This window comes from Lontra canadensis, unplaced genomic scaffold (assembly GCF_010015895.1).
Source record: "Lontra canadensis isolate GAN:19392208 unplaced genomic scaffold, GSC_riverotter_1.0 scaffold22, whole genome shotgun sequence".
In the NCBI taxonomy this organism is placed as follows: domain Eukaryota; kingdom Metazoa; phylum Chordata; class Mammalia; order Carnivora; family Mustelidae; genus Lontra; species Lontra canadensis.
In genome coordinates, this window is record NW_022631016.1 from 807,915 (window position 1) to 948,206 (window position 140,292).

Consider the following 140,292-nt stretch of genomic DNA (forward strand, 5'->3'; position numbering starts at 1 on the left):
CTGGGGGAGGCCACCTGTGATCACCAGAGTGAGACCCTCCCACTGCCATGTCTTGGGCACGACCGTCTGCTTCTCTGGAAGCTCCCTGCACGGTCGCCCTCCAAAGGTAAGTCCCGGGCTGTGTGGGGCAGCCTCTGACCACCACGCCTGGGCGCCCCCATCATCAGCGCTCTGACACGTCCCTGCTGAACCCCAACCACCCCTTGTGCCAAGTCATGAGATCAGCCTCGGAGCAGGGCAGGCCCCCCCAACAGCTTGGCTCCTGGGGCTGCCCACCCCGCCTGGCCCGCACACCTTGGCCTCTGCCCCTCTTGAGGGGTCAGTCCTCTGGGCTCTGAGGTCCAAGTCTGACCCTATGGAGGTTGTGCCACCCTTCCCCATTTCCCTGTCTTCAGCGTCCACCTCGGTCCGGGGCTACAGTGGACAGGGGAGCTGGAGGAGCCGGAGTCCGCCCAGCGTGCCGCCCCGTCCTCCTGGAGCTGCACTTGCCCCAAGCACGAATCCAGGGCCCCACGGCTCTGCGTCAGGTGAGGGGTCTTTGCCGCGCCTCCCTTCCTGGGATGGGGAGGGGGAGGCAGGGAGGCCCCGCCATTCTGCTCAGGCCTCTTGCTGCCCCCTCAGGGCGGGTGTGCTAGAAGGCCCTCCCGGGGGGGCTCCTCCAGACCCTCCTCCGAAGCCTCGAGGGACTGATGGGCCACCAGAGCCCACAGGGGAGCGAGCACCCGCTGAACTGGCTTCAACTTGTGGGCAAAGCTGTCACTTGTTTTCCTCTTCTGCCTCGAGCCCGGAGCGCGTTTGGGAAGCGGGGTGAGGGCTCTGCTCCAAAGTCGAGGGCCTCTGTGCACGCCCACAACACCACAACACGGACTGAAGTCGGCCCAAGACTGAGGGTGTTCGAGGACTTTCTTTCCAGAGCAAAAGTCATCTTTGGAAACGGAAGGCAGAGCCCTGGTGCCTCCCACCACCTCCTCCTGGGCTCAGCGACCCAGCTAGGGAGGGCAGGTCCCGCAGGAGGCTGCCGGGCCCTCTGCTCCTACCGTCTGCGCGTCCCCCGCCCCAAATGCAGGCCCTGCCTGGGTGCACTCAGGAGCCGCGGCCCCCCAGCCCGCCCGGGACTCACCGCCGCCGTTTTTGTAGCACAGGTAGGGAAACCGCCAGACGTTGGCCAGGTCCACCGCAAAGCCGATCACAGACAGGAGGAAGTCGATTTTCTTGCTCCAGGTCTCCCGTTCTTGGGTCCCCAGGGGCGTCTGCGTGGGGTTGGCGAGGGTGGAGTTTGTGAGCTGCACCCCATTTTGCTCCTTGACCAGGACAAGTTCCACCGCCTTGGGGCCCATGGCGTTGGGTTCCTTAGCAGGGGCCGCGACGGAAGACATCGGTGCCACCGGGCGCTTGTTTTCGCTCATGGGCGGACGGGAGCCTCAGACTCCGTGCTCGGGGCCTGCAGCGGGAAAAGAAGCACACACAGAACCGCGACGGTTTAGGAGCCAGAACCACCGTGGCACAAGCAGCGCTCGGGGGCAACTCTCTCCATGTCTTTGGGGGCAGAATCCATTCCAAGCAGCTAGACTGACAGAGCCAAGGTTGAGGACAGCAGGACACGGGCTAGATCTCGTGGGGGCCGGGGCGGGGGTGGGTCCTGAAACCTCACAACAGATACCACCTTGCTCCCTCTTTCCCTGGCAGCCCTCTCTGTGCCAATTACAGTGCAAAGCTGTAGACCCTCTGGTTCTGCTCCGAGTACCGATGCCGAATGTCACCTCCACCCTCCCCACAGGGCCAGGGATTAATTTCGCAATCTTCACCTAGCACCCAAATGTAAGTCTTTTGGGGCACCCGGGTGCCTCAGTCGGTCCAGTGTCTGCCTTCTGCTCAGGTCATGATCTCAGGGTCCTGGGATCGAGACCCACGTTGAGTCCGGCTCCCTGCTCAGCGGGGAGACTGCTTCTGCCCTCCCCCCACCCCACCCCACCTGCTGTGCTCTCTTCTGTCTCTGAAATAAATAAATAAAATCTTTTAAAAAAAGTCTTTACAACAGTGCATATGTATTTCTCACACACAGCAGTAAAAGAGAGAGCAAACCCTTATAACCAAAATCAGCCGCAACGATGCAAGTTTAAAGACAGCGATTCCAACAGCTTCTTTCAGGAATGCCCGCAGGGTGCACTCCCGTGGCCCCGGGGAGGCTGTGCCTGCCTGGAGGAGGCGGGCACAGCAGAGCACTGGCCGGCTTTACTTGGGGGCAGATGAGTTCCTGTAGGTAGTAACTCTACCAAGGAATTGCTTCCGGGCACCTTCATAAAGCCGCGTGGAACACAGTCCAGGAGAGCAGTTACATGTGGACACGGCCGAGAGAGCTTGAAATAGCACCTCCAGTATTCAGACCCATCAGCACGCCTCAGCTGCAAACACACGCGCGTGCGCGAGCACACACACCCCCACAAACGCATGCACACACCCCCTCCCACACACACAGCCTGGCTGAAGGAAAAAAATAATGGGACGGCAGCTCTACTGGGGTCATTTTCCTCTGCATCCGAATTTGAACGACTCACCATAGAAGTGATTTTACCCACTGCTTCCCTGCGGCCCCTTCGCCTCCAGAGTGGGCTGGAGCTGCGCGCATGGGGAGCCTTTCACTGGGATGGGAGCCCAGTCATCCCCTGCCAGGGAAGCGGACACTGGGATTGGTGGTGAGCCAACCTAACTCCTGAAACCATGGCCTCCGGGGTCAGGTTTGGGTACAGAAAGCAAAAGGTCTCAGAAAGCTTCCTTCTGGGCCCAGAAGGAGAAACAGAGGCGGCTGACGAACTAGCCCGCTCCGCTCCTTCCCTGCAGCCAGCCCGGGCGCGCACACGCGGCGTCTCCCGACCGCACCCCGTCTTAGCGATCGGACAAACACCTGCAGGATGAAATTCACCCCACGGTCCGCCTCACCGTGCGGCGTGGCTCAGCAGGGAGGAATCCGCCACAAAGGCCGATCGACCCCCGGAACTGGCGCCCTGGGGACCCCAGCGACGACCGCCCCTTCCCGCGCCGCCCAGAGCGCAGGGCGGCCACGGGACCAGAAGACCAGGCGCTCGGCCCGCAGGACGGGGCCAGGGCTCACCGGGGCGCGATCAGTCCCTCACCCCTTCCCGCGCACACACCTCTCGGCCACCGGCCTCCCCAAGACCGTGAGTGGCATTGTCGGGGCGCGCTGCCCTGCCAGCGACTTTTGGAAACGCGGTGCCCCGGACGGTGCCCGCCCCAGCCTGGCGCCTCTGGGCCACAGACTTGGTGTCCGCGGAGGGAGCGGCGCGCCCCGAAGATGTGCCGGCGCGGCTCGCCGTGCTCTCGCTCACCTACCCGCCCCGGCCTCACCTCTGCGCTGGGGTCCCGCCGCCAGCGGCCGCAAAACCTCCGGCCCGCTCCCTTCCCGCTGCGCTGGGCGGTCGCGGCCTCCCGGCTCTTATGGTGTCTCTGGCCCGCCCCGCCCCTCCCGCCGTCGGGGGCGCCCGCCCGCCCTGGCTCCGCCCCCGCACCGCCCCGGGTGGGCGGAGGACCAGCCCCGGCCTCGCCCCCCGTCCCCGCCCGCGGACCCGACAGCCTGGCGGTGGCGCGCGGCCGGCGGCGGATACCGACTTTTCACCCGCCGGGAGTCCCGCCGCATCCCAGGGCCTCCGACGCGTGGGAGAGGGGACACCTCCCGGGCCCAGGAGTCGCAGGACTGAGACGGCGGGTTCGCGGGGGAACCAGCCTCGGCGTCCCTGCTACCTCCGCCCGCACCCCCGGGGCTGCTTGCTCCTCTGAGGCGTCTGCCTTGCGGAGCCCGGGAGCGCTCGACGCTGGACCACAGAGATGCCCCGAGGAGCTGCTGGCGCGCGCGCTGGGAACGGCGCTGGGGCGCGCGGTCTGAGCCGGGCTCGCCGATTCCCTGCCCGCCCCCCCAGCAGTCCAGCTGCACCGACCCCTCCCCCTCCGACCGCCCTTCCCTTGTGGGGCGCCCTGGGGTCTTTTCCCAGCCGAGTCTAGCCCGGAGCAGGGGCGGCTGGTGACGAACCTCAACTCAAAGCCGGCCCCGTTGGGGCAAACCTGGTCCCTGCTTTAACCCGCCGGCCCGCACCACTGTGCAGAGCCCCTCCCTCCCCGGCCACCAGGCACCTGATGGTCGCCCGGGTCCTTCTGTGGCCCTGTGCGCAGCCACCACCGCGGTGCCATTACCATGCTTTGCCCCTAGTACGCGAGCTCTGATCGAGCCACAGGGATGGAGTGATGTGCGGAGGAAACCGGTATCTCCGACAAGCCTGGAAAGCCACCAGCGGTGGATAACCAGGCGGGGAGGGAACAGACTGGAATCTTTGCCAAAATGCCTCCTACAAGATTTTACATTCACGGAGTCCACAGGCCACCAACCAAGGCCCAGGAGGTGTGCAGAATGGTGTCAAGGTGAGTGACCGTGCACTGGCTTTACCCTCCGGGTGGCCCCGTCTCTGGGCCTTAACCTTCCTCCTGAGTCTCCTTCGGTTTTGCCGCTGTGCCGTTTGCTGTGGTGGGGCAAGCGCACAGGTCCCCCGCTCCCCATCCTGTCTGGACCACTCACTCTGGCTCAGCACATCACAGAAGCTGTGTCCCTTTGTCAGGGGACCTCGGAGTGCTCTTGCTCCTCAGTGGTCTTTCCCCCACTCACTCCAGCCTCACCATCTTTCTCCCAGCCTCCTGCCAGCCGGGCTGTTGCCTTAGACAGGAACCCTGCCCAGGGAGGCCCCAGAAAGCGCTCCAGGCTGAATTAGAACCGAGCAGAAAGAACCCTTGACTCAGTGTCTCCGTCTGCTTTCACTGCAGTAATAAAAATATGAAAGAACTGGAGGTTTATAAACAAAGGAGGTTGTCACAGTTCTGCAGGTGGTAAATGCAGGATCAAGACACTCAGTGCATTGACAATCTGGTGAGACCTCCTTCCTGGTTTGCGGGGTCTCGTCTGTGTCCTCATCTGGTGCAAGTGGGAGGGACTTGTCTGGGTCTCCAGTCCCATTCTGGAAGGCTCTACCCTCGGGACCTAACCACCTCCCAAAGGCCCCACCTCCGGTACCCCTGCACGGATGGTAGGATGTCAACATGTGAACTTGGGAGGAGATGCAGTTCAGTCCCTAGAGCTGAGGGAAGTGACAGGGACTTCAGAAGACGATGACGTACACCTTGAATCTGTGACAGCCATGGCCATCATGCAGGGGCTGTGTCTTCCCACATTGGCTCAGTAATTCAGGTGGTAAGAAAACAGGGTAATTTAATAGTGGCGCTTTAATCCACACGCCGAGGAAATAAATGGCCACCAAAGAAAGATTTTCTTTTAAATAAGGGAACGGGGTGAGAACTGATGAGGTCTGGTCTATATATTAAAAATACTTCCACACATTTGTTTCTCTCAGTTCTGGAGGCTGGAAGTTGGAGATCTGGGTGCCGTCGTGGTCTGGGTCTAAGTGAGCCTCTCCGGGCTTGTCTTTGCAGGGTGTGGGAGTGTTTCTGGGCAGAGGGGAGACAACTGCGGGGTGGGGAGGTAGAGAAAGCCGATGCGCTGGTCTCTCTTTTTAAGGGCACTGATCCTATCACAGCCCACCCACACGAGTTCCTCTACACCAAATCCCCTCCCCAAAGCCCACCTTCTAATACATGTGGGAGGGGGTGAAGGCTTCCACACCGGAACTGTGGAGGGGCACAGCCGGTGTATGTGATGCTTGCCGCTTCTTGTGTTTGTGTCATTTCAACTGAGCTGTGGTGTTCTAGGAGTTCATTTCCTTTCTTGGAATTTTTTTGGTGTTCCTTGAGTTAATTATTGCCTATTTTTTTTGTTGTTTAATTTTCCACATTCCTTTCATTAATTCAACTCCAAACTCTCCAACAGTTATATCAATCTTCTTCAGATTTGTTAAAACCTGGGAGGCAGTGCTGACTAGAGTCTTTGGCCTCTGCTCCCTTATGGACACTGGCCCTCCAGTCTCGCCGCCCAGCCTTTGTCCTGGCATTTCCCATGACCATGACTCCGGGAACCCTTGCAAATGCTTTCCTGCGTTGAACCCTTGTTTCTAGGATCCCATGTGTGCTGCGTTTTGGCCTCACCACCACCTGCTTCTCAGATCTCCTCTGCACCACAAAGGAGAAACTAGGAAGTCTCCCTCCTAGGATCCCTGCCCCCTATAGTACTAGGTTAGAATTCAGCAGTTAGAGACACTCCTACCTGATCAGGTAGTTGGAAGAGAAGTGGAAGCCATTATTCCACTGTTCCCAGAGGCGTGTTGTTGGCTCTGACGGGAGATGTGAAATTCTTGGCAGCCCCCTGGAGAGCTTTTCAGCTCCAACTTCAGCCTCTGATCTCTTAACCCGAATAACTCAACTCAAATCCTGGTCTATGCAGCTATCGGTGCAGTGAATGCCTCCCCACACCCCCTGCCCCAGTGATTATTGGGAAAGACCATAAGTTTCCCTTCACATGGCAGGGACAGCAGGACCGCCCCCCCATCTTATCGCAGTGCTCTGTCAACTCTCCAGCTCACTGTCATGCCCAGTCCAGACACATTTATTGTCTGCCACCCCGCAGCATACTGCATTGGTCTGCGACACCGTGATGTCACGGCGAATCTACCTGGTGAGCAAGAAATAAACAACACCAAGACGCCGTGTTAAGACACATGTGTGCTAGAGATCGGGGAAGACGTTATGTTTGAATGTAAATACACATGTAGATACACATTCCGAAGCTTGCCATCTTGGTGAAGTCTCTGGGGGTCCACCGAGATTCAGGACAGGTCAGGATCCACCATGAAAGATCGCTTGCTGCCTCTGGCTGTCCTGCTCTGAAGGAAGCATCACCACACCTGTGAGATTCTTCAGGGTTGGGGGCTTCTAACTGGGAATGCTTCTATGACCCATTTACTGCGTTATCCACAATGTGTTCAGTTTTTCCCCAGAGCAAGAAAGGTTCTGGAACAGTCTGGATTCTTCTCAAACTGAGGCATGCATGTAAATCACCTAAATAAGCCTTGATGTGTATGAAACACAGACATCACCCTGTCTCTGCGGGTGACCCATAGTGCGGAGTTTTAGAGTTTTGGAGAATCGTCTAACATTCTTCTGGAAATACTTATTCTCCTTTTGAATAAGTATGCCCCTGAGCCATAGTAGAAAGTCATGGGACTCCAAGTTACACAGAACCAGAACAGCCCACCATAAACTAACCCACAAACCCAAAAAGTTTGATATTGACAGCAACTTGCCATCATGAGATGGAAGCAATCTCTACAAAATCAGGCTCGAGCAGGGGCTGAAGACACAACAGGCTGCATGAACAAGTGTCCACTCTTGTTGCACAATCACCAGCCCTTAACCCCCACCTCCAGCATCATGGCTGCCCGAGGAAGCATATGGATTCCGTACGTCGTACCCTCTCTGCTGAGCCCACCAGTGTGTAGCTGCAGGATCACAGGGACGCCCGGAAGGGGCAAGCAGGGAGATGTTCTCAGTGGGTTGGGAACCAAGCAATGTGTCAGGCTGTTATTTTGCTAAGAGCGAGTGAGCAAGAGAGAGAGAGAGAGAGAGAGGTCTCAGCTGGCTCCCAGGCATTGGCTAATGGTGTGGCTTGTATAGTAACAGACTTCAAAGAAAATTAAGAAATTGGTGACAGGATCTTAATTGGCAGACTGCATAATTATGGAGAAAATCTTAAGGAATCCTTAAAACAACTACTAGAATTAATAAGTGACTTTAGTAAGGTCATGGGATATAACAAAAGTCAGTTATATTTCTATATAGCAGTAGCAATCAACTGTAAAATGCAATTTAAAATAATTTCATTTATGGTACCCCCAAAACAAAATGCTTAGGCATAAAATATCTACCAGACATGTGTTGAAAACTAGAATACATTGCTGAGAAATTACAAAGACCTAAGTAAGTGGAGAGGTATACCATGTTCATGGTTGAAAGTCTCACTGCTAAGATGTTATTTCTTCTCAAATTGATATACAGATTCAACTCAATCCTAACCAGAATTCTAACTTGCTTTTTTAAAATTTATTTTTATTTTTTATTTTGAGAGGGAGAGAATGCACGTGAGAGTGTGCATGCGTGAGTGGGTGGGGCAGAAGGCGAGGGGGAGAGAAACTCTCAAGCAGGATCCATGTCCAGCGCAGAGCCTGATGCAGGCTCGATCTCACAACCTTGAGATCATGATCTGAGCTGAAATCAAGAGTCAGACCATAGCCAACTGAGCCACCCAGGTGCCCTGATGTGTCCTCTTTTTAAAAACAGCTTTGTTGAGCTAAAAATTACACACAACGGACACATTCAAGTTACAGTTTGATAAGTCTTTTGTGTGGCTGTGGAAGCAGGAGCACACGCAGGATGAGGAATGCATTCATCCTTCTCCAACTGCCCCTGCCCCTGGCGATCCGTCTTTACCCCACCCCATCCCCAGGCAACCACCGATGTGTTAGCTGTAGGTGAGTTTATTTTTCTTAGAATCTTACACACATGGGACTACACAGTAGGTGCTGTTTCTTTGTATCTGTTCTCTTCCACTCAGCATCTTTGAGGTGACTCTGCATCATGGTGTGAATCAGGCATGAGCTCCTTCGATGGCTGAGTAGTATGCCGCCGTATGCTTAGAACGCCGTCCATCTGTCCTTCGCCTGTTGATGGGCACTTGGTTATTCCAAATGCAATTACTATGAACATTTGTGGATAACTCTTTGTATGGACACATACTTTCATTTCTCTCGGGTAAGTACTTAGTTGTGGAATGGCCGAGTCATCCGGTAGATGGTGCGTAACTGTTTTTAAAAGCTGCCAGGCTGTTCGGCAAAGTAGTTATATCATTTTACACTTCTGTGAACAGTGTATGGACGTTTCAGTTGCTCCACATCCTTGCGACACCTAGGATGGTCAGTGTTTTTGATTTTAGCCATTCTGATAGCTGCGCAATAGTGTCTCATGTCACTTCTCTAGTGAAGGTGGTGTTTTAGCAATCTTCCCGAGTGTGGCTGCCACCAAAATTCTTGTCCGTGTCTGTTCAGATATTTTGCACTTTGGATTGTTACGTTATTCTGGAGTTCTGAGAGTTCTGGGCGTGCTGTGAGTCCTTGTTCAGATGGTGCTTTGCACGTACTTTCCCCATCTTGGATTGTGTTTCCATTCTCTTCGTCGCCTTCCAAAGGAACCAGTCATTAGTTTCGATGAACCCTAAGTCACCATTTTCTTGTTTTCTTTTTGGATCTTGCTCTTTAGTGCCGTATTTGAGAAATCTTTACCTAACCCAAGATCACAACAATTTTTACCGAGTTTTCCTTTAAAATGTTTGAAATTTCAGGCTGTACATTTATGTACCTGACCCACTTTAATGTGGTCTGAGATATGGACCAAAGTTCATCGTTTTACAGGTGGCCGTCCAGCTGTGAGGCTTATTTTTTCCACGAATTTGCTTTTGCACCTTTGTTGAAAAATCAGTTGGCCTATATGTGTGGGTTTATTTCTGGGCTCTTTCCTTGATCTATTCCTCTGTTTTGATGTCAGTTCCACTTTTGTTATGGATGAATTGTATCCCCCCCCCAAAATGCCCTAACCCTGGGGTGACTTTGTTGGAGATGGGGTCTCTAGGAGGCAGAGCTAAATGAGCTCATCAGGGTGGGGCCCTAATCCAGCAGGACTGTGGCCTCACAGGAAGGGGATGATCCCTCTCCCTGCCTGCCGTGCAGCGACATGGCCAGACAGCTGTCCTCTGCAAACCAGGAAGAAAGCTCTCCCCGGGGGGATGAATTGCACAACACCTTGGCCTTGGGTGTTCCAGCCTCCAGAGCCGTGAGAAAATAAATTGCTTTGTTTTGACCCATGCAGTCTATGGTGTTTTTGTCATGGCAGCCGAGCTGACTGGTACACACTATCTTTGTCACTATGGTTTTGTAATGCGTTTTTAAGTCAGGTAATGCAAGTCACCTAACTGTTGTTTTTCAAAGTTGTTTTTGACTATTCTAGGTTTATCTGAATTTTAGAACCAACTTTCCAATTTCTATAAAAAGCCTGGTGGCGGGGCCCCTGGGTGGCTCAGTGGTTAAAGCCTCTGCCTTCGGCTCGGGTCATGATCTCAGGGTCCTGGGATCGAGTCCCGCATCAGGCTCTCTGCTCAGCAGAGAGCCTGCCTCCTCCTCCTCTCTCTGCCTACTTGTGATCTGTCTGTCAAATAAATTAAAAAAAAAAAAAAAAAGCCTGGTGGGACTGCTATGGGTGGAGGCTGTCATCGATTTGTGACCTTTATTCTTTTCAAATTTAGGCACTCAGTGCAATAAATTCCCTTCTAAGGTCTACATTAGTTCAATTTCCTAAGGTTTGGTATGTTTTTGTTTATATTCCATTCAAAATATTTCCTAATTTCCCTTTTGATTTCTTTTTTGAACTATTATGTATATATAATATCAATTAGTTTCCAGATATTTGAGGATTTTCTGTATATTTTACTCTTTTCTGAGTATATGTTTTGTATTGGTACCTAGCTGACTTGCTTTCTTCATTGGAGAACACACTCTCGGTGGCCCGTGGGACCTTGTACATTTATTGTGACTCCTTTTGTATCCCAGAATATGGTGGGTCTTGGTAGGTGTTTCACATGCATTTGAAAAGAATGGGCATTCTGCTGTCAGTGGGTGCTACATCAACATCAAACAGGTCAAGTTAGTTGTACTGTTTATAGGTCGTCTGTACCCTTACACACTTTGGTGTGTACCTTTGGTGTAACCGTGCACGGTCATGGTTGGGAGACAGGTGCTGAGCTCTCCAGGTGTGATTGTGTGGACTGGCCCACGTGTCCTGTGGCAGCGTGTGTCTCTGCCGCATTGCTTGTGAAGCTCTGTGTTAGGGGCGCTCACACATAGGGCCGTCCCATCTTCCTGGGGCGCTGACTCCTAATAACCTCTACTCTGAAAATGACGTTGCTGTTAGAACTGCCACTGCACTCCTCCTCCCTTCAAGTCCGGTTGGAATTCATCCTTTCCCTCGTGGCCCCTTAGTTCAAGCGTGTTTCTTATGGGCATTGTATTAGGTCTCGCTTTTATACCTGATCTGGTGGTTTTCTGCTGTTGCTGGGGTAGAGGAGGTGTTTAGATCATTTACATTTAATGTGAATGTTGCTATGGTTGGGTTTAAATCTACCATCTGCTATTTGTTTTCTGTCTTCCCAATGTGTTCTCTGTCCCCATTTCCTCTTTTCCTGCCACCGTTTGGATGGAGTCATGTTGTACAGTCCAGCTTCCCCTCTTCGGCTGGGTCATTCGCTGCATCTCTCTGTTGTGTTCTTGACGTGCTCGCTTCAGTGCTTGTGGCACGCGTCCTGCACTGACCCAGTCTGCTCTCAGGTGACTCGATGCCACCGGCCACATCCTGGAATGTCTTGTGTTTACCCCTCCTCCCGTTGCGATGTTATTGTCAACGTTTTGCTTCTGTGAGCCGTGAACCCTAGAATATGGAATCAAATTTGCTTTAGACCCTCAGTCATCTTTTTAAAAGAATTACATAACAGGAATATAAATGTAATTCCCATTTCTGGTCCTCATCCTCTGTGTAGGTCAGGTTTCAAGATGGTGCCATGTTCCTTCTGCTTTGAGTATTTATTTTAATAAGTTAGGGTCTGCCAGTCATGAATTCTTTCAGCGTTTGCAAATCTAAAGACATCTTTATTTCTGTTTCGAGGGACATTTTTGCTGAATAAAGAATTGCAGGCTGGCGGTCTTCTGCTTCTTTCCTACTTTAAGCGTGTCGCTCCACTGTCTTAACAAAGTGTGTTGTCTCTAACAGTATCTTCTCTTTTGCACGTCTTCACTCCTTTGTATGAAATGTGTCTCTTTCTCTTTGGGCTGTTGACTTTCTCTTTAGTGTTTGATTATGATGCGTCTGGTAGACTTGCCGTCATGGTGCCTGTGCTTGGAGCTCATTGAGCACATTGGATCCATGGGTTTATGGTTTGCATCAAATTTAGGAAGTTATTTCTTTGAATATTTTTTCTTTGCCCTTTTCCTTTGGGGACCCCATCAGGCAACTGAGGTCCCACTGCTCACTGATGCAAAGTTCAATCTTTTCCTTTTTTTCTATTTCATTTTGAAGAGTTGGCGTGGCTTTATCTTCAAGATCACTTGCCGTGTCTTCTGCCATGTCAAATCCACCCTTAAGCCCAACCTGTGCATTTGCAACTCTAAGACTGTAGTTTTCATCTCTAGAATTCAGACTCGTGTCTTTTAAAAGATATTTTCCACTTCTCTACTGAACACCTTGCACACTGGCCCCGCTGGCAGGTGATAGAGTTGAGTTGTGGACTACACTGTCCACGCCTGGCCTGCGGATGGCCTCACCCCGGTCCTGGCGGGGCTGGCTCAGCCGAGTAGACAGCTTTCTGCTTTCTTGCATCCTGGCGATTTCTGATCGGATGCCAGGCATTGTGCATTTTGCCTGTGGGGTGCTGGATAATGTGACATTCCTGAGAATATTCTGGAACTTTGTTTGGGGCTACAGGTAAGTAACTTGTAAACCATCTGGTCATTCTTCCAGGTCTTGCTTTTAAGCTTTGTTTGGTTGGATCGGAGCAGTGTTTTGGCCAGGGCGAGGATTTCTCATTGCTGAGGCAAATCCCATCGGAGTTTTCCACTTAATGGCCTGTTCCGGGAGGGAGGGTCAACCCCCGGTTTCTCCCACCTGACTAGAAGCAAAATTGTGGACTCATTAACTTCCATTAAGTTTGAAAGAATTAATCAGAACCTAACCAGCTCTGGCTGTGCTCCTGGGTGGACACCTGGTCCCTGGTGTGTTCCGCTGGGCCGTGGCGCTCAGCCCTGCTCCTGCAACGTGGGCAGAATTCACGTTGTGCGGCTCCATTTTGATGAGGACACACACTCCGTATGATTTCAATGTTTTGAAGTTTACAGAGATGTACTGTCTAGCCGAGGGTGTAGTCTGTTTTGTCAACTGCTTTGTGTGCCCTTGAAAGAGCAATTAAGTCAATTTGGTAAATGGGGTTGTTCAAATTTTCTACATAATTATGTTTCTCCCCCTGCTGCTTCTATCGATTACCGACAGAGCTGTGTTAGGATCCCCACTTGTATATGCCGATTTGTTTATCTCTCCTGTTAATTCTGTCCGCGCTGGCTAAATATATTTGAGTAGTGTCATTAGGTACACGTACGTGTACCTTTGGGACTGTGGTGTCTTCCGGCTGAACGGAGCCCTGGGTGGTCGTGCAGGGAAATCCCCTCGTCTCCATGTTCACTTGGTGGCTGGTGGACATCCGTCTCAGCCCGCTGACCTTACGGTCCTGTCGGCCTGGTCTGGATTGCTCCCATTTGAAACACTTTCAGTGTGCCTTTAAATCACATGGAGTTAGTTGTCTAAAGAGAATTGGACTGCCAGCTGATGGAGGGGTTTTTAGGCTCCATCTGATGTAATTACTAGTATGGTTGGACTGAAACTTACCATGTGCTGTTTGTTTTCTGTGTTGTCTGTCCTTTGTTCTTTTTTCTCAGTTTCCTGCCTAGTTAGGATAAATTATTATTTAAAAAATACCTTGTTTCCTTTCTCCCACTGGCTTCTTAGTTGTAGGTCTTTCTTTTCTTTGGGGGGCTTACAATATCCCTGTACCGTGGTCTGTCTTCACACCCTCACGACCCTCACGCGCAGCCCGTTCCCGCGTGCGCACCATTCTCATCTTTGCTCGGGGATAATCTTGCCTTTTCCTCTGGCTGCTTGTAAGACGGCTCTTTATAAGCAGCTCTCAGAGTCTGTGTTTTTAAAATAACGTGCCTTGGTGTCTTTTTCTTACTGTTATTTTGCTTGTGGCTTACTGAGTTTCTTGGATGTCTGAGTATAGATTTGGAAACATTCTGGCCATTATTTTGTCAAGTCAGTGTTTTTGCCTTGACTGGGTTTCTGGGACCCAGTTGCATGTGGGTGGACACTGAGGGTCTCTCTTGGTCGGCTCTCCTGCTGCTTCACCGGGAGCGCACACACCGCGGGGCACTGTCCCCAAGCGTCTGGTCTCTGGGACCCGGTCTGGGGCGTGACAAAGGGCTGGAGGGCAGCCGCCCGTTCTCCAAGCCAGCGCGGCGTGGGCTTAAAGACAGTGCCCAGAGCGGGGCTGGCAGGGGGCTGGGCTGTAGCACGGGTCAACGACCCAGGAACTTGGAGGCCTAAGGTAGTCGCACCGGCTTCCCCCTTGACAGAGGCAGGTTCGGGATGTAGCCCCCCACGTGGTGCTGTCCCCGGGCGTGGGGACGCTGCTGCTGGAGCCTCCCCCACTGAAGGGGGATGTGTCCTCGTTTTAATACGCTTATTCCGGAGACGGATCTGCCTTCTCTGCCCTTGGCAGCTCTGCCAGCACCATCTGCGACTTAATGAGGGCCTTTCCTCCCGGCCGCCCATCGGGCGTGACACCGCCACGGGCTGCGCTTCGCTGGAGGACGCCGGCACGTGAACCCACTGCTCTGACCAAGCTCCCCGCCCGCCCCAAGCAGCTGGCCACGCCGCCGGAGGAAGGACCCAGGAGGCTGCCGCCCGGGACGGCGCCTGGAACGTGGGGCGTGTTCCTAGGCGGTGGTGCCCACGATAGGCAGGCTGTGCTCCAGGCTGTGGACCGACACGGGGGCTGTCCACAGCGCAGCCCACGCCTGTGACACGGGCAGGGACGCCCATCTGACAGCCAGTAGTTACTGGGGGCGGCGGGTGCTGCTTTGTCTTGAGGACTTGCCTTGGCTTCCTGGCAGCCCCTCCTCCGTGGGACTGAGCTCCGGCTGCCGTGTGGGTCTGGCCGGTGAGCCCGCAGCAGGGCCGAGGTGCTTCGTGTCCGGGGAGCTGCAGCCCTGCACACTGCCCCCTCCCTGTGCTGCCCGCCTGGCGGAGTCGCTGAGGGAGGCCCTGCTCTCAGGCCGGTGAGCGGCCCGCCCTCCGGGAGATGAGCAGCGCGTGTCCCTGCTGTCCCTGCATCTGGCAGCTCGCCGTCCTCACCAAGCGCCCTCTTGGCAACTTGGGGCTGTTTCGCTTTAAGATCGTGGTTCCCAGGGATGGACCCCCGGGCTCCAGCCCCTGCTCTGAAGCTCAGATGGTCATAGCTGTTGGGGCCGCCCCGGCTGCAGACCCTCTGGGACGCGGGGAGTTGACCGGAGCAGGACATGGTGCTCTTCTCTCTCTGGAGCCCTGAGGGTCCTCTGGGCACTTTCATCGCTAAGATCGTGGCTAATAAAGGCTCTGCATTCTCTGGAGGGAAAACCCTCCACCAGGTGGAGAACCTTCACTTTCCGAGGAACCGGCGGCCACTGAGGACGCGTGCCGTGGGGCTGGGGAGGGAGGTTGTAAGCAGTGGTCCCAACGCCGTACGCAGGTACAAGGCCAGGCTGGTGCCAACCATAGGGACGGCTTCACGGCCTGCTGTGTGTGTGCGTGTGTGCGCGCACGAGAGCGTGAAGACGGGTGGCCGACCGCTCACCCACCTTCCCCTGCCTCGGCCTCCACCGTATTTTGTGCAGGAATATTAGTAGTGTTGACTGGTAAACGTGTGACTCTGTCCATACCGGGAAGCATCGGAGGGCTACGTGACAGCAGCACGAGCGCTGCCCAAGGGCGGCCGTGAGGACTGTGAGATGGTACATTTTTGGGGAGAAGGTAAAAGCGTCTGCTTGTGCAGCAAGCGTCCCCTCGCTTAGGAGAGGCACCCGCTGGACATCAGTCACACGCCGTCGGAGGGCGGGAGCCCAGGGAGAGGACGGGCCGTGCCCACCCCCAAGTTCAAAGCCCTGCTCCGCGAGCCAAGGCCTGGGGTCAGACACGCTCCTACCGGTGGCCCCCAGGGCCCAGGCTGGACCAGCGTGGTCGGGCGGGCCCCCGGCTGGGGCCTGGCAGTGGGGAGGCAGCGGTGCCCCTTCTGCTTCCTGTTTCTGAAGGAATCCCCCGGAGCTCCCTCCTCCCGCGGCACACATCCCACTCAAGCCTGTTCCCATGGGGGTGCGGCGCGCCGAGCGTGTGCAGAAGTCGCTGGAGGCGTGCACGGGCCACGTCACCCGCGCTGCGCTGTGCCTGGAGCCCGCGGAGGCTGCTCCCGTCCCCGCTGGGGAGTGGGTCCAGCCCAGAACGTCCCTGCCATCGTGGGGGCGATGCCCCTTTATATTAAACAGGCAAATACGAGCACAGAGAAGTACAACCCCAGGAACGCGTGCCTGGGCGCCCTCCTCGGACTGCCCGGGGCAGAATGGTGCAGCCCCTGGTGCACGTGCTGCCGAGCGGGACCGGCTCATTGTAGTGGAGCCCAGCAGACAGCGACCCCTCAGCCCCTTTCCTTCGGTTTCGGAGGCCGTAATGCTTTGGCCGTATTTCCTCTAAGTCTAAGCCTTCGCTGCCCGGAGCAGAGAACTGAATGCGAGACCCCGTCTCGTTCGGGTTTCACGAAGTGTGTTTACGGCTCTCGCTAGAGGGATTCTGGGGACCAACCCAGCGCTGCGGCAAACAGCCACGCGCGTCGGTGCCTTCCAGGGCCGGCCACTGACCTGATGAGGCTGCACCGCTCCGGGCCTGCCTCTGGGATCAAGGAAGACTTTCCTACAGAATTTCAATTCTTGTGTTCTCCAAACACGCTGGGTGACTTGCCGAGAAACCCCACCTGACTGGCTTTCTGCCACGGCCCAAGACACGTCTGCTGCTGTCTTTCTTTCCTTTTTGATTTTCTAAGTAGGCGCCCACTCCGCAGGGAGCCCAGCGTGGGTTGAGCTCATGACCCTGCGATCGAGACTGGGGCTGAGGTCCAGTCATGGCGCTTCCTGGACTGAGCCACCCAGGCACCCCTGCTGTTGTCTCGCGGATAAAACGCCACGCGCATAACAAAGTATGTCGTCATGTGGGCGACACTACATTTTATTCATTCCACGGAGAACCCGAGGGACCCCAGTCCTCCTGGGGCCTCTTCCGCCCGCACCTCCCACCGAAGGGACGGACTCCCAGGCTACGCACACGCACGGTCTGGGACGCGGAGCGGCGGCGGGGCAGGGATCGGGAGGACAAGCGTCCGTTCCGGGTCTGCTCTCAGAGACTCTTCCTGAACGCTCGGTGGCGCCTCATTCAAAAAGCCCTTCATGCGCAGACCCGGGGTGCGGGGGCCACGTGGGGGTCCCCACCCGCAGAGTATCTTCGCTTGTTTGCCTCCTTCATGGGTCCCTTGGACACTCCTCTTGCAAGAATGAATTTCTGTGCCTCCTGCAGCGACAAGCTGGCGACCATGCGCCGGGGAGGCCGCGTGTGCGGGGTGGGAGTGCGCGCCCGTACGCACGGGGAGGCCCGCGAGCATTTTTCTGGTGGCCCTGGTGGTCACGTTCTACGGAGACACCCAAATACAAAATCCAATTTGTTTAGAAATTCTAAAGGACTTTTTCCCCAAGCAAACCTGGAGGCTTTGCTTCAGACCCAGCTAGAGGCTGTGGTCTCGTGTGCTTGAAGAGTGGGCGTCTGTGGCGGGAGCTGCGAGGCCGGGCTGGGCCGGGGTGGGGGAGGCCCCCAAGCCCCCGCGTGCGGAGACCCTGCTTCTCGCCCCGACTCAGGCGCAGGCCCCGGCGCCTTCCAGGACGCTGGGCAGGGGCCGTGGGGCGGGACGCGGCTGGGATGCACAAGGGGTGCGGGTTGGCGGCCGGGCAGGTGTCCACAGGGAGTGCCCTGCCAGGACCCGCCTTCCACTAGGACCTGCTAGTCGCCCCAGCCGGGCCGGGGGCCGCGACCTGCGACGCCCCCACCTCACCGACCCTCCGTGCTTTGGCCGGAGCCGGGCCGCAGGGACGTGGACGACCTGACGTTAAACAGACACCAAGCTGGTGACGTCTATAAAAAAGAGGGGGTTTGAAAGGGATTAAAGAAGCAGAAAAGGCGTCCGGGCCGGGGGTGTGCGGCGGAGCCAGACGCTGGAATGTACCTGGTCGAGAGAGGTCACAGAGAGGTTTAAGTCAAAGCCCCAGACAGCCTCGGGTTCTATCAAAAAAGGACCCATAAATAAATATCCTCTGGCCCTCAAAGGAAAAAATGAAGTAGAAAACAATTTTTTCTTCTTTTTTTAAAAATGCTGAATGCTTCCTGAAGTATCTAAATGAAGTTTAGAAAATACTCATGAGTTCTCACAAATATAGAAATGTTTAAAAATCAGACAGGGCCCTGCCTCGCTGTGACCCCACGGAGGCTGGCAGAGGATTTGTGCTGGAATCAAAATGCACGTGACACGTCTTGGTCTCACGCGTGTCGCGTGTGCGTGTGGAGGCCCGTCCACTTGTGCGAGCCGCCGAATGCAGACTCTGACAGGGATGTGAGGAAAGACCACGGTGGCAAGTGACCCGGAACAGTGCAGGGGACTCGGCTGCAGCCGGCGTCGGTGGGAGGGACAGCGCCCCGGGGCTCACACAGCCCCGTCCCTATGCGGTTCTCCGCGGAGGACCAGGGTTAGAACAACCCCAGGTGTCGTGGAACTCGGGCCGAGGCCGGCACACGCACAGAGCCACATCTCTCCAGAGCCTTCTGTCCTAGTCCAGTTTCTCACGGGAAGGTTTCCTTCCAAAGTCCGAGTTTTCGGGGCTGAAGTCCGCGCAGAAGCCATTGGGGGTTGGAGCTAGTGGCGTCTGTGCGCTGCCGTCCGAGTGTGTCTGCTTGGGGTATAGGTACTCCTCTGCGAAGTTGGGGAACGTTTCTGCAAAACTGCAGAAATCCGCTGGAAAAAGAGATACTGGGTGAGCTGGGGGCAGACACCTGGACTCGGGGGCTCCCGTCCCTGGGCCTGCAGGCGCCCCCACCTCACACCCTCCCGTCGGGGCTGGAACCCATGCCCTCAGAGGGGAGGGGGAGGTTGGAGGGGAGAGGAGAGGAGAGGAAGTGGGGGAGAGGGGACGGGGCGGGGGACAGGAGGGTCCTCCCGTTTTCTCGGCTGCTCATCACAGAGTGGCCAGCTCAGGGCTCTCGGCTATGCCCGTTCGGGGGAAAATCTAGAGAGAGCAGGATTTGGAACCCCGCGGTGTGCTCTGGGTTCGTGTGCAAGGAAGGCGCTGCTCGTCAGAGGATCTGGTTTAGGGACAGGACAAAGCGTCCACGTGAGGACCTGATCTCGGCATGGCAAGAGCTATCAAGGGACACGGCCGTGCTCCGGAGAGACCAGACGTGCGCCCGGGGAGACAGGGCCCCTGTCCGTGCCGGTCACAGGGCTGAGCAGGTCTGAGGCCGTGCCTCTCCCAACAGCCCTGGGACCCAGTCCTGGGGTGGACGGTGCCCTCCAAGAGCACGGGGACACTCACAGGCCTGGGTGTGGGAGACTATGGACCCCAGGGAAAACCACCTGCGCTCCTCTGGGGGCACTGAAGGACTTACTGGGAAACGTCTGCAGCTGGTCAGCGCTCACTGTGAACAGCCCCTCCCCAGCCCACCACCGGAGTGCACCGGGACTCACGGTCTACTCCTTGAGCAGGTGGACACACACACGCTCTAAATCAACACACACACCCGTGTCTGACATTTGGTTGCAATTTTAAAAACATGTCCAAACAAGACATGAACCGCGACCTTTCCTGAGCAAATGTCTCCTCTTTTTTAGCGAGAATACATTCATTTCCAAACATGCGCACTGGCGGGCCCGCTGAGCGGGGCAGCCTTCCGGGGACCCAACCACCCCAGGTCCCTTTCCCTCAGCCTACAAGTGGGTTTCAGGTCTGAGTCCCTGAGGACCTTAGCTGTCCCAATTTGCGTGGCTAAAAGTGATGAGCCCCCCTGGCCCCCAGCCCACGAGGACATGCCAGCAGTGGTCGGCCTTGAGGGGCAGGCTCTTGCTTCCATGGGGGACTGAGACCAGGGACCCCTGTGGGCTGTCACGGACCCGCCTCAGCCCACACCGCCTGCAGCCCCCGGGGATGGCATGGATCTGGGGCTCCCAGCGTGGGCTTTGGCTCTGGCTCTATCCATCCCCCGTACAACTCAGACTCCAGACCCCCTAAACTGCCCCTGCCAGGCCTGGGGACGACCCCTCCTTCTGGGAATTCCACGTTGCACAGGACAGGATGGCCCTGGTGAGCACGCATGGTCGTCGCTCCCACTGTGTCCCCGTGCCCCACCTCCAGGCACACCCCTGCACAATGGGCCCCTCCTCCCCCTGCCCCCGGGGCCACTCACCAAATGTGATCCGCCCCGTCCCCTCCTGGTCAATGGCCTGGAAGAGGTTGGTCACGCTGAGCTCTGCCACCCCTAGGGCAGTCTTGAGGATGCTGGACAGGGCGTCCTCATCGATGTCACCGTCCTGTGACCCGTACATCTGCCGGCAGAGGCTGGCGTCACCCCATAACCCCCCAACCAAGCAGGCATCCCGCTTCTTCTGCTCACGGGGTTCCCAGCACTCGTGTAGGCCTGACCCCACCGGCTAGGAAGAGCCAGGACTCCGCGGACACGGATCCCCACGGGGCAGGGAGCTCTGAGCACACGCCCCGCGCTCCCACTAGAGGGCGCCCCAGGCAGCGGCGTGTGTTTCCCGGGGTGAGGGACGGAGCCCGCACCCTGGGCTCGCTGGCACATGTGGGCACTCGTGGGCTTTTGCTCAATGACACGAACGAGCCACCACCTTCCTTGGCTGGCCAAGGGGGTGGCTGCCCATGGGCCCAGCGAAGAGTGACCAAGAGCAAGGCCCTGAAGGGTTGGTGTGTGCTGTGAGCCTCAGTGTGGGTCCTGCAGGGAGAGGCTGTCTGCCCCGTCAGGCAGGCCCAGCAACGCGGGCTTGGGAGGGGGGTCACCCTCTCCCCGGCCCGTCCTCCTTCTGCAGCCGGGTCAGCCTGCTCCTGCAGCCGGGGCTTTGGCAGACACGGCCCGGAAAATGGTCTGCTCCGAGCTGGGAGAGACGAGTGGAGCATGGCCACTGTTCCCAGACCAGACTCTACAAGCCCGCAGCAGAGAAGCTGCCGGGTGGGGTCCGTCAGAACGGCCTGTGCTGAAGGCAGGAGCCACAGAGCGGCCATAAGCCAGGCGCAGGCCCAGGGCCCTCAGAGCCACCTGCTCGGGCTGGAGGAGGCCGGTCACGTCTTTCTAGACAGGAGCCACCAGATATCAGTGTCACCCAGTTAATTCTCACAGCGCGACCCACAGAGGCACCGTGCACCAAGGGGTTTCCCGGTGTGACCCACAGAGGCACCGTGCACCAAGGGGTTTCCCGGTGTGACCCACGGAGGCACCGTGCACCAAGGGATTTCCCAGTGATGCTCTGCAGAGGGTCTGCTAGGGTCTTGGATTCTCCAAACAGTGAGATAAGCAGCTGCCTGGCTTATACATCAGGCTCTCATGAATCTGGCTACTGGGAGTTGCACCTGTAAGAGCTACCTATTCTGAGACCCTGACAGAACTGTGTTTCTGGGTGAGTAAAGCCAGCCCGCACCTATCCTAGCTGACATTGTCCTGGTGAACCAGGAGAATCTGCAGGTGAGCAGGGACCCCCATATGAGTGTCTCCGAGACTCCCACACCCCCTGCAGCAGGGCTGAATGGCTGGGCTCTGGACAGGCAGCTCCTCTGCACCCTAAGTCAGTGGGCTGATGAAGAGGTCGTGCTGGGGGACCCGAGAGATGGGGGCCTGTCCAGGATGGCTGCGTTAGGCACTGGGTGTGGGGCACCCGCCAGCCCTGTCCAGGCCTGCTGGAACTCACGAAGACCAGACCCCGTGCCCTTCTTGAGAGTGTGGGGTACAGGCCACAGGCAGAAAGGTTTTTGTGGAGATCTGGGGGGCATTTGTACAAACGACGGCAGATACGAGCTTCCGTGAAAACGGCGGTCAGGCACAGGGCAAGTCCGCCCACGTAGGACGGGGCTGTAAGAATGTAGCACAGGCCTGACGTGACCTGCGTCTCACTGTCCCTACAAGCTAAACTCCCGTAAACGCCACACTTGCCTTGAATGCCAGCTGGATGGTGTCCAGAGTCCGGGCAGGACGGCAGACAACAGACAGGGCGACCACGTACTCCCGAGGGTCCATCCTGCCTTCTCCGCTCTGGGGACGAGACGTACCCTCAGGGGAGAGCCAGGCCCCTCCCGCGGGTCGGGGAGCCGGGCTTGAACACTGACGTCGGATCTTATCTGCCTCCACCGAACGAGTATTTTTGGAAGAACATTCATAACCCACTGGCTTTCGCGAGGGGCCACACCATACACCCTCTTTAGGCCACTGTGATCAAGTTCCAGGGCCTGCGAGTCTGGCATATGAAGCCCACGAAAGCTCAGGCCACACGATGGCCGTCACGTGCTGAGGTTTTCCTTCGAGGAAAACACCCGCACACAGCAAGCGCACACTCGTGTTCTGAGGACCTAGCGGCCCGTGGCAGAGCGGCGAGCCTGCAGGACAGCGAGCCCCCGGCCGCGATGTGAGGAACACCCGGCGCCTGGCCCACTGGACACTCGCTGAGTGCCACGCAGCAGGTCCTCAGCGACCCTGGGGTCACCATGGGACAGGCTGCTGCTTCGAACAGGCGGGGCGCTGCAGGGAGCGGGACAAGCCAGGGGCCGGCGCGGGGCGGAGGGAGGCTCCCGCGCAGTCTCCCACACCCAGGCCCTGAAAGGCCACCCACGTCCAGGGCTGTACTGGCAAACACGGACCCCTGGTCCAGACACGACGGGAGACTGGGTGGAGCGCTGCGTGGGGACAGTCCTCACGCGCCGCGGGGAAGGCCGAGGGTCACCCTGTGTGCCGATTGTCGGGAGAGAGGCCCCCCATCCAGAAATCCTGGATTTCTGGAGGAGGGCACATGGTTTGATATTTTTGGGCTTTTTAGAGATCCCATTTAAAACCCCAAACTACAGGTTTATCAGCAAATGTTAACTTAAGTGACAAACTTCTACGTGCATTTCAAACCATGGGAGAAAACATCCAAGCGACAGGGTGGGCTGGTCAGGGCAAGGAGGGGCCGTTCCCCCTCTCCTTCCAAATCCCCAGGCAACGCCTCTAACTAAAACAATACATGTTGGAAAGCTGGAGGTTTTGCCAGGAGACCCCTCCCAGGGCCACGGCCCCACCTCATCAAACAGGGAGAACATGTCTTCCAGCGTGTCTGAGACCGGGACGCCCAGGTACTCCGCGAACTCAGGGAGGCCCAACCGTCCTCCCCTCTGTGTCCTGGCGCTTTCAGAATATCTAGCCAGATCTTTCTCAAGCGTTTCTGGCTTTAACCTACACACAGAAAAAGGAAAAGATTTTTTTCATTAAAATTACAGAATGCTGCAAAACAGGACGTTTACTGTAACAAGACTCAACAAAACATTAAAATTACTTCTACAACGGGCAGCGGGGTCATTTTCAGCAGGTGTTCTAATAGTTTGAAGGCACAGCACGGATCCCGCCTCAGCGTCTCTGCGGGAGGGACGGACGCCTCTCGGGCAGGTGGGTGGGACCGTCCACGGGGAGCCCCGTGCTGAGCCCTGAGGGTTTCGAGACACCTCGAGGCAGACTGAAGCTGATACTGGGAAAGCGCCCACAAACCCTGAGCACGAGCACTTCTATCTGCTTGAAGGCCCAGCTGGCCCTCAGCACCCACGGCGACCTCCAGCTTGGTCACCGACAACGGCAGGGGAGGGAGGGCCTGCTAGAAGTTTCCGGAAGCCTCCTGTCTTAGAAAAAGCATCTCAGCAGCGCTCCTCAGAACTCTCCCCGTTCCTGAGCGAGCCCCACTAGTGCTGCCAGAGAAGCCACCGCGAACGAGGGAGGGGCTCGAGGAAGAAAAGGCGCCGCACTCACCCCAGGCGCCTCACCAGCCTGGCGAATTCGAGAAGGCAGGTGTCCGCGGGAAGCCGGAGCTGTCCTTCCGCCAGGGCCAGCTGGCAGTCCTCAAATGTGTAGTCGGTTACGGAGATGCCCAGAGCCCTGCGAAGAGGGGAGGGCACCACGGTCAAGCAGCCCCAGGGCAGCAGAGCAAGGAGGGCGGCCCAGGGCGACCACAGGACAGCGAGCGCATCGAAGGACTAGGGGCCCCCCTTCCCCGGCCCCGCCCCTCGGGGCTCCCAACCAGGTCCGTGCAGCAGTGGCGCCCGCCGCACGTCCCACCGAGACCCCTGCGCCCGAGGCACACTGTGGCTGGTGTGTGAGGACGTGCAGCTGGGGTCCGCCACCCCTCCCTCTGGGGCCCGCGAGGCTTGTCTGCAAGTCATGCTTTTGCTGGGGTGTCTGTGCACTAATTTGGTGTCTCTGCAAAACCTGTTTTAGTTAAACAAGAAAAAATTGCTAGGAACACAGGTGGTGTCCAGGGCGGACGTGCAGACCATGGGAAGAGCAGGCTTCCCGAGAGCGCGCGAGGCCCGCGTGGGGCCACAGCCGGAGCGCGGCAGCTGTGCTCCGGAAAGCCCCGGTGAGTCTGCGGCGCTCGCTCGGGGCGCGGAAGGCTCCGGGGAACGGGTGGAGCCATTCAGCATCAGAACGAAGCTGACATTTGCAACTTTGAAAAACCAGACTAAAGCACACGAGTGCGAGGATGTCTGCTGAGCCGGTGAACCATTCTCGAGCCTGGGCTGGGGGCTTGCCATGCAGCCGCGAGGAGCCCTCTGTCCCTTCGGATCCTGCGGACACAGCAAGGCCGTCTCCAGCCACTCCGGCAGAGCAAGCCCCAGGAGACGGCAGACGCCCTCGCCACAGCCTGTGTCCCGCAAGATAAAGCTGGGAAGGCCTTGTGGGAGGGACACCCTGAAAACTTGCTTGGGTCTGGACATGTAGAAGACAGACTTCATCTCCCCAAGCTGTCCACAGACAGGAAAAGCCATCTCCCCTGTCCACTCCCACGTGTCCCTCCCCAAGAGGGCACATCTGGGCGGGGCCTGTGCAGGACAGAAGGACGGCAAGGAACCTGGGGCCGGTGGTGGGGGGGGAGGTGACAGGGGCCCAAGCACGGGCTCCAGCCCAGGCACTTGCCCCAGAGCCCTGTGGGACCAGAGTTCTCACGCACGCCCACAAAAGCACCCCGCCCCCCAGATGCCTGTGACGGGAGCACTGGGCAGTGAGCACTCTGAATGCTGACACACACGGAAAGACAGCGTTTCAAGTTCACATCTGGCACTAAACATGAGCGCTCACTAGTGGACCCCAAAGTCCACTTATGTAGAGCCTGGGGCGCCCCAAGAGGTTAGCCATCACTGCGGTTTCCACCCTGCTAGGAAGCAAGTGTGCAGCAGGTGCCTTTGAGGCCACCACGCCACCAGCTGTCTCATTAGAAAGCACAACTCGTCTTACAGGTGGCAGGGGTCACCTTCATAAGGGCTGGCTGTGTCCCCAAGTCAGAACTCAGCCCTTCTAAAGAACGGCATCATATTTCAGGAAAAATGACCTTCTTCTATTACAGGAAACACAATGGTAGAACATTTACCAAGTATTTAAAACTAAGCGCTGTCCCCCATAACTGAATGGGCTTTTAATCATCACCATGCTACAATGACACTGTGCCATTGTGGCTGGCAGATGGGCTTTGAAGACCTTCCACGGCTAGTCCAGTCCCACTCGGCAAACTGAGGTATCATCGTGTGGGGACAGAAGCCAGGATGACCAGGAGCGCCTCGGGTCATCCCGTGAGGAGGTGGGGGGAGGTGCGCTTGGGGGCTGCCGGCGACACTCAGCGGGTCCCAGGCTGTTCTCGGTGGGTCTAAGGGCCAGGAAGGCGACAACCCACTTCCATGTTTCTGGGTTCTCCCATGACTGTGGGGGCAGGGGGCTGCCCTGTGGCCAATGTGCCCTTTTCCATTCGATGTGGGGTGCTTCCCCTCCACGAGCAAAGCATCTGTGACATAATTACTGTTAAACGTTATTAGCTAATTTATCTGAAGAACTAAAGCAGTTTACCCCCAACCTGTCAAGCCTCTGACTCTGTGGAGACGATATCCTTGTCGAGGGGTTGAACAACCTGGCTTCCCCCGAACGGAGAGTTGAGGGCATCCTGATGGCCGACCGCCCCCCACGCATCCCAGTGTGGGGTTCGGAGAGCGAGCGGGCGGTGAAGTCCAGCGAGTGGGCACCCGAGGAGGCTGGGGGTGTCCCGCGGGCCTGTGTCCCCAGCGCCGGCCTTCCTGAGGGGCGTGTGGACCGCGTGTGCCTACCCCGCGGAGCTTTAACTCCCGCATGCTGAGCCTGTGACTTGGCCTGGTACGGCCGCACAGAACACGGGAACGCGGGGCTCCTAATGCGCACACAGTGGGGCAGGGGCTACCTCCCGCCTCGGTCACAACTGCTCAGGCACGGCGCTGGGAAAACCCCTCCAGAGCCACTCGAGCCCGCCACGGGGGACGCCTGCAGAGCCACTGAGTCCCCTCCCAGCACCGCGGTGGCCCAACGCAGAGGCGGCCCCTGCTGCCTGGGAGCAGGAGAGAGAGAGGCTGGGACACGGCGGGCGAGGCTGCGCGGGCCTTAGGCTGACGTCCCCTCATCCAAGGCCGCCGGGGACGGTGCGGACTTGGGAAGCAAGAGACGTGTGGAGCGAGCGTGCCTCCCTTGGGAGATGCGGCATCTAGTTCCCATGCCGCACGCGGGAGCCGGACGGAGGCCCCGCAGAACACTGCCCGGGGGTCGCACACGCCCGGCGCCCTGGCGCTGGTCCCGACCCACGCAGGTGAAACTGAGCGAGTGTAGCCGCGAAGACGCAGACCCGGTGCGCGACGCAGCAGGGACTGGGGAGCCCGGCGGCTGACACAGCCTCCAGCCTGCGCGCAGTAGGCACTTACTCGCAGTAGGCACTTACTTCCGCCGCGACCCGCTCTCTAGGGCTACTGAGCGTCTGGGCTGGGCTAAGGAGGAACGGGCCGGTGAAGGGGTCCCTAACACTCCGAGGGCTCCCAGGGGATGCTGCGGACGCGGGCTCTGACCCCGCGGGAAGGGGCGCACTCACTCGGCCATGACGCGCCGCACGTTGCTGGCGTACAGCGCAGGGTCCTTCTTCTCCTCCTCCGACGGGCTGTACACAGGCAGGAACTGAGCACAGAGAAGGCTGCGTTACTGCAGTGCGCATCACACGCCCGCCCCGGCGCACTTACGGGTCGGACGCAAGGAAGGTCTGTCAAAACAGCTTCCGTAAGAACCACCGTCAAAGCGGTCGCGTGCACGGGCGCATGCACCCAGACGCCCGCGTCCACGTGTGCGAACGTGACCACGATGCCTCCGGGACAGAAGCTCGTGTGCGCACTCGGTTCTAACGTCACATGGAGGCTCCCTTCGGATGCTCAGGAACTACGTAAAAGTAGTTAGAACTTCTTCTCAAGTTCCAACTTTAGAGAGAACTACGTGTATGCTCCCCTTTCCAGAAGTCTCTGCCTGTGCTGGGGGATACCATAACACGCTGCGCTCACGTGGAAGAGAGACGAGGAGATCTGGTGTCCCCTGCCTTTTGAGAGGATCACACACTGCCCTGGGAACGTGCATCTTGCACGAGTGACACTTACTCTGCACCGTCAGTAAGTCCCCCGCTCCGTGCCGACTCTGCTGGGCAGAGAGGAGACATCCCCGGGCGCTTCCTCCTTCCTGCAGACACTCAGCCCCTCCCCCAGCACACGCTCTACAGACCTCTAACCCTGCGGGGGCGTCCGGAAGCCTCATCGGCTCTCGCCACACGGTTTCAGGCGTACACCCCATTCACCTGCTCACAGGCCCCTGTGAGCACACACGAGGGGAGACGCTCAGTGCAAGTTCAAAAATTCAGAGCTGCCTTTAAACTCTGAAAACTGTGGAGACGCCTGGGTGGCTCAGTCGTTAAGCGTCTGCCTTTGGCTCAGGTCATGGTCCCAGGATCCCGGGATCGAGCCCCGCATTGGGCTCCCTGCTCAGCAGACAGCCTGTTTCTCCCTCTGCTGCTCACCCCGCTTGTGCTCTCTCTCTCACAAATAAGTACATAAAATCTTTAGGAAAAATAAAGAGCTCTGAGAACTGGAAACGAGGCCTGAAATAGAGAAGCACGCACGGGAGGCCAGGAAGCAGCCACACGTAATGTCCTGGCGGATGGCCAGCCCCCCTTGGACTCGGGCCAGGGACCTTTCTGCTCAGTGTGTTGTAATTAAGTAGCTTCTGCTATACTGAAAAAACCTGGAAGCTGGCTGAAATCCAGGCTCACTTGTAAATTCAGGGCAATTCTGCAACTTTTATCAGAAGGGAGCAAATTGCCTCATTAAGCCCTTTCCGTTGCATTTGGACTCCCCTGTCGGGGGCAGGGTAGCCACTGAGTCCCCTTTTAAGAAAAGAAACTCTACTCCTCACCCACTTGGATAAAACGTACAGGCTTCACGAATGTGGCTACTGAACGGAGCTGAGAGAAGGGGTGTCGTGACCTCGGGACCTCCTGGGCCGAAAGCCGCAGGCAGGCTGTGGGATCTGACCACGGATCAAACAGGACGACAGGATGACAGATCTGTATGATCTCTGTGAGCCAGCAGTAAGAGTAGCAAGTAAAAATGCCACAAACATAACCCATTGCACGTGTGCCAATGTTAAACACCGTTAAGCTCCGTTAACCGTGATAAAAGAACGGTCTAACTTCCTTGTGGACATTTAAGAACCTATCTGATTCGTGCAAAATCCTGCAGGAGACACGATGCGACCGGTGAAAAGGCCCAGGGAAGTATGTCTGAGGAGCAAAGAGAAGTGGGAAGACCTCGGAGCAGGCCAGATGACGTACAATACAGACCTGTGCAGACAGCAACGTGACACTGCCAAAGTCGTGTCTGTGCGGACACCGACACCCTTATCTCTAGAGATGCCAACACAACACTGGATCTGCAGACGCTGGTCAAACCTCACATCCGCACAGGAAACAAAGGTCACGTTGTCTTCGTCCAACACAACACTGTATCCGTGGGGACAACGCAACTCTGTATCCACAGGGACAAGGCCATAGTATCCGAACTGAGGAAGGGCTGAGTAACACTGTATCTGTTCTGACCACATGCCGTGTTCCCTGCAGACACCAGCTAACCCTGGATCCGCCAGAGCCGACGGTGGAACAGTGTATCACCCGGCTCGGCCTCCGACCCGCTCTGCACAGACCACACCAGAGGCCGCCTCGCGCTGGCTGTGCACAGACTGTGACCTCACACGACGTGACACTCCAGCTACAGAGCCCCCGACGCAACACCGCATCGTGCCACATCTGGACGCTGATGCTGGACCTTCGCAAGCCCGAGCGTAAGGTTGTTGAACGTGCATCTGTACAAACCTCGATTTCCACACGATTGTGAAACTGACACAGTGTGAGCCACAGGGTCTCCAACCTTAAAAATGAACAAACAGATTTACAGCTTTGGTTAAAAGATTCTCAATGTCTTTTAATTAAATGACTTCAACTCTGGGGGCGTCTGGGTGGCTCAGTGGGTTAAAGCCTCTGCCTTCAGCTCAGGTCATGATCTCAGGGTCCTGGGATCAAGCCCTGCATCGGGATCCCTGCTCTGCAGGGAGCCTGCTTCCCCCCCCCCCCCCGCCCCCCCCTCTGCCTACTTGTGATCACAAACCAAAAAAAAAGACTTCAATTCTGGGGCGAACTCTGTCAACGCCTGGGCCCTGCAGGGCAGCTGCCTTGTTCAGGGCATGCCGCGTCCCCCTCAGGCCAAGGCCAAGCCTCATAACACTGTGTTGAGGACAGGGCTACCCTTCTCAAACGGGGTTCCTCACTGTCCCTGCCAGATGCACCCACTCCTGAGGCTGTCCTCTGCCCTGCAGGCGCCCATTCCCCACGTGTGTCCTCCGGCTCAGGAAACCTCATCTACGTGACACTGTCCCGGACCTGGCTGTCCCCAGGCCACGCAGACTCAACAGGTCCTAAGTCGTGCCATCGGCAAGGTCAGCCCCTGAGCTCCGGACCGCAGAACAAGCATCACCACCCTTCTCTCTGTAGAAGTTGGAAACGGGAGCCGTCTGGAGCCTCTCGTCCTTGGGCATGGCTCCTCTCCCCAGCAGGCAACTGTGCTCCAAACTCTCTATAGCCCCGATCTCCGACCATCATCAGCCTCAAGCCTGGCCATCAGGGCCCGAAGAAGCCCCTTCACACCTTTCTCCCAGATGCCCCCTTGCTTCTCACCATCCACCCCACACTCTGGCCTCAGCAATGCTAACGCTATGGGCCACAAATGCGGCCTCTCGGGGCACCCCCCGCCCCCACCCCAGCATCCGTTCCAGACGCCTCGCCGGGGGGCCTTGGGAGGGCTCTGCCTGGCCCCACCACTCACCCTTCTGCTGTGCCAGGTCAAACACTGGTACCACGGAGGCCTGCTGTCCTAGAACCCTATGCCTCCCCTGTGCAGCCGTTCAAAAGAAGGGCCGTCCCTGCAGCTCCCCTTTTGTTTTTTCTAGGAGCTGCAGCGCGCAGGTGGGATGGTGGCCACTGAGCCAACAGGCACACGTGGGAAGGAAAGAACGCTTACAGTCACCTTCCCCTGGAGTGGGAGACCATTAACTTAGGTCCTGGAATCCAGGAGTGTGTGAACGGGCCAGGTCTGCACACTTAGTTTCGCAGCAGCTGACTCTAACTGCTACCATCGAGCACCAGCGGGTCCCATGTTCAGAGCTTCTGCATTTGCAAAAGGAACCAGAACGCAGGGCAGCGACTTGCGTGGCCCCTGTGCTTTCCCGCAGGACAGGACACACAATGTGATGGCACAGGGTCTGACTTACGCGCTGGGTCCTTGCCACGTCCACGTGATGGTGTCCTGGGGGCAAGAAAGGAGCAAAACACATCACAGCTGGCGACGGGTTCTGACTGACACTGACTGACCGACCGCTCTCCCCTTGGAGAACCTCTTTTGTGCTGTCAGCACCTGGAGGCATAGGGTCTGGTGTGCAAATCTGGGACCCTCCGGGTCTGGGCCAGAAGCAGGGGGCCAGCCCCTCACGTCCACAGGTGTCACATGCAAGCATGCTGCCGTCTAGACAAGCAACTCCAGGCCCCACGGTGCTGGGGCTGCTGAGTTTCCTTTTTGTCGTCATAAAGACACGCTGTGACAGGGAGAAAGCTCGGTGCATTGAGCAAACCCACCTTGGTGTCCTCCGTCAATAGTCCAGGGCAGCCCAGGGACACGAGCCTTGGCTGGGAGAACCCAATGCCCGTGTGGGTGCAAGACACACACCTGGAGGGGCCACGGCTGAGCGAGACACACTGGGCACCGAGCATCACCCACAGGGGCTCGGGGCCTGCACCGGGAGTGCAGCCCACTGAGCTGGACTCGTGTGGCAGGGCCACAGGGCCCCCAGGGGAGGGGACAGCTGCGGCTGCTTTGACAGATGTGGAAACGGATGCCACAGCGAGCCTCTGGCCACAACCTGTGGAGGCTTCATCTGGCCTTCCTGCCTCCCCTGAGCCGGGGCCCCGTCGAGATCACCACGTGCTCTGGGGCCCCGACGCCCCCTCCTGCGCTTTGCTCACCTTCCCCACAGACTCAGACACACCAGCAGAGGCTCATTTGGTACAGACTCACTTACTTCCCTTCCCTCCCGCCGTCTCCAGCCTTTCAGGGTGTAGACTCTCTTAATGTCACAGTTTCCCAGGTGACCGGGGAGCAAAGGCTACAGAGGACGTGGGGGGACGTCTCACGTCAACGTAGCAGGACCCATCGGCAGGGAGGACGGGCCACCGCTTCGTGACCCGTGACAATAGGCAACTCACCATGGTCCCAGGAAAACACACTCACCAGTTCGTTTGGGTACCGCAGAACCACGGGCTGCACGGGGACCCCCGGGATGAAGGCGCCTGCAGCGAAAAGGGGCGTCGTCTTACTTCGACGGCTGGGATCCTTTCCCTGCACGTTTCATGCCGGGCCCGGAGAAATGAGCTTTTCTGCCACCCCTTCTTGGTGGATGGTCATCGAGTGCCCGGAAGGTTTCCTTGACGGGGGTGTGGGCTGAGTCACGTCAGGGAAAACCACAGGCTCGCAGGGACCCAGGAGTGTCTCCCCGACTCACTCAAGGAGGAAAAACAGAGAATTTAAGAAAATTACATACCGGGCTTGAAGGTAATGAGGCAGGTCCTGTTGGTACACGTTCCTTCTGGAAAAATCATTATCTTGGAATGAGAAGAGAAAAGGTCAGCTTTAAAGGAACGTAATCCAGAAATAGTCTGCTTTCTGCACTCCACACATGTTGAGATATTTTCGTCATTCTCAGCGTGGTTTAGGCACACCATGGAAGCACGCCTGGCTGTGCTCCCCGGGCAGGAGTTCTCTACAATGAACCTGGGGGCCGGCGCCAGCCTCCCAAGCGCGTGCTCGGGACTGATCGCAGCTGCTGTGGGGCCTGGCTGCCACGGCCTGGATGCACCACCAGTGCACAGTGGGGTCCCCCCAGGGGCAAAGCTGGACAAAGACACACAGAAGGGGAGCTCAGCGGACGGCCCTGGGCTGAAGGCATCGGGACCAGGGCCAGAGCCGAGGCACAGCTGGGCCAGCAACCAGAAACGCCGCACAGAACCAGTGGTTAAACACGTCCCCGCTGGGACTCCTGAATCCCTCTGGTTCCTGCTGACCTCCAGCCACACGACAGAAACTCAATTCTCCCCTCAGCACAGGGACTACAGCCCATATGGCTGTTTCCGGACGTGGGGCAGCAGCCAAGCACCCCGGACATCACAACCCCCGGGGGGCTGCCCGCGGGTGAGGGTGCCTGGCAGCCGGGCCTTCCATTCTCCGAGCACCCAGGACCCAGACAGCCCCAGGGCGCTCCAGCTTCCGAGGCTCGGCTCGAAGAAATACAGCCGACATCGGCCGAGGCCGCAGCCTGGCTGCCCACAGAAGGCCTTCCTGATGCTCCCTCGGGAGCCGGGCTCACATGGACAAGCTCGGCCTGGGGTTCTCAGGGCCAAACAGCCACGCCTTGCGGACTGGCGCGCACCAGAGGCCGTGCCTGCCGCGGGTCCAGGGATCGCCGAGCAGTCATTTTAGGAAAGACGCTTCGGGCACGTGAGACACACGTGAGACCTGTCTCGTTTGTCCCAATTTTACAATTTCAGGACCAACAGTATCTGACACTCAGCACAACCCTGAACTCACGCACTCATCAAACGCAAATGAAATGAATCTGGCCCCCAGCTCGCGGTTCACTGCGTTACCTGTGGCCACTTTCCATTGGACTGTGCGCGCCTCCTGATCTCCTCCACGGTCTTCCTGCGGGAGTCCTGGTCAGACCGAGACACGAACACCGGCCGGATGTACTTTATCAGAGCTGCCAGGGGAGGAGAGGCACCGGTGTGGGAATGCACGGCTTCTGCCATGTTCAGAGGGATACAGGGGGCTGCCCACGGCACGGGGCAGAGGCGAGCCCCCCAGGACACCCTAAGGGCAGCAGTGTCCCTGAGGGTGGGCGGCAGGTCAATGCCCGATCACGGGGGATCAGGGAAATCACCGCGGCTCCCTCACACGATGGTAGGCCACCCAAAACCTGCCAGGTCGAAAGTAGCACCACCGGTGTCTGCAGCCTGGAAAGCAGGGAAAACAAGGGCAGTAAGGCTGATCGCGGACAGAGGAGGGAGCTGGGGGGAGGTCAACGGCTCCAGAGTCGGAAGGGCCCAAGGGACATGGCTTAAACCCCACCAGCCCATCATGGGCAGAGCCGTCTCCCTCGAAGACACGGGCTACTGCGCTGACCCCGGGCACTGAGGACTGTGACTTTCTTTGGAAATCAGGCACCTGCAGACGGAGTCACGTTAAGATGACATGGTATCAGAGCAGGGTGAGCCCGGACTCACACCCAGTGTCCTTGCACGGAGGAGGAGACATGGACGTGGACGCAGAAGGCCATGAGGCGACAGAGCCCAACACTGGAGTGATGTGACCACAGCCACGGGACACCGAGGACGATGGGGAGCCGCCAGCGGTGACGAAGGCCGGACAAGGCCTCCCCCCAGAAGCCACCCTGCTCACACCCTGACTTGGGACTTCCGGCCCCCAGGACAGCAAGAGAATCAGCACCTGCTGTCTCTGGGTGCCCAGCGTGCAGCCCTCTGTCGGGGGCGCCCCAGGACACTCACACGGTGGCGGTCCTGACCAACTTGGCACTGCTGCTGTGGCAGGTCACTGCTCCCGTGACCAGACCTGACAGCAGCAACCACCACACGGTTCTTGTGCCTGAGGCTCTGAAGGTGGGGAGACACCTCTTAGAAGAGAAACCCCAAACTGACATGACAGCCGTCCTTAGAGCGCGCGTCCTCTCCTGGGAAGGACAAGTGGGCAGCCGCGGTGGCCAGGCACCCCCGTGGCGGTGAGACACATCCCCGCTGGGCCCAACATCAGCTTTGGACTTCTGAGCGTTCTAACCACTCACGAGGAATCGTGTGTTGTGACTCTTCTTCCTGGGAGGTCTTCCAAAAGGCAAACACCTTTTAAAATTCATTAAAAAAAAAGAAAAGAAAAGAAAAAAAAAGAACATTCTATCTGGTCACGTCCACGGGACTCAAAATCTAGGCTGCACGTGGGTCTCAGTGATGTTTTCTTCTGGCATCTGGAATCTTCTTTCCTGTTCTGTCATTCTCGCGGATTCCTGCGGACGGCGCTGGGAGCGGCACGCGGGGAAAGGGCCGGGGGGACCCCCACAGGACGGGACAACGGGGAAGCCGCCCAGCTTCCTCCCGTCCGCGCCGGCTCCGCGCTGTCTTCCAGGGAGGAGGAGGAGCGGGGCAGGCTGGCCGGTCTTACGGAAGAGGGTCGGGCGTCACAAGTGCCCCTTCCTGGTGACATGAAGAGGTTGTCTCTTCACGATGCGTGGACGCGTCAGAAGCTCCAGGCAGAGGTGGGGAGAGGCTCTCTGGGCTCCGAAGATGACGGGGTTTCATCCTCTGACTGGTATCTCAGACTCCCCTTCTTTTTGGGGACCCCCAGGTGAATCCCCACACTAGAGACCTTGTAACTGAACAGCTTGCTTCTGAGGACAGACGGGAAATATGGCCGCATGTCGGGTGAGCCCCACGCAGTGTTGGCAACAAGGGCCTGGGGCGCTGTCCTGCCCAAAGACCGTGAGACGCGGTCCCCTCGGACACCGCCCCGCATCTGTGAATGCCCAGGGGCCCACAGAAAAGACACTGCAGTAAACCGACGATGTAAGAATGAGACAAATCCTTGGGCTGATCACTCTAACTGGTCGTCCCAAATCTGAAGGGGACAATATTTTGAATATTTTTAATATGCATCCCTTCACCAAAGTTGTGGGCTGTCAAAGGGTCCAGAAGCACCGAGCGTTAAACAACAAGGATGAGGAGAACCAGGAGGATGGGCCACTGGGAACGCCCCGGGCCGCGCGCTGCTTGGGGGTGGGGCTGGGGGGGGTGGGGCAGGGGCTTGTTTGGCCCCCACGGTGGGAGGAGCCTCAGCCGCAAGACCTGGAAACAGGGAACGCGACTTGGGATGAGCCGTGCTGACTTCTAACTGAAACCTGGAACGAGCAGTCCGGCACTCCCGCACTCGTCTTTCTACGTCGTCCCTGACGCGACTGGGACGCACGGTGAGGGACGCCGCACACGGAGGACAGGCTGGTGGCCCTCCCGAGGTTCGGTCCGTGGTGGGGGGCGTGGAGCTCAGCTCTGGCCTCGCAGCCCCCAGCACATGCAGCCAGTGGAGTTGGCTTTCGAACCCTGGCCTTGGGATGTGGAGGAGAAAGTGCAGCCGTGAGTCTCCATGACGCTAACTTGGGACTTGAGCCGTCACTGAAGGAAGGCGAGGCTTCGAGAAGGGTTTGTGTGATTTGTATGTGAAGGAGGGGAGATGACATGCCCCCCAAATCCCAGAACGTCCCCCAGAATGCGGACATTCCTCAGCCTGAAGCTTAAAACCAAAAAGCGGGAATCGCAACACAATTACAGAATGGAAGTGGCTTCCCGCACCCTCGGTCGGGGCCCACACTGCCTCACCTCGGGAGCCTGTGACACCCTCTCAGCGCTTCCTATAAAGAACCTAAAACATACACCATGTTCTCGTGCAACCAGCCGCCGAACACCACCACGAGCAGGGAACTCAGGAGAGTTCAGAGGAGGCGGTCAGGGTGTGGACCCTTTGCCCCTGGCGCTGCGGCACCAGCAGCATGTGCCTCCCGCCGGGCCAGAGTCCTCAGAGGACGCACCCGTGGTCTGAACGGTGAGAGGCAGGCAGAGGAGAGGGACAGCGGTGTGCCCTCCCCTCCCCCAGGAGCAGCCTAGAGGAGCCAGGGCTGGGTGGCAAGCCCAGGAACAGAAGCCAGGAGGACAGGAACCAGGAGTAGGTGGGCCGGCCCTGCAGGGCACCTGGACAGCTCTGGCGCGTGGGCCTGGCCGGGAGGAGGCAGGTGCTCTCATCTGTAAAGTGATTCCCCGCATTCCCTGGAGTTCCCAGTAATGGTGCAGCGCACCCCAAAATGATGTGCCCACATCCTAAGCCCTAGGACCCATGCGTGAAACCTTATTTGGGAAAGCAGTCTTTGCAGATGTAATTAGTTATGTACCTGGAGATGAGAGTACCCTAGGTTACCCAAAGACAAGTGTCCTTGTGAGAGACGCACAGGGACATGCGCAGGGGAGGCCTGGGAGGAGGGAGGCAGGGGCAGGGGGGCCTCCGACACTGCCCTGGGGCTACCTGGGGGCCAGGAGCTGGAAGAGGCAGGAAGGACCGTCCCTGAAAGCCTCTGGAGGAGCGAGGCTTTGGACACTTTGACCTTGACTTCCGGCTCCAGGACTGCGAGTGTAAGTTTCTCCTCTCATGCCAGGAGTGGGGCGATCTCTCACGTGGCTGAGGGACACCTGTACACCTGGGCTTTCGGTCCCTGTAACCAGTGCCCGGGGACAGACACTTCTAGGGCCGTGGGATACGGGCCCTGCACTTGCCACGGACTGAACCTGAGCAGCCACTTGGACACATGACGCTTGAGGATGCGTGTGCACGCGCGTGTGCATGTGTGCGTGTGAACCTGCTGAAACCCACAAGAACTAACATTACAGAGAAGCCGCAGTAGAGGCACAAGAAGAGACTCAAGGGCAACTGCCTATTTCATGTGGGTGCGACCTGCATGGACAGGCAGGGTGGGGGCTCGCCCACTCCCGGGGCGGGGGGGAGGATGGGGGAACACGGCACTCACTCCCAGCAGGTTGTGGGGTCTCACTCACTCCCAGGGAAGGGGGGTCTCACTCACTCCCAGCAGGTTGGGGGTCTCGCTCACCCCCAGCAGGTTGGGGGGGTCTCACTCACTCCTGGGGAGGGGGTCTCACTCACCCCCAGCAGGTTGGGGGCCTCACTCATTCCCAGCAGGTTGGGGGTCTCACTCATTCCCAGCAGGCTGGGGGGTCTCGCTCACTCCCGGGGGGGCTCACTCACTTCCCCATATTGGGATGTCTCTGCTCTCCGCCTTCATTACGATGGACGACATCGTCAGGGTGACGGCAATGGCATCGAAGTAGGAGGAGTGTGGAGCCAGCGTGAGGATGGCGGCCTCTGACGGAGAGGCCTGCTGACCCTTCATGACCACCCAGTGGAAGCCTCCGGAAAACCACATGGTGCGCATGATGGCCTTGAGCAGGAAGTCCACTACCCTGCAAGAGACAGTGCTGCGGTCACACCGGGCCAGAGCTGGGGGTCAAGGGCGCTGCGCTCAGCTCACCAGTGCAAGGCTGACCGTGGGGCCATGGCCACTGGGAGCTCAGTGCCAACCTCTGGTGGGTCAGCCAGGGCGCTCCAGGCCCCTCCAAACCCCCAACAGCGGCTACTGTGGTGTCTGAAGGAGAGAAGACAAGAGATGCTGGGCCTCCCTCCCCTCTACTAGATGGGCCGCGGATGCCTTTTTATCAATTTGTCCGAGAAAACAGAAGTGCTGACTGTGGCACGACACAGCAGCACGAGGATGACGCGGAGTCCTGAACTGAGCAGCAGAGCAAGGACACGGCACGTGGGAGGCACCGGGGCTGTAAGCGCTGGAAGGTGATTCATCATGAAACAAACACACTAAACTATCTAGAATGCAATTAAAATCGGGAGTGACGCTGGGGCTGAGAACGAGCCACTCCTGTCCCTGCCCTGGAGGGTCCTGAGGTCTGGGAATCGATGACCCAATGCCCCGTTGCTAAAGCAACCCTCTTCTGGATGAAACTCGATGGATGATAAATGTGGGAAATTAAATAACCACCAGCCCAGATTAACCGAACAGCTTCCTACTTGTTTTTCACACATACGAGAGTGCAGACCCGTAAATCTTCCCACCACCTACGCTCGCTGCAGAGGGACAAGGACCCACATCACCGGCAGTGCACAGAGGCGTCCGCGAGCGGCCCCGGCTGCGAGCTCCGCAGTCCAGGGAGAAAGGGGGCTGCTGTGTCACACAGACAACTGGACTGCTTGACAGAAACACGAGCCCGAAACCTCACTCGATTGACCCCCAAGGGGCTCAAAACCGTCTCAAGAGAATTCTGGAAGAGGAGGCCCAACGGTGCTGAGTGGCGACCGAGCCCAGAGGAGCCCTGAGCCCCTCGTGGAGCCCCCGCAGAAAGCCCCCGCATGCATGGCGAGCAGTCGCCGTGTGGCGCACGCCAAGATGCTGGGCTGGGCTCCGACGCCGTCTCCGGAACCGGGCGTGACCACAGCTACGCACTTCTCCTTACCTGTCCGGCTGCGTGTGCTTAAACACGCTCCTCTGCACAAGGCTACCTTGCGCAAGAACACGTTCCGATAAAAGCCACGAGACAGCCACCGGTACGCACGGAGAAACAAGACCTGGGCGAGGCTGCCCTGGGACCGAGAGCTGCCCGGGGGAGTCAGAGTCAGGGGCACGCGAAAGGAGCCAGTCGGAAGTGTGGACCAAATCCTGATGTGCCCGTGAGAGGCACCCCCTCCCCCCAGGTCAAAGGCCAAACCGCGCAAAACAGAAATGGGAGCAGAGGGTGGGCACAGGACACCTGAGGACACTCTCGGGTTCTCTGAGGAGTCCCAGCCCCAGTGAGGCTGCGCAGCCTGCGGACGTGGACACAGGCCTCAGAGCTATGCCTGCGTGGATTGCAGCCCGCCCGACGCCTCCCATCCGCGGCCAAGGTGGCCAGTGACAAGCCCGAGGGGCTCACAGAGTGATTCCCAGGAGTGGTGGCGCAGGAGACAATCCACACGCACCAGGCAGGGACTGCCAGCCCTTGCTGCCTCCCCTGCTTGTCACCCGGGGGGCACCCTGGAACCTGAGATGCCAGCATGATCGGCCACGCGGCAGAGAAGAGACTCTGGCGTGAGGACACGAGGTGGCAGGCACCAGAAGGGAGGCTGGGCGTCCACGCTCTCCTCAGGCTGTTCTGGAACCCAGGCCCGGGCGCCGTGAAAAGCGGCAGAGAACAAGAACGCATTCTGGGCAATCCAGTATCTCAGTGTCCCCAAGAGCCTGCTCTCTGGGAGGCTGGAAGTCTCCGGAACATGCCGGAGAAAAAGGACAGCAGTGCAGACAGGAAGAGAACAGTTTCTTACGGTTGAAGACAGACAGACCTTTAGCATCACGTCAGGGAGGAGAACGAACTCAAGATAAGACAGACTCCTACGATTTCCTTTGAAAACTTTTCAAATTCCGGGGGGGCAGAGAGAAGAGTCCCAAACTCAGCAAGTAACAAGCAGGCTCCCTGAGCATCACAGCCGAAGCTGCCAGCAGCTTTGTGACTCTGGGGCCGTAAGGTCTGGAATCCATGGTTCTCTGCCCGGACCAGCTCCCCATCAGCACTGAGGGGAGAACGAAGACACATTCAGAAATGCACCTGAGTTTCTCCTGCTTGTCCTCTTTCTGAGACAAAACCTACACTCCAGGAAATCTTGGGAGGGAAAAACGAGAAAAAAAGAAAGAAAAACCCCAAACCAGGTCCAGGAGATAGATCATGCCCAAAAGGCGTGCAGGAAAGCACTGCGCCTGGCAGAAAAGGGACACGTGGGGAGCCGGGGGCTCCGGGACGCTCTGGGAGGGCAGTGTGACCTCGAGGGGTTCAGAGCTGGGAGGCTAGGCTCAGGGCTCACTATCCTGTACTAACACAGGCAAAGCAAGAGTCTGACTGTAGCTGGAAATAAGGTTAAATGAGGTCATGACGTGAGGGGACTGGTTTCCTGGCAGGAGGGAGACCAGAGCTCTCCTTGGGAGCCAGATGAGGCCAGTGAGGGGGCACCGTCTGCCGGCACGCGGATTCGCCGACTGCCAGCCTCTGGAACCTTCTGTTGTTGAGGCCCCTAGCCTGTGGCACATGGTTCCAGTGGCTGGAGCTACGACACCCTCTAAGCACGTGGGCTGGCCAAGGGGCAGCACCCAGAGGACACTGCCGACTGCCGGTCAGGTTTGCAAGATGCTCTGGTGTTTACAGTCGTTTGTTGTTTGAAAGTAACTTCGAGTAAATGTCTCTGTGGAATTGTGTCATTCTTCCTTTCATTGAGAACCTGAGGCTTTTATTTTAAGACGTCTGAGTGACACTAACACCTCCAGCACAAATCCTCCCCGACGGGACATCACTGACTCCAGTCCGCCCGGCCCCGCCCAGCAAGGAACCCACACCTCCCAGCCGACCCCACGAGGGCTCTTCCGTCCCAGCCTGCGGACGCCGAAACCTGTTGTTCCGAAGCCCCCTTCCTCCCACCTCGCCGGTCCCCAGATCAGGCACGTGTCACCCTGCCCTCCTTGAAGGAGCTCTGTGTTGACTGTCCTTTGTTGACCCAGGGCAGGGCAGCGCGTGGAGTTCCTGAAAAATACTGCTGCATGGAGACCTCGAGGGTGTATGGCTCGCGCCCCACGAGCAGCATGCATGTCTATGCGTGTGCACACACACGTGTCCCTTGAGGACACAGATGTGCACATACATGGTTGCACACACAATGCACTTTTGCATGCAGACAACACTCACACACGTGCACACATACCCACATTTGCCCACACGCACATACACACGTGCTCACGGAAGGCCCTGCACACACGCACATGCTCGACACATGCACACATGCCCGCACACCCGCAGAGGCACGTACACATGCTTGCACAACATAAACACGTGAACACAGCGCCGTGCGGCCCACTCACACGCAGACACCCAGAGCTCTCACGAACCCTCAGACGCGTCTATGTCTTGCCGTGAAGGCTGCCGCTCGGGCACGCGCTACAGGCACACGCGGTGCCTGGAAGCTGGGCCGTGGACGCCAGCTGGCGGCCCCCGTATCATCCACCGAGCCCAGCAGAGCTGCATGGAGCCCGCCCGGGGTCAACGGAGTCCAGCCCGGAGTCTGCACTTGGGAAAGAGAATCTGCAGGGGGTGTGTGAACAGGTAGGAGGAGCCCAGCCCAGGGGGGAGCAGAGGAGGGGAGAAGACGAGGTGCCGGGAGGGACGGCCGCCCTATAACCAACACCCCAAACTCTTAGATCCCCTGTCATCGGTCAAAAATTCTCCAGCTACAGATCCTCAACCTAGCAAGACTGAAATTCTGATTCCTGTCTGGTCCAGGTTTATTTTGCTGGATTATATGCTTGATACTAAATTCATATTTTAGGATTAAAACATTTAAGAAAATCCTCAAGGTAAAGCATGTCCTTCACAGAGAATTAAGGAATCTAAACAAGCCAGAAGGAGCACTGGAAGCCGGTGATGTCCCCAGCGCCCGGTGGGGGGGCACAGCTGACAGGACCTCCCACCCCCCTTCCCCTTCCCCCCTCCCACCCCCCCAACTCACTCTCTCCTCCCTTGACCCACACCCACTCTCTCCCCCCATACTCACTCCCTCTCCCCCTCACTCCTACACTCACTCCCTCACTCCCTTCCCCCCCTCACTCAGGACCCACGTCCTAGCACCCCTGGGCCAGGTGCCACACTGGAGCTGGCATCGAACGGATCATGGCCCACCTTCGGGTCTCCCAGGGAGGAAGACCGTGGTGCACTTGACTCTGACAATGGTCTAAGCACACGAACACAGTGAGGGGTGCACATGAAGACCCCACGTGCGGGCTCCCCGGTCACGGCCACGCACACTCCTCGCGGGCTCGTGCTCATGGGCATACCCATGACTCGAAATTCCATCTTTGCTGCACGTGTGACGGTCACGTGTGCCCACGGCAGGTGCACGTCCAGAGAACCAACCTCAAGGGCAAGTGCCAGGTCCCACCTGCCTCTGTGGGGCACCGTGTTCCTGCCGGCCAGACGCTTCCTAGGCGAGGAGGACTGAGCCCGCTTGCTAAGCCTGTGAAGGGCCAGGAGCAAACGTTTTGGGCTCTGTGGGCCACACAGCCTCTGCGTCCGTGAGGGGCTCAGCGCAAGTGAAACTGTGTGTAAATCGGGCAGCGGCCGGGGGTAGCCTGGGAGAGGGGACCCCTGCGTGAGGCTGCCGTTTCTGCTTCTGCGTCAACTGTTCCAGGACCCCAAGGGGGTGACGAGAGGTGCGGACAGCGGGCGGCTTTCAGCAGGAACGACAACTTCTGAGACGCTGGAGATCTTTATCAGGGTCCGTGCCTCCTGGCGCTTTCTTCACCAGTGGCGGACGCTCTGGTTTACGCGCAGCTTCACGGAGGAGCGAGGGGCCTGAGAAGCTTCTGAGGCCTGTGCCACATCCCTAGCTACGGTGTGCTCAGAACGGGGGCACCCGGTGACCTGGTCAGCTGAGCGTCGGACGCAGGGTTCTGGCTCAGACCATGGTCTCAGGGTCCTGAGACAGAGCCCCGCACCCAGCTCTGCGCTCAGCGGGGAGCCTGCTTGGGGTTCCTCCTCCTCCTCTGCCCCTCCCTGTTTGTGCGCACGCGTACGTGCATGCGCTCGCTCTCTCGAACAAGCCGTAAGAAAAGATGCATTCAGAACAGGGCCTTCCTGCTACTCAACACGTAGCCACAAGGGAACTTCTATGGCTACGGGGGGACAAGGGGGACACTTGATCCCGCAGAGACCAGACCGGCACACGGGACACATGTTGGCTGATGTGCAGCCTTCGGGGGCTGGGGACGTGGGAACACGGTGGGGAGCTTTGGTGCCGAGGGTATGGCGGCAGCGGCCACGTAGCCCGCAGGACCCCGGAGGACCCCTCAGAGTGGGACGGGGGCAGCGGGTGCCAGCGAATGGGACCGGCCACCCCGACCCGCCACAGCGTCCAGGACGGAGAAGCTGCGGGAGGAGGGAGGGGCACGTCCAAGCGCCTGCACACGAGGGACTCACTTGCGCCAGGCGGCTGGGGGCTGCTCGGGGTCCCCGTCCACGGAGCGCAGCGACGCGAAGAATGTAAAGGGCCACGCGAGCAGCATCATGGCCACGACGAGCAGCAGCCGCAAGGGGAAGAGCGTCAGCGTCATGAGCGCGACCTGCAAAGACAGAGGCGCGGTCACTCCAGAGTCTGTCGCCACGGAACCGATCCTCCGCGTTCCTCGTTGGAAGCCAGGCCCAGACCCACGCGGAAACGCTGCGCCTGCCCCAGCCCAGGCACTGCCCTCGCTCAACCGTGGGGCGCGTGGGCCGGGTGTCCTGCCGAGGTCTCCGGCCATGGTGCCGCGCCCCTTCCCACTTCAGCCTCAAGGCCCTAGGCTGGGAGCGGCTCCCCGGATCCTGGCACCCGCAGCCCCGCCCCCGAGCCCCTCTCTGGCCCAGCCCAGCACACGTGCCCTGCTCTGCTGAGCCTTCCCGAGTCCCTCCCAGCGTGGGGCTGCCCTGCAGGGACCAGCAGGTACGGAGCTGGTCGGACTGTGGACCACAAGGAAGATCAGGGGCCCCGCGTGACTCTCTAGCCCCGGGACGTCGTGGGCAGGAGCCCGGCAGAGCACAGGACGCAGCCAGCACGCCTCAAACAAGCAGCACTGGGTGGCGCCGCACATCCCCTCGGTCTGCTTGGGGAGACGCCATGGGAGAGGCTCCATGGGCCCGGGCAGGCCCTACAGTGACGGGGACAGCTGCCAACACGGGGTGGGGGCTAGGATGGACATGGGGCCTCACCAGAGGGGCCTAGTCAGGGAGAGTCATGGCGGAGGGACACTCCCACGCACAAAGCCACGGTCTGGTTCTCACCAGGGGCCATGTGCTCGGGAATGCTGCGTTCTGGGATGAATGACTCTCAGGCAGTCAGCCAGAAAACAGGGCTGGTGCAGGGATGACAGGACTTAAAACTTGGAAGGGATTTACGATCAACAGACACAATTTATAATTATTTGCAACAATACACACTTCAGACATGTGGGTTTTGGTGCAGGGAGGACAGAAAAGGCCAAGGGAAGGTGCACGGTGAGGACTCCTGGCTGCCTGGTTGACCCGGGCCCAGGAGCCCCATGGCCGCTCGCTGGCCGGGCTGCCGTCACCTGCACCAAGTCGCCAGCTGGCCCCACGGACCCTCCGCGGACTCTGCTGGGTCCTGTGTCGAGACCGGCCCACGGTGCAAGCAGGTGTGAAATTGAGACGGTCTAGTGCCACGTGTGGAAAGGAGAAGAAACTAATGTAGTGCACCGACGTACTAGAAGTACCGTCGTCTCGGCACAGACTCAGCACAAGAATTACAAATGAGGTATTTCGCACTTTTTCATACCGTCTTGAAAACCCAGCGTTCATCTGACACTCCAGGTCATCTGGGGTCCCAGCCGCCCCATGTGGCACCGCGTGGACCGGCACCTCCCCACGATCGGCAGGGGACGGCAAGCTGGGTGGCCACCCTCCCCTCCTCGTCCAGTCCTGGTCACCACCCGGGGCCACAGCCTCTGGGCCGGGCAGCAGCAGCGACAGCAGATCTGTCTCGTGGGTGACGTTGGGGACATTTCCTGTCAAGTGAGCGCTTCCTCTGGGCTGTAGCACACGTTTTTGGCGGACGAGAACACCTTCCCAACCCCGGGCTTCGGGAGCGGCGTTTGCTGTGGCCGTGAGCGAGCTGAGTTTCAGCCGCCATCCCTCCTGTGTTGAGCGGGGGACACTGCTTCCCCTCACTCAGCACACGCACGCGACACGCCGCACCCACAGGGCTCCTCCGCGAGGCCTCGGTCACGGGGCTGGCAGGCCACCCGCTGTGGCGCCTTTTCTCTCCGGAGCTGCGGAGCTCGACCCAGCGGGGACGTCTGTGCACCGGGGAGCCAGCTTCTCCAAGCAATTTCTCCCAAGATACACATATCTAAGGGCTGGTTTTTTCTTTTCCTTTTTTTTTTTTTTTTTTTTTTTTTTACTGTTTATCTAGATTTTATACTTCTGCCTGAATTCATTTCAGGGGTTTTGCCAGAGAAAATCCTCCCTAAAAGTCCCCAAATCTTTTTCTGCCCGTTACTTCCCCACTGTGTGTTTTCAAGGTAATGGAACGAGACCACCCGCTGCCTTCTCCCGGCATTTGGCACAATCTGGCCCCGGCACGCGGCGCACTTGCTGTCATCTGTGTCTCAGTGACTCTCCAGTTTGTTAACCCGTCTACGGAGCCGCTGGGGATGTACTCGTGTCTCTACTGTGGGACGTCTCTCTCTCCGAGTTGACTCTAACGTCCCTTTTAACTTCTTGCGGTAAAGGCCCTCGAGTTATCCTCTGACGTGTGCTTCTCTGCACAGGCGCGCTGAGAACACACACCTTCTCGGAGCACCACTCTAGCCACACAGTCACGTCACCGGCTAGATGACTGGTGGCCGCCACTGTCCGGGTCCCTGTGCCGGCGGAGAACGCACACGGACGGAAGGTCTCAGAAGGTCCGTCCCACGCGGCAGGTGCAGCGGGAAGCCTGGCTCGCCGACGTGCTCTTCTACCAACCGCACACCAGCCACCTCCCTTTCCCGGACGGTGTGTGCCACAGAATGGCACTGCACCGGGCACCAGGAGAGCTCACGACCGCCGTCCCACCCCGTGCATCTCTGAACCACGGACTGGGTCAGGGCTCCGAGGGGCCCCAGGAAGGCAGTGCCAGGGAAGCGCACCTGGACCCGCCCAGTGCTCTTCACATGGCTTAGTTAACGACATGCGTCCCCGTAGGCAGGCCGGCAGCCACAGGGCTCACTCAGCCATCCCCCATGAGACACAGAACGTGGCCGCCTCCAGCCCTCGATGAAACACTCACGCGCCTGCTCTTACGCGTGCTGTGAGGAGAACATAGTCGAGTTTCCAAGCTTCACAGCCAGCAGGGAAAGGACACGTGAGCGACCATCGCAGGCCACAACCCTCCGCAGACATGCCCCCTGCGAGGGCAGGTGGACACGCAACGTGGTCCGAGAGTCATACACTCGCCGAGTGCCGGGTGAACTGCCCGGGGGAGGCGAGCTCACTCGGGAGCACACGGGGTGCAGGGGGACCTGCCCGGGCTGCTCCCCGGGACCCCAGGGCTCTGCCTTCACCTCTGGCAAAGAGAGGGCTCGCATGTTTACGCCGAGCTCAGCCCGGCCCTGGAGGAGGGAAAACTGTCGCCAGGAGGGGTAGGACACGGAAGGCTTCATGCAGCCCCTTCCAGAATCTCCTGTGGGCTCCGACCACTTGTCCTGAGCTCTAGGCTGCCCCTGGGGTGGACCTTCCCGTTCTCCTGCTTGCACCTCCTGGTCCACTTGTCTTCACGGGCTCTGTGGCCTGGCCACTGGCCTCCTGGCACCCTGCACGCACCGGCCCCGCGCCTCAGCCTGGCCAAGCAGACTCAGCGTTTCCAGCCGCGGGACGACAGCCAGGGAGGCTGTGTCAGCCACGTGGACACCCTCAAGCGTGCTGGGGCTGCAGAAAGACCAGAGTCACCGCAAAGACGTTGGGAAAGTCCTGCTGGGCTGGAAAACAGAGGGCACGGAGCAGAGCACGGGCAGCAGCCCGGCTGCCTCTCGGCGGTCCTGCTGAGTGCTCACGGGCACCGTGATTAGCAGCCCGGTGGACACGGTGCCTCCATCCCCGAGGCAGCCGCGGGCACCTCTGCTCCTCAGCCAGCCTGGAGGGCAAGCCCGCGGAATCACAGAGCCCCAGTATCACGGTCCCCGGGAGAGAACCTGTAGGGAGGCAGGGGGTCCCCTCGGGAGAGGGCAGGGCTCCGTTTCCCGCAACCCAAACACCCAGCTCTTCTGGGTCTGGGGGTTGACTCAGACAACCCCCCGGCCTGGGAGGGGACCAGGGACAGACCCCAACATCCACTCCCACAGAAGCCCCTCGCGGAGCCGGGAGGCGGTCAGCAGCCGCAGGTGATCTGTATTGGGCAGGGACGGATGGACGGCAGCCCCCGGAGGCGCAGGCACGGGTGGGAGAGCAGGGGCCTCGGGGAGGGAGAATGCGGGCCTCACTCCCGGGTGATGGCACTGGGCGGGGCTGGAGGAGAGCACGGCCGTAGCATGGGGGAGGGGGGCACGCTGTAGACCAAGCAGGAGAGGCTGGGGGTGTGGGATCCGCACCCTCCACAGAGCTCCAAAGGCTGCGGCCTCACTGCCCCTCAGCAGCCCGGCCACCCTTAAGGGCTCCAGGTCAAATAAACCCGGAGTCGCCCCTCCTGCGAGCTAAGGGTTTACAAGCCCCTTCTAGGAGGACCTCCATTCAGGCTCCCCGACTGAGTGAGGTCATACTCCGTGGAAGTTGGCTGTGACACGTGGTCCGTCAGGAAGGGGTTTACCCAGACACGGACACGCAAGCTGACGGTTCCTGTGTCCCGGAGCAGCATTCTCCCGTGGCATGCTCCACCACGAGTCCCTGGTGGGGGCCCAGCTGCAGGGGGGAATGTCATGGCAGCCTGTGGGCTCTCAACACCATTTCCTGCCCAAAGGTGCCAGGACTCCTGGGAGAAGCCAATTCTGGGCTGAGGCAGAAAACGTGGAGGGTGACCGGGGACAGCAGGGAAGAGGCAAAGGCCCCCAGACTCTGGAGCCCCCGTGGCAGACAACAGTCTGACACCGGTAAGATCGTCATGCTGATGGGAACCTCACGTGTGCTCACACCCTGCGTCCAATGCCCCGGGCGCGCACGCACGTCTGCATACACCCCACCTCACTGGTCACCTCTGGAGGGACGTGGGCTCCTGAGTGTGACACCGGCCCATGTGGTCATGAGACCACCCCTCAGGGCAGCCAAGGGAGGGGTCCAGGAGTGTTCCGCACACTCCCCCACCCCATGTGGAGGAGACACAGCACACGCCAGCAGAAACGGGTGCATCTGCAAGACAGGGCCTTTAAAAGGGGATTAAGGTAAAGTGAGGTCACTAGAGTGGACCCTAATTCCACACGGCAAGTGTCCTTCTGAGAAGACATGAGAAGACGCAGACGGCTCCTAGAAGAGACGGCGTCTATACGCCCAGGAGCGAGGCCTCAGGAGGAGGCTGGAGATGGGGCTTCCAGTCTCTAGGACCGGGGGACAGAAATGTCTGTTGCTGAAGCTGCCGGCCTGTGTGTGTCTCCAATCTCCCGTGACAAGACACGTGCAAGACAATTCCAGTTCCAATGTAACACATTCACCAAGTACAGTGAGTTCACTAACGGGCCGTCTGGAACTCTCTACCGAAGGCCCCTCTGGTCACAGTGGCCAGCTCAGACGCACCTGGTGGTCATGCCCTCCTCTCTGCCAAGGCCACTAACCGCGTCTTTGTGCAAGCTGTCCCAATGTCTTGGGTTTCACAACACGTAGCTGCTGACGTACTGTGTAGGAGACAGAGGATGCTGGAGTGCACACAGGTCCCCAGCGTCTCACCCACACTATCCCATGCTGGGCTGGGTCACCGTGGCAACATGGGTCCTTGCCGGGAGTGGACGGACCAGCCACGCCCCCAGATGCTGTGCACCCCCAGAGCATACATGGGCCTGGTGCATCGAGGGCCCCCCAAGCTGTGCTAGATGCTGACTCAGCACCTGCTACTTGCGGGAGTGCAGCGGAGGGGGGTGTCACTGTGACGGCCTTGCCGGGAATGGGGTCAGCAGCCTGAAGGCCCGGGGGCCGAGTCAGCACACGGCGAGCACCGGGCCATGTGGCATGGCTGCCCTCGCGGCACTCGGCACGGCGGTGGGCAGGCCACGGGGAGGGGGTGTTTAGGGGCCGGAGTGCTTTCCCGTGGAAGAGAATAATCATCGGCGCTCCAAAGGCTGTGGAGACACAGACAAGTATGCCGCAGAGGAGCGCATTCCCGTGGGGTCGGAGACGACGGGAGCGCCCGCGGGCCGTGGAGGACGGAGCCGGAGCCGGAGCCGGGAGCCCAGGCAGTGGCTGAAAACTGCTCGCGCGGCCGCGCTCCGACCGCCCGGTCACCACAGACCCCGCCGGGGCGCGGGTGACGGAGAACCCGTGTTCCCTCCCCCAGCGACTGCACGGGCACCAGCCCCACGTGTTTCACAGCCAGAGCTCAGCGGCGTGGCCACGAGAAGGCGGACGCCAAGCCCTGGGCCCCCCGGTTCTGGCAGAGGTCAGGGAACAACTGTAGCTCAGGCCAGTCCAGTCCCACGAAGCTGCGTGCCGTGTGCTGGGCCCTCTGCCCTGCAGGGGACGGCTTGGGAAGGGCCCATGTGGGCGCACCTGGCTGGCTGGCAGCCCCAGTCCGGCTCCCCGCGGAGCGGCTTGCGTGGGCGTTGCTGGTAGCAGCAGAGCAGGACGTCACCTGGGACGCCAGCAGGGGCAGTGAGCCAAAGGTCGCCTGTGTCACAGGTGCCAGCCGCACCAGAGGGAAGGGCTTCCAGGTCCTCGGGGTACAAGGGCAGGTCCCGAGGGGACTCAGAGACAGAAAGACAGAACAGGACTCCTATCTTCCCGTCACCTGGATTTTACAACATTTGAAAGGCACGAGTTTCCAGGACGGCCACGGGCCATGCACCGAGTGAGCGTGCGGAAGGTGGACAGTCGCTAATGGGTGTGGGGCCCGGGCCAGGGAGGGTACATGGGGCCTGATCAGCGGGGGTGCTACACACGCAGTGAGCACGGGGCCCCGGAGGGACCAGCATGGAGGGTGCTCGGATCCAGAAGGACAGGACCCATGCTATTCTGACCGCGGGTCCGCCCGCACCCACGAGGATGGGCTCCTGAGGCCGAGGAGGGGAAGTGCCAGCCTTCTGGGCACTCGGTGGTATTCCCAGCCCAGATGTCCGTGGCAGGATAGAGTGGACCCATGGCCCCGCAGCTGGAGGGATGTCCCCGCAAGGCTGTGGCTCTGGGGACAATACGACAGAAAGAATCCACGACCCCCAATCAGTCAGCCTGCTCTGTCCCGTGTGTGCCCCAAGGCAGAGCGAGGTGCAGATGGGTGGCCCGTAGCCCAGCTGGGATCTGGGTCTGGGGGGGCAGGAACTAGCCCGCGCTGGGCCTCCGGGGTGGGAGGCGCACCCTGCTCTCTGGGGCTGGGTCTGGGGACGGCCTCAAACGGCTCCCTGGGAGGCTGGGCTGGTCCCCCCGGCTCTGCCCACAAGATGACAGATGAGCCTCACGGACTCTGCACAAAGACTCCCGCGTGAGAGAAACGGAGGGACACCGTACCTGCGGAATCCGTCTTTCTCTCTGGCTGTTACATATTTTAAAAATTTAAAGCAAGTTGTTTTAAAAGTCCCGACTTAGAACAGAGAATCTTCTGAAACCGGGAAGCCACGGCCTGAAGGCCCTCAGCCCAGCGCGGGCGGGGAGTGGCTCTGTAGACATGGCCCTGGTTCCTGCCTACTGGGGTCCCTCCCTCCTGACACAGCAACAAGACAGACACATCGACACATCTTCTTTCTCAAGAACGTGGGAAACGACAGCAGCTGTCTCCGGGGTGCCACCGGCTGGGACGTTCCAGCACAAACTCCCGTCCTCGCAGCCTGGGGCATCCAAGAGCAACAGGTCTGGACGCAGCGCTTCGCAGGCGCAAGCCCCGCTGGTTTGCTGGGAGAGCCGACCTCCACGGCTCCCCTCCAGCAGCAAAACACCTTTTCTGAACATGCTGGGACGCAAACCACCTCCGTGCCCGAAAGGAAAGACAGAGCCGCGTTCCCAATGGCGGCCGCGAGCGTCACCCTCTTGTCACACGCAGCTGCTTGCGGGAAAGGCTCCTTTCTACGGAGAGATGGTGCACAGGGCGAGGCCGAGCTCCGCGGTGTGGGGAGGTGGGGACGGCCGCCAGGAGCCAGGCCATCTGCGGGGCCTCCTGTTTCCGGAGCAGCTGGCCTTTGGCAGTGTGATTCGTCACTATATAATCCTGTGTCCGGCTCACGTCGGGACTCCCTCGCCTTCTTCTCGCGGACATGTGAATGTTGGTCTTCCTGGCCCTGGTCTTCAGCAGTGCCAGCCCTGACGTCGTGAGTCCACCTGCGAGGCTGAGGACCATCTCCTGCCAGGACCACACTCACGGCTCCGTACGAGCTCTCTTCCCAGCTCTCCCACTGAGATCTAAAAGTCCCCAGAGCATTGCTAGAACAGCTCTTTTCTTCTCCAATCCGTAAGCAGTGTCGCCGTCCCCAGCACACGGGCCTCTGCACGCTGGAGCCTTCGGACCCCGCCCAGGCGCACGCGGCCAGCCTGGAGCCTCGCACAGGAGAGGGCCTCTCGGGAACTCACTGTGCACGTGCACCTGTGGCCGGCCCTAGCACGGCCACGCTCCTGGACAGGCGCGTCTCCTGTCCCTGTCAGGGCTGATGGCGTGGCCGATGCGAAGCCACAAGCGCCCCTGCAGCTCCACATAGGAGCGAACCACCCTGGTCTCGGGCGACCCTCCACACACACCCTACAACCAAGGGCACCGCACCAGGAGCCCTCCCGACACCACACGGTCCTTCCACTCCTGCCTCCTCGCCAGCGTCCAAGGGCCCAGAGCGGTGGAGGTCAGAGCCTTCTGTGGTCTCGGGCCCAAGGCCAGCTCTGTCCCCCAGCCCCGAGGGTCTCAACGACCCTGGCACAGAAGCAGCGGGACCCACAGCCACACAGTCGGCGGTCAGCACGGAGGGGGCAGCTCATGGCCCCCAGGCGAACGCGGCAGAGATCTCCGGGCTCGGGGGCTGAGTGGGCTGCACAGGGCCCTTGGTCCATGCATAAGGGCGTCAGCAGACAAGCTAAGGAGCCGTGGCATGCGGGCCATGGTGGTGCAGCCTTGGGGACATCGGGAGACACCTGCCACGTAGTCAGCCTCAGGGTCTCCAGGAAGAACCACCGGGAGATGCTGGCCAGCTGAGGCTGGGCCCCAAGGCAGGGAAAGGACAGGGTGGGAGGCAGCAGGAAGGTGCACAAAAGGCCCAGGGAAGCACGTGCCCTGCTGAGCGTCGCGTCACTGCTGGGCGACAAGGCAGCAGTGCAGCAGACCGGCTTGGGGCCCGGGGGAGGACTCCCTGTGCCTGCTGCCCTCCTCACGGTCACCAACGGCTACCACCGCAGCCACCTGGGTGGGGCTCCCCTGCAGGAGCTCAGCCCTTGGAGCCCACGATGGTGCGGGGGAGGGGTGGGGCACGACACGCCCTCGGCAACGACCCTGCTCCCTCAGAGCACGGAGCGCCCTTGTGCTCTGAACACGACACCCCGCCCTCGCCGCAGGAGGCTTTCGGGCTCTCTGCCTGTGCCGGATGGCGGATGGTCCGGGGCGCACACACAGGGCCGTCTGGAAGCCGCAGGAGAAAACGCGTAGGAGAGGAAACAAGTTCACTAGGTCAGTGAACACGTGCCAAGTGCCGGTCACCAGACAGCGCTGCTCCCAGTGACCCGCGGAGGCCTGCAGCCCTGCCTGGCCTGGAGCCCCATGGGCAGGACAGCAGGCCCAGCAGCCAGCTGGCCTGGGGGCAGAGCTGGGGAGGGAGCTCCTTTCCTGCAGGGAGTTGAGAAAGATCCCTAACCCTGCAGGGACTGAAGCAGAAGCAGGGGAGCCCTGGAGGACGCACCCTCCCCGGCTGCCAGCCAGCCTCTGGGTTTCCCTCGCCCCTCCTCCCCACTCGTTTCCTACAAAATTGCATCTCCTCAGGGTCTTCAGGACCCTGCAGCTGGAGACCCTGTGGTCTCTGCCATTCCAAGCTGCCACCCCAGCAGGCTCCAGATGTGAAATCCCACAGGAAACCCAAGTGCAGGCCTGAGGCCCCTCCGCCGCTGTCCTCACCTGAGAGCTCAGCAGGCAGCGGGCCGCCTCTCTGGGCAGCTGCGAGGAGAAGAGGGGGCGGGACAGAAGCAGAAACACTGCCAAGAGCCCAAGCTCGGGGCCGGCTGTTCCGCTCCAGAGATGAGGCTCGGGTCCAACCCAGGAGCTCCAAATCCCCACCTGGAAACCACAGGGATGCGGTGGCCCCTGACGTGCTCCCACAGGCCTCTCACCTGGGGGGCCCGGACACCCGGCAAGGACAACTGCTTGGGGGCTTTCCAGGCACAGACCTCCCCCCGTGGAGTCAGCTCGGGCCCTGAGCACGCTGGGTGGTCCCTCTGGGGCGGCGGGTGCAAACTGGTGGAGGGCGGGGGCAGGAGGGCCAGCCCAGGGGCACTGGCTTTTTTCTCGAGAACACGCCTCCCCGAAGGGAAAGAGAAACGAGGGAGTGGGAGCCGTGAGGGACAGGCACACAGACCACGCACAGAGAAGGACCTGTCCTGGTCCCCAAGCAGATGACGCCCAGAAGCCATATACAGGGTCAGAACAGGCCAGTGGTACATGGCGCCTGGAGGGACCCCCCACCCCCCGCCGAGTTCCCTCGTCCAGGCGAGCTCCAGGGGGCCGTGAGCTCATCTGTTTACTAACAGTCTGTGCGTCTCACCAGCTGCTAGGAGCCCCTGGCTGTGGTCCAGGAGAGAGCAGTCCCTGCCCTGGGCTGTGGGCTCAAAGTCCCAAGAGAGCGAGTCCCCCCCGCCCCCTGCCCCAGCTCAGGGGGTTCCCTGCCCAGAGCGGGCTGCAGGGGCGTGGACGGCAGCTCACCTTCGCCGGCCTCGCGTGCAGTCTGCGAGGACAGTGAGCAGGGGCAGGGAAGGGGGATGCGGGTGGGTCGGGGCCAGGATGGAGATGAGAGAACCCTACCAGGGACTCCATCCCCTCCACCTCGGGCTGGCAGACACAGCCAGGTCGTGCGGCCTGAGGAAGTCCTGATCTCCAGCGCTTCTGGCACGGCCTAAACGAAAGAATCTTAGGATTCCAGGCCGTGGGGTCTGCGGCTGCTCGCCTTTGCTCAGCAGGTCCCAGCAGAGCACTGCAGGCCCAGGACACAGCACACCTTGAGGCCCTTGCCAAGGGGGCCCCTCCAGCAGCAGTCCTGGGCTGTCCTGACGGGCTGCAGATGCTCCCAGCTGGGCACCTCCTGCCCACTCAGCTCTCCCACAAAGCACCCCCAGGACATCCTGGCTCAGCCTCACTCCCAACCACAGGCTCTACCCGAATGCGGGCTCTGGGCCCCCATCTGTGGAAGGTCCTAGGGAACATCCAGGCCCTGCCCCCCAACTGTAGAGAGCCCCCAGCCCCCGGCTGTAGGGAGACCCAAGGGCACGTTCTGTGCTTCCCCAGCTGCTGGGAGCGCCCCAGGGGATCCTGGCCGTCCCCCGGAGCATCCTGGCCGTCCCCCCAGCTGCAGGGAACTCTTGGCCCATCAGTAACGTTTGTAGGGTGAGAATGGGCCTGACAGCCAGCCTGTGGTAGGAGCCTGGGTAGTCTGCCCCCGGCTAGGGTGGTCACTCTTCCGAACACACGGGCGAACGTGGGGCAGACTGGTCCAAGTGCTCCTCAGTGCAACAGGGGAGCACTCGGTGGAGTGGGAGGGTGTGGGCGGCGGCGGCTGGCCGGTGCACCTGGTTAGGGGAGAGGGCCCGAATGGCCCTGAGCGCTCAAGGGTAAGCTGGGCTCCGGCTTGGGGCGTGCTGAGCTCCAGCGGCCCGGGGGCCCCCACGAGAATATGGAGCTAACGAGTCCCACCGGGTAGAAGTGACTGAGGACTCTTTCCTACCAGTGAAGAGACCTACTGCTACAGGGAGGGGTCTGCTGCGCTTTTGGGCCTGGTCCAAACCAGCCCCCCGGCCTAGGATTCCTGGTTGTCTGGGGCCTCAGGCTCACTGCTGGGGGTGCCGTGCATGAAGCAGAGGGCCCCACTGGGTGGCGACACCGGTCCCCGCCCTCCAGGCCCCAGCGACCCCGTGACAGTCAGCTCTGCACCCCAGCCTAGGGATTTGGAATATCAAAATTGTGAAAGATGTTTTTTTAAAAAAAAAATTTCAGCCAGCAAGTAGCTTTTTAGAGAAAATAAGTCAGTCCTCTGGCTCTCAGATGGACAAATGACTTCTGGGAATAAAGAGGCCCCGGTCCTGGGCTCCTGTGGCAGGTCCCGCCCATGGGCTGGGAGCGTGTCAAGGGCTCGGGCAGGGCAGTCTGCAGAGCCTCTGGGCCCCTGCGAATGCATGAGAACGGAGTTGGCGCCGTGCCTGAGACGCTGGGAGCCGCAGGCATGTGTGTGCTCAGGGACAGTGTTTAACAAGCTTGGAGACACCTCCGCTCGTGAGGCTGGAACGTAGGCAAAACCAGGAACGTGACAATTACTTATAATACCGCAAAGTGTGGCTCGAAGGGCTGCTTGGCGGCCGGGCTTGAGGTCAGCACTGCGACCCCATCTAGACACATGCTTTCCTCTGGGCGCATTTTCATAATAACTCACAACCTCACTCCGGGTTTACGGACACTAGAAATGGGAGAAGCGCAAGCTCAGGAGAGGTTAAGGTCACCCGGACACATCACAGCAAACACAGGAGGGCCGGGCGAGGGGCGAGCTCAGCCTTGCAGCTCCAGGGACCGTGGCATCGTGTCCTGGCTGTGCTGGGTGAAGGCCCCGGGGGCAAAGTGGTCGGCAAGGCATGGTCTCTGGCCGGGTGGCACGGGGAGAGGGGGAGGCTTAGTGAAACACGATTCGTGGGAGCCTCGCTGAGACTCCCAGGAGCAGAGGAGCCCAGAGCCCCTCCTTGGACCTTCTCCAGCATCTGGCGTGCCCTCTGGTGCTCAGATGCCCGTGGGGACAGGAGCAGGGCAAGCGCCCTCCTCCCACACCAGGATGCCTCAGTGGCCACTTTCAGGGGCAAAATCCTGATTTTCTAAAATGAGAGATAAGACTGTCAGTGCTTTACTCAGTACTAATAAATTTTTAAAATGTTAAACACAAGTCTGTGTCTACACTTGTGTGCGTGTACACATACACAAGACCTGCCTATAGGCACACACGTCAAGTACCCATATTCCAGGACCAAAGAGCAGGATTATGAAAAGTCTCCTCAACCCCCACCCCATCCACCAACTTGGCCACGGTTAAAGCTTATGTGTGACCCTTCAAGAACAGCAGACCTGGATGACAGGAGGCTCCCAGTGTGTTAAGAGAAAAAGCCAGTCCCCTAAGGGCTCACCTGTCCCGAACCTGCCTGGGGTCGAGGCCCACAGAGTCCCTGGGTCTAAGTCTCCTTACCTGGGACTCAGGGACATGACACGACCCCACATCCGCCTGTCTCCAGGTCTGCACTGAGTGACCAGAGGCAAGGACACGGGAGAAATGCCCCTACATGCCAGTGGGCTACAGACACACAACATAGGGGTACTGTCAGGCCCCTAGGTTGTCAGAGGTGACGGGGCCAGAGGCCTGGCACCCGCCCTGCTGCAGCCAGCCCTCTCTGTCTTCCACTGGGACACACGTGCTCCTGGAAGCCCTCCGTCCCCGTGCCCCGCCCCCCCGGTTTCTACCGCCACCAGCTCCAAGTGATGTCTCGTCCCACGCGCCCCTCCCTCCACGCCCCTGGGCAGACCGGCAGGGCGGATAAAGAGCCGTCATCACGCATGGACACAAGGGGCAGCAGGAGGGCTGGGGTGGGTGCCCGGGAGCCTGGCAGGTCACGGAAGCAGGTGGAAAGCACCTGCAGAAGTCTGGGGCGTGGGATTCCCTGCCCCAGAAGGGCCACGCCTGACTCAGGCTCTAGGGATAGACCAAGGGCATCTGCTGTTGCTTTCTTCCTTTTAACCCAAAACTCAAACATCTGGACAGGAACTCAGAGAAAACGATCATCCGTTTCTGGGTACTTACACTGCACACAGGCCACCCCACAGGGCTGCTGGGCTTGAGTCTGTCCCTGCATCCGACCTTCACGGTAATCCTCTCTGTGGGTTTAACGTGGAAAGGGGAGCACGTGGCAGCGCCCTCCCACAGACAACTCACTTCCAGTGTGAACCGGAAGCCAGACTGCCTTCCGGGAAGTGAGTCGTCCTCGGCACTCATCCCTGGGAGTTCAGAGATGGGGAAGCACCGGGGCTAGAGGCGGGATGCACTCATGCCCGGGGGTTCCAACAGAGGCGCCCCCCTAACCCTGGCGATAGAAACCACTCTATGACTCTCCACAGCAAACCGCCAGGTGACCCCATACGACACGGACTTAGCTTTTCTATCTTGATAAGTTATTTCCCGTCTGAAGAGGTGGTTAAGCTCCTCACTAAATCGGCGGTTAAGTGACAGGTGGACTGGCCGTTGATCCGCAGACAGTGGCGGCCCATCCCCAGCAGCAAGCCTAACAGGTGCACGCAGGCGTCCTCCCGGGCTTATCCTGACTCAGAATGCCAGTGGGTTCCTGAGCGCCCTTGGGTGTCTGCCATGGCTGGGCTCGTTCACTGACTGATTTAGGGAGTCCGACTTTCTTTGCTTGGACAGGCCAGATCCCCCCCGTGGAAACCTCAGCCTACTGTATTACTTAAAGGAAAAAAGCTCGCAGAGCACTGCTTGCAAAAAAGCAAAACGTCTCTGTAGGGTGGAACCTGGAGCTTAGGAACCATAGACTCTGTGCCCCGGACCACGGGCCACTGACCCGAGCAGTAACCGCAGCTCCGTGACGCACACAGGAAACACACCAGTTATCCTGAAGAGCCAGGACGCCCGCCTCTGCAACATCGCAACAAGGTGTGCACAGAGTATCCTCCCCTTCCTAGGGGGCTAGAGCGTTCCACCCACCCGTTCCTTTTCTGAATATCTTCCAGAAGCTGCCCGCCAACATCTAAAACCACAATCCCCCCTGTCAGGAGCTGCTCCAAACCCCCAGTTTACAGCCCTGTGTGCCCTGCCCGAGAGGTACCGGGGAGTTAAGGCTCTGCTGGGACGTCCGTCCGTCCTTTCTGCATGTTTACTCATCGACTAGCGAGCCTCTACAGCACACCCCACTCGGACAAAAAGGTCGTGGCAGGACGGACCCGGCCCCTGTCCCTCCACACTACTGAGGGAGGGGGCTGCAAGTGTGACAGGGACACAGAGGCGGCCCTCCAGGGACCTCCAGGGAGGAGGGGGTTTCCTCCTGCAGGTGCCGTCACCCACGGCCTGCCCGAGCAGAGAGGCCAGGACAGCAGGCAAAGTCAGGAAGACACAGATGCAGCGGGACCTTGGAAGCCACCTGGAGTCAGGGCTCATTCCCACGGTCACCCTCCGAGGGTTCAGAACAGTGGGTGGAAGAAGGCCTGTGGACCACAGGAGTGATGGGGTAGGGTCTGGTCGGGGGCACCATTCAGGAGCCCCGAGGAAGTGGCTGTGCTCCTAACCCCCTCACAGCTGGGTACAGTAGCTGGCAGGTGATGAGTTCAAGTCTGCAAGCAAAAGAACACAGAGGAGGGGGGGTTGCCGGCAGACCCCAGGGGCGGGCAGATGATGGTGTCTGTCTCCAGACACACACAGACACAGGGGACAAGACCCAGGAGCTGACCGGTACAACCTTGCTTCTTCATGTCACTAGAAGGGATGCCACCCTCCCCTCTCTCCCCTGTCCTCAGTCTAATGCCTACCCTTTCCTCTCCCACGATGATAATCAAGCCCATCTAGAGGAGGCTTCAAGAAAAGCGTGCAACCCAGGACAACGATATCAAACTTCAAGAACTTTCCACTTCAATATTATTTCCAAAGACTAACTTCATACATTAAAGAAGAATCTCAATGTCACCCCAAAATGTTCGGTCACAGCTGGAAATACACTCTCCACCAACTGCACAACTGTTAAAATCCTACACTTGTGCCTGCTTCCATTATGGTTTTGGAGTTAAAAGAAATGCGATGTCATGAGCAATCTTACAGAAATCAAATGTACAACCCAAGAGCAGGAATGTACACAGGGAGGCCCAGCCCTGCGGGGGAATTACCCCACCAGGTCAGGGAATTACCCCACCAGGTCAGGAATGACCCCACCGGGTCAGGGAATTACCCCACCAGGTCAGGAATGACCCCAGCAGGTCTGGGAATGCTTCCCACCAGGTCCGGGTATGACCCCACCACTTTGCGGAACGGGTCCCCCCTAGAAGCCGGCGAGGACAGGGACGTGTGGGGCCCCGCCGCTTCCAGCAGGCGTCCATCTCTCAGCGGGACCAGACGGCTCTGCGCATCGCACGCGCTGGAAGCGGACCCCGCTGCTCGCTCGCGGGAACCGCGGACGCACAAAACCGTCACGGCCGAGCCCCCAGGGCAGCGCCCCCGGCACTCGCCGCACAGCACAACTTGCAGGCGCAGAGGCGGAAATCCTGCCGCTCCCGCCGGCCGGCTCGCACCGCGGGCTCCGGCCCGCACTCAAAGGACCGACGAGGTCCCCACACGAAGCTCATCAAGTGACCAAGTCACATCCAGGACAGCCGCGCGGTTCCCTCCAGGGGCCTGCGCGCGGCCGGAGCGGACGCGGGGCCCGGGGACCGCGGGTGCGGCGACCCGTGGATCCGGGAAAGGGGGTGTGGGGCCGGGCGCCGGGGCGCGGGCCCCGGATGGGGGTGAGGCCGCCCGCCGCGGGGCTGTGGGGGGGTCGCAGGCCGCGGGGGCGGCGGGGCCGGGCAGGGCCCGGGGCGCGCACCCACCTGGGCCTTCCGCAGGGCGCTGAGGCGCAGCTCGTGCACGAAGGGGTTCCGCCCCGGGGGCGCCAGCCGCCGCACGTCGCCGGCCCCCACGCTGGAGGCGGCGCTGGAGCCGGGGGCGGCCCGGGGACCGCGCGCCCGCAGCCTCATGGCCGCCGCCCGCCGCAGGGAGCCGGGCGCAGGGCGCGGAGCCGGTGCGGAGCCGGTGCGGAGCGGGCTCGGGGCGCGGGCCGAGGATGCGCGGCGGCCGGGGCGGGCGCGCAGGCGCAGGCGGGCGGGCGGTGTGACGCGAGGGGCGGGGGGCGCCGGCGGGGCGAGGCCTGGGCGGGCGGGGGCGGTGCGTTCCGAGAGCCCCGCCCCCGGGCCCGCGAGGCCGCCCCGCCCTGCCCGGCGCCTGCCGTCAGCTGCTCGGGGGCGCGCAGGGGAGGCCGGGGTCCCGGGATCCCGCGTCCCGAGCGGCGCCTGGGCCCGTGGCGGCGCTTCCCATAGTGGCCGGACCGCGGGGACCCTCAGTCCGGGCCTGTCCCCTGCGCGGAGAGGCCCGGCAAGTCGCTCTCTCCAGCAGCGCAGGACATCTCCGCACCAGGCGCCCCCCTGCCCGAACGCGGGGGCCGCGGCGAGCCAGGCTGCACCTGCGCGAGGCCAGCGCGCACTCTGTCGAGGCTCCGCTAGGGATGGACCCAGTCCCGGCTCCGCCTGCCTTTCCTCCTTGCCTGTCCTCGAAGGCCGCCTTAGGGGAAGCAGGTTCTCCCGGTGCGCCTCCCAGGTCCAGTCTGGGCCAGCGCTGGCTGCCGGCTGTCCCAGGAGGCCCTGAGCGCAGCCTCTTCCCCACGCAGCGACCGCTCATCTCAGGTCCACCCGGAATGGGGGGGGGGGGTGCACAGACGCGTTTGCTGACTGGGACCCAGGGTTTTCAGTGGGTGTGAATCAAATGATTCTTTCTCGTGGCCTCATTACTCTAGTTCACGGGATCACTCCCTTGCATGAAGGGAGACATGTGGGGGTCTCTAATTTGTGGCATAGTATTGCTAACTAGGGCAAAAGTGAAATAGTTCATCAAAATTTATCAATTTCAAACATTTACCACAAACTGCAGTGTAGTGAGAGCAGCTAAATTTCTGTGCCTGCCTCTCCCTGTGCCCCTGCCGGGAAGGGGGTGGAGCCCCAGACAGGCAGCGGGCATGGGGGGCATGGGTGAGGAAGGACAACTTGGACACAACCCAGCAGCTGAAATCGTGAGGAAGTAGTCGGAAGACTTCTTGCATTGCTCTGGGGCCCCTGCTGCGGGACTGCCTGGTCCTGGGGTCCTAGGACCTCCGTGCCTTGTGAGGGTCCCCAGCCGTGTCCCTGCCTGAGCCTCTGATAACCTGGCTGATCCCCTTGCCCGCTGATATGGTGAAGTGTCACCTTGCTGAGGGCGCTGCTGCGTTTTGATGGACAGAGAAAAACTGGGGAACCAGAAGAGAGTTCCGCGGGTTAGCAGTGGTCCAGGTCCTCTGACACAACCTTGTCCATACAGACAGGAAAAGAGCAAGGCTACATCCCAGCGCCCTTTCTAAGCCTCACGCCGGACCGGGGCAGGTGACGTCTCCTCCGAGTCTCAGTTGTCAAATCCGTAAAAGGCAGCTAGCACAGTACCTACCTTCTCTGCTGTGTGTGATGACAAGATGGCCCTTGGGGACTGCACTGGGTCTTACTTGCTGGTGGACTGTGGCGGGGACTGTCTGCATCGCCTGGTGGCCATCAACACACGGCTCATCTCTGAGCATTCAGATGACAATTGCTCTGATCACAGACACAAGAACCTAGCTGGGAGCTGCTGGGACAGGATAAAGAGCTATTCAGAGTGAGAGCCAAGAAGGATGGCCAGCAAGGAGGGGGTTCTCAAATCCTTCTCAACAAGCAGAGCCCTGGAGAAGCCCGAAAGGTTGACAAAGGCAGAAAGCAGCCAGGAGAGCCGGGGTGAGGAGTGCAGGGCCTGGAAGGGTGAGTCCAGGAAAGTTGGCTGGCTTGCACTGCTTTATACTTTCTTTTCTTCAGTTTCAATCCTGTGATGGAATTTTCTAGAAGTCCTAGGGTGTTCTGGAAACTTGACTAGGAGAAGTTGGTATTGGGCAAGGGGTTGTGAGAAATTGTCTTTCTTGTTTTGAAGAATCTACTGGCGGGTACCTTGAATGTCTAAGGCAAATCCCCGGCGGTTCTTTAGGAATCTTCTGGAATACAGACCCTGGCGCACGGAGCAGGTGGCCAGGCTCAGGCCCTAGCCCTGTCCCTGTGGCTCCTTCTTCTTGCTTTGCCTCTGTCTTAGGAAGATGGAGTGTCCCGTTCTCCAGAGGGACTGGCAACACAGGAGGGGCGCTGCTTGCTGGGGGGGGGGGGGCTGTGTGTTTTGGTCTGTTTGTTGAGTTTTAGAGTTTTGTACAGATTGGGAAGATGAGTTCTCCGTTTCCTTCTGATACTTTTCATTCTGCCTTTCATGGTGTTTTTAATCCATTGATGCGGTTTTCTCCTCTGCAGTGGGACCCTGTGTTCTCGACGCCACCCATCCGCCTGCCTCCCCACAGTGGCTCCCTCAGGCACGAGCACAGGGATTGATGAAGCTCTTCTGGATGCTCTGTTTCCTTCCACTGGTCTGCTGGTCCCCGCGGCCCCACACTGCCCTAACTGCTGCACCTCCGGGATCACGTGCCTTAGTTACCAGTAGGGCGGACTCCTTTGCTGCCTCTTTTCAAGAATTGTCCTAGCGAGTCATAGAAGTTCATGTGTCCGTCCGTAGTATAGCACGAGTTTGTCCTGTTGCGAGGACTTCCCCGGGGGTTGGTTCTGGAGCACGCGGAGTGTACACTTGCACGGGACGCGTCGGAAGGGCACCTGGGATTTGTTTTCGCGCACTGTGCTGTGACGCACAGATGTGCACAAGGCACGAAGGATGAACTTTTCCTCACAGTTTCCTGGGACCAGGGAGCATGCGTGCCACGGGGGTCGGGAAGCACCAGGTCTGTCAGGAAGTCACAGGAGCGGGTAGAAAATGTGGCAAGACCCTTCACTGTGGTTTCCACAGGGGGAGCAGAGGCAGCGGGGGAACCAGGCTTAGAGATGGCTAGTGTGATACTTTAGTGGCTGATGGGCTGTGGGGCTGTACCCAGTTGTCTGGCACCTGCCCTGGGGTGGCCACGGAGGGGAGGGGTGGGAGTGGTCTCTGGCTGGGCTGGTTTGTGCGGGGGGAAAGGTGAGTCAGCCAGCTCTGGGAATGGCCATGCCTCCAGGGTCAGCAGGTCCCAGGAGTCCAAGCTCAGAATAAAAAGACTTCCTTAGGGCAGACCTTCAGAGCACTGCCGCCAGAGCGACCCTCCCACAGGCAAGCAGACTCCTGGCTTGCTGGCAGCACCCTCCCCGTTGGGGAGAAAGCTGGAGGCCGCCGTTCTCACCCCTCTAGCTTGTCCCTTCCCAGGTGGCATCCCAACCCTGTGGGCAGGGGGCCTCAGGTCTCTACCACCTGCTGTTCCTTCTGCCTGGACACTTGCATTCCTGCCTCCTGTCTTTACGTATGAGCCAAAATTCAGGCTGGTAAGACCCGGGGGCCCTGTTACCCTCTTCCCCGGGGTGTGTATGGCTCTCGGGGCGCCAGTGCGTTCCATGTGCATTTGACGTGATGTTTAACTTGTTTGGAACAGAACAGTTTCCAAGACACCTTCTGTGAGAGAATTGGGGCCATTTTACAGATTGGGAAATTAAGGCACAAGAAACCAGCCAACCCACCCAGATCACCACCAGGGCCACTGATGGCTTTGGCCTCATGGCCAGGGCTCTTTCCTTCTACTCTCGGGTCCAGACTTCCGGATGGATGCTGCCCGTGGTCATCCATTTCTGCAGGCTGCCCTCCCCAGAGAGGTCGTGTTTGTGCTGCTCCAGGCTCCAGTAAAACCACTTCCCTCCCGTGTGCAGACGCTTGACATCAGATAAGGCTCGAAATACCGGACGGCGTTTCATACCTCGTGTGTAGATTTCAGCTCTCGGGGAGTCCGATCTCAGGGTCTGCAGGTGGGAAAGCCCGTCCGCCAGCGCCTCCGGTCTCAGGCGCCTCCCGTAGCTGTGTTTTCTGCTCCGCTTCCCTCGCCGTGGAAGACGCGGTCCTCAGTATGAGCCATGACCCGGAGCAACGGCCTGTCCGTGGCCTTCGCCGACGCTTCCCCGAGTTTTGCAATTCAGAGGCTTAGGAGAAGGTTTTCGCGCTTGAACACGTCGTTCCTCACGCCTTCAGTTGTAGCACAAATGCTTCCTTGTGCTTGTGCTTCCTGAAACGCCAAAATCCCACCAGTGTGAAAACAGTTCTTCTCAAAGGCGGGGTCTTTGGCGAAGGACAGTTGCTTACCGTGACTCTGGCTTTGGGAAGTGCCGAGTTGCATCCGCCGCGTGCGAACACAGAGATCTTGGTTAGCAAGGTGGAGGCCAAGTCCCCAAAGGGGACAGTCACTGGGAGGAGGGCACCCCGGCCGGGCCTGTGAGCCTGCTGGCTCTCCCTGCCTGCTGTGTCACGTCCTTATCGGTGGAGAAGCGTGAGGCCCCGCGGGGTAAAGACGGCCTTCCCCGGCCTGCCAGGCAGCTAGCTGCAGCCATGGGGCCACGTCAGTCCGGAGAGCTGCAGGGAGAGCCAAGCAGGTCCTGTGGGAGGACCAGGAGGGTCCCGGGGCAGGAGGACATGAGGTCTGGAAAGAGGCCCAGGAGGAAATTAATTCCCTAGAGATGAAAACGTCCTCCCTGCAGCGGGGGTGTGTCCCACCGATCCCAGAGCCACAGCCAGTTAGGTTAGCAGGACGTGGTGCCTCGTGTGGAGGTGGGCCCGACGGACAAGGATGCTCACTGCCCCTTCCCTCTCTCTCTCCTCCCCAGCCCCACCCTGTCTGGCTGGCTGCAGGCTCCTGGGCAGAGCCTCTCACACGGCCAGGTGGGTTCCCGTGTCTCATTTGGCCTCCGAGGTGAGTGGCACAGCAGGTGTGGATGGCCTAGGCAGACCGTGCCTGCCCACGGACCTGTCCCCCCCCATTGCACCCGGACCCACGCACGTAGACTCGTGGCTCCAGGCGCACCGGCACCTGCCATCACACCCGCCTCTCTCCCCACCATGCCCCGCGTGCACGGACGCCCCGGCTGCGGGGGCCAGGACCTGGGGCTGCTCTGCTTGGCACCCGTGGTTCTTGCTTTAGCAAACAGGGAAGCTGTTCGGGGTGAGAGCTCTTGGTCTCTCGTAACAGACGCTGGGGATCACCTGATCTGGCCTCCTCACTTCAGGCTACCGGTCGTAAGAGGACCCTTGTACATATTTTCAACCTTGAGTTGATGAGGCCAAGAACTCGTACTGGGTCCGGGCCTTTTATGGGCTACTTGACTGTAAAGCCTCCGTGGCGAGGGTGTGTCCCATAGAACAAGAAGTGGGACGCTGGGATTTGTGTCCGGGGAGGACATACAGGGTGCACGGTCCTTGACCCTGGGCATGTTTGTGTGGTTAAAACTGAAACGGTGTGTATTTCGCTCACTGTGTCTTTCTAGGGGGCTCCCCACCGGTCACCCAGAATGAGCTTGGTTCCTTGTGCAGGGGCGTTCATCGAGCCAGAAATCAAGGTTTTGCTGACGTGCTGCTCCGTTGGGCCAGTCCCCTCTGGCCGGGCAAGCGTGTCCCACTTCAGCTACTTGTAGCCTGCACCGTCCTTGTGGCTGGGATGGGCTGGCGCAGGCCACGGTTTCCCCAGCACGTAGGTTACGTCCCATGACACGAGAAGGCAGTGGACCGGAGCCACGGGCGTGGGTTCCACCGTGACCCTGGGAGGGGCTCTGCTCCCCTCTGCCTCCCGTTCTCCCCTTGGCTGTTTACAGGGAAACGGCCTGTGGGGGAAAGCTTGACCCTAGGAGGTTTTCCTCAGGGCTGGGAGAGTGAACGCAGGTGCAGTGCCCAGCACGGCTCTGGTGCCGGGTGAGGGCTCGCTGAGCGCTGGCCGTGTTCGCAAGGGCACAGGCGTTCAGCTCTGGAACCTGCAGCCTTCCCGCCGCAGGGGGCCTGGCGAGGGGCAAGTGCGCCTCCCCCACCCCCAGTCCCTCAACGTCTGACCACACTGGGTAAACATAGCGTGTGGATTCTTTTAGGAAGGTGAGGGAATCGGTCTCACTGCTCTGAGAACCAGATCCTGGATTGCAGATGGAGTTTTGTGGAAAGCCGCGGTGGGTCCAGAGGCCGACTCGGTTCGGGGGGGAGGGCGCTGCTGACCGCGTCCCCCACAAGAGCACAGCTCCACAAGCCCAGGTGTGCACGTGTCTGATCCCTGAGGAAGAGAGCAAGAACCCTGTGTTGGGCAGCTCACCCCCGTCTGAACGCACACAGGGGTGGGGTGGCGGGTCCTCCGTGCGCCCCGAGACTCTGCAGTGTGGTGCTGTGCGACACACACGCGTCTCCGGGCACACGGCCCGGCATGTGTGCGCCGTGCGTGGCTTAGCCGTGCAGGTGTGCCGACGGTGCGGGCGGGGCCTGCCTGTGTGTTGGGGTGGGGGTCAGTCGCCCTCATTCACTGACAAGAACTTGGGACAGGTTCTTTCTCCTTCTCAGCCTGGGCTTTGTCGCCCATAGAAAGGGGTTAATGAGACAAGCCCTCCCCAGGGTCCCCGGGAACGGCACCCCGATGACGGGTCCTCGCTGAGCCGGGCTTCCGGAGGCTGTCGGTGCACAGCTGTCGGCGTGTGCACGGGACGCCGGGGCCCCGTCCCCTCGGCCGGGCACAGGCCTCTGGCGTTTCTCGTTCGCCGTAGTGACAGAGTGGCCTCCTCCTCCTTCCCTTAGGCGGATCCCACGGCCTCTGTTTAGTCTGGACACTCTCAGGCTCCGTGGCCGAGGCTGCCGTGGTTTGCTCGCCCGCCCCCCTCAGACCGGCCCGGCCCCTTCATTCCGCTGTCGCGCTGATGCAGAGAATGTCTTCACGGCCGGTCTCACGTGCCCAGAGCGAGGCTTCGTCTCATCAGAAGCACGAACTCCTGCGTCCCTCGGCCGCGGGAGGCTTCGCCGAGCAGACCTGGGCGGCAGCTCGCGCCTGAGCTCCAGTTCCGCCCCTCCCGCCGGCGTCTGTGGGAGCGGTTCCCTTCTTCCTCTCCTTTCGCTGTCATCAGAAGAGACGCGTGAACAAAGTGACTGAGTGAGTGTTGCTGGGCTGCGTCCCCGGCCTGGGTGGGCGTGAGGCTCGGGTGCAGACCGCAGGGGCCCCAGGCGGCCCTTGGAAGACGCGCCTCTAGCTTTAAGCAGTGCTCGTGAAGAGTCGCGCCCGGTTCGCTACAGGCGGGACGGTGACGAGGGGCCCACGTCCCCGCGCATGCGCGGCAGCGCACAGGAGCACACCTGGTGGCCCTGGGACTTCTGCAGACACTCTGTGCTCGACGCGTGAAGTGTGGAAGCGGCTGCCTGGGTAGAAACCCTTGCTGGGCAACCGGGACGAGGATGTGGAGTAAGTTCAGATGTCACGGATGGGGGGCCGGTGTGTGCTTGTCGTGGACCCCGTTTTCAGGGACAGGGCTCAGAGGGGCCAGCTGCCTGGGGGCCGGGAGGGCTTCCTCCGGTTGGCCGCGGACCCCGAGGAGCACGTGTGCTGACCCGACTATCATCCGCTTCGTCCACAGTCAGAGGCGGGGGTGCAGCCCGACACGGCTCGGGCAGCGTTACCCGAAAGGCGTGTCCAGGAGTCACTCCTCTTAGAATCGTCTTCCTCCTTAGGATATGAAACTCTCGGTGAGGCCTGGGGACAAACAGGCTGGCCCAGCTCCGTCTGTCTGTCTGTCGCATCTCACAGCCGCCCCGCCTCGCCAGCCCCCCGAGCCGTGTGCAGCCCCTTCCTTATGCTTATGAAACCCGGTTCTCCGAACCCTTGTATTTACTTCTATTTCAGCTCAGTGGTGAAGACGGTTTCTGGTAGCTACAAAAATAGAGTTTATCGTAATGACTTTGGGATAGAGAAAGATTTCCCACGAAGCCCACTACAAGACAAGTTGTGCAGGAAAACACTGATGCGCGTCAACAAGACAGCGCTGTAAAAGTCTCACGTGAACCACGGGCGATACAAGCTACTAGTGGGCACAGGATAGTTACAAAGAGCGTCACGACGTGTGCGATGTGAAGAGCCTCGCAGAGCTTGCAGGAAAGCGAACAACAAAATGACGGGCAGAGGACGGGAGCAGGCCGTGGCCAGAGGACGCGCCCCGCGTGGCGAACACACGGAGAGAGGACACCCGTGTGGCTGCAGCTCGGGAAAGGCAGAGGCGCCCCCCAGGGGAGTAATTTCATCTTGGAATTGAGAACATCGGAAACTACCCATCAAGGGGGGAGGCACGGCCTGTTTGCGCGGCCGCCTGTGGCCTTCTCAGTGTTGTCACACTCGCAACCAGGAGCAGAAGGCCCCACTGCCAGTGGCGCCAAGACGCAGCCCCAGAGCCCCGGGGAATGCGGGTTTGCGTTAGAAGCACCGAGATGCTCCGGCGGGAGACCCGGGGCGGCGGCGTGGACCGGCTTTGTTGAGCGGAGACGGTGGCTCAGCGGAAAGTTTCGGCGGGGCTGGCGGACAAGGCCCCGAGGCTGGGCGCGGGCCAAGGGGCCGAGCAGGGTCTGCTTGGGAAAGCGGGCAGGGGCGGGGGTGCGAGGAGCGGGTGGTGAGGAGAACGTTCTCAAGGCCTCGCTCACGATCTGAAAGTTTAGACGTTTAGTTTTATTTTGCTTGATAAGGAAACTGGTTTTTACACGTTTATTTTCAGCTTTCCAGTTTCATTTTACTTTTGCGGTTGGAACTGTTACTCTAAATGGAAGTTGTTTTACCGCTCACGGGATTGCCACGGATCTGGCCCCAGACGCAGCTCCGCGGGCGAGCCCCCGGGCTCGGGGCAGAGCTGAAGAGAACGGGCACCGCGCCCGCCCCGCCGTGCTCTGGCAGCGTCTGCGTCTCTGTGGGGGACGCTCTGTCACGGGCTGACGGTGTCAGCAGAGGGATCGTTCCAGGCCGACACTTGGCACAGACTGTCCTCAGCCAAATGCGGTTTTGAAAGGATTTGATCTGTCATCGCACTCGGCTCCGTTAACAGAGGGTAAGAGAAAACGGTTTATCTCACTTCTGATTCTGTGATAATTTCACTTTCAATCTAAACGCTGTGACCCTGGCAGGTTGAGGGCTTCCGGCACAGAGCGACGTCTCAGCGGCTTTGGAAAAAGAAACCGCATTCACACGAGTCGGAGTTTTATGAACGGCTGTCCCCCTTTCCCGCCGTGGCCGTGCTGTGATGTTGACCCAACACGACACACAGATCCCTCTGTCCCCTGCTGGACGGTGGTCCGGTGTCTTCAGTCTGTGGAGCGAGATCACTCAGCGCTGGAGAGCTCAGGGCAACAAGAAGCCTCTGTTCCGGCGATGACGGGCTCTGAGCAGAAAGGGTCCCTGCGCACAGGCTGGGGTGATGAATCACAGGCGGGCGCCCGGACAGAGAAGGGTCTTTAACAAGGCCATCCCGGCGGGCGGGGCGGAGCCGAGGACCGACTCTGGTTCGGTGGGTGAACCTGGAGGGAGCCCTGTCCCACGACCGCCTCTGGCACCTGGAGCCCAGCCGTCCCTCGCAGCCACATCTTCCCGGCTTCCTGGACCCCAGCATCTGGCTTTGGCTTCGGGGCCGTGGGGGCTGATCGGCGCTCTTCCGCTGCTCTTGGAGGACGCCCCCCTCCCCCACACACTGGGAACCGAGAGCGTGGTTCCAGCAAGGAGACATCCTCTGATGCCATCCGTGGCACTGCTGGGTTTCGTCCTCAGTCCTGGCTTTTCTTGGCTTTGAACCCCGAGCGGCTTGGATGGCTCCCCGGAAGGAAGGGGAAGGATGCCTGATGTCCAGTACCCCAGGGGAAAGTGTGTCCAGGGACAGCCTCTGCGTGGCTGTCCCTGGAGCTGCTCTGATCACCTGTACTTCACCCCCACTGGGGAGGGGTCCCCCCAAGTAGTGTGACCTCTGACCCCGGCCCCCAACCCAGGACAGGCGAGATGGGCAGCAGGTACCAAGTCACAGGTACGGCCTGGGGAGGAGGACCCTGCCTGCCTTGCAGGGGCGCACAGGCTGCCCCGGGGCCCATATGACATGGCTGGGGCCGCGGGACAAGTCTTGGTAGTGACAGGGGTGTAGGTCGTCCTGGCAGATGGGGGGGCAGCTAGGACGCTAGTTTGAACATTCCAGATCCCAGGAGCAACCCGGAAGCCATTAGCCTCCACCTCCAGGAGCCAGCCCCGGGCAGCCTCTCCCGCCAAGGGCAGGGGACTCTCAGTCAGGGCCTGGGGACCGGCGTTTTGGTGTGCCTTTAGACATTTGTTTTGTCGGCCATGGTGAGATCTTCTGAAGGTGGCCTGTTGTTCACGTCAACGCACTGAAGTCTCCGTCTCAGGAAATCAGCAGAGCAGAAGGAGAGAGGGGCCACTTCCTCCTTCTCTTCTCAGGCACATTCCGCAAAGTGGCGCTTGGCCAAGACCCCTGGCGGCAGAAGCAGGGCTGGAATCGTGCTGCTGGTGGTCCCAGGGCTCTCCCCGTCTGGGTCTCCTCTCTCTAGCCGCTCCCCCCGGTGGTCTCCCACCCCAGCCTGCCCCGCTTCCTCCCTCCAGCCAGTGTCTCCGGGCCTGTCTTCAGAGTTCCATGCCTCTGGCCTGGGGCATGCGGGCGTCTGGAGGCTCGTGCAATGAGACCCCCTCCCTTCTATGTGCAGGTCCCAACTCCCACATCTGTGTCCTGACGACCCCCCCCCCACCGCTGTGTAAAGTGGGACGCAGTGTGGGCAGGTCTGGGCAGTGGCTGTGTGGCGGGGAATAGGGGTCCCTGTCCAGAGGGCGGTCGGCCTGGGCTTTCTTGGGGACAGGTGCTCTCCCATGGGCAGAGGGCCACACGGTGCCGAAGCTCGCCAGGGCGGCCGAGGGCTGCGTGGCCTGGTTCTGCCGGGTGTGTCTGTAAGCAGGGCCGTAGAGGGCTGAGCTCCGCAGCACGGGGTAGGGAAGGGGCGGCAGAGTTCGGAAGCGGGTGATGAGGCGGGGTCCGGGTGCAGACCCAGCTGCAGACACAGGGCGGGCTGGTGGGGCCCGGGGTCCGGGTCACTTTGTGTCCTTGACAGAGGTGCGGGCCGTGGCTCGTCAGCCTCCCCGTCTGTGGGGTGACGAGTTTGGTTCCGTGGTCCCGACGTGCGTGCGGTTTTAACCTGCTTGTTGAAGGCCCAGCCAGAAGCGGGGGCCGGTGGTGACGCCTGTCCCCACCTGCCTTTCCCACCTGTCTTTCCCCACCTGTCCCCACCTATCTTTGGTCCTGGCATCTTGGCGTACGAGATTCCGACCGTAACATAGATGGGTGGGAAATGACTCTTCTATTCAAATTACCATTATTAGACCTCGCGGTGATTCATTTTAAAGTTTCACGTTCCAGGCCACGTGCTCCCCCACAACCATGCGTGGAGAGTGAGGCCCTGCCCCTGTTGCCTCTGCCCTCGGCGCGTCTCTCCCGTCCGCTCACATGGCACTCGAGGAGGCAGGGTGGGTGGCGCAGGCTCTCGGCCCATGGGCAGGGACGAGGCCCAGAGCTCGCCCAGCACCAGCCCCTCCCCCATGCCTGTGTAGACCTGTGTCCAGGGGCTTCCCGGGGTGGTGAGGCTGAGAGGCTGTGAGGTGCTGTGGGGGCCCCACTGGGCAGGTGCCCCGCCCAAGCCAGGACCCAGTCCCCCCGCAGCCAGCTGCTTGGGTGTGACGCACTGTGCTAATATTTACTGGGCTGTCAATTCTTACTTAGGTCCTTCCTGAAAACGTCTCTTGAGTGTCCCCTGCACACAGCGGGTCAGGTTTGCCCGGATGCCCAGCTCACCTGTGGTTTTCCACACATTCCACCTGCCTCAGTAGGACGCCTGCCCTCTTGTCACTCTTTGCTCAGTGGGGCCCACAGGGTGTGGCCTAAGGGGCTGGTCTACGTGACACGTCACACGTGGAAAACAGAAGCGTCAGGGAGCCGACCAGCAGCCTCCACAAGCTACGCACGTCCGCTCCCGCCCTTGCCCGGACTTCCTGTGAGCGAGTGAAGCAAGTCGCATGAGGGTCAGGTCACTCCAAGGATACAGTCAGGGTGATTTAGGACCAGGGGGATTCACACGTGGGGGAGAGTCTGGGTTGTGGCCGGACCAGGTGGGCACAGAGCTGGTGGGACAGGGTCATTTTACTCGCCGATGGTGACGGTGGGGGGGGTGGCTTCAGGCTGGCCGTGGGGGCTGGATGACTGCCAGAGGCCGAGCAGACTAGGACCCTGTCCTGCCCCCTGGGGGCCCCAGCATAGCCTCGACACGGATCTGTGGAGGGCACGAGCTTGCCATCTACTGCCCCGTGTGCTTCTCGTTGACAGAACCACCCTCGGGGTGCAGAGGCTTGTGTCCCGGCACATTTTACAGAGAAGCTGGAGGCTCAGAAAGGTGGGGGGTCCTAGACTCCAAGGGGTCACCTCACAGACTACAGCCTCACGTCCCGTCCCGCCTCACGCCCGGGATCCCGCTGCCCCAGACCAGGGATGGTGTGGACCGAGAAAGTGGCAATAAGCTCACCACCAAAATGTGACGGCAAGGAGGCCGTGTTTCCGTGTGCTGCCTGTTGGGGGCGGCGGTGTGACCGCCTGGCTCCCGGGTGCTTGGGGCCTCATCCTGCCTCCGGGCCTGCGCTGCTCTGACCCTGCTCTCCGCGAGCGAGCGGCTGGGGAACGTGCACAGAGAGCTGAGCCGGATGTGAGTCCTTCGGTGTCCACGGGGGCTCATGGGATGTGGCGCTACGTCCACCCGACCCCCCATGCCTGGCCCACGTGCACTGCTTTGCGGAGCGGCCACATGTCTCTGGAGATGCCCAGGACTGAGCGTGTTGGGATACAAAGGCCTGGCTGCCGGGCCTCAGCCAGGACCACCTCTGGGGTACCGTTCTCACGCAGAGCTCCCGTGGGATTCGGGGACACTGGACTTCTCCCAGCCCCGTCCCTGCCCTCCCCCGCCCCCCACTGCCCTCAGGCTGCTCCGGACTTCTCTCCCTCAGTAACCGTAAGAATCTCGGCTCAGAAGGGAGGGTCTGATACAGGTGTGATGGGTCAGGGTGGGCTTCCCTGAGGGGAGGTCACTGCTGTGAGGCCGGCACAATGAGGAGGAATTCACATGACTCGGGGGGGGACACTGAGGGAAGGGCCGGTGCAAAGGCCCTGCGTGGAGAAGAAGCTAGCGGAAGGAGGATGGAGAAGGGAACAGAAAATGGAATCAAGAAATCCTGTGGAACCCTTCAAAAGGAAGCTTTTGTGGAACGTCTATGACAGACAATTCTTTCTTTTTAAGATTTTATTTATTTATTTGAAAGAGGGAGAGAGTGAGCAGGGGCAGGGGCAGAGGCAGAGGCAGAGGGAGAAGCAGCCTCTCCTTCGAGCAGGGAACCTGATGCGGGGCTCGATCCCAAGACCCCGGAATCATGATCTGAACCAAAGGCAGACGCCTCCCAGACGGAGCCCCCAGGTGCCCCGATGCAGACAATTCTTGAGAAAATGTTCTGTGGAAATGACAAGACACAGCAGGTGTGGCTTCAAGCCCGAGCATCGTGTCTTTGCAGAGAGAAAGCCACGGGGAAGGTGGCAGCCACGGCTCCAACTGCCTCCTCCTCTGCCTCTGCCAGTACAGGAGGCTCGCACACATCCGAGCAAGTCAGGGTGGTGGGACACAGCTCAGAGCCTTAGAACTTTTCCTTCCGGGTATTTGCTGGACGGTGAGCTTGCTTTGGAAGCTGCTTTCCTGAGGCTTCTTCTTGAACCCATCGAGGAGATGGGCCCAGGCCACTTGGGATTCGCGCACACGAGCCGTGCGGTGCGGAGCTCCGTGCTCAGCCCACGACGATGCGAGGGTCTTCGGACATGTGCGTGGCCGCTGCGCAGGGGGGACAGCGGAGCTTTCTGGGGTCATGACTGCCTGAGCCTCCGGCGGCCCTCAGCACACGCGGGCGGCCAGCGTCCGAGGCTGGGGACTCATGCTGCGTGGGGGGCACTTCCTGCGGGAACCCTGACCTTGGTCCCAGGCACCGGCCCCAGGTCGGAGGTGACCCGCAGATGGGACAGCTCAGAACTAGAGACATTTGCTCGGTCAGAGGTCAGAGGTCAGCAGGCGGGAAGTCAAAGGTCGGAGTGCCAGCGTGTCGTCTCCTTCTGAATTCTCTGAGAAGGGATGTGGTCCAGGCCTGTCTCCAGCTGCTGGGGCTGCTGGTGTCCTCTGTGTGCGTGGCTTGTGGGTGCCTCCCACCACTGCCACCTCCACGTGTCCGTGCCGGGAGGACACGGGTCCTGGTGGGTCAGGCCCCACCCTAGTGACCACTGTAACTGGGTCAGCTCCATAGAGACCCGTCTCCATTAAAGCCACGCTCTGGCACTGGGGTCTAGACTCTAACACATCTTTTAGGGGGATGCAGCTCAGCTGCTAACACCCGGGATGGGGATGCCCCCAGCCCTCCCAACCCCCGCTTTTTGGGCGGACGCGCCGTGGCCCTGGGGCACCGTGTGGGCTCCTGCACTGTTGCTTCCCAGCCCCTGGGGCCGGGTTTGCTTAGGGAGTGTCTGACCTGAAGCTCCCACATGCTCAAGGCCGCTTCCACGAGCTCAAAGCAGGAGGCACTTGGAGTCTTGGCTTGGCCCTTGTGATCTGCACCAACCTGAGCCTGCCGGCCAGCTTTCACACCTGGTGGGGCGCTGGGTAGGGCCGTGCAGATCTCCATCACGGGATGGAGGGACGGGGGGCCAGGCTAGCAACTATTGGCTGACCCCAGCAGAAACCCCAGGAGCGAGGGCACGACGGCCCTTGAAATGGGGTCCACCTGTAAGGGAGAGCAGGTCCAGGCTGGGAGGGCTCTTCCTGGCATCCTGAGCAGGCCAGTGGGGGGCAGCTAGCAGCACCCCAACACCGGAGAGGCTCCCCCCAGATAGCTGCGTGGGTGGGCGGCCCCTCCCAGGGCAGGGTCTCTGGAGGGAGGTGCAGCCTGCTCCCCGCCCCCTGCTCCCCGCCCCCCAAGGCCAGGCTGTGGGACAAGCTTCGGCTGCAGGCATGGGTGCTCGCGTCCCTGATGCTCTCTGGGTGCGTGCTGCATCCCCTCCGGCATGACAGGGTCCTATGGGCTGGGGGGAGACACGTGGGCGCTCTCGTCCATGCTGCACCTGAGTGGGCGAGGTCTGGGTTCAAGTCTGGCCCTTTCCCTTAGTGGCTGAGGGGCCTGGGCTGTGGCCCGTCCATCCGACTCAGGTGGGAGCGTCCGGAAGCACGAGCAGGAGGCTGGCGTGGGCGATCACTGGTCAGTTGACGGCAGGCAGAGAGACTCACTTCCCCGCGTTTCTCCCTCTGCCGCAGCTCGGGGATCCGCTCACGGGCCTTAGCGCGTGATGCCCCAGAACGTCAGGCACCCACGGAGCCCCACCAGCTGTCCAAGCCCGCGTGAGTGCACGTGCGGCCACACACTCGGGAGAAAGAAACATCCTCATCTTCGTGGGGCCTCCCGGGGGGCCTGTGCCTCTCAGAGCTGGAGGCAGGTGTCACGGTCTGTGGGGGAGGTGCCACTTGAGGGGACGGGCTACTTCTGGACAAAGCCCAGGGGTCAGCGCTTTCAAAGACAGCTCCTTTCCTTGGGGGGCTCTTCGTAAGCGCTGCCTCCACTTAGGGGGACCCCAGCCAGCCATGGAGGCGAACGCTGGCCCAGCTTGTGCTCATCTGTGGGCAGAGGGAGGACGGGTGCCACACAAGCCCGAGAGCGTCTGTGGGCAGCGAGCGCTGGTGGTTGCTGCAAACAGGAGCTTCTCTCTGACAGCGCTGGCTGACACTTCAGAATCAGCAGGTCAGGGCCATGGTGCCAGGTACTAGAGCCCAGGCCTGGCGGCTTTGGCTCCCAGAACCAGGGCGTGGGTGCATCCCCACAGGGCGTGCTGGGGCGCGGAGGCAGGAGGCTGTCTCCTGGCAGTTGTCCCTGTCTGCTCAGAGCCTCGTAGCTGAGACTCTGGGCTTCCCAATGAGGCTTCACTTCAGGGGTGTTTGGACGAACTGGAGGACCCCTGAGCGGAGAAAAGTGTGGGGCTGAGTCTGGGGGTCCTGCTGGGGGGCTGAGGAGGCGGGGTGTGACCAGCGTGCGGAGGAGGTGCACAGAGATTTGCCCAAAATTTCCACTCCTGCCCAGTAGCAGTATTATCTTGCTGCAGAAGTGAGCCTAAGAGAAAAGTCTGGAACACGGATCTTTCTGTGTGTTGGGTCCAGGATCTTCTAGATCTCCAGCATGGCCACAGGCGCGGGTGCTGGCTGTCAGTCATGATGAAAAGCCGGTTTCTTCCTTCGATGGAGATTAATGCAGCCCTGGCACTTGGCCAGACGCCTTCCTTGTCTGAGGTCCTCCCCTCCTTTCAGGCTCCAGGCTTGGTGTGGAGGTCAGGTCTCAGTGTCCTTGAGGACACACGGGACCCCGTGCTGCAGCGCCTACTGCTTGCTGTCTGTCCCCCATGGGCCCGGGTCAAATGGCACCCATGTCAGCGCATTGGGGTGTCAGCCCCCCGTGGAGACCACCACCCTTGCCATCCCAGGGCCCCCTCTGACTTCTCCCATCCTGTGGAGCCTCTGGGGACAAGGGGAGCTCAGAGACCAAGTTCATGCCGGACCTGGAGCCGCCAGCCCCCTCCCTTCTTGTGCGCGAAAACGGCCGGGAGTGAGTGCGAGCGTTTCATTCCTTTTCCAGAGCCACCGTCACAGTCACACGCTGTGTCATGGTGTAGCCCGGCCTGCCTGGGGGTGACTCACTCTGCCCACCAGATTTCTGGGGTTGGGACTTCCCTCTGGTCACTTCTACGCAAATGAACGGGAAGGACAGGGGGCCAGCCCCGAGCAGACTCAGTCCCTCCGTCCCATGTGTCTGCCCAGCCGCCTCATCTTGGTGCCACTGGCCAAGCAGGGGCTGTGGGCACCAGGGAGATCCTCCTGTCCCCTGCAGCCCTGTCCTCGGGCAGTCCCCGAAACTCATGCCCACAGCTGGGTGCAGTGACAGCTTTATTCCAAGCTGAGCCTAAAGGTGAAACACAGTGAAGTGATTTCTGAGACAAAGCTGATTTTTGAAGGATTGTAATTTAGGAAACTCTGGTCCATCTGTTAGGCGACCTGAATGAGAGCTCGGCATGTTGCTTGCACACGTAAGACGCCCACAGGCTCTGCACTTTGTTTTGTTTTCAACTAGGAACTTTATCATCACGTGGTTCTAATGACCAGAGCAGTGTTGGAGTTTGCAAAGCGTTTTACAGAATTACTTTGTGGGGACCCCGACAGTGCAAGGGAGGGGTTATCCCGCCCCTTCCGGGCGAGGGGGCGAAGGAAGACGGAGATTCTGCAGCAAACAGCCCTGCCTGGGGCGCCCCTCGGAAGGCCTGCTGGCTGCCGTCCTCCAGAAGACACGGCAGGTCCCCACTGGGACCCTCCCGCAGGAGCCCTGTTAGGTCCTCTGCGTTTTCCCTTCTGGTTCTTTGGGGGCGAGGCACGGCTCCGAACGCGGGCAGTGGGCACGGCATTCCCCAGCACCTGCGAGCCAGCCGGGGCCACACCTGCGTTGCTGTGGGATATCGGTCACAACCTGTGCGCCAACAAGAGCCTCATCGCTTATTTATTCCGATTTCCTCAGTTTTTACCCAGGGCCTGCCCTCCGCCCCAGCAACCCGCCCAAGCTCCCACGCGACATTCAGCCTCCTCCAGGCTATGGCAGTTTCTCAGACTTGCCTTGTTCTTGGTGACCTGGACCCTTTTAAGGAGGACTGGGCAGGTGTTTTGGAGAATGTCCCTCAACTGGGACGAGCCTGGTGGGTTGTGGGTTTTGGGAGGAAAACTGTGAAGGACAAGCCGTAGTGGATGTCGAGCTTGACCTCTGGCTGAGGTGTGTTCGGGGCTTCTCCGTTCTCGGTCCCCATGTGCAGCCCACACGTGGGCGAGGGAACTGCGTGGCCCCGAGGACTCACCGCGAGTCCTCTGTCCTGGAAGCAGCTTTCGCCTCCTGGGTGTTGATTAACCCGACTGCTGACATCTGTGTGGACACGAGGAGAGCTCCCGTGGGTTTTGGGTTAGGACCTGGGGCCCCGTGGGCATCGCGGCCCACGCTGTTCCCACGGCAGGCACGGTGCACGGAGGTGTGGCTGCTGGGCCGCCACAGAGCCGCTTGGACCCCGCGTGTTGTGGCCGCGATCTGGCTCTGTCTCTGGTCTGTCCTTGGTCTGTGGTGTCTCTGTCTTCTCTCTCTTCGGAGCTGGGTTATCTCGTGTTGTATGAGCCCCTCTCCACAGCGCACACGTTCTCTGCAGGAGCAGGCCTCCTGCCCCCGCCCCGCCTGCCCTCCTGCGCAGTGAGCTGACCACAGCCATGTCAGTGGGGAACCAGGAGCCCACGGCTGGGACTGTGCCCACCAGACACAGACCTGCAGAATCCTGCCGGGTGAAGGATGGTCCCCACCTGGCTCCACGTCCATGGTCTGTCACTTGCAGTGCCACGGAGGACGGAGTAAGGGTCAGGGAGTGGCTAGTGCCCCCGGGCCCCCGGCGCTGGACTGCGGTCTGCCTGCCATCTTGTTTGCTGGCTCTGGAGAGACGTGCTCCTGACTGTCTCAGGGCAGCCCCGGAGAGGGGTGTCTGCTCCTGTCCCGCCCCGTGGGCCCTGCTGAGCCCTGGCCCCGCTTGTACTTTGTGCTAGGTGACATGTCCACCCCAGCTGAACGCATTTCCCGGGAGAAGCCGTCCTATCACAGGGGGAGCCTGCCAGGTCAGGTTAGGGCCCGGGTGGGGAGGAATGGGGACAGTTAGAGTCGGCGCCCCTCTGCGCCCTGTCCTGCTTGCAAACCCTCCCACTCGCCAAAACCTCGTGACCTGCAAACCAACGCTTTGTGGCACTTTCATGGACATTTCCGGGTGTCCAGAGCGATGGAAATTGGGGTCTGGCCTTCCTGCCTTAGCCCTTTCTATACACATGAGGCCATTTCAGCCAACCGACAGCCCTGGTTTCTGCATTTTTGTGTTTTTGGATGGTCACTTCGCTGTTTAAATTGCATTAATGCAGTGTTGGGGGGGGGTGCGTGCTGCGGTTCGTGAGAACGGGCTGCCTTGCTCTCACTAGAGTCAAGCCGCAGGGGTTTAAACAGATCAGTGTTTCCTTCGACTACAAAACCACTCAAACGATTAAGTTGAGCCCCGGTTTCCAAAGAAGACAAAAGACCGTGTTAGCTGGCCACTCCTGGGTCTGACTCTCCCCTCATCTACAAGCAGACCCGCCACCCCCACGCCAGGGACCTGCGTTTCAGACACTCCTTCAGCGACACAGGACACATTCGTGGCCGCTCCTTTATCCTGAGAGCCCTGAGGAGCGGACATGGGGCGGCAAGGCCCAGACGACCGGGAAGCACCCCTAGGAGAAGGCTGGTTCCTCCCGGGCAGACGGGGGAGGGGGCCCCAGACCCCCTGCTCAGAAAGCCCTGCATCAGGTTCCGGAATCAGGACCACGAGGGGAAGGACTGAGCCGGGGAGCCCACTGCCCACGAGACCGTCTGAAGACTCAGAAGTAAGAGCGGATTTGCTCCTGTCTGGTTCACGGCCGGCTCCTACCTCTGCTCCCCCGGGGTTCACGGCCGGCTCCTATACCTGTGAAAACACACCCTATCGTGGTGGTTAATTTAAGGGTCAGCTTGACTGGATCATGGGGCGGCCGGAGACTGGGTCAAACACCTCCTGGGTGTACGTGTGGGTCTGTTTCTGGATGACGTTGGCCTTGATCCCGGGACTCTGGGAGGCAGGTGGTGCTCCTGATCAGGACGGCAGCGTCCAGTCCGTGGAGGGCCCGCGCTCCCTTGCTCGCTGCGTGGGCCCTGGCTAGCACAGCTCTGGTTCCGTGGCTGGCACTGCCCGGCCTGCGGTACGAGGAGTCGGAGCTGCTGAATGAGTTTACTGGAGAGAAGGGACCGTTCAGACGTGCTCCACGTACGGTTGATGATGGCTGTGAGTGACACGGAAACTCTGCTGTTGGGGGATCCCTGGGGACCTGGTTTTAGCTCATGAGGAGTCTGAGTTACAGATTCTGTTGAAAAAGACACTGGCTGGTTTCATCACGTTACGGGGCAGGTGGCAACAACGACAAAATTGGTAACTACGTGCTTCCAAGAAGAATTCCTGCCAGGTCGCTTCTGACAAATGGATATATGGGTCATTTATTTTACCGTAAAAATTACTCCCTCACAAACAGAAGCTTTAAAACTCCGAACGGTTTGCTCTCTCCGCGTTGATTCCGACACTTATTTAACGGGCGTTTTCAGTCGGTCGGCCTCACGGGCAGGCTGGGAGCCCCAGTGTTTGAGAAATGGAGAGTCCCGGGCCCCCTGACTATCTGTGCTCTGTGGCTGGTGGTGTCGGGGCTCTGCCTTTTAGACAATCACCCCCAGCCGTTCTCATGGCCCTGACGCCCGGGAGCCGCCGTGTGGACCCGCCTCCTGGTGCCACTGTGAGCGCTGGAGCGCCAGGCTTGGCTGAAGCTGCTTGGCGGGTGACAGCGACCACCCTGGGAGGGGCTGCCCGGCGGGGAGCACGGCGGAGCACACCCGGGGATCTGGGTGACCCGCTTGAGGGACGCATCAGCCCTCAGAACCAACAGACTCCACGACTTCGTCTCTGGCCGCAGCAGAGGCCACGTGTCCCCGACTCCGCAGCGGGAGCGCAGACACGTGCAAGTCCGCCCCCTCCTCCGCGACGGGCTGTGAAGGGGAACGTACCACCTCCTCGTTGCTCGGCCCCTCCAGGCCTTGCGGCGCTGCTGGGGTCCCCGCTGCTCGATCAGACCCACTGCGCGGTAGACACGGCAGGACGCCCACCTGCTCCCATGGCCGCCGACCTTCTGGAACAGCACTTCCCAGATCCTGCGGCCGCCTAGGGCTCGTCCCGTCTGCTCCCAGTTTACAGACCTCTGCTGGGCCCTGGAGAGCCTGGCTGTGTTGTCCAGTGCCCACCTCCCGGCCCCGCGTGTCCCACTTGCCACTCGATGGGGGAAGCTTTCCTCCCTCTTGTTCACGTTCATTTAGGAACCCTTTAGGGTGAAGACGTTGGTACCCAAACAACACCGAGATGATGAGGGGCTCTCGTGATACCGCTGGGACGGACTGATGGAAAGGTACCATGAGCTGTGAAACCGACCTGACTTTTCAAGAGCGCTTATGGGCGGGTTGGCACCAGGCTGCCTCGTGTGGGGAGGTTCACACAACCACAGGCCAACGGAGTGACACGGGACGACGGAAGTGTTTGCTAAATCCAGCAGAAGGGAAGTAGAGAGAGAACAGCAGCAAAGAGGCGGTGGCGTAACAACTGAAATGAGGCAGAAGAGTGCACTGAAACTGGATTTTATCAGAAATCCTAGTTTACATTAATGCAAATGAAATTAGTGCTAGGAGTACCAGGCTTGAAAAGGTTATAAGAGAATGGAAAGAAGTGGCGGCCCGCAAACTTTAACCACAGAAAGCGGATTAGCGGAGGTAATATCTGGTTCGGTAGGCGTTGCTGTGAGGACGAGCGCTAGGGACAGAGAGGGATGACTCGCGAAGACGGACACTCCATCCAGGGATGACCTAACAGTTTTAAATTGGATGCATCTAATAACGGAACCTCAAAGATATGTAAAGCAAACATCAACAAAATGAAACTAAGTCGTCGAACCCACAGTCATCGTTGGCTGTTTGAAGAGACCGTTCCCCGTAACTGCATATCACAACAAGTCGGTTACCAAAACACGCCTAGTTGACCCCTGTGGGGCATCGCCGGCCAGCCGTGGGACACGTGCTCTCGCTAAGTACGTTTGCTAACATTGATCGTAGGCTGGCCCAGAAAACAAGCTTCAGTATATTTAAAGAAATTAAAATAACAAAACATTTTCTGACTACAAGAGAGTCAAGCTAAAAGTCAAGAGCAAAAACTCACCTCAAAAAGCACCCCCCCATATTATGCCGAGTGCAGTAAGTCAGGGAAAGGCAACTGTCATATGATCGCTCTGATATGAGGAAGTTGAGAGGCAACGTGGGGGGCTTGGAGGGTAGGGAAGGAACAAAAGAAACAAGGTGGGATCGGGAGGGAGAGAAACCATAAGAGACTCTTAATCTCACAAAACAAACTGAGGGTGCCTGGGGGAGGGGGGTCGGGGGAGGGGGGTGGGGTGACGGACACTGGGGAGGGCATGTGCTATGGTGAGTGCTGTGAATGTGTAAGCCTGACGGTTCACAGACCTGTACCCCTGGGGCTAATGACACATTATATGTTAATAAAATATTATTTTTATAATATAATATTCTAGATATTTGAAAATCAACCAATACTGTTCTAAATAACATATACGTCAGAGAAGAAATCAAGGTTTAAAATGATTGAAATTTAAAACTATTTGGAATTGAATGATACAGAATATAACACAATGGTGGGATTCACCCAGTGCCGTACTTACAGGAGAATTTACAGCCTTAAATGCATTAGAAAACAAGAGTGTTTGGAAATCAATAATCCGAGGGTCTTCTTGGGAAAGTTAGGAAACTGCAAATTCAAAGTAAGCAGGAGCAAGTAAACAATAAAATGAGACAGAAATCAATGAAGTAAAAGCACGGGCCGCATCCAACAGTGAGAAACCGATTCACCAAACCTACGTAAGAAGAAAAAGAAAACGGGAGTGAGCTGCGTCTGTGAAAGAAGCCGGGTCTGTGTTTAGAAGGCAGATGGCAAACCGCGTGAATTCACTGGTGTAACCCACCCAACCCTTGAGAAAGCGCAGATATTAAACAAATTCTCTCAAAGAATAGGAAAGGAGAAAAACTTCCTAGATTTTTTTCGCCACTCACAGGACCTTGCTAACAAAACCTCATGAAAATATAAGAGGAGAATTACCAGTTTTTCTCATGAACAAAGATGTAAAGAAAACGCAGGAACCATGGAAGAGCTGTAAATGCACATCACTAAGTGAGAGAACCTGAGAAGGCTGCGTACTGCGTGATTCCAACTCTGGGACATCTGGAAAAGCAAAACTAGGGACACGGCAGAAAGATCAGCGGAGGCCGGGGGTCAGGGGTGGAAGCATGAAAAGGCCGAAAATGTAGGATTTTTAGGTCAGTGAGAATACCCTCTGTGGTAGCCCAGGGGTGGGGAGACGTTTCATCCCAGGTTTGTCCAAACCCTACGGGCAACACCGCTCGTGGATTGTAACAATGTATCACGCTAATGCAGGATGCTGGCCACAAGGGAAACGGGCTGGCAGAGGTGGGGGAGACGAGGGTGTATTTGGGAACTCTGTGCACTTTCTGTTCAATTTTTCTGTCGACCTAAGCATGTTTTAAAAAATAAAATCTATAAATTATTTTAAAATCTGTTGCATTTTTATGTATTAGCAACAATTAGAAAACCAGTTTTGAATACTTCCACCTACACCAAAAAATAATAGAATAACTGAGAACATAATCAAACCAAAGATGTATGAAGTGTCTTACAAAACGTACACAATATCATTCAGAGAAAATTGAGAAGTCCAGAAGGGTGAGACATACCACGGTCCTGGACGGGACGGCTCGTGTGTGAGGTGCTCGTTCTCTCCGAGGTTATGACCCAGATGAGAGGCTCGGCAGGTTGCCCGCGTGCGTGCACATTGGGAAACCAGTTCTAGAATGTGTGGAAATACACAGAGTCCGTGATGGACAGTACAACCTTGAGGAAGGACAAAGTTGGAACAGTACTCACGCGGGACGTGGGGCTCATTTTAAAGTTGCAGCAAGGACCGGTGTGGCTCGTGAAGGAAGACGGGAAGAAGCAAGGGCTCTAGAAACACATTTGCACCTGGAGATACTTGACTTACACCCACACGGCGCTCAGCTCCCAGGTGTGCACTGAGCACGAGCGCGTACGTGTGTTCACCAAAACGCACGAGTTGGAACGTTCACAGCCTCCACCTGGAGGCCCCCCAGCGCCGTTAACAAGCGGCTGAGCAAGCAAAGGCGGTGCTGCCCGCGCAGCACCATCCGATAAACGTGCAGGATAAGCGCCGGGCCAGTGCGCGGGGCGACGGGCTCGACTCCCCAAGGCCGGGGCGGCATCCGGAGGAGCGAGGGTGCGACCGGACTGCGTGGTGGGCGTGGCCGAGCTCAGCGGTGGCGTCCGGGTGGCGACGGGGCCCTCGAGGGGTCCTGATTTTGACCTCAGTTCTGCTTACGTTGGTAAAGACAAAATGGCCACTGCATGTCACATGTCATCTTAAAGTTCTCTTAAAAATACAGTATTTTAACAACGTTCACACTTCCTGCTCTCATACCACCTAAATAACCATTTCAAAATCCATCATTACTTTAAAATCACTGCGATTTCAAACCACTCTGGGTGAAAGCAAACCTGTTTCTGTCGATGGCGTTGTTTGCTCAGCTCTGAGTCAATATTGTCCCTGGGCCTGGACCAGCGCCCGCGTGCCGGGAGCCGGTGGGTTGGTGACGTTGCACGTGGCCAACACGTGCTCCCACGTGACACCCAGGACCACAGCAGCCCCTCATGGGACCCACGGGGAGCCGGGGAGGGACATGAGGGTGAGACCCGTCCATGGCACCCGACCTGTACCAAACTTTGTGAATTTTTGGCAACTTTGCCTTCATTTTCTAGAGGACACAACCCAGACTTTCTGAAAATGTGGCCCAGTTGCTTTATTCCCTAACCGCCTGGCCGAGTGCTGTCGCACGGGCTCAGCTGCGAGGTGGGTCGGCAACCACGCTGGACAAGCGTTGAGGAGTGTCCCCGGGTCGCTGGGGCCCCACGGCACAACCACAGGATGGGTGGCTAAAATATGCAAGTTGTATTTTCCCCCAGTTTTTAGTTTTTCAGTTGTAATAAGACACACGCACCGGAGAGCACAGGACAAAACTGTGTGCACATGGGTCCTGTCCCGACGACGGGGCAGAGCCCACACTAGCTGCTCATCCTGGGACAGGTGCAGGAAGGCACAGGACATTAACCCTTTGATAACCCGGCCAGGGAGAAAGGAGGGGCCGCGCTTTCAACGCACACACGCGTGGGATTGTTGCTTCAGTGTGAAACTGGGCGTCCGCTTGCTGCGGTTACTCCGGGAAGGGAAACATGTTTCCGGAAACCCTCAGAAGTTTGTCCTGTAGTGTGCCAGCGTGGACAGCCTCGACCAGCACCTTGAGCCTGCAGGCTCCAGGGGCTGTCTGACCCCCTCCTGAGTGTCACCACCGCCCATTCCCACCCGGAGAGCTGCCCTTGCCGCCTGTGGCTTCTGCTGACAACACTCCAGGACTCGCATCATTAGGCCTGTGTGGTTCCCATGACCGGTCCCATCCCTGTGTCCCCAACCTTGTCACACACACCTCCCTTGCCCATGAGGGAGCTGGTAGAGCCACACCCACTGAGAGCCGGTCCCTCGGAGTCCCCCGGTGTCCCATGCAGGCAGACCTTCCCCCGCCCCAGCTCCCTCGGGACCCCCTTCCTCTCAAGCATCAGGCACTGTCCTCTCTCTGGAACCATCAGCACCGTCTGCCCTCCCTCTCCTCTGGCCTTCGTCCCCCATGTCACTTCATTCGTGGACAAGTCATCCTTGGCCACGGGGCCACAAGCTCCATGAAGACAGAGCTCTGACCAGGGTGGGGGCCCAGGAGGTGACAGATGGAAGATATGGAGGAAGGGACGATGGGAGACTCTGTCCCAGGAGGGGTCCTGTGGGATTTCTTGTCTCACTGAGCGTTTCATTTAGATCTGGCTGATCTTTCCCCAAAAGGGGCCAGAACCTGGGTCAGCACCGTGAGCACGTGCTGTGGCTGCCCAGCGAGGGTGTTCCGCTGCCTTCACCAGCCAGGACCACAGTCCCGGCCAAGCCTCAGTGCCGGCTCTGTTCTCCCACTGGACGTGGTCCCAGGTCCAGGCTTTGGCCACTGGGTCTGGCCTGCTCCTGGCAAAACCCTGAGGGCATGGGCGCCGCTGGCAATGGTGTTAGGAGCAGGCCCGGTGCTGGCCCGGGTCCCAAGATTAGGGCCGTCCCGGGCCCCCGGCTTCTGTCTCCGTACGTGATTTGCTCTGTTTAGGAGAAGAGATCATTTGACTTCGCGGACCCTTTCAAGTGTCCGTTTAGGGGGAAATTATCAGGCTGTCCTGCCTGAAGAGCTCATGGCAGCCCACAACTGGGCCAGCCTCCTGCAGCTCTAAGAAGATCGCTGGGCACCCACGTCCGGCGTTTGCGCGGGAGCGTGTGCTGAGACCCATGTGTCTGCCTGGTTCCTCATGGAAGGAGGCTGCGGGGATGCCCGGAGGTGCCCAATTCTGAGGCTTATGTGCCTGAGCGGGGGAGGGGCCCCACCCAGCGTGGTTCCTCCATGCAGTCCCGAGGGGACCCCACTGGTCGGAGCAGCCCTCCTTGCTGTCCCTCCCCGTCCACATTGCCACTATTAGCCCATCCATGGACCACGTGTGGGACGCTGCTTTGGAGGCACCATCGGGGCCCCTGTGACCACTTACTGTGAAAGCCATCCTGACGCCCGCCGCTGCCCCACCCGCAGCCAATCCCAGATCTGGACTCGGACGCCTCCCATCCACAGACAGCGTGAGTTCACAAGTTGGCCACGCCACACATGGCCACGTCTGCTGTTTGCACTGAGGGTTCCGCAAGGACATTTCTAGCATGACAAAGGGCAGGAAAGTGGGGATGCTGAAGACTAGGAGGCTGCTATCTCCATTTTAAATTTAATTCCAAGTGCCCCCAAAATGTTCACTCCCGGCAACGTTGAGAGCAGAGCCTGTAGCCGTGGCTGTGAGGACTGGCTTCGGCTGCAGTGGACAAAACCAGAAAGAACAAGAACTTGCAGAAACAGAATCTGGTAGATGGTCCTGACCTGGCTGCTGGGGGGGCTCCCAGTCAGGCGGGGACCTGCCCCTCCATTTGTGCCTCTGTCATCTATAGCTGGAGGGTTGGCTCTATGTTTAAGATGCAGCCCTCATGTCCTTTCAGAAACAAGCCCCTAAAAGGAAAGAATGTGTGTCCTCCTTCCCTAAGGACACTTGCCTGGAAACACACATCCTTCCTTCTCATCGCGAGCCTCTGCCCGGGACCCTGCCCCGGGGCCAAGCAGATGCAGGGCGGCCAGGACACGAACTTGTCCAGCTAAACACTGGGGACTCTTTTGTCGGGAATAAGGAGGGACGCATATTGCTTCTCAGCTGGGGGTTTGCCATGGACCCTTCTCCCCTGCCTGCGAGAGAAGACCCAATGATTGCAATCTGAGCTATGAAAAGTTGCGACTTTAACTTTAATTTTGTTGCTTCATAGAGTGCGTGATACTTCCTCACCTGCCGTCGGCCGTCAGAAGGCCCTCCGCTGGGAACTGTTTGCTTGTGACTTGTTTTCCTATTGCATGTCTGTTCTGCTTGTCGGGTTGTCCGAGTTCTTTACCTATGCTGGGTAACAGTTCTGATGGCCAAGCGTGTTGCAAATTGCCCTAGTCTCTTTACTTACTGTCTTTTAGCAGTTTCTGATTTCCGGGTGGTCAACTTGACCTGTTGCTTTATTTGTTAAGCCTTTTCTCTGGTATCCCATTCAAGAAGGACCTAATTCCCAAGATCATAAGCCGACTGTCTTCTACTTGCTTCTAATACCTCTGTAGTTGTCTCAGTGTTTAGGCCTTAAAGTTTATCTTTGGGATGTACTTTTCTCCTCCCAAATGTATAGTCATTTGTCACATATGATTTATTAAGCAATTTATCTTTCCTCCATGGCTTTGGAAGTCATGAAAATCAAGAAATACATTCATACACGTACATAGACCTGCCTCAGTGATTTGCTTGACCGCGCTTCTTCTAAAATCGTACAAACTTCGGAGTTCCTGCTGGGGCCCCTCATCCCTTCCTGTTTGCTCTTGTCAAGTATTTCTTGGCTACTTTGTAGCTTATTCTTCCAGGTGAATTTTGGAGATCTGATTCTCTTGAGGTTTTGATGAAGGTCACACTGAAATTATAGAATGGACCCTTCACACAAGTGAGCCTTCCCATTCATGAACATTGTATACCTGTCCAGTTATTTAAGGGCTCATGTCTTGGAACTTACTTTTTCTGTCATGTGTCATAACACACAGAAAAAAGTGTGTGAATTGAAACCAAAGGGACCAAAGGTGTCCCCTGTTCTACAGATGAGGGGGGAGGTGGCTGCTTCCTTCTGAGGCGATAGTCATCCACACTACCAATGCTGCTGATTGTCACCTGTCCTCAGTGCCTCGGAGCTGTGCAGGGTCTTGTCTTCCTGGCTACATTTGTCACACAGGGTGTGTTTCTACTTCCAAGGCCTCGAGGTGGCCATTCTGGAAATGTCCAGAGACATGCATTGGTAGGGAAATGAGCTTCACGAATTTCATGGTAAAAGAAAAGCCAACACTAGAAACACGTGACACAGGAACCACAGATGAGAGCACATCATTCAAAGATCAGCTCTTGCCATCTGTGGATTACTTCCCACCACTGTGGGAAGACTGCTGGTGGGACCTCAACATTTGTAGCAGTCCTTTGTCATTTTGTCTTTCTTGCATCCAATCCCCTTTCTGCTTTTGCATAGCTCAGCCCTGAGGGCCCATGGCACAGGCATCCCCAAGTGGAAACCAGGACAACAGAGGTTTTCTTCCCATATCCTGGTGGCCTGGATGTTCCTGGACCCACCACTCAGGTTCCTGTGGTCAGTGGAGGTGAGACATGCAGACATGCTCTCCAGTAAAGGTAACACCTGGCCAGCAGGGGAAAGGACCCAGTAGCGTCTGGGGTGTGTCAGCTCCCTGGAGACACTTCCCTCGCTTGCTTCCTCCCTGCTACATGGCTGGGGTCCCACAGGTTAGGGGTCCTGGAGTCTTCCTACTTTTGTGGATTTTATTTCTTCCATTCACAACGTACCCCTACCTGTGTCCTGCCAAATCACCTGGCATCCGGACCTAAGAGCCCCTGGTCCAGGAAGCTCCCACCCAGGGCTCCTGCCATGAAGGGTCCTGCATGGACCAGGGCTTCCCAGGTTTCAGGCGTGGGCCCCGGCTCACCAAGATCTGGATGCAGAGCAGAATCCATTTCAGGGAGGGTGACCAGGTCCCCGGGGGCCCTCAGGGTCCAGTGGCTGAGGCAGGACCTGCTTCTGGACCCAGTCCTTGGCTGGCCCCTGCCTCCAGCATCCTTGTGTGTACCTAACCCTCACTTTCCAGCCTTCCTGAAAGCTGGTGACTCCCTGATGTCCTTCCAACTGTCCCAGTGCTTCTGATCTGGGCAGAGGTGTCTTTCTGTGGCTCACAGTGGGCAGCTAACAGGCACAGCCTGTCGCACACCCTTGCTGGGGCGGGCTGTCAATGGTGGCCACGTCCACGTCCTGATCCCTGGAAACGGTGAAGGTCACCTTTCTTTAAATAGGAGAAATGTGGTTTAGCAGATGTGATTAAGTTAGGGATCTTGAGACAGGAGATTATCCTGGATTACTCCGTTGGTCCCCCTGTGTCCTCATGAGAGGGAGGCAGAGGAGATCAGGTGCACCCACAGGTGAGGCCACGTGATGATGGAGGCAGGAACTGTAGGGACATGGCCACAGCCCAGGGACGCCTGGAGCACCAGGAGCTGGAAGAGGCAGGAAGACCCCCCACCCCGCAGAGCCTCCAGGGGGAGCGGGGTCTCAGTGTCAGAACTCCGGCCTCCAGGCTGGGAGAAGACGACTCCCCGTGGTGCAGGGTGTCTGTGGTGGAGGCCGAGTGTCAGCAGGGCTAGAAGAGGGGGGTGCGGATGGGAGCAGCTGAGGACTCCCCAAATGCCCCTGCAGGTTTCCCTCTTCCTGGCGGGGCTGGCTGCTTCGGTGCCCCCAGTATCACGGTCTGCCACGCTCTGTGCTTCCATGTTTAGCTTACACTGAAGCGTGCTGCCGTCCAGATCAAGGGCACAGATCCTCAGGGTTTGGCTCATTTCCTGTACACATGGGGGTCTGCGCGGTCGCCCCCCAGGTCACCCCAGGTAAACACGCCCCCCGAGCAGCCGTTCTTACACACGGGTTCACACTGGATTAGCCTGCCCGCTGGCAGATTCCCGTCGGCGGACCCGCGCGGCACGCACCTGCGGTCAGTGTCCCGGGGTCCCAGGTCCCTGCCTCCCGCTGTTCGTGCCCTGCAGCTCCCTCCCACGTGGAGCAAGGTGCACCTCGGTGGCCAGTGTGGGCATGGCGTGGCAGCCCCCGGGGAGTGGGACCCCGCAGCGGGGAACCGAAGCCGCGGACCCTGCAGGTGCACCGTTCGGTAACAGCCCCCCTGGCCCCGTCTGGACTTTGAGTGACCACAGCCCTGACCAGCATGGCCCTGCAGCCTTGCGAGGGACACCCAGCCAGAATCCACGAGGCGTGCTCTCCGAATTCCTGACCCACAGAAACCGTGTGATTCACGTTCACTGCTGTTTTGAGGCACTTGGGGGCGGTTCCCTCACAGTCAGGAGCACGGTATCAACGGGCCGTTGGGCGACACGTGCGCCTGCCTCTCGGCCTGCGCACCGTCTGTGGTGCGAACCCGTTGCGCTGCGTTCCTCTGACCTCCTGGCTTGCGTCCGGCGTTGGGCTGCCACAGGGAAAGCTGCTATGAATGTTCTGCTGAAGCCTTCCTTCTTCTTGGGTGAGTACCCAGGAGTGGGCTTGATGGGCTCCCGGTAGGGGCACCCTCGGTTTCATAAGAAACAACCAGATCACGTCCCCAAGTGGACGCACCACGTGACGTCCCCACCACTGGCGAGCGTTCTGGCCGGTGGGGTTTACCCACACGTGGTATTGTTGGGCTTGAGTTGTGGGGTGTGTGTGGCAAGACAGTGTGTGGAGGAGGCCGAGGGCGGCAGGTTCTAGAGCCTGCAGGAGCCGCCCTCCAGTGCCCGCGATGCCCCTCCAGTGGCCCTGTCGGGCTCCTGCTTTGTGTGACCCTGACATTTCCCACTGGACCCTCATTTGGGGGATGGCCCTAATTTCTGCCAGGTCGGTGCCTTGGAGGGTGCGGTGCAGCAAAACGGTGTAGGGCCCGTGACGGTGGGCTCAGTGGATGCTTGGGGGGCAGGCAGGGTGTGACATTGGATCTCCCCAGGGGCTGATTGGGGTGGGGATGGGTCCTGAGAGTCCCCTAGGGCACAGGGAGAACTCAGTGCCATGCTCACGGCAGGTCCTCCGCGAGGCAAGGGGAGGGGCTGCATGGAGAACACAGTCCAGGGCCTGGGGCTTCCTTAATTCCCAGTGGCCCCGGGGACGCTGTGCGGCAGGATAATCCTCATGGACAGGCCAGTAAAAGACGGAGCTGTCTCCGAGGAAGGAGGAAAACAAAACATCGCATTTTGGTGAGACTATAATAGCAACAAAGTCATGTTCTAAGTCATCGGGCTGTTTCCCTGATTACTGGGACTCATCCAGCGGTTATCGCGTACACAAAACCAGAGGAAGCCTCCAATGAGGTGTCCCCGGAGCATCGCGGATGCCCGTGGCGTCTCCCGAGGCCGCGTACAGCTCCGTGACATTTCATCACGAGCATTTTGCTGCCCTGTCGCCGTGGGGCTCCGCGGCGCGTCCCTGAGGTTCCCGGTCAGAGCGGGTCTGGCGGTGGACAGCCTCCTCTACAAACCCAGCGGGCGTTTGCGGTCATTTTTGAAACGGAGCGGAAGAAGCAATCATGAGTCCGAGTCCACGAACAGTCCGGGCTTCTGAAACCGAGCTGAGTTTTGTAAACTACCGTGTATTTTAGACAAACAGAGGCCACTGGACCCGGAAGGTTCTTCACGACAGAATTCCCGTCTCCGCGAGCCGAGCCCTGCGTGTGCGGGGCCGCGGACGTCCCGACCCGGGGACCGGTCTTTCATGGAGCAAACGGACCGCAACGAGGCCGGAAACTCCCGAAGCCTCGTTTGCGCAGGACGCTGTGTGATTGTCCGGCGGGCCCGCGTTCGGGGCAGAGAACTGTCGTGTCTCGGCCCGAGGCGCCGGGGCCGCAGCTTGAGGTCTTCGCCTTCCCGCCCGTTTGCTCGCCCTCAGACCGAGGAGTCGTCAGCTGCGTTCGGCCGGAACCACTCAGGGCATCGGAAAATTATCAGGCGTTTTAACGTGTGTTCAGAAGCCGCCAGCGCTCTCTCTGCTAGACAAGCGAGGACCGCCGTCCCCTGACGCTCGGACCCTAGGCCTCTGGTCCCCGCCTCTCGCTTGCAGCTTCGCAAGTATCTGATTTGTCTAAGTAACAAGTGTTCACAGTAATTTGGAGCCAAACAGTGGCTTTTGGAGGCTCTTGTCAGCAGACCTAACCCACGGTGACATGATACTTCCCTGTAGAATGGGCTAGTTCTCAGGGAGAGAAAGTCACCAGGCAGGCGGCAGGTGACAGAAAGCAGCCTGGACAGGACGTGGGGACCACAACCCCCCGCCATTCCTGGAGGGCGAGGCCTGAGCCAGGGCCCTGGTGATGACCCCACAGGCCCCAAATGTCCCTCTGAGAGACGGGCTGTCCCTTCTGCCTGGAGCTGTCTTGGTTCTCACACAAAAGTCCCATGTCCCGTCCGTCGGGTGCAGTGGGATGCTGGGTCCCGCTATCCCGGAGCCAGCCCTGGTCTCAGGGGGAAAAGCATTGCTTTCTCTGATGTTGGGACCTCTGCACGATGAGAAAAAGGGCGATCTCCAAGATGCCTTAGACGGAAGAATTCTGGAAGCAGAGTTGAGTGGCTTTTCATTAGCCTGAAACTGAGAGGGAGCCGCTCGCTGTGTCAATCGCTCTGTAACCCAAGCGGCCTCATTTGGGGATGGCCCCGATTTCTTCTGAGGGCGGGTGCTCACCTCGCCTGGAGGGGCCATGCTGGTGACAGGCTGGGTCTTTCCTAGGGCAAGACCCCACATCTGCCTGTTCTGTCCCCCAGGACTTTGTGAAGGGGAGAAACACAGTCTTCCTCAATTCCACTGTGTGGAAGCCCCCGTTCCCCCAGGCTCCACTGTCCATGGGACGTGGCCCCCCACACATGACCCAGAATGGCAGGTGTCAGTGCTCCCTGACAGGCAATTCCAGACACACTTCTCAGCCCAGAGCTCTGTGTTACAGGGACGTCCGCGCTGATCTCATGGTTTTGGACTCAGTCAATGTGTGACCGTGAACTGTCAGCGGAGACACCTGTCCCCCCGCCCCCCGAGAATTCACACCTGCAGTATTGTCTCTTAGTGGGTCGAGTAAGGAGTGAGAAGTCGATGAGAACCACAGCAGACCCTTGGCCGCTGCCCCAGAAGGAACGCACGCCGTCCTGGCCTCGAATTCTCTCTCCAAAACCGTGTGTAGAAGGTTGGGTCAAAAGTAAGACAGGCTCACGGGGGACGAGCACATGCGTGAGGGAGAGAACAGCAGCCAAGTGTCTACAACCCACGCTCGGAACACGGGAGTTCCCGGACTGAGATGTCGAAGTGACATTTGTGACGCTGCTCAAGGACACAGAAGACAAAAAGGGACAAGATTAAGAATTGCAGCAGAGAAATAAAACTTACAGTAAAGGAAATTCCGAAACAAAAAAATCACAATAAGCAAAATGTATGGGCTCAGTGGGTGCGTTTGGCGCAGTTGGACACCACCGGGAAAACCGTAACAAACTGGATGCGGCCGGAGGGGGTCCCAGGAAGGAACAGAAGAGCCTCGGGGGTCGGGGGTTGGGGAGAGAGGGGACACGAGTCACCGGGGCTCCAGAAAGCAAGGGAGAGTGCAGGGCAAGCGGCCGTGGAGGGCGGGGGGGCTGCCAGGTTTAGGGAGCGGTGAGGAGGGAGCTGGCCCTTCAGTCCCAGCACTTCAAATGCCTCCTGCCGTCCGTGCAGACATGTCCCCACGATCCTGGCTCCCCGGTGGGAAGTGAAAGGGCTGGGGGGCCACGGGCGCCTGTGAGCTCTGAATGTGTGGGGGGTTCTCCTTGAAACGCAGAGTTTGAGACCTACAGCCCTCCTGGGGATGGTTTCAGGACGTGGGGCTTTGTCAGGTGAGGGTGAGCCCTCGTGAGTGGGACGGGTGACGGGAGTCCTTGCAGGGGAGTCCCCACAGTGCCCATTGGCTCCTCTGCCCCAAGGGTCACAGTGAGACCCTCGTCCGGTGTGCGGGGCTCAGCTGGCAGGGAGTCTGGAAAGGGTGCTCTGTGCTCTCTGCTCCTGGAGGCGACCTCTCTCCGAGGACAGAGAGCCCCTGACCCCTCTCCCGGGAGGGCTGTGGGGTCCGCACAAGTGTCCCTGGGAAGGTAAGTGGCTCTCGCTCTAAGCCACACCCTTCAAGCTGGCCTCTATCAGGGACACATGTGTGCCATGTGCTCCCCCTGCCACTGTCCTGTCTTGTCTCTGATTGTCAGGATTGTGTGCAGGAGGGATGCATTGAAAGATTCATTTAAGAAAGTGTCGAGTGTCCAGTATTTGTTGAACTCCCTGACTGCCAGAGGACCAGTAGGGATTAAAGACTGGTTCAAAGGAGAACACCCAGGGACACCGAAAGAAACAAGTTCGTTAAGTGACGACACAGGGTCGGCGTGCCAGGGGGCGGGGGGGTCGCCAAGTTCATCTTCACCAGACAATACCCATTGGCACCCGCACGGATGAGAATTGCTGGCATTGCTCTCAGTTTCCCATAACTGGAGACCCATGAAATAGCTCAAATACGAAGAAAGGTGCAAATGACCCAGGACTGTACCAGACGGGGGTCCGGTGGGCTGTGTTTTCTGTTTCGAGTTCTCTCATGACTTTTCCAGACACGCGACTGGATTGGCCTGTTTCCGCAGGGCGTCCCGCAGAGCCCAGGCTCTCGAGCAGAGGGTCCCGCGCCCCGCCCTGCGCCCCGCGGAAACCAGCCTCCCGCCGCCCCCCACCTTCCTCCGCTGTCCCCCTGCCCATCTCCCTGTGTTGACCCCATCCCCCTGGGCCTCACGGGAGCTGGCTGGCCGGCTCGGCCATTCTGCCGAGTGATTTCCCTCCCGGACCCTCCCAGCTGCTGGCCTTTTGCTGGCAAGACCTTCACCGCGGAGATGAGCCCCGCGTCTGTGTGGCAGAACCCCCGCCCCGGGAGCACCGTCCCAGGCGTATTCCCGTACGCACCTTCAGGCGGTAAGTCACCTGGGCCCACGGTTTGTTCTGGGAATGACTGACGACGTTGCTCCCCACGCTGGTAAGTGGTGCCGGCTCTATCCACGTGTGGGGACACCCGCCGTGTGGACGGACTCCAGCCACTCCGCGGCCACAGTTAGCAGGGACGTAGGCACCCCCGGTGACAGTTCCCCCAGGAGATGAGGGTGGGGGGCCCGTGAGGCTGCGTCTTAGGGCCGCGTGTGCCCTTGGTGACCAGTCCCAGACCAGCTGCTGGAATCCAGAACCTGTGGAAACGTGACTTTGCTGACAGTTAATTGTGCCCTCGGAAGCCGAGTGGGGGCCAGCCTCCGACCTTGCCCGGACGTGTCCCTCAGGTCCAGTTTGTTGCAGAGCAAGAGCACTGTTTGCCTGCTTTCTGGGCGACAACGTGTCAGATCCTTGGGTGGACACAGTTCTGTAGAGCCGAGGTCCGTCATTCTCTGCCCTCCCTTCCTCATGGCCGACCGTGCTCTACCGGGCCCTGGCAGAAATCTCACCAGGCCGTGACGGGCCGCTCGGGCTCCGCGACATGGCTGCCTGCCAGACGCCACCATTCCACCTGTCAGGACGGGCGCGGTGTGCAGCGCGGGGAGGCCTGAGTCAGGAGGCGGCTTCTGGGCGGGCGCTGTGCTGTTGGCAGTTTACGGGCGATCGCCCCGGCCTGCCTTGCAGACGAGCACAGGCCCACGGAGCCCGGACAGACGTGAGGATCTGCAACCCCGCGACCAGGAAGCCACCGCCTGTGGGCAGACCCGAGGGAGCGGGATGTGGAGTTGGCCCTGCACTCCTCTGTGCAGGTGTTCCCGGATGGAAGGAAGGCGCGGCGGGGGCCCAGGCGTCCCTGCCCGGGGTCCGCCGAACCCCTGCCCACCTGCCCTCACTCCCTCTCGGTCTCTGGCAGGGGCTCGTAGCCAACCCTTCTGTCTGCCCGTCTCCCTGTGAAGCTTCGGGGTCCCCCACGGTTCTCGCCCCTTAAGCCCCCGACTTCTCCCTGGATCCGGAGACCCCGGGAAGCTCAGGGCCTCCAGCTCGTCCTGACCCCCGGCCCCATCTCCACCCCCATCAGTTCTGCTCACAAAGGCCTGGCCCCCAAATTGGCCCCCACGATTTCTCCCGCACGTTGTGAGGGTCTGTGACCCCCGACGGGGTGGCGGGCGGGAAGAGGGTGCTGACTGCAGAAGAGCAGGACCCTGGGGCTGAGCAAAGGGCACGGCACGCCTGCGCCAACTGAGCTGCCCCTGGCCGGGCCCTCAGCACCGGCGAGACGCCCGGCACCACGTCCCCCTACGGGAGAGGCCCTGTTCCCCGGGTCTCCTGCGGGACAGAGGCCTTTGGGTCCTTTGGGCAGATGCTGTGAGCGCACATGAGCGTACAACCCTTTTGGCGGGTTCGAGGTAATAAGCATTTTTCCTTTCTGTTTTTTGCCCAAAACACTTAAAAAATGAAGAAACCAGAATGCATAGACAAATAAGGCTTGCACACAGAACTATAAACATTACAAGGTTTCACTTCTCGCCCTTGCGCTAGGAAGGGGCACGAGAACCTCGCAGCCACCTGCCTGAAGTCAGACAATGGCTGGCTGTTAATTCCACCTGCTTTCCAGGGGCCCCAAGGTTGGCTCCCCTGGGGCGGCTCCTGGAAGCCCCGCCAGAAGGGACTGCCAAGGCCTCAGGCTCCTGGCCAGTTCTCGCAGCTTTTTCCAATCCCCTGGGGGCAAAGCCCGCCAGCCCTGGTCTGTCGGCATTCCCGGCTGCCCCATCTTTGCCCCACTGGACCCCCGGGAAGTGCCCTGTGGAGGAGGTCCTTGGAGTCATGGGGCGGCTGGGTGTGAACCTCCACATTGAGGGAGATTGGGCAAACTTCACAGTTTATTGTCTGAGCCTTAATCCCTGCTTGTCTCCGGCTTCCAAGCCCAGGGGCGCTCGGGCTGCTAGGGCCTGGGGCGTGCCCGGGCTGGGGTTGCAGGCTCCCAAAAGCCCTCCAGGACCCCAGGCAGCAGGAGGTCGGCCCCGTGTTCTCAGTCCACCCAGCAGCTCTGCTCCCCTCTGCACGTGTTGGTTTTCACCGTCCGTGGGTCCTCTGGGGTCGGTCGCGTTGATCTGCGACCAGGGGTCACCGCGCCACACTCCCATTTAGGATTTGTTGGGACAAAAGTTTTGGCTGGGAGGGCTGGCGAGGGTGGGAGGCCTCTGCCGTCTGCAGGTTTATTCGAGCTACTGAACTCCGGCCGTTTTTCCTTGAAGCCAACTCCGTGGGGTCTGCTCGAAGCCAGCGTTCAAGGCAGCACCAGAAGGGAGCAGAACGGGCCGTGTGGGCACCGCGCTGTGTGACTGCCTGATTCCTGCAGGCCTGGCCTGCCCTCTGTCCCTGAGTGTGCACTGAACGCCTCGTGTGCAAGGACAGCTAATGGTAATGGCAGGGCACCTGGGGGGCTCCGTCAGTGAAGCGTCTGTCCTCGGCTCAGCCCATGATCTTGGGGTCCTGGGGTCGAGCCCCGCATTGGGGGGTCCCTGCTCACCAGGGAGCTTCTTCCTCTGCCTCTGTCCCTCCTCCCTGGCTCCTGGGCACACTCTTTCTCTCTCTCAAATGAATACAATCTTTTAAATATGCTAATTACAAATATTACTATTAGGTTTAAACGTCCTCACACGCTTTTACTTTCCTCATTTATTACGTAAACAGGCCCGAAGAACAGCCCTGGACAACAGGTGACAGTGGTGCCCACTACTGGAAAGCAAGGGGCAAGTCACCTGACAACGTGCGCAGAATGTTCTGAGACCCTGAAGGCTGGTGCCGTCTCCCCACTTGGGGGTGGAGAGGGTGGGAGGTCTCACGCTCTCCCTGGGTCCCCAGAGTGGCTCTTTTGGGGGCCCTTTTCCTTCCTGCTTTCCCTCGTTGCCTGCCTGGGTCTGCCAGCAGGTGGCCCCGGGGAAGGTCTGCCAGCCCGTTGTCCCAGAGCAGTGACCCCGTGCTGTCAGCGCAGCTGGAGACTCTGCAGGAGCTGGTGGAAGAAAGCAGGAAGAGCGCCTTTGGACGTTTCCACACGAGGCTGTATCTGTGGCCCAGATTCGGGGCGTTGCCAGCACCCAGATGAGCTCGAGCACGTAGAGGTCATGTCACTGACGCCAGGCTGTGGCCATGGAGTCCTGCTGCCCTTCCACCACCTTCTTGGAGGCAGAGTGCCAGTGTCTCTGCTTGTACCTCCGCCTGTTCCTGCCCCTGTACCTGCACTTGTGCCTGCACCTACACCTCTGCCTCTATATCTGCCTCTGTCCCTGTACCTGCGCCTGCACCCGCACCTGCACCTGGGCCTGCACCTGCGCCTGCACCTGCGTCTGCACCTGCGCCTGCACCTGCGCCTGCACCCGCGCCTGCACCTGGGCCTGCACCTGCGTCTACACCTGCGTCTGCACCTGCGCCTGCACCTGCACCTATACCCGCACCTGCACCCACACAGATTTAGGCACCTGCACCTGTATAGCTTCTGTGTCCTAGGGTGTCTGTTCCCTCTACGCTCCCAAGATGCTTTCATGCAGCCCCTGCCTGCCCTGTGGGATACTCCCCAGCTCTCTTTCCAGAATAAAGTTCCTGGTCTTTCCCACGTCAGGTTGGCTCTGGGGGTGTACACTTGTCCTGCCCAGTCCTGGGGACCTGAGGGTCATGCAGGGGCTTTGGTGCCCAGACGGGAGTTTCGTCTGGAGCTGCAGCCCCTGTCCTGAACTGATCTAGCGCGCTCTGCCGACGGCTCACCTTGCTTCCAGGAAGTGGTCGACACTGGCGTCCAGGACGGCGGCGTTCCCTGGGTCCTGAGACCACCGCGGCAGCGTGTGCTTTGCTGGCCATGGCGCCTCGGTCTCTTGTATGCATTTCCCGGTGCCTCGTGCCCTCGAGCAGGTTTCCGCGGGCTTGTTGGCCCTCCCTCTCTGAGCTACCGATTCACACCTCTGCTGAGTTGTTGTCTGTGTCTGATTGATCTGTGGGAGTTTAAAGGACTGATTATCACTGAAATTCTCTAATTATCATTTCCTAGCCTTGGGCTTGTGCGTCGTTCATCGTTCTGCCGAAGTCAGATGTCGTTACTCAGATGTCGTTAAATCTGGTCGCTTTCCACGGAATTTCTCGTTCTTCTCATGGTTCCTCAATCTGTTAGCAAACAGTTCTGCTTTTGCTCGGGGAGATTCCGGACTTAAGGAAACCACATGGGGAAGCCAGAGAGGAGCAGCAGCTGGGAGGGTCACCTCAAGGCCAGATCTGGGCCCGGGCCGATAAGGAGCAAGGACTGGCCCGGTCCTCTGAGTCGGCCTGGGCCTGTGGACGATCGCCACACCTGCCGCGTCTGAGCCGACTCCTGCCGGCCTCCCCAGCCCCAAACCTCCTTCCATCTCAAGACTGCCGGTGGGCGCGGGGGAGCACCCGTCCCCAGGTTGGCCCTCACTCTGCTGGAACCACCTCAGGCCAGCAGGGACTCGGGGCTGGCTCCGGGGCCCGTCAGGGTCTGTGGGGGGGGGTGCTTAATCTGCTTGGAGGCTCTTAGCAATGGCGGCAGGAGTGTGAGGGAGGGGCTGCCGGCCCCGGGAACCCTGCTTGACTGTGGCCCGCTCTGCTTCCCAGACCCTGGCCCCCTAGACCTCTGAGCCTGCCCCCCTGGATCCTGGGTGTCCAGCAACGGCCCACCCCTGCCTACGGCTTTCCCTGGCTCCCCTGATGGCCAGAGGGGGAGGGGGGAGGGTGGGCAGCCCGAGGCAGCCCCGTGGCTGTAAGCGGCCCCCAGCACCGGAGGCACGGCCGGCTCCGGGGATGGAGCCCTGACACGCTGAGTGAATTCGTCAGCTCTGCAGGGAGGTGATGGGATGCTGTGCCCCAGGGACTTGGTCCTACCTGGACCCTGGGCCCCCTGGGAGGTGTCTTCCCTGCGCGCCCCCGGGTGGACCTGAGCCCTGGCAGGTGTGCTCTGCGCATTGTGAGGCAGCTTCTGGGGGCAGTGGACCTAAGACATGGGGCCACTGCACGGGGACTGGCCCCAGCCGCTGGTCTCCTGAGCATAAGACCCAGAGCTGCCAGTTGTTGTCTCAAAGTCCATGAGACCCTCACCGAAGCCCAGGGTCCCGTTGAACCGCGGCTGGGGCTGGTGCCGGGAGCAGGTGGGGGAGGGGGCGGGGGAGAGCTCCCGTGGGCCGGGTCTGCTGTCCGTGCTGTGGCCCACAGCCCTGCGGCAGCTCCTGCCCCCCACACCCTGCCCGGCCAGGTCTCAGAAGCCCTCCTGATGCCAGCACCCCCCACCCCAACTGCCGTTTCTGGAACCCAGATGTCTTGTCCGGGTCCTTCCTCCCTCTTGGAACTTCTGGGCAGGAGGCCGCGACTTCCTGCGTCCTGGCTTGGCGGGGCTCCTGGGACTCACTGGCCACTCCCCTCATCCTGCTCCCACCTTGGGTGAATGAGGTGATCCGGGAGCCCCCCTGCCTCTGGCTGCCAGGACGGGCTGTTCAGTGACCCTCAGGAGCCCCACCCAAGCTGTTCTGGATGTTTGGGGCCTGGTGTGTCTGAGGTCAGAGGTCGGTTCTGAGCGGCCTTTACGTGAATCAGAGTGGCGGGGGGCACCGTCCTGCAGGCTGGGAGAGGTCGGCTCGGCCGCAGGCCAGGCTGGGCCCCGCCGCTGCCCGCTGTGTCCCGGGCCCCATCTGTGAATGGGGGCTCAGCCCGCCACAGCGATGTCCTGATGGAGGGAACGACGTCGTCCCGTTCCCCAGCGGCCTCTGGTGCCTACAGCGGCAGTGGGAGCGTGTCGAAGCTGGTGGGGTGACGGGAAGGCCCAGCACACCCCAGGCTTGAGCGGCAGCGAGCCCTGGCAGGCTCCACATGCCCACTCTCGGGACGGCTTGGCTCCCGACTCTGTCCTCTGGCGGCAGAGCTGGGAGGGGCCCATCTGGGCGGAGGGATACGGGCCTCAGGCCTGATGGAGGCCTTGTCCGTTGGTGTGGCCACTGGTGAGCCTCGGTTCCTTGCTCTGAAACTGTCCCCGGCTCCCCAACGGCCCTTCGAGCCACGGCCGCCCCAGGCACGGGGGGCGGGGCCCAGGTGTCCCTTGACATCCGCTGGGAGCAGGACTGTGTTTCCTGTTTATCCCTCAGGCCAGGTCCCAGGCCCTTGGTGCTCATCCTCCTCAGCGGACTTGGCCCCACACTGGGTCCCCATGGCCGCCCGGTCCCCAACAAGGCTGAGGAGACTGTTGTGTGGGTGCAAGTAGGCGTCACCCCCAATGACCCCGTCCGGCGCCGTGGTGCAGCCGCAGGAGAGGGCGCGGCCTGATTGCTGTCTGCAGAGCAGGCTCGGCCGAGTGAAACGAGCAAAGGGAGACATGAGGCGGGCGGACCAGCCCTGTGCCGGGAGACCGCCCCTCCCCCGACCCTGCGCCTGTCGCCAGGTGGGCCGTCCCAGGTGGGCAGGCGGCAGGTGGGCCCATAAGGGCGCTGCAGGCGGCGCCAGAGCGAGGCAGGAAGGGCGCTGTCGGAGTCTCCGGCTCTTGTCCCCACCCATGCCTGGGTCGGCACTGGGGACACATGGAGGGGGGCCTGGGCGGGGCCGGCCCCGTCGCTGTCCGGGCGTGTGGCTCCGGCCGGGCAGCTGGAGAGTGAACACCGGGTTTGTCATTCGTGCGCCCCCGCGGCCGACACAGCAACTTGGACCGCGTGCCCCCAGTGCCAGACTTCTCCCAAGCCCCGGTCCTGGAGGCGGGAGGTCCAAGGTCTGGGTGTAGGGAGGGCCGGCCCCGGGCCTGCCTCGTCGGCGTGCTGATGCCGGGCTCCTCCCAGGGTCTTCTCGACGTCCTCCCTCTGGGTGTTCTCGTCCGCGCCCCATGTTCTTTCTGTCAGGACCCTCCTTCCCGACCACATCTGCACCCGCGTCCTCTGTCTCCACAGAAAGTTCCCTTCCCAGGTACTGGGAGTTCGGACTTCTGCGTTCCGGGGGACGCAGTCTAACCCGTAACAGGGGTCGTGAGAAACTGAGCAGGAGGCTTCAGAAGAGTCCTGGAGCGTCTGGAGGGTCAGCTGCTGGCAGGCCCTGGGGAAGCCGGCCTGTGGTGGCCCGTGTGCCCCATTGAAGAGGTGCTGAGGCTGGGACGGCTTCCGGCCCCGAGGCCCCTGGCCCTGGTGGCTGAGGACCGCCCCCCTCGCTGGACTCGCCCCTCCCTGACCCCAGTATCCTCACGGGTAAGTTTCCTGGGTCCCTGGGAGGGTGGGCTCTCCACGCCCCACCTCGTGCCCCCGGGAGCCTTTGGAACCTGGAATCTGACTCGTCCAAGGAGCGAGGGAGGGCTGGCGGGAGGGAGAAAGGTGAGGAAAGGGGACACCAAGTCTCCCGCCGGCTGAAAGGGCCGCGGGGAAGCCCAGGCACACACAGGCTGCGGGTCACCGCGGCGCCACCTTCCCCGCTCCCTCGTGTTCACACTGGCCCGGGGCCCCTCCCAGCGTCCATGCGGACCTGAGTCAGTGCAGGTGACACAAAACCGGCTCTGACTCAGCGGCCGACGGACGTGGCATTTGTCCAGGCTGCTGGGGGCAAAGCTGACTCGTCTGTAGTCACAAACGGGCCCGTCAACATCGCGCTACTCCTTGGGGGTCTGGGGTCTTAGGGGTATGGAGCAGCCCAGGAAAGTCATCCCTGACTGGGGAGGCGACCTCCAGTGAGGTCCCTGCAGCGGGAACCCCAGGGGTGCCCAGGGCCTGCCCAACTGGGCCGCTTTGGGACACTTTGCCTGGCAGGGACGGCTTCTCCAAGGAGACCCTCCTGGCCCACGGTGCTGTGATGCACGCAGCCGTGATCTGGAGAAATGACTCTCTGTACGCAGCGGCTGGGGGAGCACAGACGTATGTACACAAACAGCCTAATCCGACTCCCCCAGCCAGAGAGCGGGGCCGGGTACTGGGTTTACTGGTTAAAAAACGGTTTTAAATAAAATCTGTCAACGGGACCACGCTGTTTGTCCCGCTGAGTAACTTGCGGTTTTCTCTCTGGGAAGCGTCTGTGCGTCTTTCTCTGCCCGCAGACGTCCCGACCTTTGGGGGGTGGCTTCACAGTGTGGGGCTGGAAAGGACGTCCCAGGTTGAACCAGAGTTGAAAGTCACTCCTGGCTCTCACTCCGCAACGCTGAATTTTCCCTCAGTTGTGGAGCTTAATGGGTCCTAATTGATTTCAACTTGAAATCAAGTATAAAAAGGAAACTCTGCCCCAGGAACTCACCTTCCTGAAAATCTGGGGAAACTCGGCTCGAGCGCCACCGTGCGGCCAGCGGCGTCGGGGATGGAAAGCGGCCTCCTCCGTGCCTCTCCAGGAAGCGCCCACAGTCCCTCCCAGGGCAGCTGCCATCCGTCTGGGGGTCCCAGGAGCCTGGCCTACGGCGCGGGGGCTGGTGCTCAGGATCCCGGGTGCCCACAGATGTTCCTCCGGGTGGGTCTCTCCCTGAGCGCTGCCACACCCTCCAGAGCGCTGCAGGGTGACCAGGGTGTGCGGGCCGTCGCCGGGGACAGGACCCCAGGCTGGCCAGGACTTGGATTGGAGAGCGGTGAGTAGGGCTTCTTCAGGAATGGGTGGGTGGTTGGAAGCGAGGGACAGCAGCAGAGGGGGACCTAGATAAAACTCCTCCATCTGCGGGGTCGGGGACACAGAGGTGGACGGGGGGCTGCAGGGTCGGGGACACAGAGGTGGACGGGGGCCTGTAGGGTTGGGGACACAGAGGTGGACAGGGGCTGCAGGGTGGGGGACACAGAGGTGGACGGGGGCCTGCAGGGTCGGGGACACAGAGGTGGACGGGGGCTGCGATCACGTTTCTCCCTGGGAGGCTGGCTATGTCCAGCACTAGAATGAAGCCCAGGGATAGGGGTTCGTGCACATCAGAACCCCCCTCCCCCGCCCATCTCGCTTTATTTAATTTGCCGTCTTTGTTTGGTGGAAAGTGGACTTTATGAGACGCCATCAGATCCACAGAACGGGGCTGCTGCAGATGGCCGTGTGAGATCTTGACAATGTTGCTGCTTGCCTGTCCACGGCCAGAAGGGCCCTGCACGTTCACAGGTGGGCTCCCGGCCCGCTGGGCTCAGTTCTGGCAAAGCCTCCCCTGCCGGAGCCACGTCCAGCTCTGCGTGCTCTCTCCGCGTGCCGGGGCCCGGAATTGGCGTGGGAGGGCGTGCTGGGCCTGCACTCTCTGCCGTCCAGGCTGCCTGCGCGGAGCCCGGGGCGCGTGTGAGCACACATGGGGGTGTGCATGCACGTGCACGCGCGGTGGGGGCCGGTCACGGCACAAAGTGCAGCACAACAAATGCACACGTGCAAAACGTGCTTTAGATCAGGAGGCTTCTGCTGCGGTTTGGTCTCACCGTGGGCCCGCGCTCTGCCGGCAGGTGGGAGCTTGGGTCTGTTGGAGCTTCCAGGGCTCCGGCCGGAGCTTCTGCGTTTCTAACGCCTCGGCCTGAGGCCTGACGTTGAACAGAAACATGAAGATTAAAATGCTTGGGTTTAACGACGGACACTAAAACCTGGACAATTCCAGAAACTCGGGAACAGAATGGAGGCCAGTCGACAGCCGAGGCGGCGTCGGGAGGACCCTGGCCGAGGGGCCGGCAGCCGGAACACGCCACGCGGGACCGTGAGCTGAGGCCCACGCACCTGACCCTTCGGGCCCGACCTGCCGTGGAGTCGCGGCCGCCTAGGGACACACGGGATAAGGCCCGGCTCCCGCCTCGGGAATGAGTAACCGTCAGCAGAGCGGACCCTCCCGCGGCCACAGGGCGCGTCCATGCAGCTGTGCTTTCTCCGGGAGGAACTCTGCAGAGGGACCGGAAACCTCGAAAGTGCCTCCTCTGTCCTGCCGGGTCCTCCTGTCCTTGGGGTGGGGACTAGCAGGGCAGGAGGGCGCGGCACCTAAGGACGCCGCGTGGCTTCAGAGGTTTGCAAAAGGCACGGGCATCGGAGACAAGCCTGCCCGCCCCGGGTGCGCGTGCTGCGTGGTCGGGGCCCCTGCGAGCACCCGCGGACCCGGGCGCGAGACCGCCCAGGGCGCTCTCGTCCCAAACACGGAGCGAGGAGCTCCACACCTTCCGGCGAGTCCAAATGCTGTCACGCCCGACGAGCTTTACGAACGGGGCTGGTGGGGACATGGCGGTCACTTGGGTGAGCGCCGCGCTCGGCACTGCGTGTGAACGTGTGGAAATGTAGCCGAGCGGCCCGCGTGGCTTTACTCCGCAGGAAGGCGCCGTGGAAACAAAGCGAGGAAGAAAGTACATGACGGTCTGAATCGCGCTGTTTGCTGAGACATTTTCGTCCTGATCCCGCTTTCTCTGTGATTTCTTGGGGAGGGGCTCTCTGACCGGGTCCGTCCCCGAGGCCTGCGCGCTGTCCGGGAACGCGGCGTGTGTGCAGGGCCAGGCCGGCGGGTCCTCCGCTGGCGGCCGAGGTGTGCAAGGCGAACCGGCCGCCCAGCCCCCGTCTGCCCGAGGCCCTGCCCCTTGGGAGAGCAGCCCCAGGGCCCCGGGGGGGGGGGCAGCGCCCACCTCCCCCCACCTCGCCCTTTCCCACATCTCTGCGGAAGGGACACATCTCACCGGTCAGGCACCCGCAAGAGCTTGTCCCACCCAGGAAGTGGCTTCACGGAGAGAAGAGAAAGCCCCAAAGAAAGGGCTAAACTTGGCAGACTTTATGTCTCGTGGACAAAGGAGGATGCATTTCAAGAGAGGTGACAAAGCCAAGGAAGGGACAGAGGCAGGCCTGGGGGGTCCCAGTGCAGGGACTGGGGGAGGGGCGGGGTCTCAGGGACACAGGGAAGCTCAGCCCCGGCCCCGCGATCCCTGTCCACAGCCCCTGCTGTCTGTGCAGCCGGTCGGATCGCCTGTCCCGGAGCAGAGGCCCTGCAGGTAGGATGTACCGGGGACTGGGGGGTAGGAAGGGAGGGGACCCCCTCCACTGGCCCCTCCCAAACCCTCCCGCTCCCTGTGGTCACTGTGGCTTCACAGGTGCATCTCTAAGCCGGCCCCACAGTCACAAGTCGGTCAGCTGTGTCCCGCTACGATGCGCAGAGTGCACTAGAAGGCCACAGGGGGCAGGACTCGGCTCTGGGTAACAGTGACCTGCGGTGGGGGGCTCCCCACCTTTCCAGGAGGGAAAGGCAGGTCCTGTTTCCGCAGAGGCCGGTGCAGGCCCCGCGCCATGGCCGACACTCCCCTCTAGTGGACAGCGGCCGTGCTGCACGGGGTTAGGACGCTCAGGAGGGGTACCTGGCCCCGTCGTCCTCCTCTGGCTTCAGGAAAAGCCTGCCTGCAGACAACGCCAGTGCCAAGGGGACGAGGGAGAGAGCACGGGTGCGGGCTGCCCCCTCTGGCTTTCCTGGCCCTCCTCCTCCTCCCCGCCGGAGTCTCAGCTTCCGGCATGGGATATCTGCGCCTGGAGCCTGAGTGTGAGCAAGTGTGCACGAGCCTGAGTGTGCACATGTGCACGCAGGCGTGTGTGTCGGGGTCGTGTGTGCACATGTGCAACCGTGTGCCCGTGTGTGCACCTGTGTGTGCATGTCAGGGGAGGAACACACGCGAGTGGGTGTGCAGGGGCCCCCCCACTCACATTCCATGGGTGGAGGAGTGCAGGACTCTGGAAGGCCAGCCTCTGGGGTGGGGCAGGGCAACTGAAGCCGGCTCCGTGCTCTGGGGAGGCTGTTGCTGAACCCCGGTGGCAGGGGTCCTCCCGGATGGAGCCCTGGGGTGCACAGGGCTGTCAGCGGGCAGTCCACGTGCAGGCCGGATGCTGCCTGGCAAGGCTGGGGCCAGCGTGGTTTCTGGAATTCTGGGGTCCCTCCGCAGGGCTCTGCAGCCTCTGGCCGAGACCCGGCAGCAGGCGGGTCAGCAGCGCCCCCTGGTGCCACCTCATGTCCGCGCACGAGCCCCACCCGCGGCGGGAGCTGGAGGAGCAGGGCAGGCGCCCCTTGACCAGCGCGGGGGCCCAGACAGGTCCGCAGAAGGACAGAGGGACAAACAGACCTACCGATACAGTGATAGGCAGGCCAGGGGCTGGAAGTTTCCGTAAAATGTTCCTTTATGTCCCCAAAGACTTTCCAGCCTCAGGGCTGCTGGTCAGCCAAGCACTCACCTGCGAGGACTGGCCAGCTCTGCCCCAGACCAGCGAGTCCCACAGGAGCCAAGGTGGGGGCCCGGCCATCCGGCCCCCAGGAGCCATCAGACCTGCTTCAGGAAAATGCACAGGGCAGTGGGGCTCAGTGGCAGAGGGCAGACCGGGGTCCGGCAGGGCCCAGAGAGGGGGACACCCGGTGTCCGCAGACACAGGCCAGGGGCCTGGGGCCTTGAGACGGCAGGACGTGGCCGACAACCTTTTGGGCTTACTTTATAAGTAAACACTCATATTTGTGCACTCAGGAAGCTGGTAGCCAGGGGAGGACACGGAACGTTGCTTGCAGCCCGGGAATCGGCATGCTGCCTCCCAGGCTGGCGAGGGACAACTCTCGTCCTGAGGTCTATCATCCGGGGCAAGCTCTCCCTTTGCTTGAGTCTTACACACACGGAGTTGGACGGCACATACGTGTCTGCTCCTTTGCACTGGCTTGCGCGTGATATCCCGTCCCCGAGGTTCTTCCTTCTGGCCACATGGCCCTAGGTGGTCCACACCATGTGAGGGAACCACAGCCCCCCCAGTGCTGGGGGTGAACGTTTGAGAGGTTCTTCTCTTGGCTGAAGTACGGTGCTGCTCTGAACTTGCCAGCATGTCTGCTCCTGGGCGTGTACGGCCCGGTCGTCTGAATCCCGCCCCAAAGACGTCCGTGTCCTAAAGCTGGAAGCCTGCGTGTCCCCTCACGTGGTGAGGGCTTTGCCGCTGGGGTCTCGTTGAGGCTCTTGCGGTGGGCTGGTTGCCCCAGGTTATCGATCGTCCCCCCAAATGCGCATCCTTTCCCGAACCTTAGAATGTGACCTTATTTGGAAATAAACACACCCTCACAGTTGTCACTCTTGAGGACACAGTCATCAGGCAGTGAGGGAGCCCTCCTCCACAGGACTGGTGCCTTACAAGAAGGGGCCGCGTGAAGACACACACAGAACCAGAGGCGGACATGGGGGTTTTCATCTCTAGGCCAAGCGGTGCCAAGGACAGCCAGCAGCCTTCGGAGCTGGGGAGATGTCCAGAGCAGGTTCCCGTTAGGAGGTCAGGAGGACCGAGCCTCTGACACCCCCAGATTTCCCACGCTGGCCTCAGAGCTTGTGTTATCGGAGCTTCCTGGTGTGGCAGCTTCATTAGCACAATGCCAGGGAGCTAACAGGCTGTCCCCATGCACCGGGACCGCACCGTCACTGATGGGGGTGTCGGCCACCAGCCCTGAGGGGGACAGTGCGTCCTCCCACGTACCCCGAAGGCTCCAAGGGTGAGCGGCTTGTCGGCCATCAGCTATCTCTTTCCAAGGATCAGTTCAAGTTCTTGCTCATTTTTGTGACATTCTAACCCTCCTGGAACATCTACTTTGGTGACTTCTGTGAAAGTGTTTTTGAATTTGGCATTTTGGAACCACCAGGTTTTAGGAACCATCACGTAAGCTGACTTTTGTGCGACAGGTAATGTGACTCTGAACAGGAAGCAAACGCCATCACAGGGTCCGGCCTGGCTGCCACTGTGGACCCCAGACTGTCATCTCCGTCCCAGCCTGCAGGTCTGCAGTGATCAGGCGCTCGCTCCCCTCTCAAGCCCTGGCTTGTCCCCACCCTGGACCCTCCGTGGGCTTGTCCTCTCTCCAAACACACCGGCCCTGGCTGTGTGTCAGCCGGTGGTGGCCGGACTGGCTCATCTGCTAGATGTTGTGGACGCAGGGCTGGGCCCCGTGATACTTCTGGGGTTCCTCTAAAACGTTTCCACTTCTTTTAGAGTAGGAAAAAAATAAGAGCTGTTGGGTCAACACAATGCTATAATACGTAATCCTGACGCATCTGTCTTGCTGCTAAAGGCTGCCGTGAAACGTGGGTTTGTGTGGGAAGGGAGCCCGGAGGTCCTGGCCCTTCACCTGGGGTCCCCACCTGTCCTCACGTCTCTGCTCCCGCGCCGAGCTCTGGCAGAGGCTCTCTCTCCGCTTGCTGCCCTAGCTTAGGTCTCGATTAAATTAAGCGTGGTTTCCTGGGACGGCACAGCCCTGCTGCCTGCGGGCTCAGAGCACCAGGAATTTGCCCTTGGAGAGCTCCAGCAGCTCAAGTCTGGGACCAGGATGTGTCCAGGCTGAGCTCCCTCCCAAGGCTCCTTCCTGCTTCTCCCCACTCCCTGTGTCTCCAGCAATCCCTGGCGTCCCTGGGTCTGTAGGTGCTCTGTCCACCCTGTCCTCTGTCACCACGGGCTAGTCCCCCATCCTGTCTCCACGTGGCCTCAGATGGACATCAGTCCTATTGGGTTAGGGTTCCTCCTGCTCTGGTAGGACCCAGCCTGGATCAGTTACACCGGAAAAGACCCTATTTCCAGAAGAGACCACGTCTGCAGGATCCGGGTGGACTGGCCCTTGGGACACTGTCCAGCCCAGTGGGGTCTCCCTGGTGTGCTGTTCCTTGGGCAGCGCCTGCCATGGCCAGGAGCTCCAGCTTGTGTGGGGGTCCCTGTGCGTAAGAGCCACCCCATCCCCAGAGTCCATGGGGAGCTGGGTGTCCCCCACATCTGCTTGCTAAGAGAGCGGCGCCAGTCCTTACCCGGGAGTTGGCACGGTTTGGGCCCTCAGTCAGGTGGTGCTTGCACAAGTTAAGTGGGGCTGGGTGCCTCCACCCCTGGACAAAACCCCCTCCACATGGGCAGCTCAGGTACCAGAACCCCTAGGAGGATGCTTCCCTGTGGAACCTGCTGACTTGGGGGCCTGCCTCCCTCCTTGTGGGCCGCAATGAGTCCGCTCATGTCTGCAAAGTATTGGACGGAAGCTCATCCCCTTCATTCACCCTTGGGAGTCCTGGGGTGTGCTGTTCCCATGGACTGTGCGTTCCCAGGACATGCTGTTCCCGCGGGCCGTGCTGCTCCCCGGGCCTCACCAGGTGAGTGGGTCTGTTACCACTTGTGTTCCTGTGTCCATGAACAGAGACTTGAGCGGCCACACAGCTGAAACAAATGTCAGCAAATGGAAATCAAACCCTATTTTCCTTTAATTTCAGAGTTGTCTGTGACGAGACATTGAAGGACACTGAGAAGGATAGGTAATTAATTCACATGCACCTACGAGAGAAGAAAGAACACGCAAATTATTGTAACATTTTGTAACCACTGAAATTAATGTAGTGTGAATTTGTCATTTCTACCCAAAGTTACAGATTTTCTATATTATAATTTAATCTTTTTAATGTAAAAAGAATAGGAATTTTGCCCTTTCTGGCCTCTCGGGAAGCAAGAACTAGTGTACGTAATTATCTGAACACGTAAGAACATAAAGGCATAGCGAGCGGTGAAATTATAAATCGGCCAGAACAACTCCATGTTTTCTGATTAAACTCTCTTTCTGGAGCCTCAGCAATCATGTTGCTCCTATGTTCACCGTAATTGCATGTGTCAAAGCAGAGGCTTTGTGTAAATGGGACTGAGTGGCTACAATTTTAATTTAGAGGGAGATAACGGTGCGCGGGTCCTGGCGGGGCGGCGAGGGAGGCTGGCAGGAGCCAGGGGCAGAGGCCCCGGGGCGGAGGGTTAATGGCGCGCTGGGGCTCATCAGGCGGCAGCACAACAGAGGAATTTCTGAAGGAGAGAAATGCAATTTCCCAGCACAAAGCCAGCCACCTGCTCTCTCCCCTGTCCCGCGCGGGACAGACACCGAGTTCTGCTCGTAGCTCGCGGCGATGAATTCCGACGACGATACGGTGACGCACTTAAATGAGATCTTTCGACGCACGTAAATCTGAGAAACAAAACAAAATTCTGTTTTTAACTTCTAAAATGCTCCCCAAGGCTGGGGCCTGGGTGTTTCTCCCGCCTCTCCCCATTCCCTCCCGAACGCCAGCTCGCTGCCGTCTCCCAGCACGCGGCCATCTGTGCCTTTGAGGCGTCGTCCTGAAGGACACGTCTGATGGCTTCTGAGCAGGGGAAGTCCCTTCAGTCATCAGAGGGAAAGGCCAGCAAGAGGGCTTCTCTCTCCGGGGGCGGGATTTGTGGCGAAGCCCACCGGGGAGTGCAGGCGTGCACAGACCCTCAGGGATGACCCTGGGGGTGACCCTTGGGGACCCGGTGGTTCCTGCACCTGCCCAGAGAGCCCAGGGGCTCGGCTGCTTCACGGCCTCATGCTGGCCCAGTGACCCCGCCACCCGGTGGCCCTCCAGGTCTGCAGTCCTGCTGCCTCCCCTCGAGCCCCCTCAGAGTCCGGGGTTTAGCAACCCTCTGGTCTAGATGGTCGCGACAAGCATGGTGGTCAGATGTGGTGGGTTTTACGCGTGACCTCCACCTCCATCCGCCTGGGTTGCCAGAGCAGAGCCCATGGAGCAGGGAGACTGTGCTATGACTCAAAGCCCTGGAAGCTGGACGTCCAGGATCCCTGGGTCTGCAGGGCTGGGCGGGCAGGGCGGGGGGCTCTTCTGGCCATGGATGGCACCGGCTTGCTGTGTCCTCGACTGTCAGAGAGAGAGAGAGAGAGAGACAGACAGACAGACAGATGGACAGAGGGGAGAGACAGGCAGAGAGGAAGGGAGAGACAGAGACAGAGAGAGACAGAGGGAGAGGGAGGGAGAGATGGAGAGGCAGAGACAGAGAGGGAGGGGAGAGACAGGCAGGGAGGGAGCGAGAGATGGAGACAGAGATGGAGGGAGGGGAGAGAGCGCCCCGATGCCGTTCTTACGAGGGCAGTGACCCTCTCACGCCGGGTTCCCACCCCAGGGCCTCACTGGACCCCGAGGAACCCCTGTCTCCAAACAGTCACACTGGGCATTGGGTCTGCAGCATGAATTCTGGAGGTGCCCGGGTCAGTGCACGGTGGCGACTTAGCACAGTTATGGGAACCTCGGAGGCGCATCTGTGGCCTGGACGCCTCAGTAACAAGCTCGCTTGTCCCCACTTGGGCCGGGGCTGGATGGAGGGTGTCGCCACCAGGTCCTGCCTGCTCCCTGGCCAAGCTCCTGGCCCAGCCGGGGCTGCATGGGCGGAGGCTGGTTTTGCCATCTGTGCTGTGGGGGCGCGAGAACACGGGTCTGGGTTGCCAGGAGAGAGCCACAGTGGACTAGGGCGGCGAATCTCTGTACCCGGGGCCACGTCGCCTTGTGGCCAGGCACAGACCCAGCGCTCAGCCAATGTGCTGGGTGACCGGAGCCCACCGCGGGCTGGGAGGCCTTCCTTCTAGTTCGTCCTCCCTGTGGGGACCAACAACGATGCGTCTACTCATTTTCCACAAGGGGCTTCCCAAGTGCTCGGAGATGGCTATTTTGGGCAGTAGCAGTGCGGGAGGGAGTTGGTAAGGGATGACACCGGGCCGACACCGGCTCCTCCCATGTCCCCACTCAGGCGTCTCTCTGCGTCCTGACCCGCTCTTCTCACGCGACGCAGTCCTGTGGGATCGGGGCCTCCCTAGCGACCTCATTTGTCCTTAATCCCCTCTTTAAAGACAATCTCCCAAAAGGGGCCCATTCTGAGGTGCCAGGAGTTAGAGTTGGTGTATGAACTCGGAGGAGACACAGGAGAGCTGATGATGTCTCCCTGAGTCTTCTCATCTTTCAGTTAACGGATCGGTGCTCGCTCCGTGGGTCCAGCTCAGAAACACTGCCCCCCACGGCAAGGCACCTGCCTCACGTGGGCTCTCTAGGGCATCAAGTGAGCAGCGCAAGGGGCAGACAGGGGAGGGGAAGGATGGGGCGTGGGGGACGGTCACTGGGCAGCTGTGGAGGGAGGGGGCGGGGTCTGGGAGCCCAGCTGTGGCCTGCAGGTGGGAAGTCCTGGCCCTGCCCTCAGTGGCAGGGGGGGTCCCAGAGGCAGGGTGAGTTTGACCTCCTGTCGCTTTTTTAGTTTTGGTGGGTGGTCCTGCAGAGAAGGTGGGGCAGATATAGCATTTTGGGGTCCCCCATATGGTGTCGCTCTGCACTGGCTGTCCCTGTGGTCCCCCTCCTGCCCGGCATCGCTGGTCTGCCTTCTCCTGTCTAATTCTGGTCCATGCGGCTTGCTGGTCGGGCTCCGTGGGTGTAGCCCGGCTCTGCACGAGAGCGGCATGCTGACCCCATGTTCCTGTGCTGTGGGTTCCCATCACACGAGGCCGTCGGCTCAATGCCCAGGGCACACTCTGTGGGTCAGGAGAGGCACTCAGGGTCACATCGATGGCCCTCAGCCAGGCCATCCCATGCCGGGGGCTCGTCCCCTTGGCCCCAGTGGTTTTCCCAAGCGGCCGGCAAGCCCCTGGTCGGGGAGTTGCGGTGACTTCAGACACCAAGGCTAGCAGGTGCCCGTCAGCATCGCGCCCACCCGCACCCCAGGGCTGCGATCACAGTACAGCGATGCTTTCCCGATAACCCTGCAAACGTCCTTTCAAAATCGCGGAAGTGATGCACGCGCTGGGAAAACAGTCGATAGATAAAGGATCCCACACGTGAGGGCAGCAATGCCCCTGCGGCCGGTCCAGCAGGGACGAGCGGGGAGGCTGGGGTCACCTGTCATCGCCCTGACTTCCCAGGAGCTCTCCCTGTCCTCGCGCCCCTCTTTTCAAGGGCCTCCACCCCTCCCAGAGGAAAGATGGCCAAGAAGCCCGCCCTGAGAGCCCATTTCCCTGGGGTCCGCTTCCTCACACCCATGCAGGCCCACGGAGTCCCTGCCCACGTGGACTGGAGCCACGGCGGGGCCTCAGCGCCCGGCTGATGGAAGCATGGCTCTCCCTTCATGCCCACATGTGGTCTCAAGACCAGCATCTCCCACCCTCTGCCTCGTGTCATCCTGGGGGACGGCCACCATCTGCCCCCACTTGGCCCAGTCGGCCCCATGGGCAGCTCCGTGACCTCCAGTGACCAGCCCAGAGTCCGGGCCCTGGGCAACTGGCTGGGCCCAGCACGGGGAGTCTTTACCTTCAAGTTTCCCCAGAGACTCAGGGCGGAGACCATGCGGTGATTTCAGGGGCTCTGACAAAATTGTAACCTCCCGTCCCCTCTCCTTCATCCCCACTGGGATGATGGAGAAACTCAGACTTGAACCTTTGCGGGCAGCCGTGGACAGGGCAGAAGCCCTCCTACTAACAATGAGGCCTATAAAACCTGCGGAATACAACCTAAGAAGGTGTTCGCTCCAAGCACAAACGTTCGAAAGGTAGAAAAGAAGGTATCGACCAGAGGAAGCTTCATCTCAGGAAACTAGAAGAGGAACGAGGCCATGAATCCATAGCGAACGGAAGAAAGGTTACGGCGAAGACCAAAGGAAATCGACGAAAATTTTAAAATACAGACACAGTAGGAAAATGTAACAAATCTGAAAATTACCCCTTTACGCATATTAACAAAAGTAATAACACTAACAAGTCCTTAAGGACAACAACAAAAAGAGGGGACAGAGTCTTAATTGTTAAAAAGATGATATTATCAACAATTTTATGTCGATACAGTTGACAGAGCGGAGGTGACGTGGACAAGTTTCTTGAAAAGCACGACCTATGAAAGTGTACACGAGGACACATGGGGGTCTGAATCCTCTCTCTCTGTTAATAAAATAAAATAAAACACGCAACTTAACGTTTTTACACAAAGAAATGACTCCAGCGAGTTCTTCGGACACGTAAAGAAGCCTTGACCGGGCTGAGGATGAGGGACACTTGTGCAACCGTCTTACGAAGACGTCCCGATACCCAGTTTACTAAGAACATCGTCAGAAATGAAGATTAGACACCAGATCCCGCACGGACCCAGGCTCCGAGTTCTGAACGGTCGCGGCAAATCCAGTGCCGCCACATACGGAAACATGTTGTAACCAAAGTAGGGCGCACTCCGGGGAGCGGGTCACCAGGACTTACCACCTGGGCCACAGGAAGAGATCGTTTTAATAGATACAGAAAGTTTTTAAACAAAATCATTTATAAAAATTCAATTTTTGTTCATGAAAAGCAACAAAACCCTGTCATCAAACAAGCCTCTTTCCCGTCTCCCTCTTTCCTGCACCACCCCTCCCCGCCATGGGTACGGGTGTGCGTCCCTGCTGAGGTGAAGGGGTCTGTGGGGGGATCCCGGGAGTCTGCCCCTCCCCCCATGGGTACAGGTGTGCATCACTGCTGAAATGAGGGGGGTAACATGGAAAGCTCCATTCCAAGCACCTGTCTCCATTCACTGTTTTATTGTCACACACTGTTAAAAGACACCAGTCACCAGCCCTCCTTACTGATGAGGAATTATGAGTTGGACAACTTGGCCAATGGTGCTGAGCCATGGGCCAAGGCCACAGACTCCAAGGACCACGGGGGAGAGCTGGACAAGAGCTTCAGGCCAACATCCCCTTGGTGGGTGGGAAACCAACTTACCCTAACCGTTCTGAACACAGTGCCTGGGGTCCGTTGCCTGCCACGGTGTTCCGTTGAGGTCTGGGCCAGGCGGCCGGCGCGTCAGGGCTGGGGGCTTGACTGGAGAGCAAGCGTGGTGGCCGCAGTGACGAGGAGGGCTCGCCTGCCTGCATGGTTTCCCCTGCTGGAACATGCCACGGCCAGCCACCGCAGGAGCTGTCTGACAAGGTGATTTATGGTGTGAATGCTTGACAAGGGTGGTCACCATCGGCTCCCATCTTGCCCCCTGATTGATGCGGCTGGAGACAGATATCACAGCCATTTCGCGTGTTATGGTGTTGATTTAGAAGTCACTGGGCTGATTGATAGTTCGTGTCAGGGAAGTATAGATCACAGTCTAATTGATAGATCATCCGATTCCGCTCTCTGTTGGCTATTTTCTTTTCATTATGAGGTGCAATTTTGTTTATTTATCTGTAAAACAGAAAAATCCGCATTGAGGAGATGACATGCCCCGTCACAAGGCTCTTAGGGATCTTGTGAAAATGCCGGTGGCGTGTTTCCGAGGCGTCACAGCGATGTATCACTGCCTCACACAGCCACTGGATTTCTGTGGCGTCCGTGGCACCGTCGCTGCACGCTGTGTGGCGTACCCAGAATGGGGTGTCTCAGCCAAAGGGTGCACTGGGCCCTTCGGCTTCCTTTCTAGGAGCCAGAACCTGCCATGCTGGTGGGAAATGGACTCCGGGCCCGCGTCCCACAGCTCCCACAGCACCCACAGCGGCGTGGTAAGAAGGGGCGCCAGGGTCCCAGCCGCTTCGTGCCCGGAGCTAGGAGGTCTGGCTCACGTGCGGCTGCGACTCTCCAGCACATATAGGGGCAGGCAGACGGCTGTAGGGGATCACAGGCAAACTTCTGAACACACCAGGCCTGGGTTCCCATCGTCCGTATGCAACTGAGAGGTCGCGTGGCTTCGAAAAGACAGTTTCCACGGGCTCCCGCTTCCACACTTGTGATGGGAGGAGAGTCTTTCTCAGGACGGCTGCGAGGGTCAGGAACCGCGGACATGAACTAGCTGCACACGGTGGCGCCCAAAGGAACAGTAGCCATAGTTATCGGTAGCGCGTACAGACCTTCTAAAAGTTTATGAGATGTGGTTGTGAACTCCTGGTGCTTGAAGTCTTACAACAAGAGTTATGCGGGAAACCAAGTGTTCCCCTGCGGCCCCACAGCAGGGGGAGGCTTGCAGACAGCAGTAGGGTCTCCAAGAGGGTGGCCCGGGAAAGGGCAGCTTCTGGGGGGACGGAGGGACGGAGCAGGTGCAGGGGCTGGAGGACGGGGAGATGCCGGCGGTGGGCACCTTCCCCTTGTCAGAGGGACTCATGCCCTCTTTCCTGCTCTGCTGAGGCTGCTCCGGGCCTGCAGGGGGGCTGCCCCACACGGGCAATGGCACCGGGAGCTGCACTTCCATCTGAGGACAGAGGAGGACGAGGTAGCTGGTTGCCCCCGGGAGTCCGAGGAAGGGGCCTGAGTGACCAGACACCTGTGGCGTGGCTCCTGGGTGGCCTGAGGCTCTGACCAAGGGGGGAGCCCTCCTCTGTCCTCAGAAACGCTGGGGTGGGCTCTGGAAACCTCGCTGTTCTGTCGCCTTTCTGTTGGACGCCGAGCTCATTCCAGAAGCTGGTGCTCTGCTGGGGGGAGGGGTGAGCACGTAGGAAGCCACGGGACGGCAGACCCAGAAAACGCACTCATGCGTGGGTTTTTGGACACCTTTGTGACAGTGACTTCCACAGGCTCCTCAAAACAAGTTCCCTGAAAGACACCCCTGAGGCTCACGCAGAGAAAAGTCGGTGGTTCTACCTACGGAAAGGAAACTGAATTTGTGGTTAAAAATGTTCCCATTAGGGAAACTCTAGGCCCTGAAGGCTTCACTGGCGAATTCAACCACATTTTGGGGAAGAAGGAACGGCAGCCCCGCACCCGCGTGGACTTCTGCGGAAACCGAACAAGAGACAACGCTTCCCGCCTGTCTGCAGAGCCGGGACCGCCTGGACTCCCGAACCGGAAAGAGATGCCTGAAGTTGAAAGAACCAGGGGCACCTGGTGGGCTCAGGAGGGAAAGCGCGGTTCTTAATCGCAGGGTCATGAGTTCAAGCCCCATGTTGGGGGAGCAACGCGCTGAAAAAAACACAGTATTTATTCCTCGCAGAGACAGGTGAGAAAATCGTTAACAAATTTTAGAAAGTCGAGGCCAACCATATTTTAAAAGAGCCCCATGATACGCACAAAAAACCCAGTACGTGGTCCTAGAGAGAACTCTGGGGAAACTGGGACCAGAGGAGGACGTTTCCAACCTTGTACAGCGCGTCTGCGAGAAGCCAGCAAGTCACGCGGCGCTGAGCGAAACACGGGACGTCGCTTCTTCCTAAGGATCAGCAGAAAGGCCGTCAGCGGGAGGCGCTGGCGGGTCAAACGGGGACATGACAGAGACACGAGGGAAAGCAAGAAGCAGAGCTGCCTCTCCTCTCGGGCAACACGACCGACCGTCCCCACAGTAAAACCCCAAAAGGGGCTGGACACGTGAGGGGCGCAGTCCCGCCCCAGCTCCTGGCTTCTGCTCAGGTGTGACCTCGGGGTTGTGAGGTCCAACCCCGTGTCCGGCTCCTCACTCCGTCTGGTGTCCGCTGGAAAGTCTCTCCCCCATCCCGTCCCCCCGCTCATGCTCGCGCGCTCTCTCTCTCTCTCTCTCTCTCAAATAAACAAATAAATCTTTAAAAAAGAAAACTCCAAAGGGTCTACAGAAAGAGTCAGCTGGACAAGTTCATAGCGTACGTCGACATACAAAGTCACATTTGCTTAGGGAAAAGGGTAAAAAAAAGTCAGAAATTAAAATGAAACAAATACTGTTTCCAAGCAGTTTCCTACATCCGCGTCCTTCCCACACACCCTCTACCATGTGGTCCGGAATGCCCGGAACTTGGGAAACGTTTGTTAAATGAGCACCCAGGTTCAAGCACAATGTTTCACTCCTAACCAGGGAGTAGGGGAGGGGGCCGGGAAGGGGAAGGAGTGGGGGTGGAGGGAGGGAGTAGGAGAGGGAGTTAGGACAGGGGAAGGCAGTGGAGGGAGTAGGGGAGGGGGCCGGGAAGGGGAGGGAGTTGGGGGAGGGCAGAGGTTGCTTCCCATCTGGGCGCTTTGTCACAGAGCTTGGAGAGAGGCAGAAGGACTGGGGAGGAGTCGGCGGGAAGGGGTAGGGAGAGTGGGGTCCCAAGGTGAGGTCCTGCAGACCATCCAGCCTGGACACGGCCCCGAGATGCCTCTGCCCTGGCGAGGCCTGGGAGTGGCCAGCCCCAGTCACCCCAGCACCAGCTTGTGTCCACGGGGGCTGGAAACGTGCCGCCTCCCGCCCCAGCTCTGTGCTGACTTAGTGTGCTCTCTGCACGGGAAGAGGAGGAACGTCCCCGAAGTCCCGTGGGAAGGGAGATGTCCAGGAGCGGTGAGGGCTGCTGGTGAGCTCCGCGGGGACGACGAAAGCCGACTTTGCGCAGACGGCATGCAGCCCCGACGTGACCAGGATGGGGCCCGTGGACTCCACGGGCCAGGGCTGGTGTTCCAAACCACGTTCCTCCGGTCTGGCTTCTCCGAGGCCCCCTTCCGCTCCGATACCTGAGGATCTTACCGAGGGACCCCCTGGCTGCTTCTGGACAGCGGCTCCGGTGACCAGGACGACCGCCTGTCCCAGTCCGCTTGCCTCCTTCTGCGTGGCCTCAGCTCTGCTCCAAGGCCTGACCCGCCTGCTGCGCTGAGGGCCGCGGGCCACGGGCTCTGAATGCTTCATTCATCAAATGATGCCTCATTTGACCTCTGGGCTAAAAATGCACTTTTCTGCCCTGGAGTTCTGCAGGGCCGGGGGGTGGGGGGTGGTGGTTTGACCAGAGCGCCACTGTCTGTCCCACACAGCCCCGCCCTCCCGCCTTCGGAAACCTCCGTTGCCGCGCTTCTTAGGGACACTCCGGGACAGCACCCCCAGCCCCGGCGGGGAGGTTTCTTCCTCCTCCTCCACCCACTGGGTGGCCAGTCTGTGGGATTCCCGGACCCTAGGTCGTTGTCCGCCCCAACCCCCCATCCCATGGTTACTGACCCAGCGCCTGGTTAGCACGGGAGGCCGGGGCAGGGGGCTCTCCAGAGCCAGCCTTACACGTCGAACGGAGGACCCCAGGACTGACCCAGGGCCAGGTGCTCAGAGGGAGACACTTGAGGGAGGGTGCAGGGTCTTGGCCAAGGGGAGAGCGGCCAGGGGAGGGAAGGAACAAGCACCCAGGGCCAGGGGCTGCCCTGGAGACCCAGGGCTACAAATGCCTTGTGCTGGGGGTCCTTCCTAAGGGGCTTCGGTCCGGGCAGGCTCTGACGCTGACCCCCACGGCCCTAGGTCAGGCCTTGCCCAGCCAGCTCCCTGCCTTTGCTTTGACTACAGAGCTCCCCTCCCACCCCCCGCCCCGCGCAGGTGGTGACCACTGCTCCTCCGAGCACCTGCCCAGACCCGGGGAGAGGCCACGTGAGGGGGACACTTCCCTGGGCAGGTCACCTTCGGGAAGACACTAGGAGACCCCACCCCCCACGGCACCTGCGCCCCCTCACCCTGAGCCTCCGTGGGCTCCCGCTCTCAGTGCGCCCCTCCCCGTGCTCCCTCTCCTCGTGCTGTACCCTCCCATGCGCTCCTAGTGTCAGCCCAGCGGTGGCGCCCTTGCCCTTGGAACCATCAGGGTGTCGTTTCCAGCTGAGACAGGACCCCAGGGTGGGAGACACAGAACAGAGAATGCTTTCAGGGAGAACGGACCTGCAGACCCCGCCCCACCGCCCCTGACCATCCTCGGGCAGGTTGGTGGGAGAGTGGCTTGGGGCTGTGGGTCAGGGGTCCCCAGGAGCTCAGGGGTGGGGGGCCAATCCCAGAGGCATGGGGCGCGGGGCCCCCAGGGCCTGGGGTCGGGGTCAGTGTTGGGCACCCGGGGCTGGATCAGGGCACATGGCTTGTCCTCCTGGTCTCCAAAGGGGAGTGCGGGTCTCAGTGAGCCTCACAGTCCTGGGCCGGTGTCTGTTAGCCTCTGGGCACTCCGACCCTGGGGACCCTGTGTCCAAAAGCGGCCCCTGTGTCCTACGGGCTGTTCTTTGCACCGTGTGAGCGGGTGCTAGGACTGACCGGCTGCCCAAGACAGGAGCGACAGCCACTGTGGAGGAGAGATGACCGACCCAGAGACCCTTGGGCGACAGTCCTCACTCCAGCTAAAACCAAGAGCAGGGAGACCCAGCCCGGGGCCCAGGCTCAAGGACGGGTCTGCAGAAGCCAGGAGCCGACGAGCCTCTTTCAATTTTAGTATCCAATCTTCAAAAAAAAGTATTTGAGGAAATCTGTCTTGGATGACGGTTTTCAGTACTTACTCTGCTCTTTCCATCTGGGACCCCTCCTCCGCCCGCGTTTACGGAGCCATCAATGACATGCGACGTGAAGCCAGTTTAAGCTCAAGGTGCGAGAGGACAGCTCCAGAGAGGAAGGGGGCAACAGGTGCACTGCTCCCCGGGCTGGCCAGGAGCGCCGGCTGCACACAGCACCCGCAAGTGATGCGCCAGCGGAGCACGCCTGGGGCCTCCGCTCCCGCCACTTCCGGCTCACATGGCGCCAGAAAGCCCCGTGCGCTGTCCCCAACTCTGTGCTCAGCTGTTTCCAGGCTGCTCACCTGTGCCCGATGGCCCCTCACCTGTCCTCCGGTCCTGCCCCCGTTCTCACGGCAGCAAGATTCTGGAAAGTGCTAACCATTTCCTTGACTCTGGTCAACATACACACCAAATTCCTGGGTACCATCTCCTAGTTGTTTTCCTCGTTGGATTTTTTCCGTGTGTGTGTTTACGATTTTATTTTCAATTCGTAAGCAGTGGTGATTAGGTTCCTATATTCAAGTAGGCAGTTAGCTGACAAGTTGGTTTGTATTACTTTATTTAAAAGATGTTCTATATTGTAATTAATTGTGGGAAATTTAAGGGAATTCACACAAAGCTGAGAGAAGCCAGTAGACTTCCTACATCTTTGTCCTGAGGGAAAGTCTGTGTTGACATTGAGATCATTTTCTGAAATAAGTTAATAAAGTAATTCCATTTACTTGCGGGTTGACTTTTTTAAAAAGTAAACTTTTATTTTGGAATACTTTTAGATGTACGGAAAAGCTTCGGAAAGTACCTACAGAGAGGTCCCACGCACCCCTCTGTCGGCCCCCTTGTCACACACTGTGCTCCCTTTGTCACAAGGAAGGAGCCCGCCTTGCCACGCCGCTGTTCCCCGAACTCCTGCTTGTTCTGACTTGACCGGTTTTCCCATAATTTTTTTTTCCTTTTTGGGCTGCACGATCTAATCTGGAATACACGTCTTGAAAATTTTAATCATTTCTGACATAGCATTCTGTGAAACATGCGTGGGCACTTGGGGAAGAGTTTGTCGAAGAAGAAAGGGCTACCTGGGGTGCAGCCACACACCCGTGATGTCGCCCTGCTGGTCCCCTTTCCGGTCCCGGTGCTCCTGGAACGTCGCGGTGACTTTCCTTCTCAGGAGAAGAGCAGATGCCCGCGGGGCAGCGGTGATCCGGAGGGAGAGGGGCCCGAGGATGCTTCTCTTCTTTCGAGTTTGCCCTGAGACAAATGAGTCCCATGGGCCGTCACCTTACAGAGGTGTCTTTGCGGTGGCCTCTGTGTGCCCCCTCCCGTCCATGTAGGATGCGGCTCTGTGCCTCTGCCTTCAGGGTTGAGTTGAAGGTCTGAGTCCTGTGGAGGCTTTGGCCAACAGCCCCTCAGCCCGGGGAGGTGAGGAGACGGGGCTCACCCCCCACTTCCCCGGTGTCTGCCTTCACCCTGAGGGAGCTTGGGTGGGGGCCGAGAGCCTGGGAGCCTGGGCCGGGGACAGCGCATGGAAACCTTCCTTCTGTTTCTGTTGATCTCAAAGCAAAGATGGCTCTGCCTCAGGGCACAGTCCCCCGCGACTCCACCAGGCCAGAAGGCAGGGGTCCGTGACTCCGGCTGATCTCCGGTGGTGGCGAACAGGAAGGAGCGCCCACCGCAGGCTCAGAGCACGTCACCGGCAGCAGGCGATGGGAACGAGGGCAACCGCGATCCGTTTTTAATGATTTTACTAAAAGAAGAGATGCGGACACGCCTGTCCTCCCAGAAGCGAGCGGCTCCCTCGCAGGTGCTCCCCCCACCCTGGCCCGCTTGACATCGCGTGCCTCGTCCGCGATGGGACAAGTCCCGGACATGGGGACCCATCTGCTCAGAGGTGATGGGGTCTGGACGAGGCGGCGGCTGAAACGTCCATGACACTTTCCCTACTTCCAAACCCACTGTTGTCCGTCGCACAGTTACCTGAGACCCGGCAAGCGCCGGCGGGGGGGGGTTGTGTGATTTGTGTGTGAGGAAGAGACGTCCTCTGGGGAGCCCTCGCGTGCCGGGGGGTGTCTCCACACAACACCTCTGCGCCCCAAACGTTGGAGCACAGAGCGCGTTCTCTTCCAAGCTGGAAACAGACTCGGACTCAAGCCTATGGAACGGGACCAGAGGAATGACCCCGGCGGTCACACGAAGGTTTTCTGGGGCGGGGGGGGCCTTCCTGACCCCGAGAGGTGGGGAGCAGACGGGAATGGGGGGCCAGCGTGCGGGCACGCGTGGGGCGGGTCTCTGGGCCTCCCGTGTCACCTTGGGGGCCCCCCTTGGGCAGGATTTGGCTCCACAGCAGCCTTGTACTGGGGCCAAGAGAGAGCCCTGTGTTTGGTGCGGAGAGACGGAGACAGAGGCGTCCTGTCGCCGTGTCAGTCAGTGAATTGCCCAGCGCGGCCGCGCGGTGAGAGAAGATAGAGAAGCTCTGGGCTCTTCTCGGACGTCGTCGACCCGCAGTCGCGCCATGGACCAGAGCGGAACGATTTTCTTGATTTCATGCCGGAAGGACCAGGCACAGCCTTTGGCACCGGCACCAAAAGCACCAGCTCCCACCCACACAGGCTCCAGGGCCTCCCAGGTCGGACTGGAAGGAGCGACTGTTTCCGGGAGCCAAGGGCAAGCGGGGCGGACGCCGGGCGGAGCTTCTCCCAGAGCCGCAGCGCGGGAGGCTGGCAGCTCCTGCCCGTGCCAGGCTCCCACCTGCCTTGTCCCAAGGGTCCAGCGCCGCGTGCCCCCAGTCAGCGGTGTGGGCGACCCGGTCGCAGAAGCTTCTGTCCCACCACGGAGGCACCGAGAGTGTCCTGCTGGGGAGGCCACAGTCCTGCCGCTCGGGGAGTCCCCGCGCCACATGGCTGCGCCCTTACCCTTGTCGTCCTTCCATTCATCAGCTTTTCTCAGATGTGCGACCTCCGCTTGTCTGTCTGTTTTCTTCAGGCTGCGAGGAGCGCACAGAGGCCTGTTTTCTTGGTCTCCTCAGGGCCGCGTCTGTAACCGTTCAGCAACGGTTGAGAAGGAGCCTTGGTTGGAGGTTTTTGCTGCTGGCCGTGGTGCAAATGCTCCCACGACGGCTGACTTCCAGCTCCCTGCGCGAGCCGCTGACAAGGGACGGGCTCGGCGCCTCTCCCAGACCAGCCACTGCTTCGCTCCCCGCTCACCCGAGGGACAGACGACCCGCCGGTTTTACGGTGATGCGTCAGGCTGCGTCTCCCGCGCGAGTGCTGACCCTGGGAGGTGTGGCTGCATCGGCCGGTGAGTGTCATCCCAGGGGCTGGGGGGCTGCTCCCGGGGGTGAATCCTGACCACTGAGTGGCAAGACACTATAGTCTTCCCGAGTTCACCCCCATCATCAAACATGCTTTCTAGGGCCACAGGCTGGGGCACAATGGGTCCGCTAGGAGCCGTGCTCACCGGGGCTAAAAACCTCGCCGTTCTTGACGTTGATGGCATCACACGCAGGGAGTTCTGAGCCTGAACGTGCCTCCTTCTTTCGGTGCTTGGGGGCTTCATAAGGTGACACGGGCAAAGCTCCTAGCCCAGGCCCGTCACACACTCCACACCCAGGAGCGGCTACCTTGGTTCTCTAACCTGCTTTCTTCACAAGGGACTCGGGTAACCGGAGAAACCCTCAGAGCGCCTCCAAGGCCACGGGAACTCACCCTCCGGGTGCTGCCCCTTCCTCAGGACGGCGGTGGTCGCTGGGGTGTCCGGGCCAGCCGCTGTGGGACCGGCTGAGTGGGTCAGTCAGGCAGCCACCGAGCTCGCGGCTGCTCGCAGGGACAGGGTCTCCGTGGGGGGCAGCTGGGGTCAGAGCTGCGGAGGAGGCGGCGCGTGCGGCCTGTCACGAAGAGTGGGTGACGCTGCCACACGCCGGGGGCAGCCTCGGCCATGATAAACATCTTGAACTTTATTTTCCAGAGAAATTTTTGAGATTCAGGTACATCTTGTGAATCTATTTCCTTTTATTTCACATTGGAGTGGGCCATAAAAAGAAGTTTAGTATGAATTCCTCAAATTCTAAACGTTTTGCTATTTCTCTTATGAAAATGAGGTAAGAAGGAGTATTTCACTTTCTTCAGATGTATTTTTTTGTCACTTCAGTGAGAGAATTTGAGGTCAACGGTAGATGACGGCCCAGCCCGAGCACGGGGAGAGGGACGGCGGAGCTCAGTGTGCTCCGCTCGCCGCCCCGGTCCCGGGGACACCGTCTGTCTGCCCGCGGCGGACACATGGCTTGTCCGCGCTGCTTCCCTCTGGGCACAGAAGCACATCGGGAGGGGCAGACGGGCAGGCTGGCCCGTGGCCTCGGCAGTGCCGGGACGGTTGGGCCGCGCCTCTGTCCCGTCTTCGGCCCCTCCCTGGACAGCACGGGGACGCTCAGAACAGCTGAGAGTCCTGCCCTGCCACGGCCCCGTAGGAATTCGGCGCGACGGCATCGTACCCGAATCTCGGTTTCCTTGCCCGAGAGAGAGAGACAGTAGAATCTAACTGATGGGGAGATTTTGTGGAAATTGTAAAAATTTAGAGTGCAATGTGAAAGGAGGGAAAAATAAAAACAAGACAGAACCAGACAGGGAGACGAGCCACGAGCCACTCTCAATCATGGGAAACAGACGAAGGTTGCTGGAGGGGAGGCGGGGGAGGGGGGCCCCTGGGGGAGGGGCAGAAGCAGGGCAGGGATGTGATGAGCCCGGGTGCTCTCTGCAACAGACGAAACCCTGACCTCTGCCTCTGAGACCAGTAAAAGAAAAGAAAACGTGTTAATGAGACCGCGCGAGCAGAGCCAGGACGCCCCCTTCCTTCTAACGCCGTTCTTCTGAGTGAGCCAGGGAGGGAGCCGTGCCTCCGTCCCACTGTCACCGCAGTCGTACTGACCTGGACACGCGCATCTCTGTTCAGGCAAGCCTCACAGAAAAGGGCCATAAAGGATTCCGAAACCAGAGTGATCGAGCACGGGTTAGAGCGGCACAGATTGAGAGCAAGTTGGAAATGCTTGCGGCATTCAGGAAAGTGTTTAAAAGGCACAACTGGTGGGTGTAAGAATTCAGCATAACTTTCAGGAATACGGTAGTAACGAAACTGAAAAAGAGAGCCCCGATGAATGGGTTTGGTAGAACATTACCACAGCGGAGGAGAGGACTAGAAACCGCAAAGCAGGGCCCCCATATGCCCCGAGCAGAAAGACAGAAAAGGGAAATACAGAAAAGGTGAGTTTCATACTATGACTGAGGACGTCAGAGGTTTGTTTACTTGGAGGTTCTGGAGCGGACGGCCTGGGTGAAGGGATGCTGGGCAGGGCTTCCCGGAAACCGTCGCAGACACCAGTCTCGAAATGTCAATCCCAGTCGTCCCAAGCACAGAACTTGCAGAAGGAAAGTGAACTTGAAGCCTGATGAACAGAAAGTATCCAGACTGCGGCAATGGAAGGAAAACCCGGAAGAACAAGAACGGCGGCCAGTAAGAGAGCGGTTCTTAGTGGACTCGCGACTTAGCGTCAAGAAGCCTAACAGGGACGCGCTCAGGAAAAGAGGAAGCGCAGGAAAATGTCCGAATAAATAGTGACTGAAATTAAACAGAGTGAACAGTGACGTCAGCCACGGACCTACAGCAGCACCAGGACACCAGACGATGCAGAGCTACGGCGGTGGGTGCCCGCCCTCCTCCCCGGGCGGGGTCGGCAGGTGCCCGGGGCAGGTACGGTCGGAGGTGCGCGTGATCCACCTGCCGCTCACCGGGCACCCCGCCCACTCAGCGGACCCGGCGCGCCTGGGAGGGTAGGTGGACACCTGGCAACAGGTGCCCACGCGCCGGAGCGGATTGCGCTGGCGCAGTGCGCGTCCTCTGATCACGAGCTAAGTGAGTTAGACACCAACAAGGGGGCGCTGGAAAGCCTTCAAAGATCTGAAAGTCACGTGACGTGTTTCTAAGTCACCATTATCTCAATGAAGAGACCACAAGAGGAACTAAAAATATTTCGTGAGCGCGATCACGAGAAATTCATGGTTTGCAACAAAGCGCTGCTTAGATGGAAATTTGTAGCCTTTAATCCCTGTATTAGGGAAAAGAAGGGGTGAAGTCAAAGTCAAGCTCCCACCCGAGGAATCAGGTGGGAAGGAAAGGAAAATTGAATCGAAGGCAAGTGGGAGGAAGGAAATTATCCGGCACCGTCAGAAATCGATAATGCAGAACCCGGGGAAAGCCCACGGCAGTGCGGGCAGGTTGTTCAAGGTGAACCGAGGCAACGGAGGCTCTGGATAAGCGATGGAGACAGTGGGGGACAAGCTGTCAGTCTCAGGAACAGAAGAGGAGCCACCACGGGTCTCTCATAAATTCAATCGACACAAAGGACATGTTGGGGGAAATTGCAGTAAATTAAGCCGCTTGGGGAGGTGACAAGTGCACAGCAAGGCAGGAACCCGAGAGCCGACACAGAGGCTCGTCGGAACACCAGAGAAGGAGAAGAGCGCGTGAGCATCTCTCAGCGTCTTCCGTGCTCCCCGTGACCGTGTCCCTGATAGCAGGAGCCACGGGGCTGGCCACGGAGCCTTCTGCGACACTCAGGATCACAGCCGACCTGCCTTGTTGCAGGTTTTCCCAGTTGTCCGGATCCTGACTCACATCGAAGCCAAGTTTATCAGAGGTGTCGTGCACTTGGTGAAGACGGACGCTCTAAAAGAGTGTCACAGCAGACAGAGACGTCGTCCTCCTTCCCGGCACCAGTGGTCAGAGAGCCCGAGAATGAACTTTCAGGGTCACCTCCAGGAAAAGAGCCGACGCGGCGTCTGGGCTGCCGGCACGGGGCTGGCGGTGGCAGGGGATCCCAGCAGTGCCCGACGCGGCATTCGCCCATTTAGCACCGTCTCTTCGAGCCTGATGAGGACCGAGGGGCAGAGCGGGGGCTCCAGAGGGGCAGGCTCCCGTCCACGGGCGATTGGCGCAGCCCGTGGCGCCCAGGTGCACAGGCGGCCGGCCGTCCCGGTGCCGCCCGCCCCTTTCACACGGCTTCACAACAGTTACAGCAAAGTGACGGACCCGCTCGGCCCTGATATTTTACCTCACTGTTTGCCCTTTTTTTGGACCATGTGCAAAGGTGTTTTCGGTTGATTTTGTGAGTCTCTGTAGAGCAGGGGCAGAGCAGCGACGGCGGCTCGCTTGCGGACAGTGGCCGGGCCGCGGCTTTCCTTAGGGGGACCCCTGGGCTTTCCACAGGAAGAGGAAACTGTCAGGCTTAATTAGCGACGCCTCTTCTGAATTCTAAACGCTTCCAGGGCCACGCCGACAAGCTTTGCTGAAGCAGGCTCTTTGCCGGGACCCTTCACGCCCTAAAACATTCTGTTTTCCGTACGCGCGGCGTGCAAGTGACTGAGATTAGGAGGACGTCAAGGAGGAAGGAACGTGGGCTTCAGGAAGCAGAACACCGTAGCAAACGTGCGGACCTGTTAGCCTCTGCGTCCTTGCGTGTGTGCGCACGTGTGTGTGTGCGTGTGCGTGTGCACAGGCACGGGTGTGTGGTGTGGGGTCCACACAAGCCTCCATGAATAACTAGAAATAAGCGATTCAATTAAGTGAATTATTTTCCCCACCAGGAAAGTTAGGGGTTGAGACCCCCACGCCACCTTGGATGCCACGACTGTCACACAGTGTCACTCCACGTCCCCGTGGCCACGGGCTGTTTGTGGGGAGGCGTGGTTAGCCTCCACAGTGCGATTCTGCGGGTGTTGCTGTGCACAACCCACGTTTGCTGACGGCCTGCACGGCTCAGCCCCTTGCTGAGGTGGGAGCAGGCGACGGTACGGCAGGGAGACTGGGGACAGCAGAGTCCCTGATCAGGGAAGCTTGCTGGGGCAGCAGGTGGTGAGCAGTGAGGCCCCGGGACTGTCCACAGTGCTGGGACGACCTTGGGCGGCGGCTCCCGTGGTCTCCAGGGACTGGTGAGGTGAGCGAGAAGAGGCCGGGGGCTCAGCCTCCCTAAGGAAGCAGGGTCTGCGGGGAGAGAGACTTGTGGGCGTCCCCAGCCCGGCGGCCGGGCGGTGCAGGGGGGCTGTTGGGCACATGGTCACCAAGGGTGTGAGAGGCCATTGTCACGGCACTCCGGCTGGTGGGGCGGGGCTGCCCTGGCCGCAAGCGCACCGTGGGAAGAAGGTCTCTACAGCCTGTCACGGCCCGTGTCTGCTCTGAGCATCCCCAGCTGGAACGCAGGGCCGGCAGCTGCCAGGACAGGGCAGGGGAGCGGCAGGGCTAGGGTGGGGTGGGGGGCAGCACAAGGACCCTCAGTGGGCAGGTCAGCCGGGTAAGCTGCCGGACCCCAGACTCTAAGCTCTGGGTGGAAACCATGGCCCTGCTGGCTTCTCTTCCCCCCACCCCCCCGGGCCCGAAGCACTGGGACGGGTCAATACATGTGGTGGGGGAGGGAGCCGCGGGGGCCGCGGGAACAGTGTGCCATTTCCAGACCCGGCCTGCTCTCCGGGGAGCCCGCCTCGTGCGATGGCATTCTCTTAGCCTTGAGGTGAGGCTGGCGTCTTATAAATAATCCACCGCCCGTCTCTTCTGCTTCATCACCCCGGCCACAAGCAGAGGGGGGGCTTTCCTCGGAGGAGAGCAGACGACCCGCTGGGCGCCGCGCAGGAAGCTTTTAGTGGTCCCGCTTCCCAGGGTCACCCCTAGAGCTGGGCTGGGGGCTGGGGCCTGTGTCCCTGTGGGTTCTCCAGATGACAGCCGGGGCCCCATTTGCAGCCCCTAAGTCACAACACTTTGTTGGGGGGCAGTGATTTTGCCTGGCACACATACGTGGAAGGGTCCCTTCAGTTAGCCACTCGGTGGGGGACACAGGGCAGCCCTGGAAAATGCTGGAAGTCCCCCAATGCCCCTTGCTATGTGTTGCCACATGCCCACAGCTCACAGTGTGGGGCCGGCCACTCGGACCTGCCATGAGGGAGCACGTCCAAGGCCACGTGTAGATGTGCCGCCCAGACAGCAGAACACGGCTCTGCAAGGGCTCAGGGTCTTCACCTCGGGGGTTGCTGAGGACCACTGGTCACCCTCTGATTCTGATGACATGAAAGCCTGGGGAGCAGACCCCACGTCCCCACGCTGCATGTGGCGTCTTTGCATTTGGGGCGGACTAGTTACGCTCAGGGACCCGCGGGCTCAGTGAAGGACGCACGTCAGCTCCCCCCACCCTGCGCTCTCCCTCTGTGAGTTCTGTGTCCTTTCTGTCTCTCACACTGAGGAAACTTTTGTCAGAACGAAGCCTCCTTTCCCTCTTTCTCTCTTCTAGGGTGAAGCATTGAAGGACTTGAGGAAGACCAGCCAGCCCCTCCTACGTCTCCCAGGGGCAATCTTTCCTGTGTCCTTCTTCTGACCTACTTTCTACCGAGCTGTAGAGAAGCCCTCCGGCACCTGGCCGAGGACCCTGGGATGGGAAGGGTGGGTGAGTGGAAGTGTCGGTTTGATGGGTTGCATGTCCCAGGAGATATTGGAGCCTCGCATCTATGTTCTTCTCGGGGCTGTGTGAAGCATGCCGCTGTCCCCAGATGCTGGCATAGGACTGTTGCTCTACCATGAATTTGGAGGCAGGGAGGCCAGCTTTCTCACACTCTAATGTGGTGAGGCCAGGTATGGCCCCGTCCCCAAATGTCTGTGAGTGCTTGCGTGTGCTGTGGCAATGCGGGAGGGGACCGCCTGGCTCTCCCTGTGGGTGGAGCTACTGGGAAGCAGGTCCCGTTCAAGCTTCAGGACCCCCCCACTTGCAGGACTTGTTCTAAGGCCATCCCTAATGTTCCATTCATAATTTTCAATGCTTCATCTTAAAGAAGGCCCCAAAATATGTAAGTTTCAGGCCCTGAGAAACTTGAGCCCTCCCTGGCTCCAAGTCAAGAGACATAAGCTGAGATGGAGGCCCCACACCCCTGGGAGCTGTGCTGTCCCAGCTCTGGAGCCCGTGCTTCACAAGCGACATGAGCCGGGTCCTCACGCTGCCCTCACAGCCACAGCTCTCAGCCCGCTGGGAGGCTGACACCTCTACTGTGTCACCAGGTCGAGCCAGCTCGTCGTGGTCCCAGCTTCTCTCCCTGTCCTCCACAATCCCCCTCAGGCTCATATCTTGATAATGAGTCCTTGGACACGTATCTAACCGCCTATTTGACCCCTGAGGGACAGCTGAACACAGCATATCCTGAGCCCACTGAGAAGAGTGCTGAGCACTCAAGACCCTGGGTTTTCTCATGGAATCTTCAGGTGCCCAGAAAAGAGGTTGCTCACTTTTATCAATTTATTAGTCACTTTATAGGTCAATAGACTGTCAGCCCACTGAGACGATCCATGAAAAGAGCAAGGACCAGGACTGACTGGAAGGAACAGGGAGAAGACATGGACGACCAACATCAGGAAGGAGACAGGTGGCATCACTACGGAGCCTACAGACACTAACTGAAGAATCAGGGACTATTATGAACAGCTTTCATGTCCACATTCTCTCTGGGGTTCCACTGGACTGTTTACCTCTCTTCCTGCCAGTGCCACAGTGAGTTAACTATGGTAACTTTGTAGTAAGTTTCCAAATCAAACAGCTTAAGACCTCCAGCTTTGTTCATTTTCTTTAAGATGGACATGGTTTTCCAGGTCCTTTGCATTTCCACATAAATTATAGAATCGGTTTGTCAGTTTCTGCAAGAGAATTCTCTGGATTTTGATGGAAATCCCATTCAATCCATAGAGAAATGTAGAGAGAAGTGGACATCTCTTTTCTTTTCATTTTCCAATCCATAACTGTGTTACACTATCCCCTTTATTTAGGTCACCTTTAATATCCCTCAGCAGCGTCTTGTTTTAAACACTAGGTTTTGCACATATGGCATGTATTTTGATGCTATTGGTATTGTTTTAATTTCATTTTCCAGTGACTTTGTTGGTAGCACACAGGAATACTGTTAATGGAATTTTGTATATTGGTCTTGTATCCGTGGCCTTGCAAATTTAATTCTCATATTTTGTAGACTACTTGTAGATTTTGATGTACATAAACATTTGTGAACAATGTCAATTTTTCTACTTTCCAACTTTATATTTATGCATGCATTTCTTTATTTAAATCTGTGCTTTCTCTTATTGTTCTGGGTAGGACCCATAGAGCAATTGTTTAATGGAAGTGGTGAGAGCACATTCTTGTCTGTTCCTGACCTCAGGGGGAAACTGTTCAATATTTCACCATTAAGGTTGATGTAGCGGTTGTGGGGTGTACGTGTGCATGTGTGCATGTGCGTAAGGTGCTCTTTAATTAATGACGTGCCTTCTAGTCCTAGTTTGCTATGGGTTTGGAATATGAACTACTATTGAGTTTTATCTTTCTGCATCTATTGGCAGGATTACACAGTTTTCTTTATTTTATTAATGTGAGCAATTTTTGTTTATATTCCTAACATTTTATTGTGAAGATTTTCAAACATAAAAAAATGGAAAGAATTGTACAATGAACACTCTCTGCCTGATTAGTTTTCTGTATTTGGTGTATCACCTCTCTATCCCGTCTATCAATTTATTGTAAATTTTGATGTATTCTGAAGAAAGTTGACAGCAGTACACTGGATTCTTAAATATCTCGGTGTCTATGTTACTATGTAGAGTTGAATACTTATGTCTACTTTTGTTTTGAACTAAATGCACAGCTTTTGAGTGCACCATCTAGTTATTTTCTGACAATGCACGTGCGAAATGCAAGCCTGTATCGAGAGACCAGATACTCTCACCGCCACAGAGAACTCTTTCCTGCCCCCTTCCAGTCAATGCCACCTCACACTGCTCCCACTGTACCATGTTTGGATTTTTTCCCTCTATATAGAATGGTTTAATTTGTTCTACGGTTTTACTTAAATAGTGTCAGATAGCGTGTCCTTTTTATGTTTGGCTGCTCTCATTTGAGATAAAGTCTTTGAGATCTGTCTGGGTGGTTGTGTGGGTTCGTGATTCAGTCCTCCTGTTGCCCAGCAGTCTTTCTGGTCCTGACATATTTCTTTGTCCATCCATTCTCCTGTTGGTGGACACCAAGGCTCTCTCTGTTTGCTGTCACGAGTGAAGCTGCCATGAACCTTCGTGGACGTGTCCTTGGGTGGGTACACACTGTCATCGTTCTTTGGTGCATAACCCGAGTGGGCTCCTGGGTCGTCAGAGTGGGCTCCTGGGTCATAGGGTAGTTGTTCTGACGTTCCCAACATCGTTGTATCAATTCACATTCCTGCCAATTCCCTTGGCTCCCCATCCTCACGAATGTGTGGTGCTGTCAGTCGTTTTCACTTTAGCCATGGTGAGGGGTGACTGGTTGTGGTTTGAATTCGCACATCCTTAAGCGAGTAGCAAGACCTTAACGAGTAGCAAGACCAGGATTCGGGCGTGCTTGTTACCGGTTCATGTACTCTTTACTGAAGTAGGTGGCCAACAGAGTGCCGTGTTTACTGTGATCTTTGTTTCTACGAAATTGCAGAAGTTGTTTGTTCTTCAAGTATTCTGAGTACCAACTCATTGCCACATACATAGAGAGGGTGTTTTCTCCCAAAACATGGTTTGATTATTCAACTGAAAGTTTAAGTTTTGAGGATATCTATCAGTTTTTAATAGTTATTGCTTCTTGTACTTGACCTACCAGGAGGATGTGAAGGTACTCTGCTGTGCTGACTTCTAGAAGCTTCATGGCCTTCATGGTTGCATTTAGGTCTGTGATCCGTCTTGAGTTAATTTTCATGTGTGCTGTGCGGTCAGGCTCGGGTTCCTTTTGTTTGTTAGGGCTACCCCATTGTTCTGGAGCCGTGTGTTGAAAAGACTCGAATCCCTGGGGGAAACTGTGCAAGGCCTCTGTCAAAAAGCAGCCGTGCCAGGGCGTGCGGGTCTGTTGAAGTACTTGTTAGTGTGCCCGGCACCATGTCCCGCAGTTCCCGAAGGCCTTCCTGAGTCCTGAGGTCAGGCAGGGCCACTCTTCAACATTGTTCCTTCCCAGTACCCTGACTATGCTAGGTCCTCTGCCTTTTTAAATAAAAATTTTCTAATTAGCCAATCAATTCCTACAGAGAAGACTGCTGGAAGTTTGAAAGTGTTACTTAGAATATAGATATATTTAGGGAGAATAGATATCTTATTTATGTTGCATTTTCTAATCTAGAACATTCTATATCTCTCCCTTTACTTGAGTCTTCTTGACTTTGTCTCAGAAATGTTAACACTGTACAGTGTGGAAGTTCTACATGTTAAAAAACACATTGTTAATGTTTTGGGGTGGGTTTTTTTTGATGCTATTGTAAATGGAAATTTAAAAATTCTATTTTCTAATTGTTTGCTGCCAGCATATAAAAACACACTTGATTCTGAATTTTGACCTTATATCCTAAATTCACCTATATTTTCTAATGGTCGTTTGAACAATGTTGACTAGAAGTGGTGAGCATGAACACCATTTGCCTTGTTTCTGAACTTGTTGGGACGATTCATCAAATGCTTTTTATTTTACTACCAAAATGATAACTTCTTTTCTTTTCTAGTGTGCTAAGATGGTGAACCAAGTTAGTTGAAGCTTTAATGTTGAATGTCTTGCATTTCTAGAATAAAACCTCTTGAGCATGATGTGTTAACATTGAGTGTTGCTATTGAAATAACCCTACTTGGTATATCCTTTATACTTTGCTGAATTTGGTTTGCTAATAACTCGTTCACAAGAGATGCTGGTCTATAGTTTTCCTTCCTGGTAATATTCTTTGTCAGGTTACGGTATTTGGCTTTTTCTGGCTTCATAAAATTAGCTGGTTGTGTTTTTCCTTTCTATATCCTCTGAGGGAATTTGTATATTATGGTTATTATTTCTGTCTTGATTGTTTGGAAGAATTTTCCAGTGAGGTTATCTGGGTCTGGGGTGATTTTGTTAAAAAAAAATAATTAAATGCTTAGTAGCTTTAATAGATACAAGTCTTTGGGATTCTCTGTTTTGCGTATCTCTTTTGGCAAGTGTTTTTAAGCCATCTCTCTACCTTTAAGCTGCAAAATTAGTGGTATTAACTTGTTCATAATATCTTTTTACTAACTTCTTTAAGTCTGTAGGGTCTACAGTGATACACCTTTTTCCTTTTCAAGTTTTCTAATTTGTGATTTCTTTTTGTGGGGTCCATTCTAAATGTGTTTTATTATTTTTATAAATCTTTTTATAGGATCAACTTTTGACCTTTTATTTTTTCCTGCTGCATATCTGTTTTCTGTATCATTGATTTATATTACTAATTTTATTATTTGCTTTCTTCTATTATTTTCTTAGTGTTAATTTGTAGGATTTTTTCCTATTTTTATTAGGGAAATCTTAGATAATTGATTCTTATTCTTTCTTATTTTTTTAATACATGTATTTATACTACTTAATATCTTAAATATACCTTTATGTAGTACTTTCACTGCATTTCACAAATGCCAAGATATCTTATTTAAATTATCTTTTAATTGAAAAGATATTCTAATTTTCCTTGTGATTTCTCATGTTTCTCTTTTGATTCCTGGTTTACTTATACCAAGCAGAGAACATACTGTGTGTGAGTTCAATTTTTAAATATAGCTTGAGACTTAATGGCCACAGTGTGGTCAGTTTGGGCAACTGTCCAACTTACACATCTTAAAAAAACGTGTATGCTTCATCATTGAGTGAAATGTTTGATATATATCTACTCTGTTCTAGGCTGCTGTGTGGTTATAATCTGTATTTTTTTTACTGATTTCTTTTCCAATCAGTTATTGAAAATATGTTTTGAAATCTCTACCTATGGTTGTAGATTGGCCCATTTCTTTATCTATATCTTTTCTTTTTATATTTTCAAGCTATGCATATAAAGTTTTTTATATTTTCATTTTATATCTTCATTTATTATTATGAAATCTCTCCCTTTACTTCTATAGTAACTTTTATTTCAGATTATATTTTGTCCTATATGAATATAGCCTCCATGCCTTTATTACTTTTAGTGTTTCTTATTCTCAAAAGTTGTTCTTCAACCTGTCTATGTTATTGTGCTTGCAGTATGTCCCTTATAAGCAGCACAGTTGGGATTTTTTTTTTCCTTTTAAAAAAAACCAGTCTGACAAGCTTTGTCATAATTGGAATGGTTAGTGCATTAACATTTAATTTAGCTGCATTCATAGTCAGGTGGCCAGTCTCATACTTTGTGATCTGCTTTCTGTTCGTGCTATCTGGCTGTTATTCTCTTATTCCTCCTTTCCTTCTTTGGGATTAGGAAGTATTTTTATAGTTATATAATGCCTACTGACACTATAGTTACATATTTTTATAGTTATATAACTATATTTTTATAGTTATATAATATCTACTGACATTATAGTTATATATTTTCATTTCCTTCTAGTTTAAAATATGTATACTTGATTTATAAAGGTTTACATTAATACTTTTGCCACTTCCTGGGCAATGGATGAATCTTACAAAAGAGTTTTATCACGTTTCCACTCTTGCGTTTTGTGCCATTTGTGTTAAATTTTACTTCCTCCTTTGTCAGAAACATTGCAAGATGTCTTTCCTGCAGTTGCTTTAAAAGATTAATATCTTCCTTGAGATTTATCCTTTCTGGTGCTCTTCCTTGTTTCATATATTTTTATAATTCTTTTCCTTTCCTTCAGTCCCTAGTTTTGCTTTATTTTGCCTTGTAATGCAAGTTATCAGAGCTGATTTTTCTCAATTTCTTTTGTATGAAGACATATTTATTTTGCCTCCATGATTTAAAGAATATTTTGTTAGGGATGGAATTCTAGATTAGTAGGTTTTCCTACTTCCTTTCAGCCCTTAAAGATAGCATTCCATTGTTTCATGACTTCCATAGTTTCCAGTGAAAAGTCACTCATTTGTCTTATTTTTATTTGAAAGTACCATGTAAGTTTTCTTTTTTGATTTTTAGATTTTTAGTTGTATTTGGTTTTCAACAGTTTGACTGTAATGTGTCCAGACTTGGTTTCCTTTTTCTTTCTTTTTTTTTTTTTTTTAAAGGGTTTTATTTTAAAGTAATCTCTACACCCACCAGGGGGCTCAAACTTAAATCCCAGGATCAAGACACATGCTTCACCAACTGAATTAGCCAGGTCTCCTACTTTTCTTTTTATTTATGTTCATGGAATTTCTTGTATCTGCATGTTGATATCATTCATTTTGAGAAAATATCAGTCACATACCTTTAAATATAATTTTGTTCTGTCCCTTTCTCTGTGTAAAATGGGATTACTTGACAATTAGCCTTTTTGAACACACTTTATTATCCTTTATTCTCTATAGTGTAACATACTCTGCTCTGTTCTTTTTATTCTTCCTTGTCTTTGAGTTTGAGATGGGGTATTTTTATTGACCTTTCAGTTAATTAATCATTTTTAACTATATTCAGTCTATTATCAAACCTTCCTAATTAATTCTTAAATTCAAATATTGAAGTTTTCATTTGTAGAATGCCAACTAGATCCTTAGGATTCCTATTATCTATTGGAATTTCCTGTATTTAATTCATATTACCTTTTTGGCTATTTTCTTTATTTTATTTATTAGAGTTACTTTAAAGTTTTTGTTTGATAATTTCAAAATCTGAATCATCTGTAAATATGTTTCTATTTCCTGTTGTTTTTCTATTAACTACTTACCCATTGTTTCCTGCCTCTTTATGTTTCTCACAGAATTGGACTGTGTGTGGGACTCTATGATGAAAAGAACTCCCAAGCCTAAACTCGATGTAATTTCCCCCTGGAGGTGGCTAGCCCACTCTTCTATCGGGTAAATAGAGTAAAGGCTAATTGCATCAACCTAACTGGGAATTAACTGGGATTGCACTTGGGTTGTCATCTCAGCTAGACCTCAATCCATCTTGAGTCATCCTTATTCCTTGGATCTCAAAATCCGGCATTTGGTGAGCCACCATGTTAGCTGCAGTCTGGTCACTCTGGTGGGACTTTTCTCATAAGTACTGTGCAAATACTGGGAATTTCACTTTGACCTTCTAGGCCAGCACTGAATTTTGTCTGGTTCTTAGTGCTTCTGTTGCTCTCCAAAGTCCTTAAAAGTATGATTTTTGTCATTTAGTCCAGATTTTCTCCCTATATATACAGTGATATGTGCCTTGTTGATATTTACAACATCTTACTTGGGAGTAAAACTTTCAGTGATTTCTTAAAATATACTTTTTTAAACAAGATTTTATTTATTTATTTGACAGACAGAGATCACAAGTAGGCAGAAAGGCAGGCAGAGAGAGAGGGGGAAGCAGGCTCCCTGTTGAGCAGAGAGCCTGATGTGGGGCTCGATCCCAGGACCCTAGGATCATGACCTGAGCTGAAGGCAGAGGCTTAACCCACTGAGCCACCCAGGTGCCCCTAAAATATACTTTATTATATATATTGACTTCCACTGATGAAGCCCATTGGTGGGATCATTTGACGAAACCCTGCGCTCATGGAGAGGCATTGGAATTTGATGGGGGCTGCATGGGAAAGGCACGGGGAGGCAGAAGAATGTCCTGGTGGGGATCCACTTTGCCTCATGCCAGTCCTGACTGGCTCTCTTGCACAGTGTGCAGCTGTGGGTGGGGAGGAAATCTGGGAAGACAGTGGTGGGAGATGCAAACAGGGAAAGAGGAAACTGCACCGATGGCGAGAAGGAAGGGCGGTGGCGGTTCCGGACTCTTCCCACCACCAGAACCCAGCTCAGAATTAACGTTTCTGGAGAGAACCCAGAAAGTCCCTCCGGCTCCTCTGTCTGAGGTCCTGGGAGCCACCCCACTGTAACAGGGGCTGTGGTCACCCCTCCCGTGCTGTTGGTGCCTGTCTGGAAAGGGGAGGCGGCCGCTGATCTGCACATTCTGGGCAGGGCGTCTCTGGAGATGGAAAGACGGGATTCTCTGGAACGCCGTGTGTGTCTCCTGCTAATCTGGCGCGGAGTGGGAGGCCCGTCCGGCACTTGTTAACTGACAGCGTCTTGGGAAGACAAAGGGAAGCTCCGCGCTGAGGAGTCTGTCTGCCTGTGGACTGTGACGGAGACTCGGAGAAGCATTTCCCTGTAGTCGTCAGCCCAGGCTGGAAATACCAACCATCAATCTCCCCATGCGCGCAGCGTCTCTGTTTAAAAGCTGATAGAGTGTCTCCAAAGGGCTTTTTTTGCTCTTTGTTTAAAATGACATATAATGGGCCTGGACTTATCAGTGTCTCTGAATGCGTTTTCTGTGCTCTGTCCCCGCTGGGGGATTCAATCCATCCTAATGGATACGTGCGGGATGGATTTTGAGCTTGGTATAATTTAATCAATTTAACATCAAATGAATATGCAAAGGGAGTCTCTTTGTGGATGAAAAACAGAAGAGAGACATTCTTATTAATTTGCAATGGGCTTGAGGAATGGGAGCCCTCTGCTGTTATTAGTAACTGCCATCCGGCCCTGCGACCGGCCCTCCGGTGGGTGGTCTCACTCTGCAGCCGCCACACCCCGTCCACGGCCAGTGAGAGATTTCCGGGCAGTGGAGCAGGCTCACGGCCCTCAGCAGGGGACGGCAGTTACGCCGCGTGCCGTGCTCCGGGCGTTCCCGGGCGAGGCAGGCTGGCATTGCGACTCTGAGCCCTGCGGTGTGGAGCCAGACGAGAGGCCCCGGTCCAGAGGCCGTTGTCTCATCCACCATCCCACCCAGTGCTCAGGACTCAGGGGCAGAGCTAACTGATGTCCGGCTTCTTTGACCCCACAGGTGTGAAGGAGGCATTTGGAGAGTGAAACACAGGACAAGACTGGGGGAAATGAAAGGCCCTCTCCAGTCCCCAGGGCAGCGGGAGAAGCAGAGAGCCCCGCTGTGCTCGGATGCAGGGAGGTGGGGCCGGGCCCGCAGCCTGGGACCCACCGTGGTGCAGGACCTGGCTCCGTCCTTCCTCAGCATGGTTACAAGGCAATCCCCATCTGGGAAGCCCTGTGGGGTCGTTCCAGTGTGATTCCCCGACTCCGCCTCGGCAGGGGCAGCCCGGCTCCCCTTTCGGGGGCTGTTTCCTTCCCGCACGCTGGACCCCTTGAATGCCTCCCACCATGTCTTGTGAGTTCGTGGACCAAACAGTGGCAGCCTTGTTCCCTGGAAACTGGCAAGTGTTTCTGACCTGGGCAATTCTCCATGTGGACCTCATTCCGTCTCATGGCACGATCTGGAAGAGCCCAGTCCTGGCTGTCCCCAGCGGTGTGTGGGTTTGCCACAGAGGACTCGCCGTCTCCGGGGGCCGTTGTGAGCATCCTGTAATGGCTGCGGCTCCGCACGGACTGGGTCCTGAGCTCACAGAGGTGAACGGAGTGCGCGTGAACCCAGGGCTTCCAGAAGCCACCACTGCACGGATCTGTGTGAATAAACCCGCGTCTCCCCAGAGGTACAAGCTCATACACAACGAGGTCCCATCACTTGGTGCAAAACTCCTCTGTGTCCATCACAAACAACCCACACGCTGTATCTGACAGCCGTCTTCAGTCAACGGACTAGTGTCGACACCAAGTTGGACGTGTGCCGTCCTCTCTCCATCCAAGTGTGGGAGGAGAGGACCTTCCTGGAAGGGGGTCGGGGCAAAGGGAGAAC

General features: G+C 58.4%; 2 protein-coding genes across 2 annotated transcripts in view; both read right to left on the reverse strand.

Moving 5' to 3' along the window:
- The window catches only part of SLC6A3 (solute carrier family 6 member 3), a 33,425-nt gene extending 32,019 nt beyond the window's left edge, over nt 1-1,406 (reverse strand). The window contains exon 1 of the mRNA XM_032861932.1: nt 1,121-1,406. Coding sequence (XP_032717823.1) covers nt 1,121-1,406 — 286 coding nt within the window. The remainder of the gene's footprint in view (nt 1-1,120) is intronic.
- A 17,079-nt stretch (nt 1,407-18,485) lies between these two features.
- On the reverse strand, nt 18,486-59,741 carry LPCAT1 (lysophosphatidylcholine acyltransferase 1). Its single transcript, XM_032861841.1, has 14 exons — nt 59,580-59,741; nt 43,112-43,254; nt 37,302-37,516; nt 33,080-33,192; nt 31,978-32,038; nt 31,668-31,726; nt 30,655-30,689; nt 29,204-29,258; nt 26,891-26,973; nt 23,767-23,892; nt 23,049-23,202; nt 21,931-22,029; nt 20,176-20,314; nt 18,486-18,730 (listed from the first exon to the last, which is right to left on the reverse strand). The coding sequence occupies exons 1-14, from the start codon at nt 59,724-59,726 to the stop codon at nt 18,546-18,548; spliced, it is 1,614 nt and encodes a 537-aa protein (XP_032717732.1). The 5' UTR covers nt 59,727-59,741; the 3' UTR covers nt 18,486-18,545.
- Nucleotides 59,742-140,292: the final 80,551 nt, after the last annotated feature.

What these genes read in the sequence shown, in the direction of transcription:
- LPCAT1 (XM_032861841.1), bottom strand. Translation starts at nt 59,726, where the DNA reads ATGAGGCTGCGGGCGCGCGGTCCCCGGGCCGCCCCCGGCTCCAGCGCC. An exon ending in CCTCATTACCTTCAAGCCCG is followed by an intron (nt 31,727 to 31,977) that starts GTATGTAATTTT and finishes TTTTCGCTGCAG; the next exon opens with GCGCCTTCATCCCGGGGGTC. An exon ending in AGGCTGGTGAGGCGCCTGGG is followed by an intron (nt 23,203 to 23,766) that starts GTGAGTGCGGCG and finishes TTCTGTGTGTAG; the next exon opens with GTTAAAGCCAGAAACGCTTG.